This window comes from Tyto alba, unplaced genomic scaffold (assembly GCF_018691265.1).
Source record: "Tyto alba isolate M040663 unplaced genomic scaffold, T.alba_DEE_v4.0 Super-Scaffold_33, whole genome shotgun sequence".
Taxonomy (NCBI): domain Eukaryota; kingdom Metazoa; phylum Chordata; class Aves; order Strigiformes; family Tytonidae; genus Tyto; species Tyto alba.
The window spans coordinates 1,590,629-1,704,576 of record NW_024881308.1 but is presented as its reverse complement, the minus strand read 5'-3'; the positions used below and the strand labels follow the sequence as shown (position 1 = coordinate 1,704,576).

The 113,948-nt window shown below is 41.8% G+C and overlaps 3 protein-coding genes across 3 annotated transcripts; all 3 read right to left on the bottom strand.

Annotated features, from left to right (window-relative positions):
• Positions 1–1,652: 1,652 nt before the first annotated feature.
• On the bottom strand, positions 1,653–8,650 carry EIF6 (eukaryotic translation initiation factor 6). Its single transcript, XM_042801116.1, has 6 exons — positions 8,453–8,650; positions 8,279–8,364; positions 7,208–7,383; positions 5,756–5,932; positions 4,961–5,142; positions 1,653–3,789 (listed from the first exon to the last, which is right to left on the bottom strand). The coding sequence occupies exons 1-6, from the start codon at positions 8,557–8,559 to the stop codon at positions 3,780–3,782; spliced, it is 738 nt and encodes a 245-aa protein (XP_042657050.1). The 5' UTR covers positions 8,560–8,650; the 3' UTR covers positions 1,653–3,779.
• Positions 8,651–9,095: 445 nt separating this feature from the next.
• FAM83C (family with sequence similarity 83 member C) lies at positions 9,096–38,371 on the bottom strand. Its single transcript, XM_032993003.2, has 4 exons — positions 36,962–38,371; positions 29,551–29,718; positions 25,155–25,279; positions 9,096–10,495 (listed from the first exon to the last, which is right to left on the bottom strand). Exons 1-4 carry the CDS (start codon positions 37,514–37,516, stop codon positions 9,553–9,555), a joined length of 1,791 nt encoding a protein of 596 aa, XP_032848894.2. The 5' UTR covers positions 37,517–38,371; the 3' UTR covers positions 9,096–9,552.
• A 7,152-nt stretch (positions 38,372–45,523) lies between these two features.
• Positions 45,524–95,440, bottom strand: LOC104358645 (ubiquinol-cytochrome-c reductase complex assembly factor 1). The gene is made up of 10 exons (XM_042801122.1): positions 95,384–95,440; positions 92,621–92,725; positions 90,901–91,005; positions 86,517–86,624; positions 83,640–83,712; positions 77,582–77,639; positions 70,983–71,091; positions 51,029–51,106; positions 49,507–49,620; positions 45,524–46,727 (listed from the first exon to the last, which is right to left on the bottom strand). Exons 1-10 carry the CDS (start codon positions 95,405–95,407, stop codon positions 46,593–46,595), a joined length of 909 nt encoding a protein of 302 aa, XP_042657056.1. The 5' UTR covers positions 95,408–95,440; the 3' UTR covers positions 45,524–46,592.
• Positions 95,441–113,948: the final 18,508 nt, after the last annotated feature.

The window sequence follows — 113,948 nt, the reverse complement described above, 5'->3', positions numbered from 1 at the left end:
ATTCTTCCAGGTAAGTTAGAAATGCGCTGGGATACACAATCACTACAGAGGTGGTCCTTCCACTGTAAGAGGGATTAGTTGTTCCTAACTTATAAATCTCAATCCCATCTCACACCACGAGGGCTCAAGTTTTTAAAACCCTCTGTGAAGGATGCTGGCGAAATTTTCTGGGCATGAATGCACACTATGGCAGCCAAAACTACATACCCTATGACTTCTTCACTGGACCCTGAGTTGCAAGACATTCATTCCTCCCTCAAAACATCTGGACAACTCTTCTCCATCCTGTGACATTCATCCTGGGGCTTGATTCAACCCTTCTCCTAGTGTAAGACTTAATTGTCCAGTACAGCTGGAATCAGCTATAATTCCTCAGATCATTATTGCAACCCTTTTTAATACCTGAAGTCATCTGTTGCCTTCCACTGCCTGATAGCAAAGGTGGTATAGAGCCATGGTGTGTAATCCACTGCTTCACAGTTCAGCAATTTAAGAACCTTGAGAACCCATGTAGCAATACGCAGCACTGGGGACGTACAACTCGGTTTAATTGATGATTCCTTAACACCTTCTTTTGGCATCGCCACTGGAGAATGCCACATTTGAGATAAAGCCCATAAAAAGGGTCACTGAAGTGTTGCACAGTGCTTTAAGTGCCTCAGGCTGTGTAATGCCAAGGGCCTGCCACTTGTAATTCTGCCTTTCTGCAACCCTTCACCCGAGTTGCCATTTCTCCCTTACTGTTGCACACTGTTGTTCTCAGTGTCATCCTCATGGCCCTGCACCTGTGCAAGCTCCGACACTGCTAGGCAGGTTCTCGTGGGAAGTAATTGGCAAAAGCATGAGAATCTCACTCATCCTTTCCCTTGGCTTCTTCTGGAATTTGTAGTTTACAGAAGAACCAAAATGTAATGAACAAAGTAGTTAAGCATTACCCAAAAATATCTATTTGCAGAAAAGCTTGGCAACTACTGTGCAACACTTGCATCTGATCTACAGGGAGTACCCAAGATAAAGATGCATCATGGATTTACAAATAATGATGCTTTGTTTGGGCTTTCTTTCCTACTAACTCCAAACATAGTTTGCTTTTTTGACTGTTACCGAAGACTGAGCACATGTCTTTGTTCAAGTACATACCTTCAGACCAAGAATTTGCTCTTGCACTGCTCAGAGTTCATCACTACAGGTATGAAATTGGGATTCTCGGCCACAGCATGCTTCACTTTATGTTCAGCTGCACTGAACTGACCTTTCTATTAAGCCATCAGTCAGTCCTCATCCTTACTCATCAGTCAGCACAGACAAACTGCCCTGCACTAATCCACTGCCTTTCCTAAACAGGACAGTAATGCTGAACATCGTAACTCCCAGGGAAGCTCCCTGTGAAACTTGGAAAATCTAAACATTTAACTCTTTTCCCCCAATCCTCAAGCATGCAAAAGGGCCTCTCGCTCATTCCATGGGATCACTCACCCAGGGTGGTTAAAAGCCTTTGACACAAAGACCTGACAAATGTCTTTTGGAAAGACAAACAACAGACCTTCTCCATATCTCTGTGGACTCCTTTAAAGAACTCCACAGGTCTTGCAAGACATGACTTGCCATTAAAACACCAAGTTTATACTCTCTCATGATATCATGAATCCACATTTCTAGTAATTCCATTCTTTATTATAGTTTCTGTTTTCCCTGTACATAGGTCCATCTTACTAGTTCAGAATTCCCACAAACCCTTGTTTAGAGTGGGTATCACGTTTGCCACCTTCCAGTTCCCAAGCTTTAACACAACTTGTGTAAGAGGTCACACACCAGTTAGCACTACCCTATTCTGCTCTGTCTGTCTCCAATCTTCTTCAGCATATCACAACCTCCAACACTGTAACAGTATCATTCCTATTTAAGGATTTGGTTTACACAGAGATGGGATTATTTTCTTGTTTACCTCTAGGCAATTTTTAAACACATAACACACATCAAGGTCACCAATATAAACCAGGATTCCTGCCTATGAGCCAGAATGAAAAAAAAAAAGTTACAGAGGAAAACTTCAGCCTTACTCATTTCATACTTGAATACATGCTAGCAGTGATGGCAACAGTCACTCTTTGCCATTTATACCCAAGAAGAGTGCCCTGGGCGGTGGCCAAAGGAAAGCAGCTTCTCACTCTAAGTAGTTAGATATGCTAAGAGGAGGAGACCTGGAGTCAGTTTCAAGAAAGCTAGTCCACTGTATCAAAGGGGCCATAAACACTAAAAATCGTTACCTGTAGTAGTAAGGAGATATGAGCTGCTTAAGACTTCCCCAATGGCAGAAGAAAGGTGAGCTGTCTGGAAATGGCAGTCCCTGGCTCAGTTACCGTTCTAGACAGCCCAGGTGGCAGCACTGCTACAGAGAAGATCCTATGGCAAACTTTCAGGTAAAGTTTAAGGAGCAACTTTTAATCAACCCAAAATTATAAAATCTTCCCTAAACACCCAGGCAGTAAAACAAAAATGGAAGTTTACTTAATTTTCTGCAAATACTGAAGCACCAGGTCCAAAAAAGATTCCTTCCCACCCTGCCTTCAGGACAGCACTCCTGAAGGGAACCCAGCTGAGAGTAATGCAGCTCTGTGGAAGCAAGCAAGGAGCTTCCACATACCTTTAGGATGGGAAGTGGAAGCATTTCTCTGCCTTCAGTACACCTTTAATGGGCAAGTGGAAAAAAAAGCAACTCAAATGAGAGATCAGTGAGCAACAGCTGTTAAGAGGCAAATTACCATCTTCTACATGAAAGCAGTACCTATAGTTCCTTTTTGTCATCATCACTCCCTGACAAGGGCAGAGCTCTTAATTAGCATGCTCCCAAATCTCTAACATCTGACTGAGTAACTGGTTAGAACCACATTACTTAACTGTTGTCTCCAAGATAACTCCAGATGAGGTGGGTTAAATGTTTTTTGATTTGCTGACTTCTAAGAGTCTCTAGCATAAGTGGCTAACTCCTGTAGAACAAATTTAAGTCCACTGGCAATAGCATGCTTTTCTAAGTTCTCTCTTGCAGATGCCTCAGAAGCATCACAAATGCCATCAGGCAGCTGCAGATAGCACAAATACCACTGTTCCAGAGGCTGTTTATATGTCATAACACGTATGTTTATATATAATAACACATTGCTGTTAGAAGTCCCTGGACTTACTTTGAGAAACTCCAGTTTTAATCAGAGCTGAACACTACAGAGTCACTGACCCTGTGGGAATAGCTGCGAGTCAGAGCAAGAGAGCAGGTGACGTCTTCTGAATTATTTTGTGGCAAGTGAACTACTGTATTTTTGTTATTGAACATACAAGGGGCTCTTAAGTCTACCTAGAGCAGCAACACCCCTCTTTAGCAGGAGTGTGGAAAGAAGGGGCAGTGCCATGTATGTGCTGAAAAGGACTGCTGTGCATTATTTAAAGCAAAATAATCTCTAGTGATTAATACCCAAGACCCACAAGAGTAAATATTGTAGGCTAATTTGAGGAGCTTCGTCAGCATCACAAAACAAGAAAGCACAGTGGAAGAACTGGAAGATGTCAAAGGGATAGAGAGTATTCCTTATTTGTAACTTTTGTATGTTATATGTCAGTTTTTGTAATAATACTTAGTTTACAAAACATGACAAAAGGTTGGGTGTGTAGCCTCTTCCTTGGGCTAGGCCTGCAGAAACATCAGAACATCTAGATGTCTGTAATCCAAAGTGCAACTTGACACTTCACTCCTTAGGAGCTTTCCAGAAAGCAGGAACCAACACTGCTCATGTCAAGCTAAAAAGACAAAACAGAAAGGAGATTTAGCAGATGAGTGCCAGGGAGTGCAGAAGGTATTTCAAAACACCAGTACAGTCAGTTCTCAACTTCCAATTACAAAAGGCCAGTAGAAATTTCCCTTCCTAGAACATAAGGGTCTATGAAAAGAGGGAAGCAGACCTAGCAGCTGCTAACAGCCAGCCATCAGAACAGACTTGTCAAGCTGGCAAGGCAAAATGTACACTCAAGTCTGGCCTAGGTAGTTATCAAAAGCTCAGAGCAAGTTTAATTACAGCTGTTACGCTCAGGAACTGTAAAGAGGCAGCAAAGAACTCTTTCAAAGGGTTCTTCATCCAAGGAATTCCTTATTGTTTCCTTACACCATAAACCAGCCTCATACATTCTCACAATAACTGAGAACTCAGCCACTAAGTTACAAGGCTAGGCCTAGGTTGCTCAATACACCTCTAGCACCACAACAACGATAGTAAGAGTTGTAATCACACGAAAGCCCAAATGAAGTGCACATAGGACATTCATCTATACGTATGCCTAAACCTTGTTTAAAAATTTGCATACACTAATGAATGGAGAAGGTCCTACATCACAACCACTCCAGGCAGAAAACAAGAAAACCTGCCTCTCATTAAAAGGTAACTTGGACAAAGCCTTTGACAAAAAGGCTTTAAAAAAATTTAAGGCAGCAATCTTAAATTAAAAAGATTTAAGGCAGCAGCAGACAAATTCCAGTCTTTTTGGCTTCAGAAACAGCTGTATTAGGCTTTTGAAATAATAATTTTATGGGTTACAACAATCAAAAGCCAAGATGTCAAGCAAAGTCACTGGCATTTTAACTTTCAAAACAAGATTTATTTAAAAAAAAAAATCCATTTATGTCATAGCTAAGCACTGAACAGCTAGGGAAAAGAGGTATCTGAAAGTTAAAATGGATACTATTTCTCACAAAAAGTATTACAACTGCAACAAAAACCCTTACAGTTCCCACACCAGACTAAGCAGACTCATCAGCTACAAGGAACAAAACTGCTTTGCAACAAGGTAATCATTGTCAGTAACCCAACAAAGGAAAGAGGAAATTAAAAAGAAAAAAAACAATTGTGAAAACAGCTAGTTTTGCTATAAAATCTTGGTTTGATCATGATTATACACAGACCTGGATCCTCCTCACCTGTCAATCAGGGAATCTCTCATGTTGGTAGCAATGGTACTCGGCTGAGCTTCGTTCAGCCTGAAGATACTCTCGATGACGGAGAGCTCAGTGCTGGTTGTATCCAGCCCACAGAAGGCACACCAGTCATTGACAACCATTCCTGCTGCAATGACCTCGCTGCCACGATTCACCGTTCCAGCCTGGCAAAAACAAAGCAGCAAGTGTTAACAGGGTACGCTGCCAGCAATGCATTTTGTTAGGCAACCTCATTACGGGTCTTTGGCGGAGGGCCTCGAAGCACACTCTTGAAAAGATTAAAGCTTCTGCCATCAACAAAGTTATAAAACTTCAGATAAAAAGATTAATGGACAGCCTTTAATCTCTGGAGAGAAAATTGTGTGATATTCAGTGAAATAAAATCTAACAAATAGGAAGCATACAGGCACAGCAACTGTGAAATTCACAAAACTGGTTAGGCAGGCAAAGAATTTTATTAGTTTATTTTAAACACTGCCTTTGGCCAAACCACAGACAATCTGACTTTCTGTATGAATCAATCAGCACAACTTGCATACTCCCAGGAGAGCAGTGTTTCAGAAGCAAACTAAAGGTGCTAAGCAGCTTATCCAGACTCAGAAAAGACAGGGAAAATGTCTCATAAGGCTTGCCACATTCAAGTCTTCTGATCTCCCACTTGGAACAGCCCTCCAGAGAAAACAGTATCTAGGGACCCATGAAATGTAGAGACATTAAAACTGAGAAATAGGTTGAAGGGGAGTGGCAAGAGAAAACAGAAACCCACAAATGCCTTACCACTAGTGGAACCTGAAGCAACGAAGACAGTTCATCCTGATCATCAATTGAAGTTTTGGGGTGCACAATTCCTCCCTGGTTACTAAAAACACAGTAACTTCCTACCAGCACCTGATCTGCTACTGTTTGTCTGAAAACCTCAACCTTCAGTACATCTGCCAAGATCTCTTCCGTCTCCTGCAAATGGAAAGAGAGAATAAAGTTATCAGCAAAACAGTATCACTGAAATTGAAGTCAAGCTATTCCTGCACACATCTATCAGCTGGGATCCTCCCCTTTCAAAGCCCACCAACACTTCCACAATCTGATCAGTATAAAATGCTGACTCAACCTCTACACTCCATTTGTTTCCAGTTACCTGTGCACGCTGAGCTGGGACATTGTAACCAAACACAACGCCGTGCCTTTGCTGAGGAATGCTCTTCTCCCCTCCCGGAGGATGCTGGCACTACATCAATTGTGTCAATACCTGCTCTCTGGACATTCCTCTGAACCAGTCCTCTTTTCTCCCAGACCACTGGGACAAAATTGTCTTATCCTTCTGTATAACTCTAGGAACTTCCTTCCCCTCCAGGTTTTCACTGTGAATTACTTTGATTTCTCCCTGTCTGGCCACCTTACCTTAATTTTTACACGTATGTAAAACACAATTTACTGCAAAGACTACTACCTCCACCCCCTCTTTTTTTCCCTTTGCAGGCCCAACACCAAGTCCCATTTCTTCATCACCAAACTGAAAGCAAACACTGTAAGGACCTTCACTACCTGCAGCCACACAACACACCTCTCTCCAATGCTATTAAGATGTAAGTTCTCCAACTTGAAGTAGCAGCAGCTTCATATCCTCTGCCTTATTTTAAATTTTCATACAAGAACCTTTCATTTGGCAAACATGCACACCACCACCACGATGTCTGTGGCCTCTTTCAACTATTACAAATTTCAGCAAGCTAAGCAGTAGCTTGTAACTACTGCTGCGGTCCTGACTAAAAACTCTTCTTTATGATCTTTTTATAACAAACATGCACACTCTCCTTAATTCATTCAATTTAACATATGCAAAGCAAATTGCATCTGACAATATACTTCCATATCTCAGTCCTTCCCTTCTACAAAGGGCATTCACTACAGCATGCTGAACAAGAGGGCACACACTATATTTGGGGCACAGTCCACATCCACAAATAAAGATAAGTATAGGAAAAAAAAAAAAACAGATCAACTGAAACCATGTTATAAGTCCAAAATCCAATTCTGAGACTTCTCTCTTCAGAAGAAAGGGAACATGAGGCAGCACAGCCTCCTACGGGACATTAGCTCAGCTGTTAGCAAAGGTCTCCCGATGCCCACACTACCTACAGCGATCCTCAACATCTACAGAAACAAACTGCAGCTTGGCAATCATGTCACATGCACCCACTGTGAACTGAAAAGCATTACAGAGCCATATACCCTGTCAAGATCCGGATGAACAAGAGCTACGTAGTCATTGCAGGTAGTGACATTGCCCAGTGCTGAGAGACGCTCTTCTACTCGTTGAATTCGTACAGAATCTGGAAGACTATTGCGGATATGTTGAAGCTCTTGGTCTGTTGTACTGCTTGGGACCAACAGTCCATGTCTGTTTCCTAAAGTGGCCAAAAAAAAAAAAAAAAAAGTTTCCCCAGGACTTTCTACTTTCCTGATGTTCATGTAACAGCGTGAATTGTCCTTGGGCTCTTCACTCCTCCCAAGCCCAGAATTCAACCCAAGAGAAAGAATGTTACGATTTAAAAATAACACAGCACCACAGGTAAGGAAAAACCAGGATGAAGCACAGACACATCTCAGACCTGAAATGGGTGAACGGCACTGTCTTTCATCACTTGTTTTTTTAACAAAACGAAAGCAAGCCTGAAGTTCTCAATGAAACACTTTAACCAGGAATTTCCCTTCCAGATGCCAACTGCCCCACAAAACATACAGATGCTGCTTGTTTGTAATACTTAACCGTGGCAAAGCTGTAAGATGGGATAGACAAAGACATTCTTTTCACAGAAACAAACCTCAAGCAGTAAGTTTGTCTGCCTGAATTGGGTCTCACTCATCAGAGGCAAATGAAAAACTTTTCTTTGACTTTCACATTTGTTAATACCTCCTCCCTCCCCGGGCTCTGCCCTCCCAGTGCTGGCACTGAACCATCAGCCTTAACAAAAGCGGGATTTCTGCCAGTTTACCAGAAAGCAGGCTTATGTGTGTCTTTAAGCCCTGAGTGGCAAACACTCCCCACTACCCCAGCTCTTTGTTACTGGGCAAGTTCTAGTTTTTCATTTCTTCTCTTCACACACTTGAAGCATAGGAATAAAACCCCTGAGGATGCGGGGTGCTGCCCGCTGGACTCCGCACCTCAGTTAAACCCAGAGGATGCCACAGTGTGCACCAAGCCAGCAAGAGCCCATTTTACCCGTTCCCCCCGGGCTCTCCCGGCGCCCGCGCCCCGGCTGGGCCCGCGCCCCGGGGGCGAAGGGCGGCACCGACACCTACCCACACACATCCTGCCGATGATGCGGCAGCCGGCGATAGAGGCGTGCACCACCGGGATGGTCCCGAAGAGCTCCCCCTCGAAAACGCTGCAAGGAGAAAGCGCCGTTAGGGCACTGCTGTGGGGCTGGTGCGGCGGCCGGGCCGGGCCGCACCCCACCCCCGGGATTCCCTCACCTGTAGAAGTTTTCTGAGCCGCCGATGGCCACGAGGCAGTAGGCGTTGGTGAGCTTGGCGAAGCAGCCCAACTCGTTGTTGTTCTCGAAGCTGGCGCGCACAGCCATGGCCGGGCCGGACCGCACCACGGGGAGGCCGCACCGGCAGCCGCCTCCTTTACCCCTGCAGGGCGCACGCGGCGCCGCCGCTTCCGCTTCCGGCGGGCGGCAGGCGCGGGGCAGAGCGGCCCCGGCCGCGCCTTGCGGGGACAGCGCCGCCACCGGACGGGAGGCGCCGCCGCCGCCGGGAGCGGGAGCGGCCTGACCCGGCGCCCTTCCAGCAGCACCTGGTTGTGAACGTGTCACCTGCGTGCAAACACGTCACCCACGACGCACACGCCACCCGAGAGCCGCAGCATGCCACTCGCGTCTAGGGGCCACCCGTGTCCAGGCATGAGTTGGGTTGGCTGCCGCCTGTGCTGAGAATGCGCAGATCCCACGCGTGTGCAGATCCCACCCGCTTGCAGGCACCGCTTGGGTGCCAACATCAACCATGTGCTCAGACATGCCACCCGTGTCCCCCTGCCACAGCCCCGCTCAGCACTGAGGGGCCCTGGCCACACGCAGAGTGCTCACCTCCCCACCAGGGACCCAACACAGCTCTCTCCAGCAGAACAGCTCCTTTATTTTTAACAAGGCTACCCTGCCTTTGACCATTTCATTTTCAGCACATGGATACAGGGGGAGGAATCACACAGTACAAAGAGAACCTGGGTTCACCCTGAAGACCTCGGTGGCCAAACAGTTCCCAGCTGTAGCAGTGGTTTTGATGTGTGTTTGGGGGGAAATGGTTCTTTCCCAAATGAGTAAAAAGAACATAGAAGTGTGGATTATGTTTATGTCATTTTCTCTCCTGTAATGATCTTGTAATTGAAAATTTGAACTGTACTTGCTAATCTCATCTGAATCAGTTATCTATGTATATTAGAAACAGCACAGACACCTTTTAATAGGAATGAGACTAATCTACCACCCATATTTTGATTTCAAGTCCCAGATATGATGATTGGTGGGGAAAAGCAACCACTTGAAAATAAGACCAAAGGACACCTTGAGGCCTGGTCAGAGTTCAAATCGACTGTGTATATGCTTAGATTTTAACTTGTTGTACTTGGTGATCAGATCCAGCTTACTGTGCCCGAGAGTCATTCGCTTCTCAGCCCCATATGCGCTGTTCTTTTCCATCAGCATGTCCTCAGTGAGTTTATCATAGCAAGGAACTACAGGCTTTTTATCTCGTTTTAGCTGATTATATGGGGATAGCAGGTCCAGTTTTCCCTGTCCAGGACTCTGTCTTTTTTCCATCCTATCAAAAGTGTTGTCATTTTCTGCTGTTGGTTCCCTGGAGGTAGCAGCAGGCCCTTTCTGCTTCATGCTTGTCCCATTGCTACTGCTGCCCTCTGAAAGGGACTGCGATACCTGCTCCTGGCTTAGTGGGGAGCAGTGGCTGCTGTCAGCCTTACTGTCCCCCTGATAACTAGGTTTAGTGGAGTTCAGGGCAGGGTAAGCCTCCGGCTGCAAGAATGTCCTTGCTGTCATGAGATTTGATTTGTGATACAAGGCTGGGGTAGATTTATTTGGAGGACTGTTCGCTGAGTCTGGTGGTTCTCCTTGCTGCTTAGGGCAAACGGGCTTCAGAGATGTGTCTTCCTTCCCCTTCTTATTACCAGAATCAGAGCTTGAATCTTGGTTTTCCTGCTGTACATTGCAGTTGGAGTTTTTCAGAAAGGGAGACACTTTTATGCTTCTGATGCTTATGTTGGAAAGGCTGCTGGAGGGGCTTGAGGTTTCCGCATCATTCACCTGTGCTGGCTTTAAAAGGGAGTTGGCAACTTTTGAGGTATTCTGAGAAGAGGGACATGTTTCAGGATCAGGCACGCAGAAGCTGGTCACTGCTCTGGACTCTGCATACAAGTACCGGAATTCCTTGTCAAATTCAGCAACAATTTGACCACGGAAGTGGGTCACCAGACTGGTGTGGACTTGGCTGCAAAGCCAGGTGAAACTGAAAAAAAAAAAGCACATGTATCTTTAGTTCAGAGAGTGTGACTATACCTAGCATTGATTTTAACATTCAAGTGATGTATTGCTACCCAATTTATGTCATTAAAACTTTCTCTGAAGTATGCAAGTGTGAGTTTACTTGTAGAGATTAAGGCACTCATTACAGAATTACAAAAGAAGAACCTTAAAATGGTAATTTAATTTCAGCTCAGTGATGTAATGAACTGTATGAAGATATAAACAATGAACAAGAAATACAAGAAATATCAGCTGGCTTTCCTTAGCCTTATGAAGGATGTAGGGCAGCAACTGGTCCCTGCCTGAAAAGCATGGCAGCATGTTTCAGCTCTTGTCTTCTCCAGCTTCCTCTTGTTAGTGCTCTCTGCCCATAAGCAAGGAACCATCATTTCCCATTCCTCATCCTGTCTGTGTGTTGGAGAGTACCAGCTAACCATTTGTGGGGAGGCTTGTCAGTCCATGCAGGGCAGGTACTGCGGTGTGCGTGGTTTGTATCAAGCAGACAGTGTCAGGAAGATCTCCAACTTTCTGGAGATGGTGTGGCTGTGGGACAATGAGATACGAAACATGGGGCATTGAAGAGCTCTTTCTGCCCAACTTGTATTGCAGACTTTCTAGCCTGGCATTTGGCTAGCACAGTACACTGCGACCATACCTTCCACAGAGGGTGAGGAGACTTGTTTTGGGGGGATATCAAGGCATGCCTGGTCTCCTGCTCTCTTCCCTTGCTTTGACAGGAGCTATGTTCTCATGTCCTTACCATCTGCAACATGTGATGGACTTGAAGGAGCCACTTAGGCAGGCAGGAGGGTGAGGAATGGAGATCTTGGGCACTGCCTTGAGGAGCAGAAGTCTCCAGAGCCCCACAGGAATACCTCAGGACGGAAAGGCTGATGATGCTTTCCATTAGTATTGCTGTGAGATTCCTCTGACTCTCCATCTTTTCCTTGTTGTCCAGTTAAGAGATGCATGGTGTTAGAAGTTCACAAGTATTTTGCTCAGCAAGTCCAGTCCCTGCTCTTGCAGTACAATGTCTTGGGATCTTTTCTGGGAGGTTGTTATGTTCCACTTTATAAAGAATTAGGTTTTCCTCCAGCTGGGGAAAAACTTCCACTAATTGCCACTCTGCTATTTTCCTTATCTGTTTAACGGAAGCTGTCGTTTCTGCCAAAACTGTAATTTAATTAGCTCTCCCCTCATGTATCTACAGATAGTAACCACATTTCTCCTCTCAATCTTCATTTTCCTAGATTAAACAGGGAAACTCTTCTTACAGAGTAGACTCCCCAGGGTCCTGGTCATCCAAGTCATCAGCTGCTTCTTTTATTCTTGCTATAGTCAATCTACACTAGCAGACTAACTGTGTTAAATTAAACAGAACTTTCACACATGGAAGGACCACCTTAGGGCTGCACTGTCAGCTGCTAAAGCAAGATACTGACTTTGACAAGAGCAGGATGAAATCACAGAAACTACAGGAGAGCAATTGTAATTGTAGTAAGTAAATGTAAAAGTAAATTTACTCACAAGTAAATGTAATTTTGGGACAAGATATTGGAACTATGCTTTGGGACCTCATCAGTGTTCACTTCACAAGACAGCTATTTGGGAACTTTCAGTCAGAAAAACAGCTCTTGGCTTGTTCCTGAGCAGTGTGCAGTTGTTATGGTTCATAATGTTGTTTTGAAGAAAGCAGTATACTTACACTCAGCATACACACCTCCCAAAGAGCAACATAAAATGAAAAGATCAATACTCTCCTGCTTAATATCAAACCAGGTAAATTAAGTAATAATGAAGAAGTAGTAAGAGTGAAAAACCCTTGTGGGTGGCATGAAAAGTATTCAGAAATACCATACCAGAGGCTCAAATCAAATGCATACAACTCCAGAGAGAGACATGAGGGAAAAAAAAAAAAAAAAAAAAAAAAAAAGAGAAAATAGCTGGGATGGCTAAATGACAGAAGAGAAGCTATTAAGTCTGGAAAGCCCATCTTTCCAAAAGGTTGGGTCACACATTGAAAAAGCCATAAGAAATAATATTCAGCTCTCTGTGGGGCTAGCACATGGTCTATGTGTAACAGAGTGCTCAAATAATTCCTCCACATCAGTGTTTATTGTGCAGGAGCTTGGGATGATCCCTGCCCTAAACCCACCTTTATACAGAACATAAGAGAGGATCAGTCTCCTGTTGAAATCTCTGTAGAAGAAATTAGAAAACATATCAACAAAGCAGATACTAATAAACTGGCAGGACCAGGTAATATTAACCCAAAAGCGCCAAAGGAATGCAAGGATGAAATAGCTCAACTACTAACCAGGATGTGTTATCTCTCACTTGAAAGTATCTTGGTTATCAGAAGAGTGGAAGGTTGCTAATATGATAATTTTTTAAAATGTTCCAGACCATTAATTCTCATAATGGACCAGCACAAATTAGTAGAGATTCTTCTAAAGAATACAATTAATGGCCATATAGGTGAATATGCTATAATAGGAAAGGTGGCTTTTGCAAAGGAATTATCTCTCACGAAGCTGGGAGAGTTCTTTGAAGAAATCCAAGAGTCCAGATAGGAGTTTTCATGTAGTCTGTATCAACAGGCTAATGTCAAAGACATCTATCCCAGGTGTACTGCCTGGCTCCCCGGAGTGCCGGTGTTCCCATTCATGTTGCTTATAGCTATTACCCTTCTACACAAGAGTGCTGTGTCTGCACTTCACAGTGCTTAGACATATCCCAACTCAGGACCTACTCCACTCACACATACACTTGTGTTCGCCTGAACTCCTCAAAACCACAAATGTGCTCAGAGGGCTGGCTGAACACCCTCTCCTCTGGAGAGACAGGCTTGCATCCCTCTCGCTGTTAGCACTGTCCCATGAACTGCAAGAGGGCCCAGGGCAGCCAGGTGGAAGATAATGCTTGCTGCTCACCCAGCCTAGCACCACCGTTGCCATCAGACCTGGAAACAGGCTGTGCAAGTGGTCATATTTGTCCTCCTCATTCTGCCTAGGAGGTCTTATGTCTCAGACTTTAATGGTCTAGCAGGAACATCACAACAGCTACCCATCGAGGCCTCTGGCCTCACCTCAGCAGGAGGTAAACAACAGGTCTTGCTTAGGTTTTCCTTCCCTCTCCAGAAGAAGTGACTTCAACCTTCCATCTTCTACCAGCACCCTCTGATCCAAGTACTGCCTCCCTACAGAAACACACGAGATGAGATGGCTGGGTGTACCTCTCACCTGTCCTTTCCCCTGTAAGGGGAGCAGCCACCGATCCATCAATACACTCCTTATACTGGCGTTACGACTGTCCCAGCCACTGATGCTTCTTACAGTTCCCTCCCCAGTCCAGACATTACCGTGTCCCAGTTTCCCATGCCAATCCAATGGGGGCCTGCCCACTCTGTGTCATGGCAGGACCTGGAATGAATCATCCAAGTCTCTCCTACGGCACAGCCCCCCCTTGCCATAGTACAGGTTTCCATGATAGGATGATGTGGCCTTGCCAACCATGGCTATTCTCATCACTACAAACTGACAAAGGTCTTTTTCTCCATGAATAGCATGGAGGAGATAGCCAGGGAATGATCATTCTTGGTCTCTTCTGGTATAAAAACAAGGCATTGAATTACATTAACGGGTTACAAATTCAAGAGGTATTTCCTTGCACAACACAACACACAGGCGAGCTGCGGAGCTCCTCACTGTGGATGCCAAAAGTTCACATGAATTTCTAAAAACGTTAGGATTTTCCTGCTTGTATTTTTTCCATAACAAACTGCTGCACACAGAGATCCTGTATCCAGTTCTGAATCACCCTGGGGCACAAATTACAGGAGTCTGGGAAAGGCTGGCTGGAGGGGAGGACCCCTTCCCTGCTTTGCTTTCAGAGAGAGGAGCAGGAGCCCTGCGGGATCCCGTGCAGCTCAGCCGCTGGCCAGGAGATGGAGTTGCACCACCACCTCCCAGGAGGTGGGGGGACCCCCCCCCAACCCTTCCCGAGGCTGGGGCTGGGGCCGAGCAGCGCACCCTGCAGTATTTCGGCCGAGGGCTCAGCCCCAGCCGCCTTCTCGACAGCAGGATTAGTTCTCCTGTGTGCCCTTCTGTAAAACTGCAATACAGTCTAGTGTTGCAGGGGCCTTTCTAGAGCTGTGCTGTACAGGTGACTTGCAGTTCTTCACACTCAGCTTCTTTGTTTCACCTGTTTCCAACTGAGGAGACACCAATTTGTAGCAAAAGGTTTTTTGTTTCTTTCAGTAGTTTCTCTTATTCATTTTTATTTCTTTCCTGTTGCTTTGGCTTAAAGGCATTATTTTCTTTCCATATGCCAATACAAACCTCTGTGTACCATTTTTGTCCATTCCTAAATGTAGGTACTACATAACACTCGTGACTAGACTTTTAATTTCAAGTGACTTTCCTTTGATAAGATGACAACAATCTGACTGTATTGTAGTAAACTCTTTAAGCTTGCTTCCAATGCACTTGAAATTATTTCCATTTTTCATTTTTCATCTTCATTTTGATTAAAATCAGTGCATTGTATTCAGTTAATTTGGGCATCACATCTCAGTTATTTCTTATTTCTTATTCATCCTTACAACAGTATGCCTTGTCTCTTTCTTCTCGATTCACTTTTTTTTTTTTATGCACCTGAGGACTTATTCTTTGCTTTGGTGTGCTCCACAAGGTTATATATAACTTATCTTCTGGCAATGCTCACTTTATTGCTACACATATTGACCTGGGGTTTCCTTGCTGATATACTGTGCCTTCCATTCCTTATGCACTCACTTTCTGCTTAAATGTAATTTCTTTCTTAAGGTGACTGTTCATCGAGTTAGATCTGGAATTTGCTCTTAAAAGCTCTTTCCTCTTGCGTGAGGCATGGATACCTGAGAGTATGAGCACTTCTCTGCTAAAGAAATTCCAAGCCTCCTCCAGCTTCAAACCCATGTAGCGTTAGCTGTTCATTACCAAACACTTATGTACTTAGTTTTTTCTTCTGTACTGAAGCCATTTGCAGAGCTTTTGTAATCCTGTTGACTTTCTCCTCACTTTTCAGTTCCAGTTGTCGGCTTCAACCCCAAATCTTGAGTTTCTTTCATTACAATATAGCATAAAATGAGCTCCTTCCCCTCTGTGCCAGTGGCAAGACACATACTGATACCTTGACAATCTTCCATTTTGAGCTGAACAATTTAATCTCCTCTAAGGCAACTCAAACAGCCACATAACTCCCTTTCAGGCTGACAATATCACCTCTTTTCTTTAGTCCTAACCTGGCAAATGTTTACTCTAGTTTTCCTGCTCAAGATTCTGTTTAGCTCTAGCCCCATTTGCCCCAAGGGTCCTCTCGTCTGCTGCATTGGTAAATGTCTTCATATCCTTCACTCTGTTATGTTAGATAAATGCTCATAGAAACATACTATTTCTTCTGGTGCCCAGAATAATACTAAATAACTATATTTAGGACTTTATAGTTTTTCCTAGATATCTCAATGAACCCTGTTTTCTCCTTGTCCTCATTTAGAGGAAAGATAATGTTAAGGATGGAAAACACAGGGAAGTATTTAATCAGTAAACACGTAAGAGTGGAGCAGTCTAAAATAATTTGCATATGGTTGTTTGAGGTATGAGCATTGAGCTTGGTTCCCATATTTAGAAAATTATCCAAAAACATGCCCAATTCATACCAATAGGCAGCAATATGTTAGAATGAATTCAGCTTGCCAAGAGTATTTTGGGAAATAAGAAGGGCTTTTACAAAACTATCGAGGAAAATGGTAGCATAGAGAACAACAGTATCAACATATGGGGTTCAGTATGAAAAGGTCAATATGTATACTACTCTCACTGCATGCATGGAATACTGCATATTGGGCTCACAGAAGAGAAAATCTGATGGATAGAGACTAAAAATGGATTTCACGCATGATTTGAGCGTACATTTGAGGAGAAAAGAGTCTCTTCTTACAGCTGAAGAATTAAAAAACACTTACTGAATACCTGAATAGTCAAGGATGGAGTAGGAAAATACCCCCCTGCAAGAGCAGATGCAGAGAGACTAGACATCTGGATTCACTGTCAACACAGAAGAATGTATTGAAACTCTAGGGGGATCTAGCATCTTGGCTCTGGTGCTATTCAATATCTTCATGAGCAGCCTAAATAACAGAAGAGTGCACGGTCATTAAATTCACAAATCATATCCAATAGACCAATGGAGAGGGACTGCACAGATATGAGTTTGGAAAAGGTTCTGAAAAGAATTGATGCAGTTCAACAGGAAAATATTAAAAGAAAATACATTCCAGGCAGTCATGATCAGGTGAACAACACAGGCTAGAGAATGAGTAGGCAGCAGCTCTTGAGGTTAGAGCATGTCTTAAGGAAAACACACGTCTGTAGCATCACAGTGTTGGGAAAAAAAGCAAATATCCTGGGGGTGTATGAACTACATTATGGCCTACAAGAAATGTAATCTTTTCACTTGACTTGAATCCTCTGAGGAACAGGAGATGTTGAGACTGGAAAAGAGACAGCTGTTGGTCAGCATGGTAATTTTACCCAGGCTGTACAAACCAAGCTATATGGAAGGTACTAAACTGTGTTAGTGCCCATGGGAGACAGACAGCACACAGATGTAGTGCTCCATGATTCAATGCTCAGACAGGATGACAGCAAAGAATTAAGTGAGGTGCTCACTGAGATGGATAGTAGAGGCATTTGGATCTAAGTTATGCAGCACTACAGAAAAGCCACTGGTCAATGTCTGTATAGGTCTCATTAACATAAAAAGAGATAGGATGAGTGTCAGGGGTGAAATAAAAGCACGTAGGTAGGAAGCTAAAAAAGATCAGGATTTTACTGACAGCCTTATAAAATGTTCCCTCTTCCATGCTGAGAATGGGACAGTGAACTAAAAGAGCATTTCAGGACATGGTTATGGAAATTATGTTAGGGGAAAGGATGGTAGAATCATAAGAAAATGGAAAACTGTAGGAATATAGTAACTCTATAAAGAAATCTGGATTCCATCTTAACATAAATGAAACCTGGCTTGCGGAGCCGCGGACGAACAACACGCCGAGATGGGTTCAATGTGGAAGATAGAGCATCAATCACCATGTGTCCTTATTGGTCCAGGGTACATGTATTTATACAGACAATGATAATTATTATGCCTACTAGTCACTAGCTGATTGGCTTAAGGTCTAAAGGTCGTATTCGCACGGTCCACCTACTTGCAGTTAGCGTACAGCACAAGCTTCTCATAACACTAAGTTTCTCAGGTTACTATTTCTAATTCCTCTTGACTTGTTTTCGATACACGACAGTACCATAACACAATGTTTCTCAGACCACCGTTACCATAACACTAGGTTTCTCAGACCACTATTCCTAATTCCCCTTAACCTGTTTTCGACACACCACGGTACACAGGGCCGAAGCGTCCTTGACATTCCCCCTGTATCAGCAGCTGCGAGCAGCTGCAGGCAAACCCTAGTGGGGCCCAGCATCAGTGAGGCAGCATCAGCCCCTAGAACAGGCTCTGATCGTACAACTGCTCGGTGGGCTCAGGACCCTTGTCTCTGAGCCATTCTCCAACACTGGCTGATGCACAGTGTAATGTGGAAGATACAGGGAGGCTTTAACTTAGAATCTGGAGCAAAGCTGTAATGTGTAGAAGGCCACACAGTTTGAGATTGCCAACTTTACCTTCAGAATAAAAGCAAGAAAACTATTGTGATATAAGGATGGGATGGAAATCAGTGACACTTATGTAGGAAATCAGAATTGATTAATAAATTGGAATTGATTCTAAACTGTGTTTAGAAAAGTGCATGATGGTGAAAAAACAGATCAGATGGAAATGTTCACATACTTACATAAATTTTATGAGCTAAAGAAATGGATGGATGTTGTGAAATACCTGAGGTGAAATTATGATTCTGACACAGGAAGTATCTCAGAAATGTACTGAGTAGGGGGAAATCGAGGAACAGTATAACAGCAAGGGTAGAAATTATACAGAAAGGACAAATAGAGGATATGTTGCTGGGGCAGGGGCACAATACATTTTAAAAATAAAAAAAAGTCAAATAAGGTAAATGATATATCAAACAAATGAAATATATTCCTGTTGGATTAAAATTCCACTCTCAAATAGGAAAAACACTATTAGGGCTATACTGTGAAACTTCTAAGCTGATGGTAAATATGACATCCTAGGAAGTGCTGAGAGGCTAAGAAGGCAGAAAGAAGACGAATAAAGGGAGATTCAGTTATAGCCATGTAGAATGGGGACCAGTCCTAGGGAAGTTGCAGAAACTGCATTTTAGACACTGTAAATGAATGAGTTTTTAGAAAAACTAACCAGAAAACCAGCAAAAGGAGAAATAACATTACCAGTTCAGAAAGTTTCCTTGGAAAGGCCACTCAGCAAAAAAATAACCATGATGTACCCATATAAAATATTCTTTCAGGACCAAAATAATCCACAACAGTAATATTTAACTTAAAAGAGAAAGTGAGGAGTGCTATTAAAAAGAAATTTAAAAGAGTAACCAAAAAGGTTAAATGCTTGAGGCAGCATGACAATCGTTTAAAGATGCTATATTATAGTCTCAGAGAAAACGTACCTGTCAAAATAAAGACATTTTAAAACATCCAAGTCATCACCATAGTTAAAAGGTGCATTAAAGGAAAATATTAAACAGCCTTCAAAAACTGAAAGTCAGCAATTTTCCAATTATTAACTAGTGAATAACCTATCATTTAAAATTGAACATAGTAGCAGAGGAATGGAAAGTAGTAAATGTGAAGCTTTTAAAGAGCTCCTGGAAAACTACAAACCAGACAGTCTTATTTCCATACTGAACAAACTGGTAGAAGCAAATAGAGAGTAAAATGATTGGATGCATAAATAACTATAATCATAATGCTGAAGACTCAGCATATTTTTGTGGAAGGAAGCCATGCCTCAAAAGCCTCCTGCAGTTCTTTGAAGGAGGCAGCAAGCGCACAGATGCATATGATCTGCTTGATGTTGGATACTTGAATTTTCAGAGATTTTTATATGGTTGTTCAGCAAGGACCCCTAGAAAAATTAAGTGGTCATGGAGTACAAAGGAAGGTCTTCCTGAGGAGTAACAGTCGATCAAAGAAGGGATACAAATGCTAGCAATAGTTTTAATTTATCCACTGGAATCCCAGAAGTTTTGTGCTGGGATTGCTGCTGTGCAACATATTCAGAAAAGTCCTGAAAAATTATAGAAACAATCTATGTCAGAGCTTATGACAAAATTATTGTGGGTGGTCAAAAGAAACCTGAATAATCAGAAGCTGCAAGAGGATCTTATAGTATGGTGTGAGTAAGTGACAAAATGATAGACAAAATTCAATGTAAATAAATTCAAACTGTTGCAAAAACTCTGACGGTCTCTGTAGATTGATGAGTTCTCAGATATTAACACTTAAGAAAGAGGTCAGGGTTCCCATGGACAGTTCAAAAAAGCAATCACTTCAATGTCTAACACTGGTCAAAAAGGAAAGTAGCAGACTAGAAACTGCCAGAATGGGGACAGAGGAAAAGACAGAAGTTGCCGTTATACTACAGTGCTAAAGTGTAGTGGGTGGGGATATCCTGACCACTTCATGCAGTTCTGGTCAATTTGTCTCACAAAAGATAGACATTATAATTAAAGGTCTGGAGGTTCTCTTGCACCTGAAATGACTGAGCAGGATACATCAGCTGAAGAAGAGACTATTCACATGAGGGATTATAATGGAGGAGGACAAAATCATGGATGTAGTCAAGAAAGTAAATAGGATACAGTGATTTTCTGTGCACAGGTTATGGGAATTTGGGGCTATCAAATATAATTATCTAGCAGTAGGTCTAATGTAAATACAATGGATCACTTCTTCACGCAAAACATAAATTAAACTGCACAACCCATTGCCAGAGGGTAACCATGGTGGGGAAAAGTCTCCTATGGCAAATTGGACATAAAGAAGTCCATACAACATATAACCCCAGAGGTTCTGAAACCTCTGATCCTTGCACATAAGACTGTTGAACTGTAAAACCTGCCACTGGGTTAAGAACACTCTTACCCTCTTTCCTGTATCATCCCAAGACACCCTTGGATCCACCCTGGATCTTTGGCTTTACTCCCTAACTATTCTCCTCCTTTTAATCTAGCTTTCACATCTGCGGAGAGAGCAAGCTGAATATCTACTATACTAGGTATAGTGCCAGGCTGCAGTATACCCAGTAGCAGACTTCCTTATTTTCTCCCATGCAAGTGTTTCTGACCTCTGTTGAACAAATTCCACAAAGAGACACTGTTTCTTTTAGTCCAGAACATCATGTGCTTACTGGAACAGCAGAGAATCAGATATAAAACCCTATCCAACTGAATAATTGTCTTCTAGAACTCAAGAAGTTTCAGCTATACAGAGATCTGTAGAAAGAGAGCCATCACAGACACAAATCCCTGCCCCAGCACAGCAGAGGGAGGAGCTAACCCAGAGAACTGAATCTGTGTTTTAAGCAACACCCTGACTCTGGGCCACAGGGAAATAAGATGTTCCTCCAGCTGTGGAGTTCAATCCAGCTGACACATGCTCAGTTTTAGTCATTCATATATGAGTGGTCTCAGTTATCTAATCCACACCCCCTGCAGTCAGTGGAGATGGATAGATGTTTCCAGGCAGTGAATCACTCCATTGTTCTTAGAGACATGTCTTAGGATAGGCAAAATGCCACCAGACACTGCTCTCCATATTGCTTATATAGAAAAATCTACATAACCAGTTTCAACCAGGTACTTCCATTTTTTTCACTGCCAGTGTTTGATAAGGTGAGACCTCCCCACTTGAAGATGATGAAGTCATAAGCAGAGAAGAAATGCAGCTTGGAGCTACAGCACTGATGAGGAAACTGCTAGACTGAGGGTCCAGAATGTGCTGGCTGGTAGATGGAAAAGAGAGAACAGGAGAGGGAGAGCAGTGTTCAAGGAGACCTGGTGGAAGGAGAATCAAGTATTGCCAGGGCACCAAATTCACAGAAATATCTGAACAATCTGTCCTGGGGAGTTACAATGTTTGTGAAGGATAATATGTTGTGCAACAGCCTGAAAATATTTTGGGAAAGATCTGTAGGTGGAAAACTCAGAGTCTAGTAATAAAAATATAGTACAAGAACAGTACTCCCAACCCTCTGATCAGAACAGTGATGGTGATCAGACAATGTTAACTGAGATTACAAAGGCTGCACAAATTAGGACAGGTAGTAATAGGGGGAGATTTCATCCACTTATATACATACTAGGTTAATGCTTCACTGGAATGAGCGGTGGAGAAAGACTCTTTGGAAGCAATAAATTATTACTTGACAGAATTAACTACTCTAAATTGTTTGACCCACAGGAAGAGATGCTATTCAGGATGTGGTCTGGAATGATGCATAAGACTCAGTTCCAGAGGTAGAAGTGGAAGAGTCCATTTGTAATAAAGCTTACAACACAATTTAACTTCTGTAGTGGGAGAGAGCAATCTAATTAAATGCAGCATGTGGATATTAAATTTCATGAAAGGTAACTACATAAAAATACAGCAATTAGTCAAAAAGAGATGAAAAGGAGCAGTCCAAAAAACCCAGGATGACTACGGCTTGTAGTTTGTTCAAAAATACTGTATTGGCAGGTAAGAAATTGGTGGGCCCATTTGAGACCTATGTGTCAAAAGAGGCATTCAGTGATGGCAAGACCATGGCAGAGAACCTCAATGAATTTTTTGCACCCAGTGCTAATGCTGGTGACACTGAGAGGTGTTTCACTCCTGTGTACCAGGACCACTGCAAAGACTGCTTTGCTGAGGACTGGGAAGTTTCCAAGATGATCCCATCTACAGAGAGTGCTCTGGACGTAATGTTGAGGCCCACGTATCACTGGAGCTGACCTTCACCCTGGGATGTGGCAGTCTGTGCTGTGAAGAACAAGATTACTGATGGCCTTGAGAAGCACAGCCTCCTGGAAGAACATCAACAGGACTACTGTAAAGGCAAGCCCTGCCTCACAGACCTGCTGGAGTTTGGTCAGGGAGCCAGTGAGCATGTGGATAAATGGACCAGTCAACTATGTATTTTGGGGTTTTCAAATAGTCTTTGACACGGTTCTACACCAAAGCCTTTTAAGAAACTAAGTTGCCATGGGCATGGAGGAAAGATCTTGTTATGGATCGAGAGCTGGTGAAAGCATAGGATGCAAAGGGTAGGGCTTAATGGTCATTTTTCAGCATGGGTGAGAATCAGCAGTGAGGCCCCAGACTGCTCCTGGGGCTGGTTTTCATCCTACAGGTTGTCCTGGGTTGAGTGAATGGTGGAGTTTTTTGGTGGCAGGGGAGGGGGCTATAGGGGTGGCCCCTGTGAGAAGCTTCTCGAAGCTCCCCCAGCTCCAAGCCAGCTCCACTTCTGTTTGGAAAATTGAGCCCATCAGCTGTGCCTCTGCGATAACGTATTTAAGAAGGGACGTGGTGATGGGCAGTGGGACTTGTGAGGAGGAGTCGCTGCAGCTGCGTGAACACCAAGGTCAGTGGAGGAACGGAGGAAGAAAGGAGGGGGGAGGTGTGCCGGAGCAGAGACCCCCCTGTATCCTGTGGGGAGACGGCAGGGCGGCCCCCCTGCCTCCCATGAAGATCTACGGTGGATCAGACATTGATTTATGGCCTGTGGCTCCTGCTTGGTTGAGTAAGGTTCTGTGCCCGAAGAAGGCCGGGGTCTTGTGGGAAAAGGCAGCCCCGCTGCTGTAATTCAGTGCTGGGAGGATTGCAGCATGCGGGGGAGTCCCACGCCGGAGCAGCTCGGGAAGGGCTGCAACCGTGGGAGGGAATCCAGTCAGAGGAAGTTAGTGACCCATGACGGAGCAGTGTGGGGAACGCTGCGGCCCATGGGAAGAATTCAAGTCGGAGAAAGTTTGTGGAGGACTGTCTCCTGTGAGAGGGGGACCACGATGGAGCAGGAGGAACAAGTTCTGGACACTCCCCTCACCGAAGATAAGGGAAGTGGCAGCACTGACTGCACCCCCCATTCCCTGCCCCTGCACCACTGGGGGAGGAGGTGGAGATATCAGGAGCAGAGCTGAGCCCGGGAAGAAGGGAGGGGTAGGGGGAAGGTGTTCTCAAGATGTGGCAATGCTTCTCACTGTCCTACTCTGTTATGTGTTGTTAGTGTCTGTAATAAATGTATGTTCTTTTTTTTCTTCCCCTAATGAGTCTGCCTTTTGCTCGTGACCATAAAGGGGAATTTTTTCCCCATCCCAGTCCTATCTCGGACCCCAAGCCTGGCTCTCTGTCCCTTCTCATTGCCGGAGGGGATGGGAGAGAGAGCTGCTGCGTGGTGGTTGGCTGCCAACCAGGCCCAAACCACGACACGGGTGAGCTCAGGCATGGAGGGGTGCAGTGAAATCCCCAGGTTTGCAGAGAATCCTCAATTCCTTTGGCTGGTTGAATACCTCACTGAAGGTGAGGAAATCCAGAAGGATCTCGCAGAACTGAGCAAGTAGACAAATATGTGGCAGGTGAACTTCAGTGTAGGAAAATGTGCTGTACCCACAGGGAGAAATTATCTGTAACAGGTCTGTATAATGCTGAGCCTGGAACAGCTCAGGAAGGAGCATCAATCATCGTCAGCAGTTCTCTGAAATCATCAGCTCAGTGTGCAATGGCAGCTAGAAAATTCAGTGAATGTTGGCCACTGTCAGCAAGGGTGATAATAACAAAGCAGAGAGCATCATTTTGACTCTCTGTAACACGTTGGTGCAACCATGTCTTAAGGGCTCCATGCAGTTCTGGTCTCTGCATCTCAGGAAGGACATAGTGAGGTCAGAGAGGGTGCAGAAAAAGATAATTAAAGTGACTGAAGGATACAGCAGCTGTCATATGAGGAGAGACTAAAAAGGCTGAGGTCTTCACTATAGATAAGAAAAAGTCAGGGAGGTGGGGTAAGTAGAGTCTTGGAAAACTGAAAGCAATGACTACCTGAATGTGGGACAGCTATTTTACTGATCTGCAGCACTAGAACTAGGGGCATTTCATGAAATTAGTAGGAGATTGGTTCAGAATAGACAATGAGTTAGGACAAAGTCATGGACAATAGGTACAGAACAGGTACTGAAGGAAATAAGTAGGGATGTATGCAATGATTATGCATGCTGTGGGAGGACAAGGGGGATGGACCACAGACAGCAGTTTGGGCTGCCCTCCCTAAACAGCATCAGCTGAAGACAGAATCCAGGCTAGCTGGAACATCATCTGACCTGGTAGAACATTTTTTACATTTTTAAGAAATGAAACAATGCTCATAGACGGATGTGTCCAGGAAATGTCAATGTTGGCAGACAAGCAGTTAATGCTATCTGAAAGCTAAACAGCAAGGTAACAGCAAGACAATGGAGCAGAGGCAGGTAAAGCACCAAAATGAAACTTGACATTTATAAGGGGAAATGAAGAGGAAAAGCAGTGTATCATTATCATGGAGAAAAAAAAAAAAAAAACCTACATTATTCAGTATTTTGGTAATGAATACTTTCTGTGTCACCAGTTTTTGTCACAGTAGTTGCTACTTTTTCTTACCTGTATGTACCAGCAAGAACTTGGTCACAGTCAATCAGGATAAACTTCTCCAGAACCTGGCCTGCAAATTTCTTGCCTGCTTTGCTGTAGTATGTGTCTCCACTCAAGCACCTTATGCGCATGTTCTGAAACCAAAGAAAGCAGAGTTGCTAAGGGGACATGTACTAAACTAAACTGAAATGTTCCCTTATGCATCACTGATGGACTCATTTGAGCAGGAGCTCTACTCCCAGAAGTAAAATACAGCAAGTCATCAAGTATTTCTTGGTTTCTACATACCAAATATTTTGTCACACTGTCTGCTTCTGTAAGATAATAATGCCAGCAAATATTAACAAGTTGCACTTAGGTACAAATGCTGATTTGAAAAAAAAATTGGAGAATTTTATGAGCCTACAGATAGTTTCTGAAGTATGTAAGACTATACAATTTCTTCCAGACTACTGATAATATTCAACTAACCACACTAGCTGATGGCTCTGCATTGAAACTAAATTTTGACCCATAACAAACAGTCAGTTCCTAATCAATTGAATGTGCTGTTCTATTTTTTATAGAGACAGGCTTCTTAAAACAAAAATATCTCAGTAAAAAGATTTACAGAAGGGTATATCTACATTTTAAGAATTGTCTTTTATCAGTGTATTTAAAAATTATATTAAAATTTTCAGCTGCTATACTCTGGTGAAACAGACCTGATCCTCATCTGTTTGAAAGACTGCAAAGAACTTCTCTGATACAACTTCAGCCTGTAGAACCAACTGCCCAGCACAAAATGGGAAATAAGGCTCTCAGTAGCCATCAGGAGCCTTTTTCATAAGATGAGAGTTTTGCCCATAATAAAAGTTATTTGCACCTCAGTTGAAGAAGGCAGAAGAGGACAACAGTCACTGGAAACAGTTACTGGCATGGTCTGCATGATACAGTGCCAAACAAAACATCTTGTATGTAACGAAAGATCCCTAAGGCTGCACCTACACTGGCCTGCCGGATCATCCCTTCCTGCCCCTCCAGGCCAACTCCCCTGCCACCCGCAGTGGCTTTGGCACACCAGGAAGCTGTCACCAACTGTCACCACCTGCATTTAACCTGTCAGATCCCTCTGTGGGCAACTCACACCTGGCTAGCATCAGCCCTGTAAAAGACCAAGACCCAGGGCAGTTGGCATGGGCCGCACACGCCGCCGGGGCCACTTTGCCCCTTGGCTGGTGGGCACTCGGGGAGGGGGGGGGGGGGCAGCCTCCCCTCTGCAACACAGCACATTCCAGTCTGGCCCGACAGCAGTTCCTAACAGCCAGTGCTGCAGACAAAAGCCAGGCAGAAATAGTTGTGATTTGCTTACAGATGGTCGCTGCAGGGTGGAGACCCACACCCCTGCCACCCCTCCAGAAGCTGCTTATGGGCATCGCTGTGCCCATTTTCTCCCTCCTCCTCCCAGGCAGGTTGAGCGTGTGTGGGCTCCCCAGGCCACCTGTACACAGCCTGGGACCGGCTCGCCCGGACTCTGGCCTCACGTGGGGCTCGCGGCACGGAAGTTGTGCCTCGGGGCTGAGGAGCAGGAGGCTGTCACCCTGCGGCAGGTGACTCCATTCCTGACAGCCTTCCTCTTCCGTCAGAGTCCCTGCGGACAGGAGGTGGGCTTCCTGGAAACATCTGCTGCGGAGCTCATCGTGGCAGGGTGGGCAAGGCTTGACTCTCGTGTCGCACCGAGGAAGCCTCCCTGCCCATCCAAGGAGCACCATTGCCTTCAGGGCTTTGTAATGGCAGAAAATCCCCTCCAGACCAGGGTCCATCTGACCCCACAGTCTATCTCTTGCAGTGGACAATGGCAGCTGGGGAAGAGCAGGAAGAAGGCAATTATTTATGATGCTGCCCACTGATAGTGGTGCTGACTCTATTTTCAGCTCAGGGGAGTTCCTGAGCATCCTGTGGTTTGTCTTGGTGGGAAGCCTCCCTGGACTTCTTCTCCAAGTATTTGTCCAGTCTTGTCTCGAGTTGTGCAGTCTCCATGCTTGGAGATTTTCAAGCCTAGACCAGGTAAGGCCCTGAGCGACTATGTCTGACCCCACGGGTGACACTGCTTTGAGCAGGAGGTTGCACTCAATGACTTCCTGAGGCCCTTAACAACTTGCATTAACCTGTGATACTCTGAAATGCCACCACAAGTTGCTGATATAGAGCAAGATATGGATGCTTGGGGAGGTGTTCACATAATCCTATTGCCAATCAACACAGGGATTTGTTTTCTTCTAGTGCTGAGGTTTTAGTAATACTAGTTCTCACTGGGAGGAGCCTCCTCTCCCCGACCCCAGGGAATTTAAAACCACCTCGGGTAAAGGATATGCCTTAGATTTGTCATCAGAGTATTTCTTCATCCCCTCTATCCTTTCCAAGGCTGGGTGAGTTTCTGATATCTGGCTCATTTTTTCCATCCTCTTCTTCCTCTTGGCAATCCAGGCCCTGAATTGTCCAAACAAGATGAGAATCCTGCAGTCTTGCAGGAAAGCCAGACTGCCAGGTACCACTCTCACTCAATTTAGACAGTAGTTTCAGGTTCAGCAGATGGCCATTTGAAAAAAATCCAACAGTTAAGTTTTCTGCTGTGACTACTGCCAATGCTCAATGTACCACTGTGGGATTTGCTGATGTTCAGCACCAGGATTTGACATCAGCAGGCTCACACAATGTTCTTAGAAGATGCTGGAGGGGAAATTGCCCCAAATTTTCCATTAAACCGCAAATTGTCACCAGTTATTCCAAACGGAGATTTACCATCACATCCTGTCGCAACTCAGAGCCAGGAATAGAAGATGTACACTCGTTCCACTTAGATGTGAATATCAAGCATGTATGTTAGCGTACTGCTTGAGATGCCTCAGCTTTAAGAGGCACTTCACCTCAAGACCTGCAGATAAGGCACTGAATGGGGGAGGCAAGTGTTAATTAGCCATTCAAACACAAGACATGACATCAAGTCTGACAAAGAAATGTAGGCATCTCCATGGATGTAAACTCATTCTAATTTTAATTAAAAACAACATCCAGGCTCTTGGATAAGTCATAAATAAAATTAATTTTGGAGAGATGGAATTTATCTAGATCCACCAGGTGACTTCAGTGATGCAGCTGTTTATGAAAGCAAACATGCTCCAGCATGAAGCAGTTTTCCCTAACAGATGCCATCTCAAGAGGAGGCTGCATGAAATGTGTCTGGCCTGTGAGAAGCATGAAAGGACAGAGCACCACCAACATAAGGGAAGAAGAAAGCCTCTCTACATTAATCTTTGTGTAGACAGGTGAAAAATGAGGGCAAATTAAGACATTTGTAACTGCATCTATTCTGAATTCTATAAAACATAATTTTTGAATTTTCCCTATACTGTTCTTTAGTTAAGAATGGTTTTGAGGTAACTGGATAAATTCGAAGTGTTCCCCATCATACAAAAAAAAAAAAAATAGTGGCTGGAAGAGAATCAGTCCTCCAGGGAATCCAGTGAAGAAGCACAGCCAGGACTGCTTGCCTTGCAGGACAAACAAATGACAACAAAAACCCAACTTCCATTGATTGGTGGTAGCCAGAAAGGCAATACAGGGACCAGCAAGATACTGGGGTGCATTTCTGAGTCTGCAAGTTCCCAAGAGAGCTTGTTGCTTGGACACATTAATTTTTATTGTTTGCCTGCTCTGGGCTCCACACACCATTGCTGATGGGCATTCCACTGAGTGGGGAAATCAGGCTCTTTGAAAATCCCTCATGAACCCACAATTGAATCACAAAACCAAAAAGCGGATCTTAACATGAGATTTTTAACATGTGATTTTACACTGAGGCAGTGCAGCGTGGCTAGGAGGAAATGGTAGGCTTTCCATCAGGACATCTGATGGGACTCACTGCTTCCCTTCCCCACCCAGATACTGCACTACAGCAGCTCTGGCCAGAATATAAACTGAGCTCAGGGATCTGAACTATAGGCAATTTAAGTCTCGCAATTCTATATCCTAGAGCAATGGCTGAGAAGGGACAAGGAAAGGAGATAATACAGGTCTACATGAACTAAGTTTTTTAGTCTACCTCTGCCTATCTGCACCAGCCCAGAAAAGCATTCAGTAATGCACTGCATCTTATTGGCCTTGACTTTACACTTGTGTATAAAACTGAAATGAGGACCACAAAACATCAAGATATAGGACTAGGAATCTTCTCCACTCCTTCCCCTGTGCTTCCTTCCAGGCAGATCTTGATTTCCTAGACCAAACAGCCATGGTGTCTTAGCCTAGGGCAGTGGGAGAAGGGGTAACTTCTAGGGATCAGGCAAAGCAAACAGAAGAAAAGGTACATGTTTTTTATCAAATTCCAAGACTGTTTATCATGTCCAGTGTGTGACTGAAAACTTACTGGGAAGCTGTCCTGAGTAAAAGCCATTTTATTGCACATTTCCACAAAATGCTTCAAGTACTCTTCATCCAGTATCAGGTAAACAGGGACATGACGTCTGCTTGAGGCCTCCAGAAGGTCACACAGTATTTCCATGTCTGTAAACAGATCCATCACAATTGCTATCACCTAGCAAAGAGAAAAGAGGGGTGGTGAAGGCAAGGAGGAAACAAGAGACTGTTGAAATCTCATGCCCAAGTGAATTGTGCTTTAAACTATGAATTAAGTATTCAAACCTTCTGAGTTACTGAGTGTCTGTGGCCACATGAGTGGAGATTGCTTCTGGACCTTTGTATTTAACAGCTCTTACCCCGCCACGGCAGATAAAACTACTTTTAATAACTGTGAAGACATTCCCCATCCAACTACCTCCTGTCTCATCTGTCATTAACTGAAAAAAAATAGATGAAAGGGTGATCATGTGCACAAACTCTGAATATCATTGATGTAACAAGTATGTATTGCCTTAAGCAAATATGCAAGAAATATAGCATACAAACTAAAGAGCTGAGACTGACCAAAATTATTATTCAATTAGTATGAGTGACTCCATGAATGGCTAGCATATTAACATAAAGAAATATAATTTTTTTCAGGAAGGACACATTGCCAGGTAAGGGAGAAGGTATCTTGATCAAGTATGTACATGTCCTTGTTCCAGGATTACATCCTACAGGTGACTACACAAAATTGTAGAATAACATGCGTGGGAAGGATCCCTTCCCTTTCCCTGCTGGCAGCACTCCTGCTAATGCAGCTCAGGATGCAAGTGATAGTTATGAAAACTAACAGTAGGAAGGAATAACACCCATAGTATTAAAAAAAAAAAAAATCAAGAAAATCTATCTCAATAAACTGAAGACTTGCAAGATAAGGTTTCCAATGAGGGGTTTTAAAAACGAAAAGAATATTAAAGAAAACTGCCAGTTCTTTAAAGAATGAGATTAAAGAAGGCCATGGCAACCCATCACACCGTGGAGATAAGATTGAAGGCAGCAGACCATCTTGGCTAAGTGAACTCTCCAAAATCTAGAAGGAAAATACAGAAAATGGAAGGTAGGTCATGACAAGTACCTCCTACAAGTCGACCCAGAACTAGAAAATTCAGAGTACAGTATGACCTGCAACCAGAACAATGGATCAAGGGAAATCAACCATAAATAGATTAAGATGTGACAGGAGAAGCTGTTCCACTGTTCCTCACAGAGCGAGGCTGCCAGCAGCCATCAAGGTGGACATTATTTGAACCGAAAAGGGACTACTGGGATTCATCTGTTGGCCATCACCATTAGTGACAGGAATCAGGAGGACATTGTGGAGAAGGAAGGAACAGGCAGGAGAGCACCTGCTGAGCTGGATGACTTGTCAGGCCTGATGCACTTCACTTGAGAGTGCAAAACGGTGACTCAGACCTCGAACTCTTAACAGTTAACACTGAGAACTCATGGAAGATGGCAACATACTGGGGGACTGAAAAAGGTAAAGCAGTGAAGAATTAACCGACAGACCAGCTTCGCTTCAAAAGCTGAAAAAATAATGGAACTACTGACCAAGCACTTTAGTCTCAATCTTTACCATATCTTAGCAGTAAATAAGGTAACTGTTTGGTACTTGTAGTTTGTGTGCGCAAGTCTGATTTTGAGTTTCTGCACCTAGTAGATGATGTCCAAATAAAGATGACCCAAAAAGCACTGAGTCTTGTAGTGAAGCTCCAATGGCCTACTTCACCCTGCTACTCAGTTTTCATGCCTGCAATACACCTTGCACATGAGATGAATGACAGAGTTTGTTCTGCTGCTCATTATGCACTCTGTGAGGAGGTAGGAATCATGTTTTCAAATACCTCCTCTGCCTGTGTTAGAGCATAGCCATGAATGCAATTCTCCATTGTCCAAATTACTTTATGGTGCAGACCATGTAGGGTAAGCTTTCCTCTGCCACTTCTGCTCAGCTGCTCCTCTTCAAACAAAGAGTTAAATGCAGAGGACAACAGTGAGGTTGACTTTTACGTGTGCAGTGGTTCAAGCTTTAAATAGGAACTGGCTGAATCACGTTCACGGATCTGACCTAGAATAAAAAGAAAAGAGTAGAGGAGCTCCAAGTATCACCCCTCCCCGCCCTTGGATGTGGGGACAGGCTCACATCTCTGCTCCAGACTGGCACACTGTCCCCAGACTGTCCACTGCCCATTAGCTGATCTGCTCAGTTTTCATCAACAAAGTGCCTCTTTCCAGGTTCATACTCACAGCCTAGGTGCTAAGTGGAGGCAGCTGCCACGGGGAGAGCAGGGGCCCATTGGCTTCTCCATGCTCTCCTGTCCAGTCTTTTCCTTGGCAAACTGACTCCTCTCAGCCCCACTCTGCCTGCACACACCATGGAGAGACCCTCTGCACCACAGCCATGCAGAGGAGGGCAGCAATGCCACAAGGTTCCTTCCTGCTTCCTTGGGGATTTATCCCTTTTGCAAATGAACAAGATTTCTTGGCTCTATCTGATTTTTCTCCATAGGCCATCTCGGTGATGACGCCTTACACACTGTCATTGGTCCTCAACATCTTGCAGAAGACCTCAGGCCCAGCCCACCACAGCAAGGGCTGAGAAGGAACCTTCCTGAAGGCTGTTGTGATGCTAAGCATCCATGTAGGACACAAGGTAGATGTCATCAAAAGCTAAACATCATGAGCTAAACATCATTCCTACTGTCCAGGCCAAAACCACAACTCCACCCTCTCACCCTGGCCATGGGAGATACAGGCTTCAGAGCCTGACTCTGAAGAACACCTCTTCTGTAGCCCTCATCAGTGTTGTCTTCCCAGAAGCCTTATGAGGCTCTGGCAAACTCTTCTCCCCTCCTGAAATGCACCCATCTGTCATGGACAGCCGTCAGCCCTGGAAGACCCCTGAGAGCAGTGAGAAGCACTTCAGCTTCCCAAATTGATGTTGCTGCTGGGCTATTGGCATTAGGTACTGCTGAGACCCACACAAACAAGCAGGGCTTCACCATGTTTTTCCATGTTGTCCTTCAGCCAAAGACCAAATGAAATTTAGCCAAATGACTTTGATGGGCCACCCATCCTCTAATGATGAAGCACCAAGAAAAAAAACTATAGCCCAGACCTTGTGTAAGGCTTCAGGCAAGTCCCTCTTAGCCACACTTGCCTCATGATTCTCCAGCTCATCTCAAGTTTACATCTGAGGCAGGTTTGGCCCTGAAGACAATCTAAACTTGGCTTGGGAAGTCAGTATGATGAATTCAAGGGAGACCAATGCACCTTTGTCGCCAGGCCCCACATGCTCAGAGGCACTGCTTGTGCCTAGTGCACACAGAAAGTCCACACCATCTTGCTGTTCTCTAGCAGTGCTCACAGGCTTTGGCAGAGTTCAGGGCTGTTGCTTGCCTAAAAGCAGCACTGCTTGTCTGCAGTGCTCGCTGTGAGAGGGATGGGGCTAGGCAGGCAGAAGCACAGCTGTGCATGGTAGCATGTGGCAGAGTCACCTGTGGCACCCAGTGCCCTGGGATGGATGCAGTTGGCTGAGGCAGACCTGCATCTCCTGGCAGCCTCGTGGCAGGGCTCTGGCGTCAGCGCGGGAGCAAGCACCCGAGGCAGCAGGACGCCAGCTTGTGCAAGCTGGGTGGAGCCCTGTGTGATAGTCAGACTCATGTTTTCCGAAGTGGGTCTTCACTTGGCATCAGGACGTGGAACAGGCTATAGGTCTATTCACTGTCTCCTCACATGTGAACCCTTCACAGGAAGGATTTGGGTAGAGTTGCTACTGGCGTTACTGGCAAGCACCCACAGACACTGTTGGGCAAGAAGGCTGGCAGCCCCACGTGCACTGCAGTTTGCAGTGAGGAGAGAAGGGAGGTTATGCCCTCCCACAGCCTCACATGGTGGAGATACAAGCACCCATGGCAGGGCAGCTTATTCTAAGCATGGGTGCCACAGGACAACCATGAGGGCCACTCAGATCACCATATGCTCTTGGTAAATGAAGCAGGCGGCTGTTATAGTAACATCAGCTCAACCACAAAGCCAAGAAGTTCTGGGAGAAGACCCTGAAAGTCTTCCCCTTGAAGCCTCCTAAGAATTTATTGTCACAAAAGTGAGGTCTAAAGCCTCAAAGATAATTTCCAACAGCTCTATAAAGCACTGGAAGTTAGGGACCTAAGTAATATCTGCAGTTCAGACTCCCAAAAACTTCTGTCTCACATTTAAAAGCCTTGGGCATTTAAGTTAATCTGTCCCTAGAAACCTAAGAAATGTGTGTTCAGTGCCTCTAGCCCCTCAGTTTCAGTGGTGAGAGCTGCAAGGCTAGGGCTGGCTCAGAGCATCCCTGTTCCTCACCATGCTGATCACAGCCTCCAAGTCCATGGCACAGCCTTACCGAGTCAGGACACTGCAAAGACACAGCTGCCCCAGAGGCTCTAGAAAATTCACACCTTACCATTGTAGGGTTAAATCATGACATTTCTAAATCCACTTCTGGAAACTCACAATTCAGCAATTACTGCAGTCATCTCTTCGGGAATTACAGCACTTACCAGCACGAACTGGGGTTGCCATCTGTCTGGTTTCTAACCAGCACAGCTGGTTTTACTGGTATTTGCCAATAGCAGTGTGGTTTTGGTCATTACCGTAGTGTTGCCATTTAGAAGCAATACATTGCTTCTCTGGGGGACCACCAGGGACCCTTCTAACAATCACACATAAATGCAGACACTCGGCCAGTGTCAGAGTTGTACAAAAGGGGCAAAAGAAACACGGACAGTTCAAAATAGATTGGAGCTTATCCGAAGAAAAAAAAAAATCTAATAGTATTATCAAATGAAGGCTAAGGTGTGGCTGCACTGCATCTTCTTATGCCTGCAAAGAGAAAAGCTCAAATCTGAAAATACATCTTCAAAGACATCTAGCTAAATACAGCAAAGTAGAAATACAAACTGCACCAGCAAAAGGTACCGATAAAACAAATGCCCTTTTTGATGATTTGTCAGTACAAATATGCTGTTGCAAAATATGTCAGCTGATGTTGTTCTGTATGACTGTACAAGAGAAAACAGCAAACATTTCAAGACACACGCCTTCCTGTCCACAGGACCCAGGAAAAGCATTCAGGGATCTCAACATCTTTCCCACATCCCACCAGCACTGTATCCACCTTCTATGTTAGCTGTAAGCCCACAGGAGGAGAAACACTCTAGAGGAGGGAAATATGATGAAGGCTTAAAGTCTAGTGGAAAATATATTTGAAATGCACAAACAGCAGTTGAAAAGCTAAAAATTAAGTGGTTCTCCACACAGTTGCTACTGGCACCTCAAGCAAAAGAAGGTTTTACCTCTGGTTGCTCTTTTGTCATTAAAAGACATACAGGTAACATCCTTTTGGATGGTTTGATGAGCAAAATGACTCAGTAACTACTTAAAGATGCGTAACTGGGGTTGCGAATGAGAATTGCCGTCAATCATAGAGTTAATAATGGGAAGCACTGGCCAGAGCTGTTAATCTAGAACCCAGTAGAACACCCATAATAAACCAATAAGATGGTTGAAAACTCATTCTCACATTTCACACAGCAGTCAAAAACACTGTGTGAAAATCCCCAGCTTGAACATAAAGGGCCGAAGATTGCCAGTTCTTTTTCAAGCCAAGCAAAAAAAGTAAGAAGCTCAAAATATACTTAAAGTACAATAAAGCTCCTACTGCCTAGGCAACCATAAAAAATACTGGGCAACAATAAAAAAAATCCTGGGCAACAATAAAAAAGTTCCTACGAACTGAGAAATCAGCAAGATGTTTTTTATGTGGTTCAAAGGATCATAATATTGTAAGAGATCCGGGACACGTGCGAGGTGACACGGGGATGGGTTTTGGTAGTCATTTACTTTGTGCATTCTGCCATGACTATGTCTGAATCCCCTTTGCTGAAAAGGATGCAGTAAGCGTCACAAGACTTTTCAGATGATTGAAGACATCATAAATCAGCTGTCTGCAAGGACAAACAAAGCTTTTTGTCACTTACTTCCTGGATAAAACTTCCCATATTTGCCTACAAAGGTGCAGCAGAAGTTCAGGCATTAAGCAATGGCTGCTTACAACTGAGCAGGAGCTTACGTGGCAAAACACGTATGTTTCTTCTGAACAAAAGATCCTCACCTTATAGCATGCCCAAGTTTCAATGATATGCAGTTCTTTGATTATGTCATGATGCTGCGTGGCCCCAGTTTCATCTGCGGGGGACAACATGACTTTGCTCAACTCTGCAGATAGTGATAGAAGATAACACTTTAGCTCAGTCTGCCTGGAAACAGCTCGTGCTCTTGACAGAGTTGAAGTCCAGGCTTAACAATTATTTATCTCCCTATTTCTGCACTAGGCGGTAATGAATTTAAGCAGTGACTGTGAATTTAAATAAGAAACTACTAGAATGATAAGAGAAATTGCCTAGAAGCTGACTGGTTAAAAGTGAACTTTGCACTAGAAGTTTACTCAATATTACCAGGCTATTGAAATGAAATACTAGCAAAAATAAAGTAACATGAAACAGATGAAAAGAATCATAAAGAGGAAAAGACAATAAAAGCTGAAAATGTGTCTGAGATACAATTGTCCAACCTGCTACTTTAGTAAACAGTGTAGTGGCAAAGTAAAAAGAAACAAGATTTAAAATCTTTAATAAAATTAAAATTTAGTGAATAAATTCACACCAGGATTGTGCTTGGTAGGCAAGTATTGCAGTCATCCAGTTTTTATTGCATCCAAGGGTTGGCAATCTCTACTCAGCAAAAACTGTGTGATGCGGCAAAATGGGATGATCTTACTCATCGTCAGAGGCACAGACATGAAGTCTAGAAGATATGAAGATGTATTCTAACTTACTTCAAACCACAGGCAGGGATTTTCAGTCCCGTAAGTTTACTCATTTCCTATGTCCTCCCACAGCAACTCACCAGTGGTGTCCTCCTGTCCTGCTTAACGTGATGTCCAGGGGTTGAAAAAAGCCCTGGCTGTGAGGCTGCCCTGGCAGAGGGCAGAAGGGCTGGCTGAGGACAGCTAGGCGTTAACGCTGCACACCCTACCACTCACTCGCTCCAGGCTTTGATACTGTGCTTTGCGCACCCACAAATATAGATGCAGAGTGCCTTAAAGGGCACTGACTGTACGACCTGAAGTCTCAGGCAGAAAGAAATTACAGGAAAGGAAAGGAGCAGGAACAGTTACAGATCTGCTAGAGAAAAAGCAATCATACCACGCCAGACATCTAGAGAGCAGAAACAGCTTGGAGTGTGTAGTGTACAGTTGTGGGACAAGTCACCAGGACTCAGGTGCTGTGGCACAAGACCCCACTCAAGGGACACAGCTCTATACATACCGTCCGTGCCCGGCTGATCAGAGACCGGAGCAAATCCTTAATGCTGTTAGCTTTGTTTCTTTGGAAAATCACAGTGGCTTGAGTCTGGCCAGACACCGTGAGGAGTGGCATCCCTGGCCACCCCAGCTCCAGCTCTGGAGGGTGCACATCAGACATGAGTGGAAAGTAGGTGCCGGACGTTAGTTCAGAGTTGAGGGAGGACCTGTCTCCAGTGTCCTCATCGCCAGGGTCAGCCTCTTTGTCTTTCATTGCACTTGGATCTGGAAAGCTTTGGTTTCTCTGATGGCTCATATATTCCATGTCCAGGGCGGAAAGAAAAGGCAGCTCGTGTTCCTCAGTGATGGCACTCAGGTAGCCACGTTCTCCCTGCTCAAGAAAGGCATCTATGGCAAGCCTGGCTGTTTCACTGTGCTGAAGCACCAGTGGGGTGGGCTCTCTCCACCACGGCTTCTTCAGCTGCTCTAGGCGGCTCTTCAGTGGTCCAGACACCCCTTGCTGTCCCCCATAGCTACGGTGGCACTGGGGTCTCACCTCTACTGCTAGGTAATTGAACATGACCAGAGATGTTGATGCTCAGAAGTGCCTCTCCAGCTGGATTAGTCCTCTGCGCGATTCCAGGTCTTTTCTGGCCCTCTTGTACTCCTGAGCTCCTCCCAACAGGTTCCTTTAGGACTCAGCATGTGTTTCACTCTTCTGCTTTAGAGTTAATCACCAGGTACAGCCTCCCACTCTGGGGGAGGAGCTGGCTTTCCCCAGCTCCCTCACTTAGCTTCCTCAGACACACACCTGATACTTGGTGCTTAGAGTATCCCTTTTGCAAGGGGAGGAAGATCAGCTCTTCAAGCTGGTCCTTCCCTTTCCTTTTAACTGATTCATGTACTGCCCTCCCCTTCTTCCATCTGTTCCAAGGGAACTGAGAGGTCCCCACCCTTGGCCAAGCAGGCTCTAACCTGTTTTGTCCCTCATTGTGCTCACAGTGGAAATGCAGATGCTGAAACTTGTTCCTGCTTGAAATTTGTTCCAAATCAAACATGCTTCTCAGTGTCAGTTATAATGAAATACAAATATCCCAAGTGGGTATTCAGACTCAGCCAAGAAACTTATTCGTCCCTGAACCATAGCTAACACTCCTCCTCAGCATTTCTTGGAAGCCAGGCTCTGCTAGACTGGCACCTGGCAGAGAAGCCAAAACACCACCTTTTTTGACATCACAGGATCACAGTATTTGTATGAAGCACAGCACGAATCTTAGCATAGATCACGTCATTAGATACCACAGGCTACAAGAGCAATAGTTCATGTGGTCTTTTAGCATTTCACTGGAAATCTTCCAAGGAAGGAACATTCAAACTCAGGAGTCTGGTGCTATGTGAATGACGATACAGTCCGCCTGCTGTGTATTTTGGAATTAGTTAGCTCCAGCTTCCCAAAAGCATCATGGATCTATTTTATAAGAAACAATATGGGCAGACATTAATACGCGATTTAAACCACTGTGTTAGGAATGCACCACCCAGAACACAATGCAGTACATGAAAAATTAGGCACAGGAGACACATAGGAATCCCCAGACTGCAATGCAGACCTCCCCCGCCCCACTCAGCTCACTTACCCTGGAGCTATTAAACTCCACAGAGACTAACCAGAGAATGAAGAACTGGCTGGACAGTTGATCTAATCAGCTAGCCTTTTATCTGCAAATTACAAAAACCTTGTAGATTAAATTAATCCAGGCTAGATCAAGTTGTCTACAACCTAAATGTTTGCCCTCTAATAACCACTGGGCTATAGTCAATGGAGAGAGACAGCCATGCCTAAGTGTGAACCAGCACACTCAGACACTAAGTCCTAAATCAGCTGAGATGAATCATGTCCCCAAGGGACTATCACTCTCCATGGTCTACAGCTGGAATGGGATGATTAGTTTAGATTATCTGTCTAGTCTTTAGATCCCTGAAGTCTGAATGAACTCTTACTGGGACTGTGCAAACTGCAAGAACAGAAGCAAAGGTACATTTAATCAGAAAATTTAAGTTGCCTGCCAGAGCTGTGCTGAAATGCAGCAAGCAGGTGTAGAGTTAGCAGCCATGGACAATAGATATGGGACAGAATTATAATACAGCTGCTGGCATAGAAGTGTTACAGGTGTAAATAAGTGTTAGAACAGCTTGAAGAATAACATTAACTTAAAATGTGAGGTGAACAGCTAAACACTATGTAAGACAGTTTGGGGAAAAACCAAAGGAAAGGGGCTATAACATGATGGGCCTTTTTCTGGAGCTGCTTTGCCAGGGTGATAAGGTCACCTTGGTAATAACATAAAAGGAGGGTACCATCACCTTACCTTTTGCCTTCCTAAAGAAATGAGAAGAGCATGAATTTTTAAAGAGTCATCAAATGTGTGTTTTCTGCCAGATAAACAACTGCTGCCGATTCTGTAAAGGGATTTCCAGTGTCTCTGGCTGGTATCTGGTAATGATCTACACTCCTTCCAGTAATTTCTCATGGACAGCAGCACATGAAAGCACATACGATGTAAACATCTCCAGCTGAGCTTGTCAGGCTGGGCTTCCTCAGTGTTGGTGGAGATGCAGATTCCTAGTGAGTCGGTTACCTCAGCCTGCAGCAGACATCTGAAACAGGTCAGGTGAAATGTGCCATGAAAGGGCTTATCTCTCTCCACTGAGTAGGAGACCTTGGGCTGCCAAAGTCAGTGACAAAGGTTTACCATACAGACATCTGTCTGGCAAAGAGATAAATGTCTATAATTGGCACTCCACAGACTGGCCAACACAGGATGCAGGAATCACATCAGCCAATTTTTGCCAGCTAAAACCAAGGATCTTATCTGGAAGTGTTGTCTATACAACTTCTGTAATCAACAGAGAAAGGCAAGGGGAAGACTCCCTCTGGCTAAACACACACACCAAGTCTGACTTCCAAGTCAATGTCCCTAGGCAGCTATACTCTGGCCGATACTTGAGCTCAGTCAGGATCCAAGCATTAGGCAATACTTCATTCTTGTGTCCCATTACAGATGTTCTTGGAGCTCACCGAACACAAACCTTGCCTGGGCTTTCCACAAAGTATATCTGCTGCTTCCTCTTCAAGCAAAAAACAGGAGGGAGACTTCCAACTTCTTTCATGATAGTACAGTTTTTGGAGAGCATTCACCTGGGCATACAAGAAGCCAGATTGGCTTTTTTCCCCTTCTACTTCAGACTGAAATCCACATCTTTCACCACAAAACATCATGGTGCTCAAACACACTTATCTACGGGCATTTCTGCAAGGCATCTGAGTAACAGTGTTCCACTGTGCAGAACTCACTAGCCAGCTGTAAACAACAAGCACAGCTAGATAAGTCCCAATTTTAGTTACTGCACTGAGAGCTGTGTCAGCACTGAGCTCACAAACAGACCAGTGCAAAGTCAAGGCTCCCAGTTGCTTGTCTGAGGTTCCTGACTGTGGCATTACAGAATCATTCTTCTAAACACAGCGGCAGCGTGCAAATGCCTTGTTTCACTTTTTTCATTCATATGTTAAGACTCTTCCAAATCAGGGGAGAGACAGCTTTGCACCCAGCTGAAGGAGGGCACTGGACAGCACTTGCCAGCTACAGGCCACATGATCTAACCACTAGTGATGGCAGGGAAGGCAGACAGCCCTACCCCCTCTGCTGGCTCCCTGTTCAGTGGTGTGTCCACCATCGAGGTTCTTTCCAGTTGCCGCTCTGAGGTCCCCACTACCCGCGTGCCATGTTGGGAAGCCGACGTGTGGCCATGGATTCGCTCTGGTGGCCCTTCAAGGTCCAGCCCCGAGCTGCTCAGGGTGCCAATTCACAGCTGTTATGAGAAGGACCACAGCGTGTCTCTTCCCTAAGCTGCTGCCCTGTACTGAACATGTGAGAAAGCACTTTCAGACACCTCTTCCCTTCTTTCCTTCCAAGGGAAATACACAAAAATAGAATTGGGCATTGTAACATTTAGTTTAGCTTATGGGTTTAGTTACGAGCAGGAAGAGGGTATGAAGGGAAGGATGTGGGACAATGAGCAAATCCTCATAAGATGCCTGGCTTTGACAGGATGTGGAGCAGCCCAGGAGGCTGGCAGGTGGGATGAGGAATGAACGAGCCCAGCTCACTCTTTTAGTCAGTGACATAATTGTTAATGAAGGCTTCGCATGTGCAAGGCTCCTTGCTTCCTAAATAAGCACAAACAAGGTCTCACCCCCTGGGATAGCTGCAGTAACCCAGCAACACCAACAAGATCCAGTCTAAGCAACGTGTTGCAGGGTCCTCCTACATGAACATACCTGCACAAGGCAGTAAGAACAGGACAGTAGACATTTCTGGTTCCTGCACTTGTGTGCAGGAAATTGTTTACACTAGTCTGCCCCAGGTCCCTCCTTCACCACTTGACCTGAACTCCCTGGCTGCTCCCAGCACATCACATCTGGAGCAGCTGCTGAAACGTAACAGCAGAAGGTGGAATCCTGCTCATGTGAGCTCCTGCTCTGCACTCCCAGTGGAAGGACGAGGCCCACACATCTGTCCCACAAATGAGCAGAGCAAGCTGTTAAGCAGGTTGAATGACTGTAAGCAAAACAAGTACTCCCTCAACATGTTCAGCAGCTTCAGGAAGAACACATGTAGGATGCACAGGACAGCCCTAAACACATGGAGAAGGGGCAGCAGTAAAAAAAACCTCACCAGAGTCTGGGAAAGATCATGAGACTATCAAGATGCAACTGCCCCACCACAGTGCAGGAGGCCAGGCAGCCCCCAGCACCAGTGGGTGATACTCCCTCTGCAGGCAGAGAAGAGAGGTGGGTATTTCACAAGCACAGCACAATTGCTTAAGCAGCAGAGCCTACCACTCATTCATGTTGAGCCTTGGGGTCTTTCCCACATCCTTGCCAACTTTCCCAGGCTCCTGTGCAAGTTTCTGCCCTCTCTTTGACTTCTCAGACCTTCAGGAAAATACAGACAGCGCTGAGGGCCAGGCTGTGCAGACACAGTATGTCCAAAAGATGGAGATATTGCTCCCTACGGCATGAAGCAGAGTGGTAGAAGTACCATCACCCAGACTGCTGGAAGAGGCCTTAATCTGGCCTTAGGACACCAAAGGCGCAGGCAAACCAGATGCAGCACTGTTCAGCAGAAAGAATGGGGCACAGATTTATCAGCAGTCTCTTGTAAAGGAAAGAGAAAAAAAGTCTTGACTAGCATTTATTATACAGGAAGACAACAGAGATCAGACAAGTGCAGCAAATGTGAAAATGCAGATGAGGAGGGCAGGAGTCTATGAAGGGGGGCATCTACCAAGAAAATAGCTGCCACCAGCATCATCCAAACAAACCGCATGTACAAGGCTAAGACCATAACCAAACATCTGCACTGGGGCCTGAGAAGCTGGAGAACGTCACAACAGATGACTGCTGTATTCATGGCATAACTCTATTAGCAAGAGTTAGAAAGACACTCAGTAATTTCTAGGTATTAACATAAACATTGACAACTCCCAACACTGGTATTTTAATCTTCCTGGAAGAAAGCACACACAGTCCTGTTTTGGAGCTCAAGACGGGCAATGAACTGTTCAGCATACCTGTAGAGGGGATCAGCAAACTTCACTCAAACACTTTTCAAGCAGTACTCCAGCACATTTTTGGGATGCAGACAACCTTTGCTACATGCTCAGGATTAAACTGGTCCCACAGAAATTTTAAAAGTAGACTGCATCAGGTCTATGTTGAATTGAATTTCTGAATGAATACCTCCTTTGCAGGGTTTTGGAATTAGGAGAGCATGAAAAAATAGGAATGGGTCACAGGGTATGGTATGGCTCCCACTGCTCCTCAATGCAGTGATGGCATGCAGTGGCATACATCCCAGGGACGATGTCTGCAGAAGCAGTCACCATCGCCTCCCAGCTGATGTTTACCCTCCCAAGGCTTTGCTATTCTTCATCTACTCTACATTAATCTAATTTAAAGCCCTGGTGGAGAAAATTTGCTCTTACTCAGTCTCCAGCTTCTGCTTACCTTACTCGCCAAGCCAAAGGCAGGGTAAGTGAGACACATCAGCGGTTAAGTCCAACTGCTGTGTCAGGAGCAGCAATTCTGACCCGAGGGCTTGGTGTGGCAGAAGCATTACTAAAAACTTCACTTTGTGGAAGGTGAAGAGTCAGAAATCTGGGAAGTGGTAACTGCACTTTAACAGGGCTTAGGCACCTGGACAGTACAGGAAATGTGGAGATCATCAAGGATGCCTGTGCTCCTAGGACGTTACTGTTTGAAGGAACAGGAGAAAACTGTTAGAGATAAATACCAAAAGGCATTGTGAACACAGAAGCTAGGATGGCATAGAAAAACATTTAATCCCCTAAAATAGAGTAGGCATCAAAGTATATCGGATGACTCCTCCTCTGCTTCAAAATGTCTCAGAATATCAGTCTGAAACAAGAGACTTCCCAAGTTTGACCCTGTGAGCAAAACATGCACCTACTCTCCCACTGGTGCAAAACAGCAGAGAAGGAAGGGAAGACATTGAGTGTTGACCTTCTTTTGTGCCCACAGAAACAGAAAGCCAAGATCTAACTGAAATAATGAGTGTTTCCTAGCAGCTCATGTCTCTTGATTTTAAGACACATGGGAAAGTTGGGGGGACAAGTCCTTTGGAATAATAAGCGATGTCCAAATTCCGTATATGAGTTAGGAGATCAGATTTGATGATAAAGTGCTCAACATGGCTCCTTCCAGAAGAAATGCACATACATATATTCACTTAAAATACAGTTCCGTGTCCCCAAGCCCATGCTCTGAGACCACTTTCAAAAAACCCAGCAGCATAAAACAAAGAACTGTCCATAAGCAAAATACCTTCAATCATTCCCCCTGCAAAACCTCGAAAATGGACAAAGATAGGCTTTAGAATGTTTGGTTAAAACCCCCTGCATTTTCCTGCACTTGAAGCAGTACTGTACATCAGAAAAACTTTTCACTGCTACTCATTGCTGCTGTAATGCCTGCAAGGTGCAGATTTTGCTACTGGAAATGTGTTCTCTCTCAAAGACTCCAAATACTGGATGTAAAGATGTCTTTATATAAGATACTGGCAATGGCACATTTCTAACTTATTGGAATGCACCTCTCAAGAGGGGTCATATTCTACATCCAATCCTGTCTCCAAGTAACTAATGGCTGGGAAGCAATGTCTTCTCTTGGCCTATGTAGCCTCCAGTGTATTTTTCCTCTCTAACAGATTACCCTTTTAATTCATAGAAAGTTTCTGCCTTCTTCTCTTAACAGGCCCCACACACTTCTGTCCAAAACACACCCTGACTGCTGGCTCAGCTCTGTAACAGCAGGGTGGTTGAAGGCATTTTATGGAACAAGCAGAGAGCCATGATTATAGGTCTTTATTCTCATATTAATAAAAAGTGCAAAAGCAGATGCCAATGACCACAATCTGGCAGCATGATTTCTGGAGCCTCCTGCCCATAAACATAGGAAAGAGTTCAGCTTTGACCACATGGCTGCCCCATATTCAGAGTACAAAAGGCATTGTCACCTCCAGACTAGTGGTCCCATGAATTCTACTAGCTTGCTGGCTTCCCAGCATCATCACCACAGACACCACATGATCTCTGACCTGTGTTGTAGCACCAGGCTGGATGGTGGTATACTCCCAGTCCTGTGTTCCCATGGCATGGATAACATGAATCCAGGTTTAAATTACATAGCAGGAAAGGGGTTAAAGTTTAAATGACTGTTTTGTATATGAATTAATGTATGTAGCTTTGAGCCAAAATATCTACCATTAATTTTTCCACCTATTTCAGGAGCAGTAAGATACACAAAGTGAAGTTTATTTTGGTACTTGGTATACTTCACTCTCATTAAAAATAAATTAATCAGCAAATTCCTACACAGCTCAGCCTTCTTTTATGTAAATACAACCCAGCTGTAATGAATTACAAGGTGTTATTATCTCACACACACTGTATAATACTTCACACATAAGAGGTTTCTCTGCTTAGCTCAGCTTTCAACAAAAGCATCTTAAATAAACTGCAAGCAAGTTGTTTGGTCTGTAATGTTTTCACAGAGAAGGGATACACCTCACACATAGAGGGTTTCTTTACATGACTCATTTTATAACAAGTTAAACTGAGGAAGTTCGCCTTGGAAAAAAAAATAACAAAATGCCTTTTTTTATACACAGAAGGCTCCCTACGAGAAGATTTAAAAAAAAAAAAAATGCAAGCCAGTGTTTGGGAGCCTATATTCTGCATCCCAGTGCTCTTTACACAGAGAAAGGATGTCAAATATTCCCCAAAACACACCATATGAAGAAAGCAACTTCAGAAGGAAGAATTGTCATATCCAGGCACAGTCACATTTTCACCAGATTAAGGATTCACAAATTAAGGGTTAATTTCACAAATTAAGGGTTGTCACCTTTGAATTTTGTTTAATAGTTTTATTAGGAATAAGTCCTGATATTAGAGCTGCTTCTTATCAAAGGCATGCATTGCACAGAAAACACATACACATCAATTTTACCCAGACTGACATTTATTGTTGACTAGGATTTTAGACAGGAGAAAAATGAAAACTGTTTTTATCACTGACCTGGAAATAGCCTGGTGAACCCATCCACCTATGCAGTACAACTCAGCCTCTGCTTATTTAATCAGCAGAGCTCTTGCTCCTGTAATTACTATGTTGGTGCAATTTGCCTGCACAGCCATATAAAGTTTTCAGTGGGGTTGACAGGTCCTGTTAAAAATCCCTGGACCACTGCTTTGGGGCTGAAGGATAGCATAGTCCTGTCCCATTAAGAGCCATGGATAGAAACAGAGATGTTCTTTTCATAAAGAAATTCTTAGACCACAACTCTAAAAAGAATATGGAAATATCCACAAGGCAGACTGAAATACCAAGTACTCTGAGGCAGCTTTTAGTGACAGCCCAGACATGTTTTGGAGTTTATTCTCATTAAGATGGCTATAGTCATAGAGGATTACTGGGGATCATACGTTATTCTTTGCATCCTCCTATCCTTGTGCAACAGAGCACAGAGTTCATAAAAAGGATTTTCATAGAAAACCCTTCAGAATCTGTTAAAGCGATTCTTAACTCCATTAAAGCAGAAATGGACCATTCCATCTTGGTATCAGGTTTTTAAAATACATTAACATCTAATATGCAAAGCTCAGATTTGCATTCACAACCATTCAGTGAGTAGAGGAACACCATTGCATCTCTGTGTAGCAGCTCTCCAAACAAGGCAAATGACAGAAGTGTCTTCTTGAGATAAGTCTAAGTCATGGTAAAATATCTGGTTTCCTAAAGACAGAAGGCAGGTCTTTCAATTTGTCAGCAAGGACCACTCAGTGCCATAAAAAGGAGAGGTTCTCAAACCAACTAGCATTTATTTGCGGGTGAATATTCAGGTATGGCTGTCCAATTTGCTACTGAGGCACCACAGATAATATATCTAATTAAGTATTTTCTTTTCAATAGCAGTTTCCTTCCTGACCCCACAGCCTCAGCCCAGTTCAATTTCAGGCTTGCTCCCCAAGCTGACCTGACAAACTGATAGAAATGGCAGGCATTGGTGCTCTCAGAGTCCTTCATCATTGTAAACAGGGGAAAGGGGCTTGAGGATGCTGCGGGCGTTGCTCTCCACGAGCGGCCGCCAGCTCACCTCACCCGTCAGCAGTAGGTCCTCCCCACTCAGCGCGTCCAGGTGCTGCACCTGCAAGGACAGGATGTTAGTGCAAGGTGTCCCATCACCCATTCAAGTTCCTCAAGAGTTATACAAACATGTTGCTTTCCAGAAAGCAAGCAGAACAGGGAGATTTTAGCATATTTTGCCATTTGTGTGAGGTAGACCTAAAAAGATAATTGAGGACTGCTTAAACGTTATGGAAAGGGTAGGAGATAAGTATCTGCATATACACTGCATAAGGTCTTCTACTACCACCCTAGCTAATGCCTCCTCTGAGAGTTTGGCAACAGGACAAAGAAGAGCCACTCAAAGCTAACATATTTATATCTTCCCAGCAGTTAATTCAGGTAACACACTGCTAGTACCATCATCTACAGGGAGTGCTCTCATAAAAGTGGTTTCACGTAGACGAAGGCTTTTCACTATAGGAAAAAAGCCTGACCATCAGGGAAAACCTGAGATATATTATATAAAAGCACGTAAGCTGGAGGAGGTGAACATGGAATGAACACTCATTCTCACAGTACAAGAAATACTTGGGATCAAATGAAATTTTAAGGTGCAATGTAAACAAAATAAAAAACCCTCTTATCACACAACATAGGGTTACAACAGGACACTGTGGGCAGAGGGGAAAAAGGTGGAAAAAAAAAAAAGTCCATCAAGGGTCTTGAGACAAAACCACCAATTCTGGCTCAGGAAGTCTGTGAATGTACATTGCTAGAAGCCTTGACAAGGGAAATAGTACACATGCTTGCCCTGTTACTATATTCTTCTCTGGCATCCACTAATAGCCACTGTTAAATTACAAGATCAACAAGAAATTGTGGGAAAGACCTGTACACAATGCTTACTGGAAACAAATGATAATTTGACAAGGAATTTTTCAACAGAGGAAAGGAATACACCAATGACCACAGAGGGTCAGACCAAAGAGCCACCTAAGCATGATATCCTGTTTCTGACAGTCATCAACAGCAGATTCCCCAGAAGGAGTTATGTACAACACGTGCATACAATGTTATTTTCCCTGTTTATTTTCCTTCCCTCTCAAAATCTGTTAGTTCAGGGATTTTGAGCCCAAAGTGGCTGTTGTGGATTTAATAGCCCTGGACAGACTTCTCTTCCATAAACCTTGCCAGTGGCTTTGGAACCCACATGTAATTGTAGCGTCCCAAACAACCTGTGGCAATGTTACATCCCCATGTTCGTGTATCAGTGAACAGCCTTTTTTTGCTCACCTTTCATATGCCTTCAAGATTTCCCAGAGCTGTCTGATAGTCTTTCTCAGCTGTTTTTCAGACAGGGGATCCTACTCACTGCTAATAAAGGAGCTGTTTCATGTCATCCTTATCGCTCCCCTCTGAGCCTTCTTCAGTTCAGTTTTTATCTTTTTTGATGGTAAGAACACAAATCACACACACTATTCAAGATCACAAGGGTACTATGGATTTTGAAAGTGGCATGACAATGCTATTTTATTGTCTACTCGTTCCTTAGTATTTCTAAGCATTTGTTTTACTTTTTTTAAACACTATAGAGTGCTGAGCTGACATTCTGATAATACAATTTTATATATATATTGATATTCTGTGTGCATGTGTGTATATATATATATATATATATGTAAATAAATCTCATGGACTTATTCCCATGCAGTAACAGAGCTCTTCAATATATATGGAAAGCTGGGACTGTTTTTCTCAAGTGCACCACTTTAGAGTTTTCAAAAGGAATGACCTGTCTTCACAGAAGCTGTGATGATTCTTCCCCAATGTGCCACATTTCTCTGCGTTATCAATGTTTCCTATTTAACTGCTGATAGCTTCTGTCTTATCCTTTGCTTGAATATACAGGAGTACAACAAATTCTCCACTTGACAGCAAATTGTCCCAAATTACATACTTTTTGTATGTGTTTGCTCCCTGCCAATCTTCAGTTTTAAACTTTCCTACAGCTTCACTTATGTTAAGTATCAGCAACCTTAAGCACTAAATTAAGTCTGTCCCTCCTGAGAAGCCCTCTAACATTCCAAAAGCATCCTCAGTCCCTTACAAAGTTCAGCCCTTTACTTCCCATACTATTTTTTCAGACACACACTGAAAAACTGTCTCTCCAAATCTCTATCTGGTCCTGAATACAGTATTAGAAACATTATAGAGGGTGCTGTTGACAAGGTTCTGGACTTAATTTCCCTGTCCAACAACTTAGAGTCTTGCTCCAGAATTCCTCTCACCCTTTTCTGTCTTTGGTACCCACCTGGACTATACCCAACCAACATTTCCTAGAAACCTGGTTCACAAACTTCCCAAGGGTTGAGAGCACAAACACTACTTAGTATTGTTTCCTCCAGGTAATAACTGAAATAAACATAAATAATTCTGGAAAGCAATACCTTCTACTACTTCTCCACAAAGATCACCAGGAGACTTTCAAGCTCTGTGTGCTACATCATTATGAAGAGGATCCTAACTCTGCAACATCAATTATAATTCTACAACAAGGTGCAGCCCATTTCTGACACATTTTGTCAAGCCCCTCCCACAGCACAGGCTCAGAAAAAGATGAGCAGGGTTGCTTTCAATAGTCCATGAATTTCTTTGCAGCCATTTTTCATCTAACTGCAACAAATATCAGACAGTTTTTATATTCTTATCTTTTTCACCTTAAAAATAATCACTGAATGTAAATATCAGTTATATTTATGAGGTAGAACTGAGCTACATAGTATGCCAGCAGTAAAAATAAATATTTAATATTCCAAGCAAGAGAACTAAGAAAATTCACACTATGAGCTGTAGGGTACCTGTTTGCGCACATATTCTACAAGTAACTCCAGATGCCGAGGGTCCTCGCAGTTCCTGTTAAAAAGGTTTCTCCAAAGAGCTGCTGCCAGAACACGATCATCAGACAAGATTCCCTAAAGGAAGTACAAAAGGGAATTAAAAACTGAACATGAAGAGAGTCTGAATACATGACAACCACATTACTCTACCTGGCAGCTAACAACAATAGTTGTCTCAAAGCCCACAGCTGCTATGAACAGTACATATGAAAACGCATCATCATCACTCTTTCCCAGAATGGAAAAACAACCCTGGCCTTAAATTAATTTACAGAGCAGCCTGTAACGAATATTCTGGCAAGTTAATTTGGAAAAAAACTGGGTCAGGGTATTCCTAATGTAGGAGCCGATAATTATATTTCTATGTTATGAAATCTTTACCATAAAAATTTTGGCCTTACAGAGAAGACAGCACCACCTCACAGAACAGCGTGAAGCCCATGACACTTGGAAAAGAAAAATTAAAGGATATTTAATACAATGTTGCAGAAACGTAGTCAGGACTTTGCTGTTTTGCTTTGCTTTTCTATTTTTCATTCTAAATGAGAGATAACTCCTCAAGAACTATCTAGATATTTCCAGTTAAATGTAATATTAAATTTGGCTTATACAAGAATCACATCCATAAGCACTTTTTGTTTAAATTCTCTCCAACTTTTACTGTCTTTTCAGATTATGTGGCGTTATCACTATAGTCTCATAACTCCTGTCTTCTGATGACACATTTGCCAACCGCAAGAGAGGACTTTAAAATATCCAGTTAAAAAGAAAAAAGGTCAACATTTGTCTTTAATTTAACTAGATACTTTGTTTCCAAAAAGACAGTCAACAAAAAGAGAAAAGAAAAACCAAAAAAGACAAACACAGGCAGACATATCTTGGCCATACTTAAAACTAAAGACTTCCATGCGTAACACGGTTCGCAACTCTATTGCAAATCACCGTGCAAAAAATAGTATCACTGTGTGAATAAGAAGAGCGTCTGAAGAGCAATGCCCACTGGAGAAAAAAAATAGCTACTAAAAGAGATGATGTAATTGTATTTTCTTCTTGAAAGTCCTGTAGACGCTTGTGCACAGTGGTGCTTTTGCGTCCTCATATTAGTAGATACTTTCTATAAATACCCTCTCACATAGACTCCCTATAAATACTCTCTTTGCTTTCAAAGTATAGCTGAGCACGATGGGATTCAGAGGGAGGAAGTGATTTATTGATGGTCAGGCAGTGACAGTGAAGCAGTACAAAGAACATCCCTCCTTTCATGTCCCATGGTTTAAATCAATATGCTGTGTGTTTTCTTTCTTCTTAAAAACACTTCAATTCAAGGCATCAGATGATTGCAATAACTAAGAAGTTTGCCTCCATAACATTACATTTCTCCAAAGATATGTACAGCAAATATTTTGCCCATCAGGAGGATTCTGTGTTCATGAATCAGATGGTCTACTTGTTCTCGCACATCCTCTGAAAACATCCTTATTACCTCATCATATCCAAACAGAGCCGCATAGAAATTTTCTACCATACTTCTCAAATCTTCCTTTAGAGCAACAGAATTAATCTGAAAAATAAAACAGAGAACTGTCTGTATAGGCTCTGAAGAGGAGGTGATGAGAAAATGTTATCAGTTCCACTGAGCAGGCAAAGAAGCAACAGTGCTTTGGCCCACATAGCTTAGGATCTGGCTGTAAGAAACAATGTTAGGGCAGTCAAAGATTTTAGAACAGCATGCAATACAGCTCTGTTAATTCTGTACACAAATGAAAGTAAGTGTCACTCAGAACACATGAATGGCAGAAAATTCCTCAGCCAACAGCCCTGACCTAAAGCTACATGAGCAGAGAAAAAAATGCAGCTGGGGAAAGAGTGAAGGCAAGGCTGTCCTTTCAGTGGCAGCATAGCCTAAGATAATGAAGGGTCCACTGTATTTTAACTATTAAGCAGGTTTTTCAGACCTTGATTCATTCACACGGGTGTTTTAGAAACTCAGAGGTTTTTCACCTTTTTTTTCTAAACCATGGACTCTGGAGCTGGATGTGCTATTACAGTAAAAGCACTGTAATGCTAAAGATAGAGGCACCATCCCTACCACTCCCACCCTTACTTGTCAATATTGACTTTCTCATTCAGCAATCACATGAATTCTGTTTCTACAGCATCTCACTAGAAAGGTCACACTTACTAGTTTTTGACCATGACTAAATTTCTTTCAGAGTTTGTGATGATCCAGCTACTTCCCCCATATGCTGTAAGTGTGTCTCAGTCCAAGTTCCACACTGACTTTTTACTAAATTTAACGGTTACTTAAGTATTTGCTGGTTTGGCCTAAGCTACCCATTGGCTTGCATAACTGACCCCATGTGAGCTTAAGACAGAACCAAGAGAGATCAACTGCTAGGTCCAGAGTGATGGCTGAAATACCTCACATGCATCTCCCTCATACAAACTGTCCACTCCTTTTGCCTGGACTTTTTACTTCTATCAACAAAATGATTTAATGAACAGTTCCTCTCCTGAGGGCTAAGCTACGCTTCAGTTGGTAAAGCTTCTGCTTTGTATTGACTCTCATGAGAGAGCCAAGAGATACCAAGCATTTCTTTCCTACAGATCTCTCATTCAACATAAGTATAAATGACAAGGATAATTATCTTCATACCTACATACTAGCAGAATACTTATGCGCTTGGAGACAGGTTTTACAAAAAAGAAACTGCCAACAGGAATACAGGGTAGGACATCAGTTCTACTACGGAATGAACACTGCTGTCTTTGATGTACAACTTACCACACTTAATGACAGTGTGAACCACATGTCCTAAATACTTTCTTAGTATCCTTAGGAGTATTCATCTTGGTAATTACACAACAGCTTTTCTATAAAAATATGAATTAGTTTTTGCCACACCAGCAAATCTCCAGTTCAAATATTCTTCCATTAAACCACTATCTTTTTTCATCTGTTGATTTTAAAAGAAATGCATATAGTGCAAACACAAGGAAAATTCCTTTTATGTCAGTTACTCATATTTTTCCATTAATATAAACTATTAAAATTCATGCAGATATTTTATATGCTATCAAGATTTGGAGACTGGTTATTACTGAATGTTTAAAAAAAGAACTAAACATAAGAAATCAGAGGGTTAAATGATGACTGCAACTTCTGTAATGACTTAATTAAATTTTTATTGAGTACATAAACTATGATGTCATTTCTACCCAACCATGCTCAAACTTTCTATGCATGTCAGAGATCGTGGTTTTTCTCAATAGAACATACTTCTAAATAAGCTGCACTTCTACAGCTCTAATAAGGGGGAGCAGGTCTCATGTAACACACTCAATAAATTATCCTTCCATTTTAAACAAACAAATTCCATGAGTTATTATATATTTGCCACGCACTTTTTATGACATAATAAAAATGTTACCTCAAGGATTACTTAACACATACTACAAATGTTACAGCAGGCAACTGCAAGGGGCAAAGAAAACAAATAGTCCCATTACAGAGACAAGTCCTGGACTATACATCCCTAGGGACGCAGCTTTCTATACTAAAAACAAAAAGCAGCAGCTTTAAGTTAGCAAGAAATAGAATGATGAAGGAGATAAAGTTAAACAAACACAGCAATAAATACATCTTAAAAGACAAACAGTTTAAAATATAAAATATGACTTTGGGGATGGTGCAGTATCTTAGGCAATAAAATTACATTTAAAGGAATACTGCAGTTTCTGAATAATACAACTAGCATTGGTCAAATACAAACATTGTAGAAAAAAATTCCTTCTTTATAAAACAATAAAAATGAGTAAATTCGAATCAGCATTTGCTGGAAACACTTCCTCTTTTTAAGCTTATACATGTTCTTACCACTGGAAAGCTTCATGATCTGGTTCATCATGATCCTGCTGACTCTTTCACAGTTTGTTATTTAGAAGAAAAACTGTTAGACAATTCCAAGTAAGTAATTGCTAATAACAAGAAAAGAATCAGTAACATCTGGAGCTCTTCTAGGAACTTAGCCCCTTTGCCTTCTTTGGAACAATTCATTGCAGAGCTGTCACCAGAATAAATTTATATACCATTGCCTAAATTGACACACAGAACCATCTCAATTCAAAACAAGGAATATATTTTTGGTACATCTCTCACATTTATGAGACCTTTAGAAGAAGGAAATGTACACCTAACATATCTTCCTACTACATGTCACAACTTTTCATTGAAAGACTCCATGATCCCACATTCTGCCTGCAAGATGACTACAGCATACGACTACTGCATTTTTATTATAATATTGCAGTAAGAAACCTCATCTTCAGCCTCAATTAGCTCTATATGCACCATTCAACAGCCAACTGGTGAGACTTACTGCTATATACAGCAATTTACAGTATCAAGTCTCTGTTAAGATTTTGTATTCTAACAAAATTTCTCTGAAAGGAAAAGCACACTGCTTCACTGTATATGTTGGACAAGTGTGAAAATATCTTATGTATGGGCACAGTTTTTAAAGAGAAAGCTGCTATAGAATTAGTCCATATTAATGTATTTTGTTAGATTGAGAGCATTCTTTTGTAATGCGTCTCCTCCTCACCCCCCACTTACCATGCTTTGCTTTACACTGCAGAGAAGTCTCAGTGTGCACAAACTGGAAAGTGTGCTCTAATGCATTCTACCTGCTAAGAGACATTCAGCCCATGGGATCAGCCTGGAACCAGCGCAAGGTAAAGATCATCCCTGTGGAGCAGGGACGCTGGATCATCAACTGTTTCACTTAACAAATGTGTTCCTGTCAGACCACACTAAATGATGGTGTAGACATAGCTGTGATGTCCCTGAGCTACATTATTTGAAAGCACTTTAACAGAAGTTTCTTTCTGTTACAGCTTTTGCCAGCATGTGTTGAACCCTTAAGCCACTTTAACACATTAATCCATCCATAGACTATAAAGCCAGAAGGGACACTTCTAACTGCACCTTGTACAAATGCTAGTCATTGAATTTCATGCAGCAATTCCTCTCTTTAGGCCATAAGCTATGGTTGAACTAGATTTTTTTTTATGAAGAGATTTCAGCCAGAAGAAATGATTAGATCATAGAACTTGACCCTGTGCATATCACAGACCGTTACATTTCACTGGGTTCCCTCTGTACTAAGCTCTGTAAGTTGTGTTTGGCTAAAGCATATCACCCTTGCAGTTGAACATGTGTATCTCATTTCATATTTGAATTTTCTGGCTTAAGTTTCCACACTCTCATTCTCATTATATCATTCCTGCCAGAATAAAAAGCCTCTTCTGTACAATGTATTTGCTCCTGTACTTGTACACAGTAGGTGTGTCAGCACAGCCACCATGTCAAACTAAGACTGGGCTCTTTAAAGTAATGTTTACACTGATATACTACATCATCAGCACACTCCTGGAATGGTTAAAGTTGTAATAGCAAAGTAGTGGTTTATGCTGATACAGTAAAAACTAATCCATCTCTTGTGCAAAACAAGTTATGCAGGTATGAGTACACTTCTGTTGTTATGACTGAGTCTACTCTGGGGACCTCTGTTAGCCACACTGCCATACACATCAATCAACTCTTACTGACACTTTTGATTTACTGGAGCATTCAATATTAAGAGAATTTCCTGAAGGAGACACAGGACAAATATTTCACGACAAAAAAAATGTCACTCTTCAAACATTTAGGCTTTTTATGAACCTTCTCTCAAGTTGCATTTGGGAAGAATGACTTACAATATATAGTTTACATTAGTTATAGATAATATATAACCACATATAGTTATATATAGGCTTTTAAAATGTTTGTTGCCATTTTAATAAATGCACATGACATTAAATGGGAAAACCTGCATTCAGCCCTTTTATTTCCTCCAATAACATAACTATTACTTGTAGGACAGTAATTTTGAAAATGACTGAGACTGTACCTAGAATCAAAAAGATCACGTTAATACAACAGATTAAAAATATCTCAGTAGCAAGGGGCCAAAAAGGCCAGTTCCTTCAGGCAATCTTACGTAGCTGTCAAATGACAAAGACATTGCAGAAATTATTTCTCCAATCTTCATTTTTTGAGACTTTTAATCACTCTCTTACTTTGTCTGCAAACAAGCTTACTGGCTTGTAATTAGCTACAGCTGTGAGCCCCCATGTACTTCAAATTATTAACTTTTCTAATAAATTCTCTAATTTTCTAACTAAAAGTAAGTAGTTTTGTAATGCACCTCTGTAGATAATTAACTTCAGAGAACAGTCTTTAAAGCCTTCTTCAATGTTCAGTGACAACTTAACTTCAATATTGTATTAACCTAGACAGAAGCTAACTCTTAGATTGCATCAGAACCAGTTCCTGCCAAAATCTTCAACCCATGAAAAGGTTAATGGAAAAAGACTTTTGAATGCTCTGGTACCTTCATAACAATTGCATAATCATCAATAACACTCCTTGGAGCATTTATTTCAAGCAGACATAGAAAAGCAAGTTATACAACATTATCTACATATTTCAGCAAAAACAGATGGTCACCCCTAGCTATCTAGTATCAAGAAAATGAGGTATGTTTCTACCTTGCAGTCTATTAATTTGGAAACTCTGCCATGGTAACAGTTAAAGATGCAGAGTAGATCACAGTACAATCCTAACTGTATTAAAAATATGGGATCTTATTCTGAATTCCTTTCTCTCTGTAGTACGTGGCTGGCAGAGCTCATTGACAACCAGTCAAGAGAAAGATCAAGGGGAAAAAAAATAAAAAAATAAAAAAAAATCACTGTACTCTCTGTCTTGTTATGCTGATTCTCTGTGAAGGCAAGAAGTTGTAGAGGGTTTTTCCTGTAATGCCTCTTAAGAAAAATATGCTTGCTAAAAGACTAAAATTGATCACGAACGTTTCTGAACACACCAAAATCAAGAATTCAGCCTGATAAACCGCAAGGAAGTTACATAAGCAAGTTTAAAAGAGGCAACTGGACAAGACAGGAGTAAAGGTAAATAAATTATTAAGGTAGATATTCACCATGAGCACTTACAGATCCTGTAAAACTCAATCTCCTTAACAAGACAAACCTCGGTAACTGTCAGAAGGAGTCACACACAAAACCACTGTACTGCATCAGACCAAGGGTCCACCTAACATGGTATCTTTGCCTTCAACAGTAACCAATACACTGAGAAAAGTAAAAAGACTACAAGATGGTACATGCTTCCTCCAAGTATTCTCCCAACCAATTTCAGCTCCAGACAATTCTCTACTCTTGATATTTGTTTATATAGTGTGTTGGGTTTGTGCAGTGGGGTTTCAATAGCAGGGGAAGGGGCTCAGAGGTGGCTCCTGTGAGAAGCTTCTCAAAGCTTCTCCAAGCTCCCCCAGCTCCAGGTCAGACCTGTCTCTTGCCAAGGCCAAGCCAATTAGTGATGGTGGCTGCATCTCTATGATGATCTATTTAAGAAGGGGAAACCTGGGAGGAAGAGGAGTTGCAAAGGAAATACCTCTGCAAACACTGAGGTTGGCTGAAGAAAGGAGGAGGAAGAAGGGAGGCAGATCAGAGCAGAGACCCCCCTGCAGCCCGTGGTGAGAGGGCAGGCTGTGCCCTGCAGCCCATGGAGGTCACTGATGGAGCAGATGCCGACCTGCAGCCTGTGGAGGACTCCACGCCAGAGCAGGCAGCTGTGCCCAAAGGCGGCCGAGACTCTGAGGGCAGCCCGCACTGGAGCGGTCTGTTGCTGGGAGGACTGCACACTGGAGCAGTTCATGAAGAGCTGAAGCCTCGTGGGAAGGACTCACATTGGAGAATGTTCACGGAGGACTGTCTCCTGTGGGAGAGAGCCCATGCTGGAGCAGGCAAGGAGTATGAGGAGTCCTCCCCATGAAGAGGAAGGAGCAGCAGAAACAACGGGTGATGAACTGACTGCAAGCCCCATCACCTGCCCCTTGAATTGCTGAGGCGGGGGAGAGAGAGAAATCGGGAGCAAAGCTGTGCCCAGGAAGAACAGAGGCCAGGGGAGAATGGCGTTTTGAAAATGTGGTTGTAGTTCTCACTATCCTACTCTGATTGCTAAATTAAGTGGTGCTAGTGGTCAAATTAATTGATACTCTTTTTTTTCTTCCCCAACCAAGTCTGCCTTTTGCCTGTAACCATAATGGGTGAGTCATCCCTCCCTGTCCTTGTCTCAATCCCAGAGTCTTTTGTTTTATTTTCTCCTCCCCATTCCTGAGGGGGAAGGAGTGAGAGAGTGGCTTTGTGGTGCTCAGTTGCCCTCTGGGCTTAAACCACAACAATAGTAACCTTCAAAAGGTCTGTATGTCAAGCAACTTGTCCAGTAAACTTTCTGCATCTACAACACGCTTCAGTAACAAGTACCCTGGTCTACTACCCACAATGAGAACCACCACCTCTAGTTTGTTTCTTCTGAAACTGGCTCCTGCTAGTTTCATGTGGTGGCCCAGTTTTTTCACTGGATGAGACAGTGAACACACATTGCTCCATCACCTTCTCATGGCACTCATTATTCTGAGTGTCCATCATTTTCCATGTGATACGATCTCCCCATAGAAAAAGACTTAAGATAACTTAATAAAAGAGCAGCAAAATTCCTGAGATCATATAGTACTAAACTAAATTAAATGTATTAGGTAACATTCAATAGGGCTTCAGAGCCATGAAAGGTAACAACCATTTTGAAAAGTATTTTAGCAGAACCAGGTAAGTACAAATTAGTAGAAAATATAATAAAAAAAATTAAAATAACAATCACAGATAATTATGACCAGTAATATTCACTGCTGATAAAGACACTAGTAGTAGGTGTTAAAAAAAAAAAAAATCATGAGGTTTATATAACAATGTGTACACATTTAACAGCTACAATTCCAGAAATTGTTCTTACAAAAGATTTTGTGGAGAAATCTCAAAAAAAGATTCAGTTCAACAATTCAATAGTGAAGAAAAAGACCAATAAATTTTAGGAATTATTATGAAAGGAATATAGAACAAAAGAGGAACTCTATTCTCTCATAAATCCATAGCATGCCCACATATACAATGCTGCATATGTTTATTACATTTTCATCTCAGAACAGATTGAAGAGAAACAGAAAACACACAGAAAAGACCAAGGTGATTAGACTTAGACATATGAGGAAACACTAGTTATATTCAGGGAGAAATGAGGAGGAATGAGGAGGAAGATGATGGAGAGGTAAAATCATGAGTAGTATCAAGCAGGTAAACAAGGAATTACTGTTCACTGTTTCTCATAAAAAAGATGTAGAAAAGAAGCTGATTAATTGACCAAATAATACTTTAAAAATAAAGTACTTTCTCATGCTCGTACTCATTTCAATTAAGTGCAGAAATCATAGCCCAGGACATTAAAGAGCAAAAAATATGAAAGGGGTAAAGAAGGGACTACACACACATAGAGGATTTCTGTTAGTAACTATTAAGTATGATGGTCACCATGCAACTCTCCTATTACTCATTAATAGATGCCAAGAGAATATACCAGAAGAAATACTGATACACAGTTCTGTTTCTTATACTTTTTCCCAAATATCTTTAGTCATTCCTAGAAATAGTACCCTGGATCTTGATCTGGTATTAGGAAAATAACTTCTGAGTACGTTCAGTTTTGTTCATTTTTTGCTGATCTTTGCAAATATTGACTAGTATCTCTTCCTGCCCTGACCTGCAGCAAGACAGCCACAGCTCATTAGATGATCCTGGATACCAGTCATCAGGTCACTTTGCTGACTTGATAAGAATTTCATCTGCAATATGCTAGTGAAATTAGGAAAGAAAAAAAAATACCTTTACCATAGCTTTTAGTAATTTAATGGGAAGAAGCTACATTTTATGTAGAAGTAAGAGCAAGAATGATCCTGCTCATATCAAATAGATCATCCTCCCCTAGGGGAAAAAAAAAATAAAAAAATAAAAACCCCCATCCTTTCTCCAAAAATCTGGGACCAGAACAAGTTTCTACTGGATAGGAACAGCAAGTCACCCATCTCCTTTCCAAAAAAGAAAGCCACACCTCCTCCCCTAAAAAACTCTCACAATAAAATAAGTTAATTTCATTTCAAAATGGAGTGACAATTGCTGGAGTACATACAATTAGTAAGCAATTAACAAGCTTAATCCTTGATGCTAACACCTAGTACTGCTACAACCTTTATCCTGTGATTAAGGCCAGGACAAATGCAGATACTCATCACACCATCTCACTTTCAAAGTAATTTTTGTAGTGCCTAGCAGACTGGTGTATTTGTATTTGCTCCATCAGACTTCCCACTATTTCCTAGCAGAGCCCTGTTCATACATGACCTGTTTAACATTCTCCCATGGTTCCACATTTGGGTAAAATTCTAATTTGAAGTCACATTGCTTTCACCTTCTACCAATATTCTGCACCTTCTGGTTTCAATCATAAGCTGAGAAAAACCCAATTTCCCCAAGCACTCCTCCTCCCCAGGGCTTCAAACACATGCATGCCACAGAATAGTTAACAGTTAAATATTTTCTTGCCAATATTTTAAGAGTGCAGAAGGTTCCAAATTGCTGGTAAAATAAACAATGCCAGACTGTGAAAACTCCTGCCTGCCATATACTCTGATGTTAACAAGAGTTTCTTTATTACTGTAACCTTTCAGAAGCGAACAAAAATTATTTCTCTACCCGAGTTCTGCCCTCAAGTAAAAGGCAAAGGAGAAAAGTGAACCATGAAAAAGCTGCATGGTAAGATACTGTGAGTTTTCCATCTTCTGTATTTCATTCAGTCTTGATGCTGCTATGAATAAAAAAAAAAAACTTCCAGAAGATCCTAAAAGCATGGGCAAGGATTTTAAGAAGCCAAAAATTTCCTTACACACTGTTTCCTGAATAACACAGATTAAACCAGATGGGACATCTTCCCTCTTGCATAATAAAACATGAAATACAAAAGGGCAAATTTAGGATACTGTCAATGAGACACGTTATTTTCAAGGTTCTTGGCACACAGCTCTGTCCTCTGGGGCTTTAGCCATCGACTTCCATCAATTACAGGGCCTCTGCCATTTCCTCACTTTTAAAAAATGAGATCTTCAAGTAGCATTTACAATAGAAGAACTAGTAGCACTTTTAGCACGAACAAGACACATGACGATACAGTGCAGATGACGCCCCCTAAAAACCACAGGTCACTCACAGCCCTGCCAGCCTGCTGCTACCAACCAAATATATTTGGAGTTACAGAATCCATGGCCAAGCCACCTGAAAATCGGTTCAGATCAATGTTGCTCATTTCACATAAACCAAGATTGTACTAACCCCATCTTCCATCCATGATACCCATACCACTAGATGAACCTCCCCTTTTATGTGTGGTTATTCCTGTGGGCACAAGGCCACCTGACTATCTTGAAAATCAACATGATGCATGTTTTGCTAGCAACAAATAGAGATCTCTAAGATCAGGTACACTGGTATTTTGGTCAAATCTTTTAACCTTTTGCATTATTTCCTGCCCTTTGAATATGGAAACAACAACATTCAAGTTCTTACAGAAGTGTAATGATAATTAACTAGTAGAGACACAGCAAATGCTGCGTATGACCAGAAACAGAAGACACAACAACTGAGGATAAAGGAATGAAAAGAATCTACTGAGATTCCCAAACCAGAATGGAAAACAGAAAAACACATCAATTTGCCTAGATGTGTACAAAAGTATCGTATGCTGTTGCTTATACTAAAGTAGTAAAAGAAATCAAAGAAGCAAGTAAGCATTGGAATTACTGAATGTATTGCATTTACACTTCCTGATCATTATCATTTATTCTACTGTGGCAGTTGTTAGCAAAAGTAGTCAAAAATAAGGGTTTCACAGAACTGCCAGATTTATAAATGGATAAAATGGGCCAGAGAAGTCAGAAAATGAAGTAACAAAATAAACTGAGTTCTGACAGGAAAATACAACATTTGCAACCCACTTACCTAGCCAGGCTACAAGCCATTGTAGTATGTACATTGTAAACATGAAGACATTGTGTCTGCAGCAGAATTTAAGACTGGCTTTTGAAGGAGTTTGACAATTAAAGTGGCACAGAGCTGCTTGCAGGAGAAACTGATGCAGACTGCCAGGACTTGGAGATTGCTCTCCCACTCCCCCAGTACATACTACAGACTACTGAAGCGAAAAAAATTCATTAGTGGAGACTGTCAGGAGACGTTATGCCAGAGCAACAAGCTAGAAAGATGTTTTCATCAGCAGTTTTCAGAAGACATATGAGTGATGGCTAGGTCAGAGAGAAAAAAAGATGAAGCACAAGGATATTAGTGGAGGAAAGCACTGATAATGGCAAATATGCAAATGAGATTTAAGATGGGAAAGCAAGTGTTCAGATAAAGAAATAAAGGAATTGAAGAACAGATAGATCTGGAGTTGAAAAAAGCAAAATCATGAAGATGCTTCAACATGCAAGGGTGGGTTTGAAGCAAGCAGACAAGAGGACATATCCTGAGCTTCCATTGTGGACCTTTGCAACAGGAGGTTGCTGGATGAGCATGTTGAATAAAGGTAGCATGTGACCACAGAATCAGTGAAGCAGCGTGTCAAGGATGGAGAGCAGGCCCAACTGGCACTGATGTTTGTAAAAGGATTCGTTGATCATGAAGGAACACAAGGGAAGAGAGAGAGATAGTAGTGACAGTCTGACATACAGAAAGGGGCCCTGCAATGAAACAAAGAGAATGAATAAGAGGTAAGAAAAAGTACAGAGATAAACTAGTATTTCTACAAGATAAGTAGTAGGAAGGGAGAAGTATATAACATCCTGACAGATGGGAAACATGAAAACAGATGCATACGCTGAAAAGGGAATCAGATACAAGGTCCAGTGAATTCAGGCATTAGGGTAACAGAAAAATGACCAAGGACAAGGAAGGGAAAAAAACACTGAGAATGGGTGCAATTTATTAAGTAATTGCTTATGTACTACATGTAAATTCCAAAATTAGGCATACCTGAAAGCAGTGATACAGTCAGTGTACCACAGAACAAAGGAACAGGTGGGGAAGTATACTTTCAGTGCACCTAACAAAATGAAAGTATCAAGCAAGGAAGGCAACCCAGAGAACAGGACCATGCTCTTCTAACAGGATAGCAGGACTGAGAAAGAACAAGATTCATTACCATAGTTGTACAGATATAAGCTCAATGAAGATCCTATTAGCCTAAATGCATTGGCTGTCACAGAGGGAAAAAAAAAAAAAAGAAAATAAATTCTCTTGCATGCTGTGTCTCTTTCTCTCCTGGAAACAATCACTGTAGTCTGTGAAGCTGCACTCACGTTTTGCTCTCAGAAACAAAGCAATAAAACAAAGCTAGTAACCCTTCCCAAAATAAAGGTTAGAGAAGAGATTCCAAGTACGAAGCAGATCTCACTTGTACCATCTGTACCCTGTGAAGACAAGTCCAGAATTTGTGTAAAATACAGCACTTCAAACACCCCTAAGTTCGGCCAGAATTACCATTCGGAAGCATTCAGTGGAAGGTAGATGTGGACAGAAAACCAATCAACCTCTCCTTGTCAGCAGCAGTTTACCAAGCACCGTCTGGTACCTGCAACTAGAGCTTCCTGATACAGAAGGAAGGGAACAGCCAGAGACACGACAGAAGGTGGCAGTGGTAACTGGTGAGCTGGGAGAGCCAACAACAGTTGCATACTGTTTTAATCAAAGCCACAACACATGGGTGCTACTGAATCTGCCAGAGACACAAAAAAAGTTATGTGAGGGGAAGGGAATGAATGAGCAGCCTCTCAGACCCCTGCACCATATCAGAACATTAACCGATGCTTATGTTATTGTCTTTCAAGACAGACAGGCACCAAAAACATAAGGAAAAGTTAAGTTATTCATTCCTAAAGAGGAAGCAGAAGATACCAATAACATTCTACCAGCAACGAAATGCACAAGCAACAATATTATTAAAACACAATGGGAACAACATAGAACCTCTCAATGGTTTGATTACTCTGGTTTAGAAGATATAACGGTCTTGGAATTTTTCTGTATTTATGAGGAACCTTGAAAGTGCATTCATGTTTTCACTGCAGCAGCTCAGAACTGTTAAGAAAGAATTACAACATCATCAGATACCTTGCTTGCAAGTCTCAAAAAGCTTAGCCAACCAGACCAGCTGGTCTCAGTTGAGGAACCCTGGGGCAACCTCCAAAAGGACAGGAAGCTGATAGCGTACATGTCCAAAATACACAGCATAACAACATGTTACCTAACCCTACACTGATCACAAACACATCACAAACTGGATTATAAGCAATACACAAAGCACTGGCAGGAGCCAGGCAACAGTGACAATATAGGTGCTACCCATTCTGCTGAGCTTGCAGAATGTGGCAGGTTCTGGAAGGATCACTTTCCTGTTTTCACCATCATTTCTACGCCATCAGAATAAAAATTATGCAGCTGTGGTGAGTGGTAATTTCATTGCTCAATGTTTGAATTTTGGCAACTACATTGTATTCTAGAGAGTTTGAGGAACATGGGGCAGCACTTAACACCTACAAGCACTGCATGGCGACATCAATTTTGGCACGCGAGTCCTACTGGTGCAGAACATGGAGAATAAGGGTGCTATAAGGCAGCTTCCACTCCACTGAACTTTCCACAGGCACCAGAAGGAGGCACAAAACAGACCAAGGACACTACCTTGTGGTAACAGGATTCAACACGTCTGGGAAATGTAAATTGATTTTTTTTTTTTATGCCAGACTTTATAGAAAACTAAGGCAGGCCAGTTGTAAAGAACCCAAGCATATATTATACCTGGATTTCAATACCAAGTACCCTTGGCATGCCCCAAACATGCCTATATTTAAGACAGCCAGGTGTGTTAGTTCCACAGGCAGCGGTTCTAGAACAACTACATTAAAAACACCCCTATTGAGAAAACACCCTAATGAGAAAGACACCCCTATTTCAAAACTCCACAACCTGGTAAAGTTAAATCTGCATCATCATGCATACTGTTTGTTCCAGACCTAATAACGGTTGAGATATTTTCTAGGTAACATTTCATACACATGCATTTTCCTGCAAGCTTAAATCATTAAGATTTCCATAATCAAATTTACTGAATTTACTCTGGAACAGTACCTGATACTATTTATCCATTTATGAAATGACAAAATACTGGAAACTCACCATGAACCTTCGAACTCTTTGAGAAAGGATCAAGGGCTGATGAACTATTTCTTTTGTGCTGTTTAAGTTCAGTTAAAACATATACAATGCCTAGTATCCTATTAAACAAAACAATCACAACCACACAGAGCAATCTTGTATCTTACTACTTTGGCAAGTTTGTTTTGTTGTTTTTATTTTAAAAAGAGAACACTAAACACTGGTAAGTTTTTATATATTATGTTTTCTAAATAGTCATTAAAAAAACCTCATAACAATTTTCTCCTTAAAATGTCCTAGTAAAGTCAATTTAAAAACATACATACACCATTTAAAACTAAAACTTCTCCTCTTTAGCTTTATAGGTTTTTGAAAAAGGTTTTTAAGTGTACTAAACACTATCCTCTATCTCATATCCCAATCCATTTCCTCAAACAAAATCTCTACCTTCTCTACAATAATTTGCTTCAGAACACTTCCTCCATCTCAACTCCTGCCTCCACTGCACCACCAGAATACTGCGCACACTTCCCTTCTGCCCCAGCTCTGCTGCTGTTCTCCCATGATAATATAATTTCTGTTCTGTGCATCCCAAATTGACTCCATGACTTCCCATCAGATTTTAGATACAGGCCTGAAAAAGACCCCCTGATTATTCAAATACAGTAGCTTTCCACTGTAGGTGAATCAACTGCAATGGTTTAATTCATACAAAGATCAAGTTCTATTTTAAAATTCTATCAATTTTACACCCTGTCCTCTCATCTTCTAAAGCCATTCTAGAACCTTACTTGTCTTGCTCTGACCATGATTTCTGAGTCCTTTGTTAGAAGTGTCAGACTTTTTGTTCTCCACAATAAGAATAACTTACATTGAATTATATTGTTTAAGAAGTTTTGTAGCTACTATAAGGTAAAATGGCATTTTTAATCATCTGAAGTCTTCTAATTGTGAAAAGAGTATCAAGACAGAAAATGGTGGTTAAGTTCACAGAGCTAAATTCTGCTCTCATTTACACTGATGTGAACCATGTTATTGATTCTGATTCGCATTACCTCAGATGTACAGCAATGTAACTGAGAGCAAATTATGGGTCACTGTATATAAACAGCTCTAGCTAAAAGCATAACAAAGACTGTATTGTGCTGTGCACAGCAGAGCCAATAAACGAATTCAAAAGACACCTAGATGTGTTCCTGGAAAAAAAAGGGGGCAAGGGTCTAAGTGGTCTGGTGGGAAAACAGGAAAGTGAGATTAAGATAAATTAAAACAGGCTTGGCACACTGGTCTTGACAGTCCCTCCCATTCTTATCTCTTTTGCAGCTTTTAGAACATGTATGGTTATAAAATAAATCGTTATTTTGCACTGAAAGAAACCTTATTCATTTCAGAAGTAGAATGCCACCACAACACACAAGACTAACATTGCTAAAACGAACCTACAACAATTTATAGGTATTTGAATACAGCCTGATGGACCCTAGCATGTGTTTTGCACCCAGAAGTATTAGTACTGAGTTCTTGGAGGAGAAGGAGGGGGGCAGGAAAGAGGTGTTGGGGTTTTTTCGGGCTTGTTTGCTGTTTTGGTTGTTTGGTTGGTTGCTGGGTTTTGGTTTTTTTTTTTTGGGGGGGGGGGGCGGGAGGAGGAGAGAAGGGTGTTGGGGGGACAAGTTTTGTTTGGGTGGGATTTTGTTGTTGCTTTGTTTGTTTGTTTGTTTGTTTTTAAAGAACCTTGTATCTATTGTCTGATTATCAGCTGAAATCCCATTCCAGGGAACTCCAGCACCTACAAGTCCTTCTGATCAACTCTGCAGCTCCATCTAAGGGTACTGAAAAATCCTTAAACTTGTAACAACTTGTTTTATTTACATACAGTTGCTAAAACACAATACTTAGGTCAGTAAGGTTAATATTCAGGTTGCTAAAGAAATCTGTTAGGAAGACAAATGGCAGCAATTTCTAATACTGACTGAATTTCCCTTACAAACTGATTAGGCAGCTGCCAGTTTGCAGAATATAAATGTATTCACTGCAAGCCACAAGGTGGAGATCTCTGGCAAAGTAGGATCAAAAGGAAATCTTTTACCCAGCCTAATGTTACTATTAACACTTTGAGCCATTGCATCAAGCCAATTTTTCTGTTTGTTTTTAAAGTTTGATAGAAATGTCACTAGTGGAAAAATTAAGTAAAGAGCACTGGTTAGCCACAGAACTGGACACACCTGGCTGCAAACCCACCAAAAGAAACTGACTTCATTAGTACTAGGGACAGCAGAGTAAAATTTATATCTGAAATATGCCTGCACCAGTAGAATTTGCTGAGGCCACAGGCTCTCTGTGTGTTTTTACAGCTGTGTCAAGTTTTGGTTTCTGACTCTTGCCGACATTCAGGAGTGCTGAAGGAGCTCAGGCTAACAAGTCCCAAAACTTTGTAGCTGAGATTTAGATCTCAGCAGTTTTAACAACCAGGTTTTGAAATAATACAAACTCCATTTGGAGTTGGAGCTGATGTAAATTAGTAGTTAAAACGCCTTACATTATATCACTTTCAGCTCCAATGAACTTGTATATTTAAGAGCAGATGGCATACATTAATAAGCTATCTATATCAATTCAGGAATATAGTATCCATTTTCTGCATCAAGTGTTGGAATTGTTGCTAGATGTGGCAACAAGTTGAAGAACTGCAGCTTTGTCTGTCAACAAGTTAAACTAATTACATCCAACTACCAATTTCATAGAGGTGCTTTGTCACTTATACCACAATACAGGAATGTACCAATCAGACTTAAATATTGACCTTTGATAGCCTCCGAGAGAGAAAAAGCAGGGAACTGAAATTTCTAACCTCCTACGAGCTATACAGATGATAACTTAGTGCCCTAGAAGTATTTAGTAAAGTTTCTTTTCATTATCTTACTTCTGAGAAAGGTTCAGATTCTGAAATCTGAAAGCATCAACAGAGGAACATTAATGTCATCTTATTAACTTCTACTCTTATCATGATACATTTATCTTCTCTGGGAGGTAGGATACTGATTGCAGGACTAAATTACTTAAAAATAAATAGCTGTTACACGTATTTCTCAATCAGCTCACAAAACCCTTGTCATTACCTCAGCCTCATTTTAAAAGAACCATTAGGGATAAATACATTAAGATTAATAAGTGGAACCTAACACTTAGGGTAACTGCCCTTTACTTAGTTCTCACTTAAAACTCCTTGCTTTTGCTAAAGCCGAGATGTGAGAAAGAGTTCAGTCAGGGTCCATCTGTGTGACAGAGAGGAAAGCAAAGAGTGAACAAGCATGGAAGAAACAGAAACAGCCCATGCAGGGTCGCGGGTAAAGTGGTATATTAAGCTATGATCACTAGCACTGTGATAGGAAAATAAAGCAATGATAAGGAGCAAAGAAACAGCTAACGTCTTCAAACATCAATGCATAAACTACTTTCACCTAACATACAACAAATACTATCAGAAGAGACTAAAAAGTTCATTCATCTTGACAAAATAATGAATGAAAGATTAGGAAGAATTAAAAGCTGAAAGAAAAAAAAAAAAAAATCACTAAAAGATGAGGAAAGCCCTATGCCTTCACAAACTCTATGGGGAAGAGAACAGTTCTAATTTCCAAGTTTACAATCTAGGAGAGTTCACTAGGCTTTCTCATACACCCTTAATGCCTGGTCTAGTTAGCTGTTACCTCAAGAGTTCACAGTCTCTCACAAGGAGTCTCATTAAAATCAATGGGCCTCTGTGCACCTAAACTATATTAAATATACACACAGATGTAACTGTTTTTGAGATCAAGCCTTTAAATGTGTACATACTTGGTTTAAGCATCAGCTATTGCCACATAAAAGCTATGTTAACACTTCATTACAGTCAAAAGTATATTACAGGAATCATATTATTGGAAACTAAGCATGCTCATTATTATATTGCATGGTCATTATTACAAAGATTGCAAAATTTGAATTTAAGGATAAACTGAGAAGATGCCTAACCTGCCAAGGCAGAGAATGAGTGGCATTCAAACTTAAGCTCTCCTCACAGCTGCATCATACAGCAACCATACCTTATGCACATAATAACATTTGACGCTCCAGATTGGATGAAAACATAACGACACTGGTTTTTTACACTTTGGGAAATTACGGGGAGCAATGGAATAGTTTAGTTTGCAGAAATGGAAACCCTTTGCTTCCCTTTATAAAGAACTGACTGTAAGAAATAGCTTTTTTTCCCTTAAAGGGAAAAAAAAAATCTCAATACAGGTCTAACTTACACCATGCTTTACTTTTGAGTTCTGCATGCTTGTAAGGGTAGCGAACACCTAGTTTTGCTTCTCTGATGTTTGCTGCTGCTTCAAATCCTGCAAGGAAAACTACAAGATGGCATTTGAGATTAGTTCATATAAAGCAAAATTGGGGTCAAAAGGAACAGAGAAATAATTTTCTGCTCCAGAGTAGCATTCCCTCTGTGCAGAGATGGAATCAAAAGATCACTGAAGAGATTTTGGTGGGCTTTGGGAGGTGTAATGTTCTGCTGAGGTTTGGGGGTTTTTTTGGGGTTGGTTGTTTTGCTTTTGTTTTGGGTTTGTTTGGGTTTTTTTTTTTTGTTTGTTGGTGGGTTTTTTGTTTGTTTTTTTTTTTTGGTTTTTTTTTTGCTTTTCAAGAAGAGTAGCCTTAAATTTATACTTGGAACAAAGATCTAAGCTGTCTCCAGTTCCTACAGAAAGCAGAATCAACCACTGATATGATGTGGAAGGCATCCAATAAGGACAAAAATGCATAAGCTATTCGAGTCAATTTTTTCCTCTAGTGGTATCATCTAATTTATCTATGCTCATTCACACTGCCTTATGGCATCTGACCAGGAAAGTGGAGATTCTCATACTGGACTTTATGTAAGCCCATTAATGTAGCAGGAAATTCTAAGATGTCTGAATTTAGATTTAATCTAAAAGAAGAGTAAGAGGATAACTTGTATTTAAAAGCAAGCTGTAACATAGTAAAACTATGAAATACCCAACAGCTATGAAAAAAGAGCTGATGGAATAACTGAAGTTACACCAGAATGAACACTTTCTAAAACCACATACAAAATAAAAGATCAGAAAAACTTCTTGAATTACTAATGTGATCACATACCAAATCCTAACTCACCAGTTAATTCCCTTGTTTGTCACCAATAGGAATACTGTAGCAGCCTCTCCAAAACATGGTTGACAGCTAAGACTTTACAACATGCCACTATTGCTATATGAAAACTGTCACTTCTCTAACAGTCTAATTTATTTTAATCACAGACAAACCTCTATTTAATCCTTGAACTATTCTTTTCTCTTTCCACAACACAGGAGATATTTCTCAGTCCTATTCTCCCACCAGAAGTGCCCTGAATCCTCAAATGTATCAGGTCTCCTGTCACCCCTGTGATACCAGGGTTAGAAAAACTATCTCCTACTTCCACTGCTTCTGCACTGCCTTCTCTGAAAACTACCACCAACACAAGGCTGAAGAAATGCACTTACAGACTTTAAGGGCAGAAATGACCATTACAACTAACTAGCATCACCTTCCTCTGAACAGGCCAAGAAGATCCAACCTTGCTCTTCCTTCAAACTTGTAAATGAACTATCCTTGGAGCTACTATCTCCTTACAATGCTGCTTTTGTGATAAAGACTATCTATACTTAAGAATCCAAATGAAAAAATAAACTAATGACTAGTGATAGTCATGTACAGGAATTTAATATAAAAACCTTGTCTCTTAACTTTCCTTTTACTCACCATCCTAGATACAAAGAAAATTCAAAGCTCTGCTGGAGCTACTTAAGTTGTGGTTACACATTTGGCACCAGTCATGTTTCTCCCTACCTCAGCTGCTTATTCCTATCCACAAATGCCCATTCTGTTATCGCAGCATCCATTTCTGCAATCACATGGAAAACCACATGGAAATTAATTACTTTCAGACAAACCAATATCTTCATCCAGGCCATGGTGCAGTTTCAGAAACAAGGTCAGTGGCTCAATACAACAGGCAGTACAACTGCGGGAATGAATGGTCAGGAGTAAGGGCTACACATACCAGCTTAAGCTAAAAAATAAACAAGCAGCTACAGGTTGATTCTTAGGCATTATTCTAAGATATACAAAGCTACGAAAGCATTGAAAGACATGAATCAAGATTATCAACACTGAAGATGACTTACCCCCATCACCTTACCACGCTGTTCAACATCCTCCCACATGCAGTGAACTATATAGCGACACATGTATTTTCCTGTGCGACCCTCCTGTTTCATTCGTACCAGACACATCCTGCAAGAACATAAACACCAAATTCATCACTTCTAGTTTTTCTTCAAATGTAAAGAGTAAATAAAATATATTTAAGCTCATTTAAGATTCTCCTTATAGTATGTGTTTGTGTGATCAGGGAAAAAAACACAAAGATTTTTTTTTTTTTTTTAAATAAACTATCACAAATTTTCAGTTCTGTACTCAAGAGCTGTACCTGCTGGATTTTGGCTAATCCACCTATGGAAGAGTAACAGTGGACTCTGTTCTGGTTGACAGTACTGTAATCTAGTTAAACAGTACTGCAACCTAAATTTCTTGGCCTTAAAAACCTATCACCATTTGGAGCAGGAACAAATGTCTTGCCTAATCCTAGGCTACAAGCCAGCTGTAATTCAGCTTGGTACACTAAAGTGCTGTAAGAGTCCTAACTAGCCAAGCTGTGAACACTTAAGCAAGTTACAGACTTCACCCAAATTCACATTAGCATTTTCCTAAACTATTTCAACTATAGGGGTCTTTGGATACGTGTCCAACTACTTGGCAAAACCCCTACATGCAGTACATGCCAGAAGAACTCAAAAGGCTGTAAGTGCATTGTGGGATCTTAATGAGAATACCAGGTTGAGTTGTTCTACTTTTTTTTTTTTTTTTTAAACGTTAAAGCTACTTGAACTTCATTGCTGCTGTTCTGCCTAGAAAATAAATCATCAGAACAAAAATTTTATTTTGCCTCTTTTACAACATCGGTAAACAGCATGAACTGAAATACGTGCTAATCCCTCACTAAGCCAAGAGAGCAGTCCCATCACCAGTCCCAACTTCTCTACTTCACTAGCCAGCTCTGCTCCTGCGCTATGAGTCAGAAATGACTGTCCAGGATTGACTGAGTTACTGCAGATGAGGTGATGCTCAAATATTGGAGCTGAAAGAAGTCACTGCTTTGCAGAGAGACAAGTTACAGGTAGGAAACTGCTCACAGGAAATTCTTCTCACAGCTTATGTAAAACTAGAGCAGAGCCACTGGAGGCCAGTTTGAAGCAGTTGCATACTAACAGTAGTGAATGTGCCACAAGAGTTAAGAGGTAAAAATGATGATTTTTTTTTTTTTTTTAAATTTGTTCATTTCTTCAGTGGACATAAGATCTGTGCCTCCCTACAGGCATTAAAAGTATCTGGTGATCTGTGAATGACAGCTCAACAGGGAAGTCATAAACACTTGAAGCTTGTCTGTTGAGCTGACCTGTAAAAGGACAGATGCCAATCTTTATGATGGATTCTATCCTGTCTACTGATTAGTAAAGGAAAGATATTTTTTAACTTCCAAAGGAAGCAAAATTTATTGTCAGTGATGAGTCACAGAGACAAAACAAACTGAAGATAATAAAACCTGCATTACTCCTGTATTATTTTTTCTGATTAGAACCATACATTTAAGTCCCATACAAGGGCCATTCAACTGAGACACCAAAATTGAAAGAAGAAAAGCCCTTGGACCAGAATCTGTTTTCTAGATGGAGAGTTTCTGAAAATGACACTGGTCATACATGAGACAGCTTGGGCTTCAACACAAGCCAGGTGGAATGAGGCCATAAGACTGGAGAGAAGGACTGAGGCATGAGAAGTAGACCAGTGATCAAAGGGTGGAGCAACTGAGAGATCGGGGTAGAGGATGGGTAGATAAGGTGAAGGGCAGCAGTGAGCAAAGGAAACATTGGGAAGACTGGCAATTTCTGTCTCAGGAAACAGAGCTGTGCAAGGATTCCCAAGGTTTATATTGTGGCAGTGACAACTTGGTATCTGTCCAACAACACCACTGTCCCAGCAAACAAATGCAATTAAGACAGTATCAAGACATGAATCCTCATCTTGCTCACAAAAAGATGGCAAAGCTGTCTGCTAAAACAGTGGCCCAGAACTCATAGAACAGTTGTCCAGTTACCAGTCCTTCCACAAAACAAATGCACAAAGAGCTTAAAACTTTTGTGTCTTACTTTCACCAGTTTCAAAACCCTTGTTCTTGTGCACTTACATAACTGATCTGTATGAAAAAGTTAGTTAGTAAGCGTTACTGTATCCCAAATTTTTACCCATTCTTAACAAGTCAAACAGAAAAAGACTCAGTTTAAAAGACTAATTTTGGGCTAAGAAAAGCATTTTTAAACTTCTCTCACTCAATACGCAAGCTCGAGGGAAAAAAAAAAAAAAAGTAAGACTGGCTTGGCAAGAAAACCTCCTCCGGAGTATAAATACTGGTTCCTATCCAGTTTGCCTTCAGTGGTGGCGAAACAGGAGAGAGGAGTGCACAGACCAACAGCTAACAATTGCTCACTGATGAGCAGGACTGGAGTGGTGTTCAGAGTAAAACCTGCTACCCATGAAGCCTAAAAGGAAGCTCTGTGTTTGGATGCATAGTGCTGTCATAGAGCTGTTCTGCAGCACCACGAGTGAGATCATGGAATTTTGCAGTTTATTTGAAAATTTGGTAGTTTGTTACTACACCTGCTGTCTGAGGTTTAAAAGACACAGACTCTTTAAAGACTATAAGCCTTCTAACTAGATCAACAGAGTGTAAAAAGTTTTATCGTTTCACTACAGAATCTGTTCTGTAGTTTAGTCAAATACTGACTCATCTTCATCAACCCATGAAAGAAAAATTATTCCAAACTATCTTTAGAAAGCTGTCTACCTGACACTGGTCGGGTTGGATAATTTAAACTGTATTTAAATTATGCAGAGATTATGTTAGAAGAAAATTACATGCAAGGATGCTTGAAAAAGAATAGGAGCATCTATAACTCCAACCAACTTGGGTGAGATGTAGCAGTTTCCTGCAACGGCCTCAGCTATAACTGCTTCTGTCAGTACTCCCACAGCACCAACAGACTGGCTTAAACACCAGAAGCAGTAGTCAACACCACCCTGTCAACTGTTGTCAGGTGGTTCAGTGCCACACAATCAAGGTGTGATGATACTTCTAAGGCCAAAGCCCACTCAGAGCTTCCCACTATCTCCTGCACAGGGCCACTCATTCCTGCTTCCTCGGTTGCTCCAGAGCAACTATTTCTGGGGTTGTATTGTTCAGAGAAATTACTCTGGCTTAACAGGAGTTGAAAGGCTTTATTCTGTTTAACCTGTTCACAAATGGCCAGCAACTTGGGGGACAGGAGAAGGAAGCTCCTGAATCAACTTTGTCATCAGCTGTATGTTGTGACATACACTTTTATAAATAATGGTAACAAGAATAATTATGAACTCTTCCTAATTAGGTCTGCATGTTATCCTGTGCCCCAGCCCAGGAAGTTCACCAACTACTGTATTTACAGCCGTGTACAGGTCTTTGCTGGGGCACAAACTAACAGAAGCAAGCCTGGCTGTGCAGTCTTCCTCTCCCCTGGTGCCTTTCCTTAGGCCACGTAGCCCATTACCCCATGTTAAGGCAGGATCAACTAAATGCTTACGACATTCCAGATAAACTTGTTCTTAAAACCTCCCTCAAGCAAGACACTTCTGATGTAATTTAAACCCCTTTCTTCCTGCCCTCTCTACCACGAAACACAACACGAAACACAACACGGTTTACTTCCTTTCTTCTGAAGCATCGTATTTCAAAATGGTAGGGTATCATCACTCTTCTCTACACAAATCTGAGAAATCTTTTCCTGCAGTAACTCTTTTCTACATACTTGGCAGTTCTTGTTCTCCTCTGGACTCTCTCAGACTGATCAACACCTTCTCAAGTGCAGATTTCCTTATGAAAAACAATGCTCGGATGAATTCTTGCAACAGATCTTTGGGTCTTTCAGAACAGGAATTGTAACACCACTCTATTTTGATCTTCAGAGAACTCCATTTTGAATACTTTAGAGATGTCCCCATACTAGGTGTGGTAATAATACAAATGGAGCTCTAGGTACCTACATGATACATCCTGCACCAAGACATTTCTTAGTACGGTCACCGAAGTCATCTCTTTATGCAGTTTCATAGCAGCTCTGGACACAGCCAATACACCATTCAGACTGCCACTGCATGGCAAAAGGCGAACTCAGCAGTGGAGATGAACAGCTTAAGATTTTCTAAAAGGCCTAGACTTCTAAACATAAAGAAGGAGTCCTCCTGACATCAAAGGTGTGAAGTCACAGAAACAGCCTATAAAAACATGACATTCGGGAAAGAATATTGATAGGTAGATTTTTCTAAAGTGTCATTTTAACACTGCATTGGAAGGCACCAGAATGTATCTAAAGGAACATTATCTTGGAAGAAGTTAGCAAAAGCAGAGGCTAAACATGAGATCCTGAATTTCCCCCCTTTCTGACTGGAGGCAAGTGGGAAAACTCAGGCAAGAAGAAACGAGTCAGAGGTTCAAACAGAGGACTCACCAGAATTTGTAACACAAGAACGTATGCTCTGACAAGCACCTTAAGTCTATAAAAGGTGAGATGCAAAAGCACAGAAACACAGTTGACTAGATCATAATGGGCAATGACACCAGCAAGAAAGGAGGCAGGGTTCACCAAACTAGGAAAAATTCTCATCTTCTCCAGCTCCAGAAGACACTCTGAATTAGCTGAAACTAAAACTCTGAAGAAGAGGGAAGTACACCAGAAAGTGATCTAGACTGCATTGCAAAGGGGAACAGGAATGCTTTAACAGATGGTGATCAGAATCTATATGGTCAGGTCATTGGCCACCAGATCAGGAAGGTTTCTAGCCTCCGAAGCAAAAGGTCCAGCAGGAAATACAGAGGTATTGCAGCCTTCAGGCAGGGGTAGGATGTCCTTGACCTTGATAGAGCTAGCAGAATCATTAATCTTCTGCTCCCACTTTACTGAGGTCAAACTGATTAAAGAGAATCACAGAGAACATGGCAACAAACCTGACTGTGAAAGCAAAATGATGTTATGGCAGGATCCTGGTTACTAAGCTAATCACAAGCAAAGCCTACATCATTCCCCAATGACCCAGGTGGTGAGCAGGCCTATCACAGGCTTCTCTGTATCCTGGAATATCAAACTGGATGTCTCATTTGTGGTCCAGAATGACAGCACTCCTTAGGTCAAGCTTCCAGGAACATGGAGGAGCCAGGCACACAGACCTTGAAAAAATTAACCTTTAGTGCTAACCTCCATACTCGAATTTTCATTGCTGTCATATGAAGTAGAGGGATTTAGTCCCCTCCTGCTTGTGTAGTATATTGCTGTCAACCTGTCCACCATATCTTAAACATAAGAGTACTTCATTTTCCCTCATTAAGTATCTCCTTAACATCACCAGCTCAAAGTGTGACAACTCTTGGTGTTCTCCAGTGTATCTCCTATCTTAGACTTTTCATGACTATCACATACTAGTTTCACCTATGTCATAGTCCCCTTGTTTAATTTTATGCCTGACATGAAAGAAGACTATGTATGTTGAATGTCTGATGCTGTTTATCGCAGGGTACCTTTCCTGTCAATGCAAAATCAAAATGATGTGAAAAAACGTGTGCTCTTTGCAGATTCATGTTACCCCTCTTTGTTTTTCTCCAGATACTTATAAACAGTTTGCTTTTGAATATTTACTGCAGTAGTTTTCCAAATATCGATATGAATGACTAGCTTATCTACTAATTTCTTAAAGCCTTTTTTCCCCAGTGAACACCAAGAAATAAACTGCAAAACTCAAGTCTTCCATATTTGCTTCTACTGATTTCTTTAACTGATTATAATTTCAATGGTTCTGCTAATTTATTCACTCTTTAGTGAAATGAGTTGCCCCATCTTTCAATATACTGAGATGACAAGAAATTAAAAGGAGAGAAATGGAAAAAAAGGAGGCAAGGAAATAAGGGGCCTATGCTTAAGTACAGCTATTTCAGTACCAACTTCCTTTCAGCCTTTGGATAGCTGAATGTAAGTCTATGAACTTCAGTTTCCTGAAAGATCTGGCACTTAACAAAAATTACTGTACTCCCTTGTGCATCCCTCTGACCTTTACAAGTATGTAATGCTAGATGAAAACCTTATTTTTTTTTGGCTACTATTTTCACAAATAAAAAAAGGAAAAATCTTAATGTTTAAGGTGTTAAATATTTTTAGATACAGCCAAGCTGGAATTCACCAACTTTCATGTACATTTCAGAGGTGCAAGAATAAATGCCAGTGCTATGAATGCTTCTGATGAGCAGCAACTTCAATCACCACAAATTCTCCCAATTTAAATGACTTTACATAAATTTAAACTTTTCTTCAAACACCCCAGTAAGATTTTTCCACATAGGCTGAGCAAGGATTTTAGAAAATTCATGGCAAAGATCGTTCCACTACTGAGGAATTTAGAGATGTAAGAGATGTTAGCTTCCCTATGGGACTTTTTGTTCTTTAGTAGAAAACTGCTGAAACTCAGTATTTAGTAAATTGAACATACCCACTATTATCAATAACCATGGAATTTACTTTTTTTCACATTAAGGTACATATCACTATTTCCTGAAAATAGTTATATTACTATTTTATTTTGCACTTACCAGACATGAAGCTGGGCTACTAGAAACCATGAATTCAAAGTATCAGGCATTTGGCACCCTTGATGGCAGGGGGGAAAAAAAAAACACAAAAACAAAAACAAAACTGAATATTAAGATGAATTTCATCACATTATGTGCCTAACAGAAAGTCACTACACCAAAATCTAAATATATTTTAGTTAGATATATTTAGTTATATATTTAATTTCTGGCCCTAAATATTATATACATATCAGAAGCAAGTATCATTTACTGTCACACTTGTGCTTAAACTCTAGAACATGCAGCCACAGGATACTGTAGATTCCAAAAGATTTCATGTGTTTATAACTCACTTTAGATAACATTTACCGGGGGAACAAAATTCCAAAATGGAGAATTAGACAAACATGTGGCTTCTAGCTCAGGAAGTCCCAAAGCAGTAGAGAATAACAGGGAAGTATGAACAGATGCTTACACACTTCCTTTATAACATGTGCCGTTGCCTCCTGCCAGAGACAGGATACTGTGATAGCTGGGTCTTTGCTCTGACTCTGCTGTTCTGATTTGCTACACGGCTGTACAACCCACAGCACTCTGAGCCTACCTTGCCTCTAGCCATTCTACATTAGGATTAAAACCACCAACCAACCATAGAAACAATTTCCGTTTCCAGAATTAGCTCTACTCCGATAGCCGCCAGGTTTCCCAGAGATTTTGTCCATATGCATGTTCACACTCTGGATCTGCATGTGCTATTAGGATGCGATGCTGGAGATTTAGGCTAGGTGGCACAGAAACCAAACTCCTCTTCCTCATGCCTGAAAAGCACGGACCTATGGGTTACGTGCACCTTAAGTCCTTCAGTTCCTATCAATCTTAAACCTTCCTCCCGGGAAGTCACCTTTACATCTGTTTCCTGGTGAAATTTTTAAGAGGAGCACTTAATGAGAAGGATCTGACACAGTCAACCTTGATCTACCCAGCACTTGGTCTTGTCTTCTGGACTGTTCAAACCTAGATCTAAGAAGGCCAGAGAGTGTTCAGAAATGGACTCTCTAGGCAGATGTGTCCCAAGGAAGTCAACTTTATCTTTTCTGTGCAGAATATATTCCTTCCTGACTCCTATACTTCTTGGCTCTCGGGTATTACCATAGAGATTCACCGGGATCATGAAGCAATACTTTACACAGTTTCTTTCTTTTTATATGCCAACTGTGGTCAGGCAGACACCAGAAGAACCAAAAAAAACATCACTTATTCCTCCCTCCTCAGAGAGATGACTCCATCAGTGCCTAGGAGGTGTCAAGCTTCAGCATCAGTGCCCATACATCACCTATGCCACCTCTAAGACAGTATGAAGACACTAACAGTCTATGTTTGGAGATTAAACACAAGTTTCCCTCACCCTTCTCCTCTTTTGGCTCTCTCATTCCTATTAGAAATAGTTCATGTGCCTAGAAATTACTACTTTGACTTAAAAGCATGCCAAGGCATCTCTAACTAGGGCAAGAGTACACAATGCTTGCATTAATCAAACCTTTTCATTAAATGAAGGTTCCACAGACAAGATTCAGAGTAAAACAGTTCAACACAGAGGTTTCTGAAGTAGAAGTTACTGTGTATCAGTCTCCCACCACAGAAATCACTCTTCAGTGGAAAGCAAACTCACATCTCTACTACCAGAAAGTTTTTAAAGTCCTGTTCAGGACCCAGGAGGGAAGAGTTTTTTCTCTAACTTTACAAGAGTCGCACTTCTATTTTTATAATTCATTTTTTACTTCTATATTAGGACTGTCTACATCATAAATTTAAAGGAGGGACGGCTCCTTTAAAGCAACAAGCTTGCCCTCAGATACCAGCTTTTTAAAAAGAATGCAATTCTAAAATTTGGGATTTAGGAACATCTTATTCTGGGAAACTACCTGGGGAGAAAAGTCTATCTTATAATTAAACAGAAAATTATTCCCTTCAGAATACAGTTAGATACAGAAAAAATGTCTAATGGTAAAGCCACCTATGAAATTACTGTGATTATTATCAGCTGGAAAATAAATCTATTCTGCCCACAGAACACATCCTGTTCATGTGTCTGTGTACAGTAACAGACACGAATGCTCAGGATTATGAGGACATACCTCCTCCTCCAGTCATATTCTGCATTAAAATTCATCAGGTAGGGGATGAAAAGCTTGAACATGGGCTTTCTTTCATGATAGTTCATCTTTGTCACTATTGAAATTTTAAGGATGCAATAGCATAATATCCCCACATCCTGCAAAAACACAAGTGCACTATGCCAGTGTTCTGAGCATGACAGCAGCAAGTGCCTACAAGGTACCTGATGAGCTAAGTGAGACAGAAGAATCCAGAGTCCTGTAGGTAAACTCCAGCCCTTTCAAGGTGCTTGGTAGCCCCATGAGGAGCCATCTGAAAGGCTGTTTTGATAAGGCCAGTTCTCTACTACTACAGCTGCATGCCAGAGGAGCAATTAAGAGTATTAACAGCTCAAGATGAATTCAAGGTAACCCCACATTCCATGTTCATCAGACAAGCTTCAGCTCAACTCTCGCTATCACCTACCTGATGCTAAAAGTTCTTCTGACCTTTCAAGTATAAGGTTCAGCATGAAACACTTCCCCCATAGATGGCTGCCTCCTTCATTTTCTTAGAACTATGCAAGCTCTGCAAGCTTTGTGCATAGAATGCCTGACACCAGTAATCTTGCTATTCCCTCTACTACTTCTCTGTTCTCCTTTAAACAAGAAATAGTTGAAATCCTAAAACAGCTCCAACTTTCATATAAGCAGCACAGTACAGACATTTGGGATGTAGGCTCTAAAGCAGAGTTCCCAGTTTTGTCCATGGATGACCACAAAACAAAGAGCCAACAGAATGGCAGGTATAATAAAATTAACTACAGGATAATACCATATAACAGTAGAATAATATATATGTATGTATAATGAAGTATAATATCCAAGGCATAATACAGAGAAAGGCAGTTCACAGAGCTCATACTGCATAACATAAAGTCTCAGAAATTTCAGTAGGTATCAGCAGAAACGCACTGAAATAGCAAGATAGCCTGTAAGACATGAAATGCTATCATTGTCCTAGTCCACAACACCATACTATCCAGTCTTTACACTCTACATCACTTGTTGGAGAACTACCTGACAAAATCCACATCCCGAACCAAGTTCCATAAGGTCACATTACAGTTGTTATTCATGCCATAACATAATCACATCACAAAAACATGTCCACAAACACTGAAGAAGGCTCTATGAAGAACTAGTTCTGAAGTTCTGATCACACATGGTTAATGACCCCACAAATGGTTTTATGCATGCATGGATGTACAGTTTCCAAGGCCAGCTCAGTAGGTTAACAACTCTCAGAAGTGGCAGCAAAAAAGCTAATAAGCTCTCCAGAGACTACAGCTCACTATACAGTTCACTTGGATATCTCAGCACCATGAAACTAAAGCCAGAAGTGCTGGGGGCAGCAAAGGATAAATACATCACTGGGTCGACATACAGTCAGCTTTGGCTCAGGCAGACCTGAGCTGGCTCCCATGCAGCACCACTACTACTCTTAGGGTTCCTAAGCACTCCAAATTCATCATGTTGGGTGTGCAGCACCCATGTCAGCATAGTACCAGGCACACCTGTGCTTGCTGCATCACCATGAGAAAGAGTTAAGAGTTGCTTCCTGTTGCTACTAGTCTCACTAAGGTTGATCTTTTGGGACTGAGCTGCAGTTCTGGCTTAAGCAATGCCCATCTTTTTTTGAAAAAGGAGTAATTCAGAACAGAAAAAAACCCAGCTTCTTACTGACCTAGTTTGATGAAGACAGAGTGAATTGAACTGAAAGCTGGATATGTTGCTTCATGCCATGTTCTCACCACCTACTTTATGCCACAGCTGCTGTCCATCAGACCCTTCCATGTGCCACTTTAATTCAGTAACACAGCAAAACAGTAAGTCAGTAAAAAACTGGGCTCTTTCCTTTCAGTGACCTAAATGGTTCACTGGAGAACACAATAATTGTCCAGTCCACAACATAAGCAGAGAAAGTAGTGCACCTTCTCCCTTTGGCCACTACTTTGACTCAGCTGCCCATGGAACCACAGCCTAAAGCTTCTTCACTGGCAAAATCAATTCAAAATGTTCCTACCCACCTCACACGCAGTCTGTGTTTTAGGGGAACTACTTTTTAAACACGGATCACAGGCCTGTTAAATTTTAGAGCTAATCCCCTAAACAGCTGCAACTGTAAGTAGATAGAAGTAAGAAAAACTTTTTATATCTGTTTTTATATGAAAGCAATGATTTATTTGGAACCACAACCATAGACCTCAACACCACAGGCATTCTTATAACAGCAACGGGTGCATCACACACTCCGTCAATCTCAGCAAAACAAGCTATCTTGTTCCTTACTTAACAGTCTCAAGTCAATGCAAACATAGATTTCTCTGGGTGTAAATTCAGAGATGGACTGGCTACAACTTATACTACATAGCAAAAATAAAAAAAGGAACAACTTGTACATTCTGGAAAAAATAGTGAAACTTGAATGAAAGGCTGCCTGCTGTTTGTGATATGTTTAAAGTGAGGGAAGCTCTAGGAATTTTCTCTTTAAAACAGTAAGACAATATCAAGAACATAACTGACGACATTTTACTCAGTATCAAGCCTGAAAATCTGTGCCAGAATCTTTTTCACAGACATGCTTTGAAATTCCTTTAAGTTTAAATCTAGGGCAACATGTATTTATCTTTGTACAATTAACCTGTTAAGTAGAGACAGTGAAACACCAGTTAAAAATAGGAAAGCCTCTATCTGAGAGGCCTCTATTCTGACAAACAGAAGAGAATCTATCTGAAAAAGCCTGAGAGGGCACACAGCTGGGGAGAGGTATGAGCACAGGAAAAATGAGGTTCTAATTTTTTGATCACTAATGATGAATCCTACTGCTCACAGAGCTCTCTCACGCCTGCAACTGCTGAAACCACATCACAGTTTTGGAAAACCTTCTGAAAACCACTGGAAAATCTTGCAGCAGCAACATCATGTACCAAACCACCCTCAATAAGCTCTGCACTAGATGAACACACAAAGATGTTCCTTCAGCTGATCTCTCAAGAGGCAGCAGCAGCCGCCCAACTTGTGCTGGTGCATTGTAAAGCCGTAAGAAAGTATTTGGTAGCTCAGGAATTCAGGTGACAGGACAGATCCAGGCAGTGGGTTCACTACCAGCTAAATCACACTGATATAGGAAATAATTCACATAAAAATAAAATATTACCGAAGCTTACATAAGTCTCAAACACATCTTCCCCATTCACCAGACAGATTTGACACTAATAAAAGCAGCAACATATTTTTTACCTAATAGCTAAAAAACTGCACAACATTGAAAAGCCATCTCAATTCAAGCAATAGTATTCCTCTGTACTTGAAGGATGAACTTGTGTCTCCATTCTAATCATACCCTCTACCCAGTCAAGAGATGTGTCCTGGTTTAATGTCATGGTTGGTCAAACCTTCCCCAGCCATGAGGAAGAGAGCCAGCTAGGATCCCGTGATCAAACTGACCCTGTATCATAAAAAAAGTTGTGCGTTGCTGGACCGGGATGGTTCTCATACCTGCACCCCAGTTATATTGGACTTTCTCACAATGGGTCATGGGACAGACAGACCACCTGACCACAGTAAAAAGGGAAGAGATATCTGGTTTCTTACTTTATCCTACCCCTGGTAATAAAAAAGGCAATATCCTTCAAAGTCCAAGATATTCTGGGTTTTACCGATACCACTTTCATTCCTGTTCTCCACTGCAGCTAGCAAAATGTAACAATCTCAGACTCCAGAGTCTGCCCTTGAACCCTTACCACTTCAGAGCTTAAGGGAATACTGTAGTAGAGTCAGCTTCTAGTTGACCACTCACTGTTAGGCTCTGACAAGTCTCTTTGCTGTCATATTTATTGGTAGAAATATATCTAATGAACTTTCATCAGAGGTTCTCTCATCGGGGCAGTAGTCAAAATACCATCAAGACCATTACTTACTGTTAAAAAATTCCTCATAGTCAGTTTTCTCCACACAGCATGTGTACATGCGCAAAGCTGCTACCTTAATTTTCTAAAGAAAAAGAAAAGACAATACTTAAAGTATTCATCATGAGAGCTAGAGAACACTACTGTTTTTATTAAATACATACAATATCATTTTCTGAAAAGACTTCTTTTGAAAATCACAATCACTTGAGATTTTCAGGAGCACATTAAACTACAGTATCTCCCAGGAATGACACAAGTACAATCAATCTTGCCTTGAGGCAAAAAAAAAAAAAAAAAGGCTTCTTGAATACCCTTCCAAATCTAGTCTAATATAATACTGTCATTACAGAAAAATAAATGAAATGGCCTTCCTTAGAGACTCCAAAGATGTCAATTCACAATTCCCAGTTTCCTCCAATAACTTTAATTGATGTATACCACTCACAGTGCTTTGTATAATTTAAGTTTTTAATATTAAAAAAGTGACATACCAGACATGTCCTGAAAATATTTTTTTCCTACAAAAATGAAAGTTGACCAACTAAGCTTCATAAGTGAGAAAGGAATCCCAAATGATGAATGACATGAGGTATACTCAGGTGCTTCAGCACATCTAATTTTGTTCTTGGCCTGCCGTTGCACCAGAAACACATTCTGTGCATTATCTGTAACAAAGATACATGTGCTGAAGCTTCAAAGAGCACAATGACTGATAGCAAAGATCTTAAAAAGCTGCCAGCCATTCCTGTTTACTAACATCAAGGGGAGACAAAAAAATGTTAAAAACTCCAGAGCCTGCTCCCCTACCTGCACCAGGAAGCAATATTGGGTTTGGATTGTTTTGTTTGTTTTATTGTTATTGACATATAGTTGGGATCATCTCAGTGCTCCCTCTACTACAGAGATAAGCACTATGCCTGTCAAATGGCACTTTAAATTACCACAGTAATTATTTGCATCTCCTCCAACCAAAAGAAAAATAAGTAAGTTGCAACTGATCTGCTGTGGAAACACAGGAGCCATTATTTTTGTTATTCAACAACCTCAGGCTTCTGTCAAAAATCAAGTATACCTCTAAACTTCTTGCAGTAAAATAATTTACACTGCTTACTGGAGTTTTGATGGTTTCTTTTTTAAAGGAAACACTGCCTGGCCTGGGATTAGAGATCTCCCTGATGAAAGCCATTGCCCCAGACCAGGCTTTAGTAAACATTAAAAACATATTGTAAAGAACAGTCCCTGCAATCCAGCCCTTAAATAAGGCAGGTAACACAGAAGAAACTGGTGAAATTTAATCATGGAAGTTTTAGGGTATAGAGGAAGTGTGGGGGAAGGGAGTAGAATATTGAAAAAGGCAGAAATATTAAAAAACTTCCCTAAGATCTTAGAGAGAGAACTGGCAAGGCCAAAAATGAACTCAGGTCTCTTGGGCCCTAACCACAAAATAACTCTCTCCAAAACCAAGTTCCCCAGCCAAAAGCAGGCAGTAAAGAGCAGCAATTAAGGAGAACTCTGAATCAACACTTCGAGCTAATAAGAATCTTTATTACAACAATATGTACACAAGCACATTGGAGAGAAACTACTCTCTCATGAGGTTTAGTACCACCTGATTAAAAGCAACTGATTTTAACCAAAACACCTAACCCCCTTAAGTGTCAATTATCTTTTCTTTATATTTTCTTTGAGGAGTGAGATGGAATCAGTAACAATTTCAGATCAGTCTCAGAGGAGGTCTACTCTTCTTTGCAGATATTCAAAACACCTTACAGGTTTTAATTCCTGCACAGTTGGGCTCAGCCTTTCCTTCAAGATGCCTCTTCCTCTCACTCCTTTATACTATGTCCTAGTTCAGAGCAAAGAAACTATGAATTTCAACTCTTTTTCCTTCTGCATGAGGAACTGAAGGTGCCTCTTAAGTCAGTCAGTTGCTTTATGAAAGGACTATTTAAAAAATGGGTAAGAGGAGGACCTATTTGCGACTCTACCCAAGACAGCTGCTACTGAACAGCAACTCAAATAGCAATTATAACATATCTCACTACTGTCTGGGAGATCCTCCTGTCACAGAAATACAGAACACTAAGAGGTTCAGAGAAGGGCAATGAGAAGCCCTGGTAACAGGAACAAGTTAGACTAAGTCTCCTCAGTCCAGAGAAAGACTAAGATATTATGGAATATGATAGTCTATAAAATCATCAGTAGAAGGGAGAATGTGAATAACCACTCTAAGGAAAGAATAATCACCATTATTTTAAGTACAAAATCAAAAAGACACCAACTGAAAACAAATGTACTTCCCCCAGTGTGTATTCAAGCTATGGTACTCCCCAATACTGAATGCTATGATCTTACAAGAATTCAAAGTGCAACTGGACAAATTTATAAAAGAAAAATCCATCAATAGATACTACAGAAAAATACCTAGTTTCATGAAGGAAGTCTTGAAACAGACAACTGTTGTCTCGTGCTCCTCCAGTCAACAAGTGTCTTAATATGCTCTTCCTGAATTAAATTCTTTCTAGATAATTGCAACTGGTCATTATCAGAGACAACATGATGGTCTATGTGGATGTTTGACTTGGATAATAAGGCTGGTATTGTGTTCTTTGGTGCACAAAGTGAAAAATAAGGTATCTGAAGAAATTCAGGAAGGCTTAAGATTACAAACTTATGGCAATGATGACAATGCATAGATCAAGTGAGGTTCAAGCTATGGGTTATTATTCCTCACATCACAAACCAGGAATTCACATGTGTAATAATTAGAACTTTTCCCTTAAGTACTGCTCCTATCATAAGGAAAAAAGTGGAGGATTTTTTGTTTGCTTTTTATAATTCTAAAAGTATCAAACAACCAAAAGAATTACTAAATGAATGCTTTACCCATCTGCTATACTTCAGTGGTCCTGTGAAACCCATTGCTTCTATTATCCTTGTGAAAGTACCCACTTTCTCTTCAGATGACTGCAAGGAATCTTTTGCAGAAAGATGCTGTAAAATTGAAATATCACATATTTCAGTCTTAGCAATTAAATCTGACAAATCATCTCAGTTAGAAAAGCTACAAGTTTAATAGGGAATTTGGGGTTTTCTGTTTACTTTGTTCAACAAAGCAAATACATATTTAGGTCTCCTCTGCAAAATGTTACGTGGTTTTCCTATGTGTCATTCCTCTGTTTATGAATGCAAACATTGCGTAACCATTTTGATAAAAGCATCCCACTGGAAGCTCAGACTCAAATAATTTGTACAGAAACCTGCTTTCCAAAACATGGCTCCCATTCCAGATTCTCATATTCTTTCTAGATACTACTTGAGCTTAAATCTTTTGCAAATAAAATGAGCAAACAAATGACAGAAAAAGAGTAAATAAAGCTAACCTTTCACATTTGCTCTCTTACTCTCACAGGCTTATCATATTCAAATTATGTATTATATAAACAAATCATCCTCATCTTAAAACAAAGGAAGCCACGTGAACCCACTGTTCCTACTGAAAAGCTCCTAAAGATTGTTATTCTCCTTACAGTTAATCTAAATAGTACTTGCAGAAAATCTAGATCAGGAAAGTATTTAGTCCCCAGTGATTTGCAGTGTCTGCAACATGAAGATAGATGTTCCCTTCTAGATTAACTACACATCTTAAACACCATTAGACTGATAAGAAATCTACACAGCATTCTGCCTCTAAGCATTTTGGCAGCAGCAATCAGCCATCAGCAATTACCATTTGTACTCCAGCAAATAATTTATAATGAATTAAGCATGCAGTATAAGTATTTTGTCACCAACAAATTACTCTACTTTTAACCCATCTAACCAAAATCTAATGCACATGAGTGTCCTACATATACTTGAGGAATACAGCTGAGAGCCATTATAATCCGAGAAAGTTCCCTGACCAACAAAATGTTAAATTGCTTTAAGTTGCTGGAAGTTTACCTTAAACACTTCCTCCTAAAACCTGAGCATACTAAGAAATTAATTTTCTTAGTAGGGAGGCAATTTAGCAACATAAGGACTGTCATACACCGCCAGAACAAACACTTAGACCAGAATGCCATCTCCAACCAGGACCAGTAGCAAATACATGGACGAGACACAAAAGCAGAGAAATATGGCACACACACCACAGCTTCCTGGGGTGTACCAGCCCAGCTTTTGACAGTTATTCCTGCACTAGAAAATGTATCCATACATTAATTTTTGGCAGCTACAACTGGATGCACCTTCAGCACCCCAGTGTCTAACCTCCATAACACACAGCTGCGGTACATGAGTTTCACAGTTCAGTTATGCAAAAAAAAAAAAAAAAAAAAAATCCCCTTGTTCCTGTTTTAACTCCAAACTCGCCATTTCACTGGATGCTCCCAGTTTTCCTGTAAGAAGCCATAAACAACCATTTCCCATTTCTTTTTCCAGTATCTTTTATAGGCCAGTATCATACATATGCCCATCAGTTACCTCTCCTCAGTTTAGAAGGGTCTTAAAACAACCTCTTCTCATACTGAAGGCTTTTCACATTTATGATCATTCTGGCTGTATTCTCTATAGCTTTCCAAGCACTAGTATAGTAGTTTTTGAAATGGCATGCATAATATATACTTATTAAAATACAAACACATATGCTGTACAAGTTGCTATACTTAATTAAAAGCTAACTATAAATGTGACAAAAATTGTAGCTTTGATACATAATCCCTGTGTATATCCACACACAAGCTTTAGCATTTGAGTTAAAATGCTTTGTACTTGTGTACTATCCACAAATGGCTATTAATGTCTTGAACCCCATCATGTCTAGTATTCAGGTAAATAGGAAGAAACATGTACAGTGCCATTTTAGTATCTATCAGTCACCTAGTAAGACAGCATAGTACTGTCCAGGACCTCCTTTACTACTCAGATCCTTGCTTTGAATGTTGGCCATTGAAACTGTCCACCAAGTCCCATATTATCATCTAGAACAAAAGCATCTGCAATGACACTTTCCCACCTTCTGCCACATGTGATGGACCCAGTGAGTCTACTGACATGTATGTGAATTTTTAAGCAACTTTAAGTACTTTCTCTTCAAGATTATCCCATGCAACACTCTTCTCTACACTAAAAATGACACCTAACCTTATAACTCCATAAAGCCTGCTTCCAGACAGGCAATGATAGAATATGCTCAATGCAGAACTTGTGTCCCAATAACCACTGCCATACCAAACTCACTAAAGCAACTTTCATCTCCTCCATAGGAATTAAAATCATACTAAAGCCCTAGGGAATCTAGGCAGATTAATTTTACTATATGCCTCTTATTTACAAATGTATTATGAAGTCTCCCTCTGTATGGATTTTTCATTATGCAGAGGAAGTTAAGTTAAAAACCAAAATTATCTCTATTCCACTGTTGTTAGCTCATCACTAAAAAAATAACTGACTGGAAAACAGTCTTTTTCTAAGAAATGCCATGATTCTTGCTTCACTCTTCTGCAAGTCTAGCTTAAGAGATGGAGAGGGGATTTAAGCAGTAGGTGTTTGGTTCAACCTATGGACAGAGGTATGCAGTTCATACTGCCAATGCTACGACCACAGCCAAATGCAATTAAACAGTCCTATAAGCATATATAAAATCAGATATAGAAAATATACAGAGGAAACTTCAAAAATACATTTTTTAACTCACTCAAAACAAGCTCATCAAGACACTGAAAGGGACACAAGCCCACTTCAGGCTGACTTTCAGGCTCAATACCTGAAATTCAGTGCTCAAATTGAACAATCCTCTTAATTTTGACATCAGTTATAAAAATTAAACCACTGGAGCTCACCATTAATTCTAAACCATTTTCCCACCAGGAGTGCAGTCCAGTTCACATTTCAAAGACTTCTCTATTCAAAATAATGAGGTTGCAGTCCAAAAACCCAACTCAAACTTTACCTGATGTTGTAAACTGGTTCCTCACTGGTCATAAATCCTGCCTGGCTTCTTATACCAAGGCTATTTCAACCCAGAAATCTCCCGATTCATCTTTCAACCTTTGTACCCCTTCCCAATACACCAAAAGTAAGTCTCTGACCCCTGCACCTTAAAGATCTTCATGGCACTCCTGGTTTGTTAGATCTACCATCTTGTCATCCGTTGCCCCCCCAGATCTGCTCTGCTTGTGCAGGTGTAAGAGGGGCGGCACAGGCAGGCATAGGGACTAAGGGTATGCACCATGTTTGAGAGCTTGGATTCTGTTCTTAGCTCTGACCTTGGTAAATTGTGCAAGCCATTTCATATGCTTCAATCTTTTTGTCTGCAAAATGTTTGGTTTACCTCACCAGCTGAAAAACACTGAAAAATTGACTAAAAAAGAGGAAAACCTCTAGCTAAGAACTAGATAGAAACAGCTGCCAGGGGTTCTTTCCTTCCACACATCTCCTTGTTTTCCTTCATTTTGTCTATCCACGTTACGTATTTACCTCTAACTTTACAGCGGCAAAATACACAATTAGGCAGATAGCAAACTGGGATTGTTGCTTTTATGCAAGTTTTACCCATCAATCCCTAATTTTCTTTTTCCTTCTGTCCTCTTATTTCTTGTGCACACATTTCATTTTGCCATTTTCTTCACTGTGTTAACAAGAGCAGGATCAGGATATTTATTAGTTGAGAGTTGCTGATTCCTTTGGATTAAGTGCTGAACTAATTTTATGGAGGATTCATGCTCCAGAAATCTTCTATTCCAGGACAAAAGACAATAAATGCAAGTGATGCAGAAGCCATGAATTAACAAAATAGTACAGATGAACAGTATATAAATTATTACACAGTAATTAGCCAGTATTAGTAGATTGCATGACAATTTTCAGTGTTTAGCAAATAGCAAAACTGTCATTACACATTATTCCCAAGCTAAAGAATCAGGAGACATCTTGTCACTTCTAACATGTATGGGCAACCTCTGTGTTTCCCTTTTTAAAGTTAAGACAGAAACACCTGCCCCCACCCCGATAAGTAGTTTCTTTCCTCACTGGAAAGCAGCCTTCAGGCTTATCATTGGAACCTTCACCCCAGATAACCCAACCATAACTGCACATTTCTATGCTAGCTCTTCATTTACTGGAAAAGAAGAGAGAGCACTTCTCAGATGATCGGACCTATTGTTCACACTATACTAAAATGTGACATATAAAAGTTGAATCATCTCCTACATGTTTTGTTACCTGTATCTGTATAATCCCTAGCACAATGTGCCCTCTGGCAATAGAAACATGAAACTCTTCTAACCTTATTTGTATTGTAAAATGATCTGTTTTGCTGTGTAATGGCTCCATTGGCTTGAATGAATCCACAACAGGGTTTAGACAATCGGAACTGGCCAGCCTTGCGTCTCTGGTAAAAATGAGAAAAGAAAATAAAAGAAAAGAAAAAAATGAAGAGATCGTTGACTAGTGAACACTTAACTTTACACCAATTACCCTTAGTTTGCTTCCAAGTCAATTATAGTTCAGTCTAATCCTGAAAAACTTTATATCACAAAAAGCACAAATTTATTATCATGACTGTTACAAACAAAATGGCTGTCCATTGTAAAATGCTCCACACCACACATTTTCTAGTGTTCTGTAGATGTACTGATAGAATGGACTAGCAGAACACTCCACTCTCAAAAACCACAGGCTATCTGCTTTGATTTTCTCACACACTAGTTCTATTTATAGGTTTTGTCTCTTAAGAAAGGATAATGCTTTTTCCTGTCCTTGCAGAGAAACAGAGTTGATGCCATTTTTAATTATAACTTTATACTCCATTCAATTGTCTTTGTGGCCAGGACTTGAGAAAAACAAATTACAGGGTAAAAGCTACCACTACAACCACTATAACCTCATAGCACATTATTTTTATTACAGAGCTACTGCACAATAAAGAAAACTATCAAGTAGGAGTGAGTGGGATCTCCAGGTAAGAAGCTGCGCACTGAACAGAACGCCTATCACAGCCTCAGCACACCCAGATTAGCATTAACTTGTTTATGAATAAATTCAGACAAAATAAATATGCTGGTTTGTTCAGAGTAGTTATCCCCAGAAGTCTACTGAATCTATTGGTGGCTCAGAGTAAGACCCAATCTAATCAACTTCATAACTGCTCTTTTCCCTCTACTCCTGACATCATATGCTACTTGATATAAACTGGTGCTTTATAATATGGTTGTGTCACAAAATCACAGGCAGTTTTCCCAGGACTGCAAGGTCTGATCTGAGAAAAGACATCCAAGCCAAAGAGCTTGCAGGTAAGTTTCTAAATCTGTAAATCAAGGCTCTATGATACAAGTTGTAATATACAGGAGGACAAAGAAGAGGCTCAATCTCCTCTCATTTCACTGTCTGCGAAAAGGAAGCACTAAGAGATACACTATAATTCTGTTCAGATAGTCTGCATCTATTCCCATTTTGTACACATTTTTCACCTCTTTATTATTAACTGCTATTACATCACGTTCTACTTAATTTACTATGGATAGGCTCAATCTGACCCTGTGCATGCTATCACAGAACCGGAACCAAAACTGCACAGCAGTGCTTTCCACTGAAACACTACTTAATGTTATGCTGTGCTAGGTAAACATACCATCAGTACTAGAAAGCTCAAGGCTACTGTACAGTGGAGACATTCTATAAAACAAAGTGTTGGAAATTACATGCAATCATGACTAACTGCTTTGAAAAAAATGGCACCTACATTCAGACTTCTGCATTTAATCTACTCATGACAGATTATTTGGCTCTACAAAGACTACATAGCTGGAATGAAGACAACTCTAATAAAGAATGGGAGCTCACCCTTTTAGCAGCAGAAAGCTTATAAATTGCCTTGATATTTCAGCAGTACACAGACAGTGAAGACATCACTTTTGGAAGCCTCTTTATTTAAAAACCATGACTTTTTCTTACTAATTTAAATTTATCTAATTTTTTACACACTTGAACACACTCTGATAGCCTACCTGGAAAATACCGTAAAGGATCTGTCTACACTGGCCTTGGACTGTAGTTGCCTGTAATAATCCACTGCATGCTGTTATCCATTGAGTTACTCCAGTCTGGCAGCTCTGGAACAGAGAGACTAGAAATGAAGAAAAGGAGCCTAATACTCAGGAATGGTTTAAATGTCCTCCTTTTAAACCACAGGTTTTATGAATTTATACAGAAATCCCCAGACTAAACTCCCAACTTGCACTTGACGTAAGTATAAATTTTTATTTTAAAAAAATCTTGCCTTCCAGTAGAAGCATGCAACTCAAATTTGATGGCAGAAACAGATCAGGCAAAGGAAATAGTGGGCTGTCTACATCACAAAATTACACCATGTTTTTTATAGCTATACAATAAATTCAAATGCTTAAGAAGCATTATTAATTTGACTGATCTCTAAAAAAGCCCTTATCCAACTCTCCACTTTTATGCATCTTTGTCTTACTTTACTCTGGCACAGCCAAGAATTTTAGTATTTCAAAAGCGTATACTGTCCCAATAAATTTTAGTGAAGAGAATAATTTTCAGTAATGAAAATGTCAGTTAATATGGAAAAAGGTGGGGTTTTCTTTGCACCTTTCATTTTCTGCAATATATAAGTTAATATTTTCCTCCTTCATACTTGTTCTACATTAATAGTGGAAATAATGTGATATTAGAATGGATATGCTTTTTTCTAATAAAAATAGCTTCATTCTTAATTGGCCACAAAGATGATTAAGAGATTGAAGCATCCAACATATGAGAGGTTTAGCATTGAGAAAAGAAGACTCCAGGGAAATCTTATCAATTTGTATAAATACCTGATGGGGTGGGCAGTCAAAATCTTCTTAGTGATGCCCAGTGAACAGACAACTATGAAACTAGCAGAAATGCCCAAAGATTAGGAGGAACAGACACAAAACCAACTTGAGGTCCTGTTCCCCTTCCCTATACCTGCAGAGTCACTGCTGTCCCTCAGGTGCAGAGTACTGCCTCCTCAGGCTGGCCCTCCTCAACATCTCGCAGAGCTGCACTTCTAATCCATTAAGGGAATTGATTTGGGTTTTTAAAAACTGCAAGATGCACTACCATAACAGATGTGATTAGTGTTCACTACATCTTCCCGCTTCCACTGTAGCAAGACTACTTAGTTTCAGCAAGTAAAGTTATGAAAATGATACACACATTTAAAAGGTGAGATGTGATAAACAATCAAATAATAAAGAAAAAGATAACAGCAGAAAGCAGCAGAGCAACAGGAAAGGAACACCATGAGCTAAGGAATCTTTCCTAAGCCAGCATCACTGTTTGCAGATCATAACCTTCCTTTCAAATTATAAGCGCTGCTTTTACTTGTCCATTTGGCTGAAAGAAAATGTACTAAGCATAAACTGAACAGTATTACACAGGAATAGTCTGCAGACAGGGCAAGCACCTCCTGCAGGTAGCTGCCTTGCCGAGATACAGATGAAAGACTATCACTGTGGTCTTCTAAATCCTCCTGGCAACCATCAGGTAAGCTTTACGTAACAGACAAACTATTCATCAAGATCTCTTCATAGGTAAAGCACAGCTTTATCACAATGGCAGTATTAACTAGTGGAGGTGAATATTCAGACAACAATCAGGACTCCACAGATAGCTGAACCCATGTGGTGACTCGCTGCTTCTCCACCACTCACCTTGCTTCCCTCCTCCCTTTCCGCTAGTGATTGCCTCTTTAACACATTAAAACTGCAGGAAACTTTTTATGTTGCCACATTTCTGTTGCTCCAGCGTTTGGAGCACAAGGGCCAAAAAAAAAAAAAAGCTGGAGGAGGCAGTGGTAGGCAACAGTGCAAAGACATGAACAAGGAGTAGAAAGCAGGAACTCAAGCGTACTGCATTTCAGTTGCTCTCAGGCAGGTTTGCTCTCAGTTGCTTTCAGCTTAAGAGCTGAAAGGACAGGCCTCACCGTGCTTGTAAAAACCACACCCCGAGACACCAGTTCCAATAATTTAGTAGATTAATTTCATAAGCGGCTATTGCCCTCTGACTAAAGATCTTTCACATTCCTGACAAATCTATCTCCACCTAGCAGCACTGGCCATCCCCATATTTGCAGTGTGACAGAGTATCAGACCCAGGCACAAACTTCCCTTTTCTAGACTATATGCTAAAAAGTGGTCGTCTGCTGCAGGCTTCAAAGGCTAATAGAAATTTTTTTAAAAGCACAAAGATGTGTAGGAAGAAAGGAATTGCACATTTAGTAATTCACTCGCATTCATAGGAACCCAATCTGAACACAGAAATTGGAATTTTTGTATCATCCTTGCTATCGAACACCTCTAAGGCGAGAGGGGAATCTCCAAGAATGTTAATTCCCACCCCCCAGGGCACATAACGGCGTGCCCAAGGCAACAAGAGAAGTAGCAGATCGAGGAAAAAAAAAAAAAAAATAGTCTCAAGCCCCACCAGGGAGTACTAAAGCCTCGCGTAACTCTCATGTAAATACAAACTGAAGGAAACCTCGACCCGCCTCTTCACCAGAGACCGCTGCCGGGGGAAGGGGGGTGCAGGCGGGAGCGGGAGCAGCCCCCGCAGGGCTCCGCGGGCTCCGCCGAGCAGCCGCTTCCTCACGCGCGCTCCGCGGGGCAGCCGCCAGCAGCGGCGGGACCGCCCCGGCCCCACAGGCAGCGGCGGCGCGCGCAGGCCGCCCGCTCCCCGGGGCGGGGGAGCCGGCCCCGGCCCCGGCCCCCGCCGCCGCCACTCACCGCGGCCCGCACCAGCGCCGCCATGGGTCCTCGGCGCCGCTTCCGGCGGCGCGGCCAGCCCGGCACCGCCCCTTCCGCCCCGCCGACCGCGCTTGCGCGGGGCCCGCCGCGGGGCCGCGGGACGGTGCCGGGCTGGAGAGGAACCCCCGGGACCGGTGGGTCTGTGGTGCGGAGGGGAAAGGGTGGCAAATGGGTGTCCGGCCCGCCATCGTCAGTCCTCTCCGGTGGAAGGCCCGACCCGTAACGGGGGTGCTGGCTGGGCTTTGCTGCTTGGCGGCAGAGAGAGCAGCGTGGAAGCAGCGGTAGTTGATTTGGCCATTCTTGCTGCCCCAAGCAGGAGGCAGCGTCTGAGTGAGCCTGCGCAGGTGCCAGCACAGGGATGTCACTGTGGTAGTACCAGGAGAACACGGCAGAGCCCCTCATGGCCGTGTCCCCGCAGGCCCTGGAGCCCGCACCTTGCTGCCAGGAGCAATCCCACCTGTCCCTGGTGCGTATCCCCTGCTCCTGCTGGCACCAGCTTTCGTGAGGCTGCGGGGTGATCCTGAACTGCAACCCAACGGGTTGACATAAACTGGTTTGTTTTGCCAGGTTAGTCTTAATCTGGATCACATCCGCACCACCTCACAAATGTTAGTCCTGGTACACGGGAGGCTGGTGCAGATGTGAGCAAGAGCAGCTGGGGAAGAGAGCAAGGCTGCTCTTTTCAGCAGCAGTGCTGCCTTAGAGGGCTTGGGGAACTATAATATTCTACTACTCTCTTTCTCAGCATATTTACTGGGATGTCAGCTTCTCAAGAGGGCAGTAGCAGCTGCTTTAATGGCCCTGAAACTCCACAGTAGTCCTTAGAAATCTTTCATGTGTTCTTAAATGTAAGGCCTCAAGGGGCCAATGGAATCACCTTCTTGGACTTCCTTTCCGCAGGCATCCCAGATCCCTATGCCTGCAGTCAGTCTTTTCTAAGATGTTTTGACTCACTGCAGCTATCTGCTGAAATAGGTTTAACTGTATCTGACAACATGTTTAGCGAGTAAGTTGTTCTGACATGGGGCTTGTTGAACAACACAGGGAACAGTAGCTCTCTGTCAGGGATATGCTACATTTCATTTAATTCTAGTGCCTGTGGTTAATTCTAGGGAGGAAGGTTAAAGCTAGCTCAGCTTCTTTCTACTTGCTTAGCTGTCCTCCATGTATTATACTCAAAGCAACATTAAATACCATTGTTAACAGCAATTTTTTTGTGACAAGGCAATGGAGGAGAATGATTACACTTTTCTGAAGTCTCGTCTTTGCCATTAATGACTTAGAGTCATTAAAAATGATGAAGCTCAAGAACCCCTACAGCATACTGTCATGCAGAGAAAAGACTTCTGTCAGTGGCAGAGGAGTCTGACAGTGGTGTGCAGTAGTCTGTCCATCATAGCAAACGCTTTCTAACTCAGAGCTGTGTGTCTGATAAATGTGCCCAGTATACCAGTTCCTGGCAGTCACCTGGATGTGTGTCTTACCTAATGATGCACAGGAGGATTTTGACATATTTCAGTAGGAGAAAATTTGTCTTGCCTAAGATTCCTCTGCCTATCACTTATGCCATTCTCTAAGTAGCACTAAGCTCTTCATGACAGTTTAGCTGAACACAGCTACCTTTTGTGCACAGGACAGCACACCAGACTGCCTCCAAACGGGATGTGGAGAAAGAAGAGTTGGAGGTGGATCTGAATTTCGACTCTAAGGGGATTTCCTCAGAGCACTGGCAACTTACTCCACTTTATGTACACAATCCTTACTGTCCTCAAATTCCTACAGTTCAGCTCTGCTCAGTGGGCAGCCCCACGACTGCATGAGTCTTACCTCAGTCATAATGAATCTTCCCTGTGGAACTGCTTCTGGGAGAGCATTTTAACCAGCAACAATAAGAAGTCCCAACCATGGGGCAGAAAAGTTCATACCTAGCCACTGGTGCTCTTTCATCCAGGGCCATTAACCACTGTGGAGAAGCCTGCATTCATGAATGTGCTAAAACATGCTGGGGAACATTAACAATATCCTTGGGTGAGTTGGCAACCAGGTGACTGAACAGGAAATAAGAATCAAAAAGGATATTATGATATTTAAGTTATATAATGAATTATAAACTAAGTTTCATATTATTTATTATAATAACTTAATAACATTAAATTTAAGGAGCCTCCTGATTTGGCCTCAATCCTGTCTTCTCTTACTTGCAGGACTGGCAGCTGGCTTCAAGTTTGCCATTCCAAGTGGCTGGAGGGAGCAGCTGTTAGAGGGAGGAGATAAGGGGCCACAAATCATGGGCTGAGAGAAAGTAGTCTAGAGGAGTTTAAGTGAAGGAGAAATTGAAAACAAAGAGGGACAGAGAAGCTTCTTTCCCTGAATGTGCTAAAACATGCTGGAGAACAGCAGTGGTGCGGCTGGATGTATGTGTGAATGGAGAATGAGAGAGGATACTAATTGGGCGCCAGTGCATGGAGACAGCGATGAGCACAGACTTATCATTTAGGGGAGGGCAGAAGCATTGAAGGGAGAGTGAGGAATTGCAGAATCCTCCAAATAGGTGATGTATGACATTTCTAAAGTGTGACCAAGAAGGGATATGGGACTGCTGTGTGCTAAAGGCAGAGAAGCAGGGAGCAGAAAGCAAGTGAACATTGGGTGGAGAGACTACTCTCTATCTACCCACAAAGTCCTCTCTTTAGGACACTGGCAGTGGAAGAAAAGCCTGATGACAGCAGGAATGGTTGCTTCTGGTGACTGGGGCCATACTGTGCAGTCCTACATGCTGTGTCCATACAAATGGGTGCAGTGATCATCTACTCATGTCAGGATGGTGGGAGAGGCCTCCCTTTGTTCCTGCATGTCTGGTTAGATGGGACTAGTGGATGAAGAAAGGATACAGTTTGACAATACAACTAAGCAGATAAAGTTACTAATTTCTGAAAAGAGAGGTCCTGCCCTTTGCTGTGGTAGGACTAGCATTCATCTAATGAATGCTGAGCCAATGAGCTGGGTGAAGGAACTAGACCAGCAGAAAATTGTCTTTTTGTTGTGTTTAGTAGGATTAATTTTCTGTAGGCTTTGCTACATGAACCGGCTCTCCTCAGAATAAGAGGAATACCACGGATGTGTATCTGGGAGCAGGATGGGGAAAGCAGATCGGCTGTTTTGGCAGCAGCCAGCTATTCAATCAACTTAGCTGTACTGTCAGACTGCATCAGACTGCCATCCTGACTGCAGCTGCTGTCAGCAGAGGTCCTTGTGATGGAAGTGATTCCTTTCCTGCAGGTAACAGAAGGGAGTATGGGGGAAAGTAGCAACAATCACCCCAAAGACCTGTCCCCAAACAGGCAAGCACAGGGAAAAACCTTTTCCCCCAGGTGGCAATTTTGGGACATCAGGATGCCTGAACTGCTCTTGATGAAGTCCTGTGTTGGCATTTCACAGCACAATCCAGGCAGACCCAGAATGCTTTCCCAGGCCCTCTTGGTATCATTCTAGCCCAGATGTGGAGAGTGACTAACACCCTCCTGAAGCTGTGCAAGAACAGACACTGTGTTGGGGCCTGCTTTGGGTTCAGTTTGAGTTTAACTTTGGCTCTGCAGAGCATAACATTTTCTAGAGCGCACTGGGTTGTGGCGGTTGGCAAGGCCTCATTTTGACAGTCAACTACTGTGCAGAACAGGAAGGGGGATATGATTCTAGCCTATTAGTTAAAGCTTATTAGTCCGTCCAGCAAGCATCCAAACACAAAGGGTGAGTGTGAAGCTTATCCAAACTTGGAAAAAATTCATGGAAGAAAAATTCCACATCTACCTGTTACCCAGATATGTGAAGATAAGGATCCACATCCCCTCATTGCCAAGAATGGAGACAACAAGGGGCTGTGATTTTTTTTTTTTAGCCCAAAAGCAGGAGGGAGCTGGCAATGAAGAGCTAGGGTTAAAATCACATAGGTATTTCTTCAGTGATAAAATACTACACCAGAATGAAGTGGATTGGCAAAACTGAGCCCTGCAAAACAACAGACAGATCCAAATTTTGTCTAGCATCTCTTTTTAACAATTCTGATTCAGTTTAGCACATGTAAGCTAGGATAGAAATTTTTGTCTTATTCTTTCTGCTATTTGACCCAGTCTCAGGTGGCCTTCTGCTGACTTAACCGTTTTTCAGGACCACAGCCCCACTTAATTGCAGGCAGTCTGTTTGCAGAGTATGTAAGGAAAGAAAAGTTGCAACAGAAGAGTTGAGTATTATCGGATGGGAGACTGGGACACCTGATAACAAAGTATTTATCAGAACAGAAACTGACTTTCTGATTCAGTGAACTAATTAGTGATACAAAGTGCCACAAGAAAGACTGGAATAGAGGCAAAGACCTCTCTAATGTAATTAAGATGACCACTCTCAGTGTGAAAAATTCATATTAAAATCCCTTAGTCTTAATCAGGGCAAACCTTGAGGATTGATAGTATTGCGCAGACATATCCCAGCCTAGGTCACCGACTGGGGAGAATGAGACAAAGGCTCTGTATTTTGCCCAACAATTCCATGCTAGTCTCAGAACACGACCTTGTCAAAACTGGGTATTTACCCACAGAACTTCAGTTTTGAGAAATACTCATTTTTACATGAAGAAATGTTGTCAAACTGTTTCAGGCTGTCTATGGTGTTTAAATGATTTGCTAGTTTTAAAATGTTTGCCCTCATTTGGGTGTTCTAGGCTACAGTAGAGACTGAGACTTTGATACGGAGTTGTTATATTATTTCTTGGTTGGCATAATTAATTACAGACATTTGCAAAGCCTGTAGGTAGCTAAAAAGATCATTTAGACCATCCTCCATCTCCAGTACTAAATGTACTTAGACATCTCTGGTGCATGTTTTTCTGACTTATACCTGAAAATTTCAGCAAGGGGATTCCCAATTTCCATATGAAGTTTGTTCCAATCTTTCAGTGTGAAAGTTTTCTCAGACTTAGCATAAAGATGCTCAGTGTGAGCCCCATTCTTCTCCCTTTGATGTCAAGTTCCTAAAGGTAGTAGGTAAGAGCAGAGTTTAGCTAATATTTTAAGAAATGAGCCTTGGGCTATTTGCTGTGAGAAGCATTATAGAGATATGGAGAAACTCTTGGTTGGCTGTTCTGGAGATGAGGCTTCATATCACAGCTCTGCAAGTTTTTTCTTACATAATCTTTATCATATTACATTTTCTTCACCCTGTTATTTGATATATTTCCTTGTAATAAAAGAGAATGAAACAGTTTTGATTTTTTTTTTAAGTAGCTTGTTGTAGTGCCATCAGAAACAAGAAGCACAAATTGGCATGTGGAGACTATATTGTCAAAAATATGGGACATAATATGGTAAGCCAGCAATCCAGGTCCTGTGTGGTCTGTGACTACCTCTGCCTTAAGGAACGCTTATGTCTTTCAGAGTGAGCAATGCAGTGTTGAAAAGACAAAGGTGCTACACCCAAGAATTTATCAAAGTGAGAACTGCCTGATCTGCCAAGATAGAATCTCCAGGTTACATCTTTCCTGAATTTTCCACTTTTCTGACTTCAGGCACCTCTATGACCTTCTCTGGTAGTTTTTACTTGCCACATTTCCTCCTTTCCAGCAGTGATGATGTTTTATGCAGACCACTCTGCAGTCAGATTTTGTGTAACTCACCAGGAAACAGATTTTCTCTGTTTTCTTAATCTGTATTTCTGTCCACAATCAACAGACTCTCCATACACTGTAAAGAGGTCCTTGGGCTACTACAGTTCTGAGATTACATATACATTTAACCTCTCCCAAGCTGGTTCAGTGGTCATTACTACAATTCTATTTCTTTTTTGACTTAATAAACAAGGAACGATAAATAATTTTTAAACAAAGGCATTTAAAATTATTTGATCTTCCTGTCCTCCTACTTTCCTATCAGCACATAAAATTATTTTAAATATTATCATAGAATATGCTTTTTCTGTTTCACACAGAAGAGCAGACTGATCATTTTTATGTAGGCCTGTGTTTTTGTATTTAAAAGTGTAGTTATGCAGGTTAATCAACTATTTTGAAATATTCTAAATATATAAAGTCCCATGACAACTTCTTGGACTTTTCTCAATCACATGAAGAATCAAAATCAACTCGATAAGGCAATTTTTAGCCCAACATTTGCTAGGGAGAGCTCCCTCCTTCTGAAAAACAAACATACTTTAAAGTACAGATCTTACAACTTCAGTCTTTCCTCTGCTCAGTCTAGAATTCCTGTCTAAGTGCAGATTTGAAATTATATTAATTTTCCTTCTTAACCACCTGCTTCTGCAGAAGAAAAGTCAAAGGAAATCTCATGATCATAGGGGGAAACAAGATCTCTTCACATTACCTGAGACAAGCAGGGCTGGGGCACTCCAGATAACAAGAGGGAAGATAGTCTATATGGGTATTCCAGGATGCTCTGGAGATCATGATAAAGAGAAATCCAGTTACAAAAACTCAGTTCAGGTCCAGCAGGTCTTATTAACTCTGGTTCAGTGCCAATACTGCAAGACTGCCAGCTGGCCCCTGCAGCTATTTGAGTGTCTTTGCAGTATACTTTCCCAGTGCTCCAGGTTCTGAAAGGGCCTTGTATGTACCAACAGAGCCGGTGCAGATCTGGCACTACATCCTGTCTAATGCACCCTTTTAGGACTTGAAGCATAGATCAGTGATAGCAGGCCCTTGGAGTCCTGGCATATATGGATTGACTTCTTCCAGAGCTTACTTGGGTGTCTCTGCACTGCTCTTACCAGAATTCCAAGTTCTAGAAATGCACCCATCAGAACGCATGGGGAAACCCAAGTTCTGCTGGATTTCTAGCTCTGGCTGTGTGCTGAAGGAAAATGGCATTTGTAAGGTTGAACTAGTAGTTTATAACAAATTTGTCATACTTTGTTTTCAAAAAATTTTTCTCACTTGCATACAGAGTAAATCTGGACACTTTGGGACCAAGTCTGCCATTAGTATGACATTACAAGCTGAAAAAGGACTTTCAATGGAAGCTAATTATATTTTTATCAACTTAAAGATGCTTAGTCCTCTCCATAACACTGAATACTCAGTTTGGGGTGTCAGTGTGCATACATTTGATACTGCTGTTTTCCAGGATAAATGATGTTTAAAAATATGAAAATAAGATAATTTTTCAATAAAAGTACAATGCTTACAATGCATTATGGACCTTGAAAGGTTTGCCAAGTATGGAGGTCAATTCCCTGATCTGGAATTCCTTGGCTAAGGGTGCAAAGTGGTCCTTGATCTGGTCTTCAGGAGGGAGAGTGCTGCAGGAGAAAAAGCAGATGTGAAGCAGAACAGGCTCCTCAGTGCTGCACCTCACTGAATTTGGCGAAGCTTAGCAAGCAAAATCTGAACTCTATGACTGAACTGTTCAGGGGAAGTAGAAATAGGACCTGATTACTTTTTCCGAGCTTCTATATCCTAGTGGCTGCTGCTACTGTTAAATATGATAAACTCCTATTTGTTCAATTTAGCTTGCCATCAGTACTCACTGTTTGCTGGGGCAAGCCCAGGACGTTTCCCTCCCCACCTGTCAAACTTGGAGTGTGCTTTGGCACCCTGCCATCGCAGAGTCTCAACAACTTGAGCAGACTGCTTCAGAAACAAGACATCCCAGTACTTAAGCCACCTCTGTTTCATGAGCTTTTCTTCCCATCTGTATGCTTTCTGAAGAAGAAAGTGTTTGCTGGTCAGAGAGGTTTTCCACTTGCGCCTTCTTCAGCTTTCCGTTACTGCTAAGAGGTTATATGGGGTGCAGTGCTATACACTGTACTGTACTATATGCAGAGGTGTTCAGGCTTAATTTATTCCCTTCTCCTGGATAAAGATTATTGCAGCTGTGTGTTTTGGAAAACTATCAATGAAGGGAGTTCAGCTCATACAACACACTTTCAATAGGGTACTGTACTCTATATTTCCAGGTTCTGTTTTAATTACACTTGCATATTACCTTGGAGGAAGCTGAAATCTGGAAAATGTTTTCTCATATACCATGTCTTAAACCTTCCTGACCTTCTGTTTTATACCAAGTACATTTATGTTTGTGATGAAAACCATATAATATGGGGCAAGGTTTGGCTATCTGGGATAATCTATCAGAGGCATGCTGTCAGTCCTTCCTAGCAAAGATTGAGCAATTTTCAGTAAGAAATATCCCCATCATCCCTCACCCCACCACCTTCCAGCAGTCATTCCCTCCTCCCTCCCTTCACGTGGCTCCCAACAAGAGCCATAGGAGTCGGCCACGTGTTGTGAATAAGGCAGAATAGTGGCCCTCTCCTGTGGCAGTGAAAGGCTCCTGCTGCTCTGAAGAGTCCTTGAGGGCCTGAGCAACAGGATGGCTTATGCAGTGTCAATGTATTGCCCATATCCCCAACAAACAAGCAAAAGGCCCAGTCTTCTTTAGAGGGCTGTGTCCAGCAGCGCGCTGCCACAGCTTTGCAGAGGCCGGTGAGCAGGAGCAGCACAGGAGTTCTTGGTGTGCCGCACACCACTACTGCTGTGCCAGGGAAGCGAGCACTGCTGTTGAGCTTCTGTATTATCCGTGCTGGAGACCACTGGGAAAAAAAAAAAAAAAAAAAAACAGCACAGTGTACAGGGTTAAAACTTCCTCAAGACAGCTGGCACCATGCAGGGAGAGCAGGGCACCAGGGAGAACTTCTGCATGCCACATCCCTCTGGCCGGGAATAAGCGGTTACAAGCAGGTTACAGAAGTGCCCTATGAACTCGCAGCAAGAGGTGCAAAATTCCTTCAGCAATCAGAAAGCATATGCTTCTCAGGGCTGACAGCAGAACAAAATCTGTATGAATCAGGCATCTGCTCCAGAGCAGCTTTCAAGTAACCTTGAAATCCGTGCCAAAGAGAGCACATCTCGATCCTCGCATCCTCAAGATGTCTGAAGAATGTCTTGAGAAAGAGGGTTTTAGCAAATATATGTGAGCAACAGAGGGTCTGCCAGTCCTCTGCCCAGCTCTTGAAGCCCAGAACTTCAACTTTCAAGAAGTACAGATTGCTGTCAGCATCTTTCTTCTATTACTTCTGGAAAAGCTCATTCCTCCTGGAGGCACAGGAAGGTTGTGAGCCCTCCAGCCCAGGACACAGGTCTCTGCTCCTGAGTCGAGCACTCGCAGGGCTTGTGAGGTTGTACCTTTACTTGTCTCAATGCCTCAGCATAAAAAGCAAAGTAACTTTTACTTCATCATGAATAACAGGAATTACATAAATCTTGTCAAGCAACAATGTTTTAGTGGGACTAAGCAGCTTTTTTAACTCAGCTGTAAGCAAGGATATTCAACTATGTGGTAAGAACTTATAAAATGGAAAATTTTTCATTAAAAAGCAGTGATTATGGAAAAGCAGTGTTGGTCATAATAGAAGGCTGAGTTTGAACTCCTAATGTGATGCTGTAGCTGACAGAGAAAGCTGAACCTTGGACTATAATGAAGGTAAAAATCCAGTAAAAGTACAGTTAGTAGTATCTCTGTGGCATTGATGAGACTGTTACTGCAACATTAAATGAGTTCTGGTGTTCACACTACAAAAAGTATTTGGAGAAGTAACAGTCTAAAGAAAAAAAAAAAAAAAACTAGAAGAAGAAAAAAATCTGGTAGAGAAAGTACACAGCAAAAGCATAACAAAGTTGATCTACCTCTTCCGTAGAAAATAAAAGAAAAAAATTCATCACAGTCCACGTAAGTAGAACAATACCCAAGGGAGTAAGTTTTTTCATGTAGCAGACAAAGAAGCCAATTCACTGATTCAAAGTGGAAACTGGACAGTAGGTAGAAATAGCTGCTTATTAAAAAATGAAGTGCTAATATTCACAGAATTAGCTCAGAGCTGAATGTGGTGAGCTTTTTAAAACTTTCAGTCTTTAAATCAATCCTGGATCTCTCTTTCCAAATACACAGTACCAAGTTATTACATAGTGTCATTTAATTCCAAGGAACTTTTAAAATAGGCTTTCTTTATAAAAAACTGGTGGGAAAAGAGACACCACATCAGAAAGCTGTGCTTCTCTAACAGGACAGTGGCCAAAGCCCTGCTAAATCCTACTCAACAGATTAAGCCAGGAGGTCCCACTGTAGTAGATCACTGCAAGTTTTGGACTTCATACAGAACATAAGAATGGTTTTCCTAAGTCAGACCATGGATGCATCTAGCCTATCTCCTATAGGCAACAGCAGATCCCTAAAAAGAAAGTAAGGACAGGACAAATGTGCAGCGAGGCATTCCTGGCACAGCTTCTCAGCTTCCAGCTAGCAGTGGCTCAGAAAGTCCCATGGACTCATGTTCAGCAGCTTTTAATGAATTTTTCTTCCATGAACTTATTCAGTTTTTCATATGTATGTAGACTTTTAGCAGCCAAAACAGGGTGTGCTCAGGAGTTCTGCAGCTGGGATACACTGTAGGAATCAGTGTCTTTCTGCTTGTTTCAAACCTCTCCTGAACTGGTTTCATTTGGTGCATTGTTGTTCTTGTTTGGGAGAAAACTTGCTCCCAGTTCACATTCTTAGCCCTAATCACTTTTCCTTCTTGCCCCAGTCACCTCTCACCGAAGGGCTCCAGTCTATCTAATTATTCCTCTCACAGAAGCTGTTTCATACTTCCAGGCATTCTTACTGCCCTTCTCCAGCTCTGTTGTATCAGTGTTCATGTAAACCCCTGGAGTGCCTGCATATTGCTTTCTCACTTGTTCTCCATTTCTCTCCCAGTCATTCCTAAAGTTGCATTTGCTGTTTGGTTGCTATAAAAAGTGAGCTGACATTTCAGGGACTCAGAGGTAAAATTTTTTACCTGGCATAAGCAAGGCTCATCAGGCTAAATGATCTTAATTGTTCTTCCTGCCTTTATTGCCTATGAATTAAACTACCATTCTTCAATCACATTATAAGATTCAGTCAGTATTAACAGTCCCATGATTTGCTTATAATTGCCAGGTCAGCACAGTGACCCTTTATAGTACTGAATTAAATTCCTTTTCTCCTGAGTCTCCCAAACCTCTGGAATTTCCCCAGAATTCCAAGATTTATTAAAAATCGGTAGGCTTATTGGTGCAAGTTAAATGTTTTAAAACTGACAACGCCAGCACATGCTCCTCATCACTTTCTTATCTTACTGGCATGGGGAATATTTCATTACTATTGCAAGAAGTGAATTATTTCTTATGGCTTTTTCTCTTACGAAAAACATTATAATGTTTTGGAAGACAGATAGCTCCACTATGTTTATATTTTGAGATAAACAGCAGATCATTTTTCTTAGAACTCCAAGGAATCAATCTGTTTTTAAAGTTTCTATGCTTCAGAAAGATTCCAGCTTACATTTTCTGGAACTCATTGAACAAATATTATTCACCCAACATTATTCCATAGGAAAAAAAAATGAAGTCATCAATAAACTTGTCCCATTTCTATAATATTTCTGCATACATCTGAGATGCATCTTCCATCACCGACCCACACCAAGTGGGTTTAAATCCCAGTGTAGATGCTATGAAGTGAAAATAGTGGACTGTAGGCACTAAACGTTCAAGCATGTCACCCTTGACCGAGCCTGGGCACCAGGCTATAGCTCAGAGATCTGTAAAAACACTGTGAAGCATATCATCACTGGTGTCAGTGACACCTTCTTGTAAACACGTTCATGTGCTAGAGTAGCTGTTTGGATGCATGTCCAGAGCCTGAGTATCAGCTATGCTGCTGCCAATCGCTCAAGTCCTTTCTCTCTTCTCTCCCTCCTCACACTCGGTGTTTCTTGCCTGTAGGACTCATACAGCAGCTGTTCTCACAATGTACCTAAAATATCAGGCTGTCTGCAATACAGCTGTTTACCTAAGAACCCAGCAGTAAAAGGAACAGTTGGATGTGGAAGCTTTTAGTACAAGTCCTTCTTTTGTGTGATTTATATCAGAAATCTAGGTCAGATCACCTATTCCCCAAAGGGCACACTCCCTACAAGGTATGCTGGGGTAGTTGTCTATCTCAGCCCTCCTTTGCAAGCTGTCCAGCTTCATATTGTAGGGTTCAGGCAAAAATGTAACTTTTCCAAGTAGCATTCTGAATGAAGCTGTGCAGTGGGAGACATGAAGAGTTCCCGCCCCTTGGTACCTCCTGCCAGGTAGAAGTGTGGCGGGGAGAAGGAACTGGGCCCAAACCTTCCGCACCCTGGGCAAGTGAAAAAAAAAAAAGTGAAAGTGCCTCATCATCCAGACTCTGGTTTCTCAGTTATATTGCTCTGGACCTCCCACCACAGCACACATGGCCACAGTCAGTACTGTGCTAAAGCTATCACTGTTGCTGGCTCTTCAATGCCACTGTCAGTAGCTATTTGCCTTTGCTGGGCTTCAGCAGCCTGCTCTTTCTCTAAGCCTTCAGCAGCTTCTGGGCAGAGGTTTGAGTAAGGCCCTGAAAGCCGCTAGCTTGAGAAGGACAGGCAAGTGGAAAGAAAGAAGAATTACACCAACCCCTCAAAGGCTTTTTTCCTGGTAAACATGTAGACATGTCTGTTCCCACCAGCAGCACTGCCACCCAGCCCATCTCTTGTTCCTTTTGTGTGTACACTTACTCTACAGTGGCTCCTGCATTCAGTTGATACTATTAGTTAATCTTTCTCCCAGTCCTCAGCCCCTGCTGTCCCCCACTGCTGTGGGACTGCCTATCTGCCTCCCCCTGAAAGCCACTTCTCCCTGAGTCCTTTCTCCCAAGCCACATTCCCTTGAGTATTTCTTTAGAGCACCTCCTCCTGTGGCATCTGCTTCTCCATGCGCTACCATTAGCCTTTTATCCTCTCTAGCTGGGTTCCTGTCATCTGATCACTAATGATATGAGTTAATGACTTCTTTGCCACCTAAAGGTTATGTGTCTTACTGCGCCTCTGCAGAAAAGAGAGCTCCTGTGAAGATATACAGCCCCTTCTCTAAGGCCGTGGAGGACACAAGTTATGTTTCTCTTTAAACATTTCTGGAGACAGATTAATGTTTTGAAGCCATTTGCATGAGCAAAATGAAATGTGTCTGGTTTTATCAATAAAAGGCTTATTTCTGACTTTTTGCCATGATAAATGGCATCTTGTAAAAAACAGGCATACAGTAACTGAATATGCAGAAGCAATACTCTCATTTTAATGGCGTTTCACTGGCAGTATAGTGGGCAAAGTCTGTTCAGCCTGGATTCCTGGATGGCAAAGCCTGGTACAAGATATTATAGCAAAGAGACTCTCAGAGAAAAAACAGCAAAAAGAGCATTTTCTGTCCCCTAGCAGAGGGTCAGCCAATTAATTACTATTATTATTAACAGAGTCATTTTTTCTTGACAGCTGTGCCCTTCAAAATGACATCAGGGAAAACTGAATCCATTTGCATTACTTCAGCTAGCCAAATCATTGCAGAAAGTTGAAACTAGTTCTGAAAAAAAGCCCCAGTGAAATAGGGACATCAGTGAACTTGGAATGACAGAATAAATGGGCTATTCTGAGAAGTCAGCAAAGTGTATTTACTGCACTGTATTTACTGTTTTTCAAAAATTGTTAAGATTTCCTTGTTTATTAAATTTGTTGAGAAGCAATGAAATCTCATGCAATTTTATTTTAAAATATCATTTTACTACCCAACAGCAACAGTAAATTCATAAAATAACACATGATTGACCAGGACTATGGAGTAAAAAAAAAAAATTGTTTGCTTTGTACATTCTTATTAGTCTTGGCTAAATGTTATAAAAGCAGTATCTTTTAACACCTTTTATTATACAAGGGTCAAGGGGTTTTTATGTTTCTTAAAGAAAGCTTCAAATAGCCCACATAGTGGGTTACTGCATCTTTCATATGGCTGCTGTATAAACAAGCACATTTTACACAGGAAATGACATAACCATGTTAAAGTGTACATGGAGTTTAGGCACATATTCAAACACTAATGGGAATGCATTGTTTTAAATGGCATACTTTTATGTTTACCTATTGAGCTTAGTACCCATATTTTAGCCAAATACAACAAAAATTATCCACACATACCTGTCTTATAGTGTACTGTTTATTTGAAATTTGGACCTTCACAAAGACTCTCATGGGGCAGATAATGACCCTAAAAAGTAAATACAAATGAGGCATTCTCAGTGAGAGAGTGAAACCTGCCATCATAAAGGTGGAAAGCTGAACTTTTAACCTGTATTGCTTTACAGCTCAGGTTTCTGTGCGTTTCTACCATCCAGTTGCTAACACCAATTCACCCATGGGAAGAAAGCTGTAACAATAATTTAGGGTGTCTATCTTTGCACGTTATATAATGACCAGGCTAAAGAAAGTAGTGCCAAACTTCTGCAATTTCAAGGTCCTCTGTTTCTTTCCAGTTTCTTTGCTGTGTGTCAGCTCCAGACTGTGCCCTATCCCTAAACCTCTGTTTTCAGAGAACAATAAGGGTTGAAGTCCACCTGGATTGTGCTTCTGTGCTTATCGGTGATAATGACTGTTTGTAATGGCCACCATTTCCGTATCTTGGAAAGTTTCAATACATGTTTCTGTTCTCACACCGGATAACTGAAACTGAAGATTTCCATGTAAAGTCTTGACAACATTTGCAACGGTTTGTGAGTAGAAATTGAATGGATATGTGGAATTCAGAAAAAAAAAAAAAATGACAGCTTACTGTGGCAGCATCTTTTTGTTGCTATTGAAATATTAGGCAAATTGAGAATAACAGAGACTGCTTTGAGAAGAGCAGTGAAAGAGATCACTCCCTTCAACACCATAGACTTAAGTGATCATAACCATTCAGTAAGTATCTTATAATTAATTATGGAGACAGAAGTCTGTGCCAGATGATCCCAATGGCTCAAACAATACACCAATAAAGCACCTATAGGCTAGTATACATTTACACCATGGTGAAAGTCACTAGACCACTCCAGAGTAAAATAGTGTTGAATTGGAATTCCCAGAGTTACCAATTTCAGTAACTGAATTGCAGAAGGATACTCTGGACATCATAGCACTCGTTATAAAACAAGAATACTCAATTTGAAAGTTAAAAGTGAAAAAACTGCCATAATCTTGCCATCTACCATGCCCACCATTATAAACTCCTCACTTTGAGCTGGACCAGACTTGAGTAGCGCCAGGAAAAGTGAATGTAATGTTACCTCCAACCATGAACACCTGAGCTGAAATTGCTTCTGTTTAAGCCAAACCCAGTATCTGACAATTTTGATGCAGTAATAATCCATTATAATTCTAGCTTTTTAGTGTCTATTGTTTCAAATTTGTTTAAACTGATATTAAAGATTTACTAGTCTTTGTTTTTTTTTTCCCTTCAAGGTATAACTACTAACCACCAGAATTTTGGGTTTTGAACCATTATCAGAGGGTGTTTTCTAAGACTTTAGTATGTCAGTATTTCTTTTAATTTTTCCTCAGTTCCTACTGTTTGCTTTGGGATAATTGCAAAATCTTAGCATTTTTTTTCCATTTCAGTGCTGATATATATTCCATTTAATTACCTTTCACATGAATCTTTGTTTTGCTTTATTCATATGTTGAAAAATTCATACAAGAACAGGAAACAAGAACCTCAGAGAAATACCTACTAGGTTTTTAAAACTTTTTATCATGACCAGCCTCACCAGGACCCTCAGGCTGATCAACAGCTCTGCAGTGGGAAGTGTTTAGCAATCTTCCTCCTCAGATTTCCAAATTATCATGCGTTACATGTAACACCAATGCTACCTTCCTCCAAAGCTGTTGGAGAATCTCACAAATCCACCTGGAACTGAAGCAAACTGAGCTTTTCAGGCAGTTATAATCCCAGCAGTTAACTTGTCTGTTAAGACAACATAGATTTGCTTCAAGAGACTTTAAATAGGCAGTATTTGCTATTTTAAACTGATCACTCTGAGCCATTGAGGAATGTGCCTGTGTGGTTAATAAATGGCGTGGCACAGCTGTGCCTGTCATATGTGAGAACAGAGATTTCACTGGGAATGTGCACACAGGCACGTGCATGGGGAGCAGCGCTCTTTCATGCAAGGAAGAAAGGAGACAACCCTTTCTCACAGTCATCTAGTCAACTTCTCCAGAAGGTACCTGTGGTCAGTGCTAGAGAAAAGATCCTGAAAAGATGCAAGACAGTCACCTAGAAAACAGCCAGGAGCAAGAAAAGAACTGCTTGAACAGCATGGGCAAAAAAAGTCTGAGATGCCCTCTTGGCTGTGGACTTGGCAGGAGAATGTTTTCTCTCCTACTGGAGCAATGGTATTTCATATCAAAATAAGCTTGTACTACCCCTTGTTGTTTTGAAAGTCATATGAGATTGGCTGGTGATAAGCAGTTAGTGCAGGGGACAGTAACGGATGGTCCTGGTGTAAGACTCCATCAGGGTGAGGAAGAGCAGGATCTGGGAAGTTCACCCACTTAAGAGTCCAGAAGGGAGACAGAGGAGCCCCAGGGACAGCCCTGACCCACAGAATAGACCCATAAGAGGCCAGAATTTCTTAGGTACATGTTACAAAGTAGTTTCAAGTGCTCGTCATTCTACATGTCTGTTAGCGTGCCAGTTAGTGATTTGCGTTCCTGTCGAGTACAGAATTCTGACCCACCTTGTTTTGTGTTACCACATGGCCTGCACCAAGCAGTATCAGTTCCTGCAGGTAGAAATCATGGCGCTAGGCTATTGCAAAGAGATCACACATATGAAAGCTCCCTGCAGTGCTTTTTCTGTATCACCATGCTATCGGTTGTGGTACATGACAGGTCTGCCTGCACAGGGGAACCCCGTGTGTCTGGTGGCAAGGCCATTTATCCAGGTGTTTTAAGCTGGTTAAAGGCTCAGCCACCTAGGGAGCGCAGGAGGAAGGGTAGAGCTCTTTGTCACTGTTTCTCTATGGCTATTGACCAGGAATTTTGGATGGGTTGCCGCTAGTGTGAGCTAGTACACGTCCAGCCTGGCGTACTGACCAGGAGGACCTCAGGGGCCATATTCAGCTCCCTGCCACTACCCACATCAGTGACGCTGTGCAGAGGAGAGTTCAAATCCAGGAAATCATATGACTTGATGTTTTAAACTGTGATGAAACAATATAAAACCTTAGCATTTATATTTTATACTATTGGTAAACTAGTTCAACAATTTCTGATGGTTCTATGGCCTTTATGATTTGTCTACTGTTGAACATCTAGTAACTAGTTTTGTAGGTGGAAATATACACAGAGTAATCCTGCAATAAATTTATAATCCATGTCTAGAATAGATAAAGGGGATAAGCAAACGCACAGCCCTTGAAGGTTGGAATAAAAGGATACCCTAGCACTTTCACAATCATCATTTTTGCCCCAGATACATCAAAAGGTAGTGTCATTCCCCACTAGATCAAACCAGGCCATGCTTTCAGATCTTTCTTCCAATGTTTCCACAGTTTCTCTCTGTGGCAGCAGAGGTAGAGGCAAGCAAAATACATGGACATGTTTTGCATACCACTGGTATTCTGCTGCACTGAAAAGTCCCTTTCACTTGTATTTATTGTACAAAACCATTAAAAAACAGTTTCTTAATAGCATTATAATTATGCAGTGTCCTGAGTTGAGTAAGTGGTGGGGTATTTTTTGGTGGCAGGGGAGTGGGCTATAGGGGCAGCCCCCTGTGAGAAGCTTCTCAAAGCTCCCCCAGCTCCAAGTCAGCTCCACCTCTTCACCAAGGCTGAGCCAATCAGCTGCGCCTCTGCGATAACGTATTTAAGAAGGGACGTGGTGACGGGCAGTGGAACTTGGGAGGAGCAGTTGCTGCAGCTGCATGAACACCAAGGTCAGTGGAGGAACGGAGGAAGAAAGGAGGGGGGAGGTGTGCCGGAGCAGAGACCCCCCTGTATCCTGTGGTGAGACGGCAGGGCGGCCCCCCCCTGCCACCCGTGAAGATCTGTGGGGGAGCAGACATTGATTTATGGCCTGTGGCTTCCGCCTAGATGATCAAGGTGTTGTGCCCGAAGAAGGCTGGGGTCTTGTGGGAAAAGGCAGCCCCGCTGCTGTAATTCAGTGCTGGGAGGATTGCAGCATGCGGGGGAGTCCCACGCCGGAGCAGCTCGGGAAGGGCTGCAGCCGTGGGAGGGAATCCAGTTGGAGAAAGTTGTTGTCCCACGACGGAGCAGTGTGGGGAACACTGTGGCCCATGGGAGCAACTCATGTCACAGAAAGTTTGTGGAGGACTGTCTCCTGTGAGAGGGGGACCACGATGGAGCAGGGGGAACAAGTTCCAGAAGCTCCCCCCACCGAACATGAAGGAAGTGGCAGCGCTGACTGCACCCCCCATTCCCTGCCCCTGCGCCACCGGGGGAGCAGGTAGAGATATCGGGAGCAGAGCTGAGCCCGGGAAGAAGGGAGGGGTGGGGGGAAGGTGTTCTCAAGATGTGGCAATGCTTCTCACTGTCCTACTCTGTTATGTGTTGTTAGTGTCTGTAATAAATGTATGTTCTTTTTTTTTCTTCCCCTAACGAGTCTGCCTTTTGCTCGTGCCCATAAAGGG

Bases quoted from the DNA above. Each gene is read 5' to 3' on its own strand.
- EIF6 (XM_042801116.1), bottom strand. From the start codon at position 8,559: ATGGCTGTGCGCGCCAGCTTCGAGAACAACAACGAGTTGGGCTGCTTC. The intron at 8,365-8,452 runs GTGAGGGAATCC...TTCTCCTTGCAG, and splicing joins GGCTCAGAAAACTTCTACAG to CGTTTTCGAGGGGGAGCTCT. The intron at 7,384-8,278 runs GTAGGTGTCGGT...TGGCCACTTTAG, and splicing joins CATCGGCAGGATGTGTGTGG to GAAACAGACATGGACTGTTG.
- FAM83C (XM_032993003.2), bottom strand. From the start codon at position 37,516: ATGTTCAATTACCTAGCAGTAGAGGTGAGACCCCAGTGCCACCGTAGC. The intron at 25,280-29,550 runs GTAAGTTTTCAG...CTTTGGTTTCAG, and splicing joins TTACTCAGGACAGCTTCCCA to AACATGCGCATAAGGTGCTT. The intron at 10,496-25,154 runs GTAAGAAAAAGT...TTTTTTTTTCAG, and splicing joins GTTCTTGCTGGTACATACAG to TTTCACCTGGCTTTGCAGCC.
- LOC104358645 (XM_042801122.1), bottom strand. From the start codon at position 95,407: ATGGCGGCGCTGGTGCGGGCCGCG. The intron at 92,726-95,383 runs GTGAGTGGCGGC...TCTCTGTTCCAG, and splicing joins CGGCGCTGGTGCGGGCCGCG to AGCTGCCAGACTGGAGTAAC. The intron at 71,092-77,581 runs GTAAGTGCAAAA...ATGTTCTTGCAG, and splicing joins GTAGCCCAGCTTCATGTCTG to GATGTGTCTGGTACGAATGA.